At 29.1% G+C, this 144,179-nt stretch overlaps 2 protein-coding genes across 4 annotated transcripts; one reads left to right on the plus strand and one right to left on the minus strand.

Moving 5' to 3' along the window:
- Nucleotides 1-20,244: 20,244 nt before the first annotated feature.
- LOC129988780 (uncharacterized) lies at nt 20,245-23,804 on the plus strand. The gene is made up of 2 exons (XM_056097050.1): nt 20,245-20,311; nt 21,547-23,804. Exons 1-2 carry the CDS (start codon nt 20,245-20,247, stop codon nt 23,802-23,804), a joined length of 2,325 nt encoding a protein of 774 aa, XP_055953025.1.
- Nucleotides 23,805-30,124: 6,320 nt separating this feature from the next.
- Nucleotides 30,125-74,694, minus strand: LOC129988764 (DNA-directed RNA polymerase III subunit RPC5-like). Of its 3 annotated transcripts, none has more exons than XM_056097030.1 (17): nt 74,413-74,694; nt 70,256-70,384; nt 68,171-68,286; nt 65,906-65,988; nt 60,583-60,684; nt 58,785-58,945; nt 54,019-54,140; nt 52,892-52,980; nt 52,681-52,801; nt 50,965-51,046; nt 49,020-49,079; nt 46,032-46,132; nt 41,601-41,689; nt 38,875-39,278; nt 36,195-36,260; nt 34,544-34,669; nt 30,125-30,242 (listed from the first exon to the last, which is right to left on the minus strand). In XM_056097030.1, the coding sequence occupies exons 1-17, from the start codon at nt 74,458-74,460 to the stop codon at nt 30,180-30,182; spliced, it is 1,962 nt and encodes a 653-aa protein (XP_055953005.1). In that variant the 5' UTR covers nt 74,461-74,694; the 3' UTR covers nt 30,125-30,179. The 3 variants fall into 3 exon arrangements, with proteins under 3 accessions (XP_055953005.1, XP_055953004.1, XP_055953006.1); XM_056097029.1 differs by having other exon boundaries at nt 38,875-39,281; XM_056097031.1 differs by lacking the exons at nt 68,171-68,286; nt 74,413-74,694 and having other exon boundaries at nt 38,875-39,281.
- Between the last annotated feature and the right edge of the window lie 69,485 nt (nt 74,695-144,179).

A 144,179-nucleotide genomic window follows, 5' to 3' on the forward strand; every position in this document is an offset into this window, starting at 1 on the left:
TCGATGCCTTTCTCTAATTTTCTATGAGCTCCCGTAAAATGTAAACTTGAAATTGAAGCCGGAATTGATAAAACTTCAATAAATACATTTTTTAAAAACCAAACACGTCTTTAAAAAATATATCAGTTCAGAATTAATATCTAATTTGTATTACAGAATATTTACATATTTTATGAATTAAATAAAAATATAATTCAATAATATTTTCTTTGGCCTCGTCATAAAATTTTATTTTTAATTTTGCTTTCTAAAAGATCTAAATGACGTAATATTTTATTTTATTTCAATTAAAAAAGTACTTCTGTAAACGATTATGAAGTCTAAATTTTATACGATCCTTCAGACCTAGGAATCCTATTCAGTAAAATAATCTTGACCATCCTAACGTTTCCATCTTTGCGGCAAATCTGACCGAGTTATAAAGCCTTGAAGATCCTTATTTTAGGACAATAAAAAATGTAATTATTTTAGATTGATCAATCTTGGAGAAACTCAGGGCACTGATTTTGTATCTTCGAGGCAGTCAATGGAGTTCCGCGTTTTTATAAAACAGTGACATTCAAATTGTCATAATTCACTCAGTTTTGGTCACAAAAGGGCGAAAATTTTTTTTATATAATATAACAAAATATACATAGAAAAATTATTAAAAGCATGCCTCATATTTAAGTCAACTCAACATGGGAAAATAAACCAAACCTTCATATCTTGGTCATATCAGTGGGAAAAGGCTAAGATGAGGTATTAGGAGCAACAATGTAAATGGTTTCAGTTTCTCTTCAGTAATAAAATACAATGTTGTAAAATAAACTTAAAAACTTTAAAAAAAATAATAAAAAAAATATATGGCAAAAAAATTTTCATCATTAAAAAGATAATGTTTTGAATTTTAAGATGCTGTACAAATTGTTTTTCTGCTATAATATTTTCAGAAATTATTGCAGAAACACCAAAATTTCACAAATTTTAATTAACTGAAAATTCAAAAAATCCCACCGAAATTTCAAATTTCCGTACTGAATATATGTGCAAAATTTGGTTGTTATAGATCAAACGATTTTCCCTGTACAGTACCAATACAAACACACACAAATTTATCTTTATAATTAGTGCAGATTATATGTAATTTAAAAATAAATTGGTTTTTTTTCTCATATTCAGTACCGGATGACACTACTCATGTGAAATTAAAAATTAAGTAAATTGACAAGTTAATTTCTAGCAAAATTATGTATAGTCATAGAGAATACAAACGTGTAGTGCAATTTTGAACTGTGTCACTTGAGAGGGTGAATAAAAATTCTATAACAAAACTTCATCTTTACAAACATGAAATGCATTATCTACTAATAATAAAGCGCATTATTAGTAGAGTGATCTCTACTAATAATAAAGATGAATATGTGTTTGCGCGTTTGTATATCTGGGTGTTGACGCTCTATTAATCAAACCGTAAGACATATAGCAACCAAACTTAGTACACACTTACTATGTTGGACGGATAAAATGTGCACTTCGGAGCAATTTTTTAAAATTTCATTTAGAATTTTAATTAATTAAAAATTAAGCAAGTTCTTGATGCTTTTTCCCCTCGATAACTTTCGAAAATATTACAGTATAAATGTTATTTTTATATATTCAGAAATTTTTTTTTCAATGATTGTAATTTTTTGCAGTATAAATATTTTTTTCATATTTAATCAATTTTCTAAAAATATTTTAGGCACATTTTCCAGCACAAATCTTAAGAATTCTGAGCAAATATTAAGCGTATCAAGAATAATTATACAAAAGCATAAGAATTCTTGATGAACGCCAAAGTCATTATTAAATTTGCGAAAAAATGTTCAGTTTTCGTTTTACTGTGCGAATTATTATTCTGTCCTTTAAAAAAATTATGACTGGCAAAGCTGATCTCAGGAAAGTAAGCAATATAATTATCTAATTCTGCAAAAAAAAAAAAAAAAAAAAAAAAAAACTGAAAAATTTACATTTAAAATATTTTTAATATGAAGAAAAATGCCAATTTTTGTTTTGCCCTAGGTTAGAAATTAGATTGTATTGTTAAAAGATTAAAAATATCAAAGTGCATCCACGATGGTTAGTGGTGTTGGCAGAAAATAAGGGAAATGCATAGTAAAATGAATAGAATCATAGAAGTCTTCTAATATAATATTTATTATAGACTATCTATCAAAATTTGAAGCTTATAAATAATTTGCTAAAGAAGCTATTAAGACCCAGTTACGTAAAGTATTTAATTGAAAATTTTAGCGGCCATTAACTTTGGCTAGCCAGTTGGTCGGTGATTAGTATTAAATAAAATGTTGCTATAGATATAACTCAGCAATAGAATGGAAATCACAAATAGAAATTAACGCTAAATAGAAAATGATTAAAACGTGTTTTTCACACGGATTAATAAACCAAACATACTCGTAAATTTATATATACTTTAAAACATATCCTTTAATTTTTAATTCATGAATGCACATAAGCTAGCCAACAAATGGACAAAAATTTGTATACTATTTGTAATAAGTAAATAGGTCACTATACTATTTATTTCAGTGACTTAACAAAGATTTATGAAAATTCTTTATTTGGTACAAAAAGAAAATTGAAATGCAAGAACATTGTCAGAAATAAATAATTTTTAGGACTAATAAATAATTTTTAGGAATAATTGAAAATTAATAGATCATTATTGTCGTTTATTATTAGGGAGCAAATTTTCTTGTTTTTATTTCCTTTTGCGAACTTTTTATATAAATCCGAAATCCAGCTGATTTCACATCCAATCGATATAACTGCCCAACAATTTAAGCGTCCTTGCTGAATTAATGATCGTAAGTTTGTTTTATAATTAATGATTTAATGATCGTAATTAATTTCAAGTTGGAAAACTTTCTTTCTACAAATGCTAAAGAAACTGAAACTGTCAAGAGAATCCGTAGATGAATATATAAATTTGAAATGCGTCTTATCTGTTATCACAAGCCAGAAATTCAAAATTTTCATGGTTTTTTTTAAAAAAATTTTTTATTTTATTTTATTTCCAAATGCATTCTTCAATTTCCTCACAAAGCATTCAACTATCATATTTTCATTCAAAAAAGAAATCGGAATGGGATTTTTTCCCCTTCTGCAAATTATTTCACGGAAAAAAACTATATTATTCCAAATGTTCCCATTAATGACATATGGATAAATGCGTCTTGTTAAAATGGTGATTAATAAAGAAAAATGTTGATAGAATATCCATAACTACTATAATGAAAAAAAGTTTTAAAAATTAAAAAAAAAAAATATTTATTTTTGTGAGCATTTGAGCTCACAAAAGTTAAAATAAAATTCTTAAAAATAACCCTTCAGGATTACAAGAAAATTCGAGTTAAGAACAAATATCTTGTTTTTGAATAAAGTCAGTGCAGAATAATAATATCATATCAGAATAATAATTTCATAAATTCACATTTCCTAGTTAAAAGGCTTTTATTTAAAAATTCCTTTATTCAAATTTTATAGAAAACACCACTTTTATAATGAACCAGAAATCAATGCATAAAATGCTAATTATTTTTTAAAGAAGAAATGCCTTGAAATTTTTATTTTCTGCTCATGAAAAGTTTCGCCACAGATCCATTAGTAAATAGCATGTTAAGTGGACAAGAAGTTAATTTTCGTTGCTGAAGAGTTTTAACTTTCCGAATTCTTCTAAATTGTAAATTCTAAAAAAAGATAGAAACAATGATAGACAAAAAACTGGTAACAATGATAGAAACAGAAAAAAAAAAAGCTGATACAAAATTAGTAGTAACATTGAAAACGGCTTTGAGCTTTTTTTTTCAACAGTGAAATATATATTGTTGCAAAATACGTTTAAAATATATTTCAAAAAATTTATTAAATATTGTAAGAAAAATTGTATGATAAACAAATTTGGAATCATTAAAAGGATATATATATATATATATATATATATATATATATATATATATATATAAATTTTATAATGCTATAAAAACTATTTTTCTACTGTAAACTTTTAAAAAGTTATCCTAAATAAAGACCAATATTTCGATTAATTTTTAATTAATTAAAAAAATTTTTAATCACTCTGAAAAGCACATTTTTACCCACCAAACTAAATATTTGCCAAATTTGATTGATACATGTCAAAAAGGCTGGTTTGTAAAGTCAGCACATGTACAGACAGTCAGAAGCTTTTTCCTTATGTTTAAGTATCAAAATTTAGTTAAAATACCAATACTTTTTCTCACTAAACATTCTTGCCAGCAGGCTTATGTGTTTTTAGCAAAGACTAATCACTCCCTAGCCCCTTTTTTCAATGGGCTAAGAATGATTTATTGGACGTTTGACTCGTACGGAAATGTCTGGTCCCAATACCCTTCTCGTGCCCCCGCCCTTTTTCCCCTACTAAATAGACAAACTAGCTGTAAATTTTATGTTATGAACATACAATACCCTTCTTAAAAAGACTACTAGGATTCTTTTATGTTTGTTAAGGTCCATGGCAAGGGGGAAGAAAAATTAACCCTGTATGACGAAATAAGAAAGAGACCTTATGAACGTCGCCCAATTGGAAGCAATCGACTAAAGACCGATCCTGCTTAATTCTTGGTCTTATACTCAAGAATGTGTTTGATATTGTCGATATTAAACACCATTTTTATTTACTTTATAGCTGTTGTAATTAAGGGAAAAGAATAATATAAAGATAGATTAAAATGAAACCTAAAATACTATTATACTACGATATTTCGAATTAAAGGTTCGAATCACCTTAATATTTATTTTTTTTATAATTTCTGTGATAAATTTGAAAAGAGAATATAAGCAGTCTATAGAAAATATAAGGATCTTTTTGATCTGTCGTCAAAGACATTTTTTTCCTTAATCTGTTCTCTCCTAGCAGATAACAAGTGGTCAAGATCAATTACATGATGTCATTGATACCGGATAAGATTAATGTATTAATCATTGGAAGGAGTAATAGGATTTAATTGAACAAAATTAAAACACAGTGCCTGAAAATTTGCCATTGTAGGATATCCTCTTTCCGAAAACTAAGAGAACTGCTCCACTTCGGGCTCCTTCATGGTTTTTTTTTTTTTTTTCTATCATTTTTCCTGATGGGTTTTCCAATATCCTTCTATTGATAGCGTTTGAAAAAGTCATAACAATAGTTTTTGATGCAAATTTAATTGAATTTTTTATTTCTTAAGATTTGAAGTCTGATTGGAAGAATTTACTTGATAAAAACAAATATCATAAATCCCATAATGGGTTTGAAGGGGTTTATACATTCCAGCTTATTTTCATCAAATAATCTACAAACAAGTTCATAACATTTTCAGAGAATAAATGTAGATTATTCAAAGAATAGTAGTTGATTAGAAAAGATATGTAAAAATTTATAGAACAATTAAAGGTCCATGCTACACATTCAACATTAATATAACAATATAGGCGCATACCCGGTAGCTGAACATAAATGCTAAATAGAGAATTAGTCAATAAATTAATTTTGGATTTTAAGAGGAGTCGGTGCATAACTAAACAGGTATTCCATGTATGACATGGCTAGAGCCGAAGAAGAAACATGAGCTCTAATGTTAGCTAACTATTTAATAAATGATATAAGTAATGGTATAAGTAGACCCAATGATATAAGTAGACTGTTTTGTTTCACATTGAAAACACATTTACATTATAAGGATGATTATTGTTAGATGTATACTTTGGAAACGAAATCGAAATAATTAGGGATGTACCAGCTGCTTTCGGTGACCAGTTGGTCTGTCCATCATACATTTAGTATTACTTTAATTATGTCAATTAAAGTATTTGCAATAAATTTAATTTTTGTTAAATTAATGTATGAATTGCAAAAAAAAATAACAAGTTATATATAGTTGTAAATTATAAAAAATACTGTTTATGAGAATTTTTTTGAGAATTATTTTTTTAATACTTAATTTTAGTTTAATTCTTCTTTAATTCTTAGTTTTTTATGAGAATTACTGTTTAAGCAAACCATAATATATAAATAATTAACATAACCTTCGAAAAGAATTATCTTGCAGTTGATAGAAGACTTATTTAATGATTGAGCTAAGAAGTAAATATATTAAAACTAATAGAAAGTTAATTTTTAAAATTGCTTTTTATTAAATGATAGAAAAAAGCCATAAAAAGCTGGTCAAATAAAAAAATCAACTGTAATTTATTAGGGGAAAAAATGATGCTCCAGTTATACCTAATTTCTAATTTTATGTTAACCTAAAATAAATGAAATAAAATAAATAATCGAAATGAAAATAATAAAGTAGATTTGAATCTTCATACAAAATATTATAGAAAGCCAAGATTTTAGATTTTAATTGTTTAGTTTTATATTATCTTTAAAAAAATTAAAATGACAATAATATGCGCATAAAATTGTATTGAATATCACTGCAATGTGCTCATGTAGAAGTATAGTTTACTAAACCAATGAAAAATATTTTTGAAAAATATGTTTAAAAGTATTTTGAAAAATACTAAGATCAAAGAAGAAAAATATTGAATGGATTAAAAAAAAAAAAAAAAAAAAAAAAAGATAACTGAAAATCTAATTTTTTTAAAATTTAAAATGTTTTTGGTCAGTGATATATTTCGAAGTTATAAAGAAAATGTTGGAATTTTGTTAATTTTTTATTAAAATTTTAATTTAATTTTTGAAACAAGATTTCTTAATATTGCTATCTAAGAAATAACTAATTGCCAGCCAAATTTGGAAGCTCTAAGTCCAACAACCTGCCTCGAAAGATGCAATTTATTGATAGCATGCCACCCTTTAAATTTTATTATATTAAAAGTATGAATAATTTTATCTCATATTTTTTAACAAAGAAAAATCGTTCAGCTTTGATTGAAAAATGAAAATGATTTGTCTTTCATTTACGATATTGCTGAAAATCGAAATTTAAAAATTTGTTAAAATAAAGAATATCATAAGATTTTATACTTAAAAAGATATATATCTAAATATACTTTTATTTTAAAGATGAATTAAAATCTTTATTTTAATTTGGAAATATTTTCGAAAGTTATTGCAGAAAAACTTCAAACTTTTTCGCTGTTTTTAAATAATAAAAATTAAAAAATTGCTCTACCAAACATTACACTTTCCTACCCTCCAAAACATATTTATTCTTCTCTGCGTACACACACGCACGTTCTCTTTTATTAGAAAAAAAATTTGCATATAGTAAAAGATTTATATATATATATATATATTATATGGAGAGTCCTTGCAGTCAAATGTTATTTCGAATCGCAATAACATAAAAGCATTTATTTATTCAAATTTCGCATGAAAATATTTCTATTATTTTCGACTGTTGGAGATGTTTTCTTTCAAATGAAAAATAATTATACAATAATAAAATAAATAAAAAATAATAAATAAATACATTTATATTTTCAATAAGTTATTTAATAAATGATAATTTTTAACAAATGACTTAAAAAAATTCTTAATAAATAAATACATTTTAATAATAATAAAGAATTTATTTACATTAAAATCAATTTAAAAAAAAATATCAGATGAATTTCTGAAAGAGTGTAAAAGAAACGAGTAAAGTTTCAGAAAGAGTAAAAGAAACGAAACAGTTTGACGATTCCAAGTTTTGGCGGAATAAAATAAAAAACAAAATCGCGTAATAGGAAATAAAAAAGATTGGCATAATTCGCCACAAATGCGCTTATTTGCCAAATCTTATAACCCCTATTATAGCTAATCCTGCAATTGGGATAGTTCTTGTTAGCGCCTATAGATGGCTTAGACTGCTGGCGCCGTCTACAGGCACTAATTAGAACCTAGCTTGATCCTCCAATACGTCCTCCGGTTAACTCTACCCATCTTCACCTAGGTAACGAACGGCACCTTAGTTGCCAAATCAAAAAGGCAAAATAATGCAATTATTTTATTAAAAATAATAATAAATTATCTGAAATAAATTAAACAACATTTAAATGAATTGCATTAAAGTGAAAAAAGTAAATTCCTGTTTAATATTTTTAGAAATATACGAATGGAATTAAATTAACATTGGTTTTGAAAGATGTCTGGGTCTGGGAACGATGTTAAAAAATAATTATAGCGAAGCTTTTATTATTCAAATAATCCTGGACATCTAAAATGCTTTGAAAAAAATAAAAATAATGGCATTTCTTCTTTTACTTAATGAATTAAGGCCGTAATGCTCGCTTTTTTTAGTCACATTTTCCAGAGCTCTAGAGTGGCGCAGTATTTCAGGTGATGAAACATGAGTCAAAATAGTAAATGCAATCTTCACAAAATTTAATTTAATTTAGGCATAATTATGCTATCTCTGACTTTTTTTTAGTTTGAATTTAAACTTAAAAAATAATGCGCCTCTAAGAAATTTCTTGTTTTTAAATATGAAAAAAACAATAACTTTAATTTTAAAAAAATACAGTTTACTGTTATATCTAATATTTAAGAAGATTCATTTGTTCTTGCTCATACTGCATGAAATTTTATTTGAATAATGAATGCATAAACTACCATCGTAACTGGGCAGAAATATTGAAGGATGACTTGGTGTGATTATTATAATTCATAGTAATTTTATAGTTTAAGTAATAATCAGTGGTGGTTTTTTCCGCACAGGCGGTGGAGGTGGTCGCCTCATTCCTTGAAATCTATAAGAGCTTCAAAATTTATTTCGACGAATATCATAATCCTGGGGCGTCGACAAATTTAACTGTTCAAGTCTCCCCTTCGGTCTGAATCGCAGAATTTTCTTCTTTTACTTTTTCTTGTACGCAAGAAAGGAAATGATTGATAAAAAACAACTAAATAAAATATTGGGGCAGAGATATACTGATGGAAATAGTAAAAAACAGATCATAAATAATTTCGAAAGCCGTATTGAAGGAGTTTCTAATAAACATGACAAGTAAACTGTATTATTAAATCAACAATCTATTTAAAATAATAAGGGTAAAAATTAACCAATCATCGAGCCTCAGCTACTGCTTCGATTTAACCAGTTTCTATTTCACATAAAAGATAATGATAGATAAATCATAAATTATGCTTCTCTTCCCCTACTACTGCCATTTCGAAAGTTATTGAAAAATAAAACTATAACGTAGATCACCATTATGTCAGTTTATGTTTATTGTGCAAGAATACTTTAATTTATTTTTATTTTTTTATGGTAAAATACAGTTTATATAGTTAAATTATTACTATTTGTATTGTGCGTGAGCCGCTGTCATCGAAGGCGGCTATTAACTTTTAAATATTAGTATAAAAGGAATATTGATTAGTCTTTTGTTTAACTGAACGGGATTAATTTTGAGTAGTAATCGTTTACATTAATTATCATATTCTGCTGTTACAGTCCTATTTTTCTTTTCTGCTAGAATCAGAATTGCCGGTATTAAGGAGATTCTGTCTTTTGTTTTTTCCAGAAGTGTCATCATTTCTCAAACCGGGCACTTCCCTTTCAGAGCCGAATACTTCCACTTCGTTCGTTCATTTTATGTCAGATCATTTAAATTACAGAGAATAATATCGCACATTTTATTAATTAGTGGAAACTATCTAAATGCAATAAGTTACAAATGGTAATATAATATTTAATTTAAAAAAATTCTTTCATTGCATTTTGTTTAGTTTCCTCTAAATTTAAATCCAGGGAAAAGCTATTTGTAAGAAAGCCATTTAAATATAGAAAAAGCTAATTTGCTATAAAAATCGAGATAAATCATTTTCTGTTTTAAAATAGAATTATTTGCGGAATAGTATGAGTCAACTGTCTTCCTTATTTATTTAAAATAGTATTATCAAAAAATTATACACAAGTTATCCCAATTAAAAACAAGAAAAGTGATATTTTTCTGCTTTTCAATATACTTTTCTATGTTTAGAAAATTTTACTTTCATTTTTTTTCATTTCTTTTTCTAACTATCAAAAGTAATAAATTTAATCTAATTCAATATGCGCTTTTCTACATCCTTTTAAAATTTAATTTTATTTATTTGGCATTAACATTTCTATAATTTTCTTTGAAAAAATGTTTATTTACCTTTATTTTCTTTATCAGAAAATACTCTAAAGTTTAGAACATGCTATTCCGTTTTCAGGTTATAGGAAGTTGACAGTGTTTATTAAAATAAACATTGACAGAACAGAACAGAAAGAATATAAAATTTTCCCTTAGCAATCCTCTGTTTATAATAAAATTTATTATAATTCATTAAACATTTAGTAATTCATGAACTCAAGCTCATTTTTATTTTCTCTTATAACGAAGTACATCAAGAGAAAATATTTTCATTGTCAAAAAAATTCGAACTTATCACTTAGACAAATCGCAACATCTCAGACTTCCCTGAATTCGTAAAGGACAGTTTGGGAATATGGAAAGGACAGAATATCTGTTTATATGAATAATACGATAACTGAAAAACGCCTTGAGCTATATAGATGAAATTTGGTGCTTGGTTCTCATCAAATTTGTAGATTTCTATCAAATTTTAACGAAATCTCTTGACTTAAAATCTATCCGTCTGCCTGTAAGAGAACAAGTGAACACGAAAACTGCAAAACTTAAATAGCTTTATGAATAAAATTTAGTGCACAAAATAAGCATCTCAAGTGTAAATACTTTTTGGATTTAGAATGAAATCTTACAAAGAATTGAGCATGTGTCGGTCCGTGCTTCTGAATCATTCAACGCGATAGCAACGACTTTGATGAATATAATTTGGTCTTTGGTCTTGATATTAAAACTTTAGTTCTTTGTTAATTTTTTTAAAGGCAAAAAAGGTCATTTCATTTTCTTCACTATATTATAAAGCATAAAACTCATGTGCGGTTGTAAAATAAAAATTTGTGCACTTACGGCGTTTACGGCCTTGCCCAAGTCCACGATTTTTTGAGGAGGAGGAGGGGGGGGCATCTTTAGCGAGAGTATGCCAGTGAGTCTCTGGGAGACCGCTCTCGCTGATTAAATTGAATAAGTTTGCATTTTTAAAAAATTAAATAAGGAAAAACAAAAATGACATATTTATTAAGAATATTTTTTTAATTTTATATACAATTCGAGTGCTTGTACATTGATATGTCCATTCGATTTAGAAGGACACAAAGGAAATTACTATCACTTTATTCCTTTACTTTATCTAAGTGCAGTCTAAAAAATAAAAATGAAGGGCAGTAAATAATTATATCTTATTCTTATCTGTTCTATTATATACGTATGTATCCAAGATGAGGAAACTGAGCGAAGATATATAATGTAATAATTTCTTAATCGATCGTGCTCCGATTTCACTGTATTTGTAATTTCACTTCTGTACAATCTCTTATTTTTCTCGCGAATTAAGCCGCTGTGATTGCAAACTCTTTTCTAAAATTCATAAGTTCAGAATATTTTCTCACTGCCTTTCTTTCCTATTTTCTGCCTTCAAATTCGTACGCTACAACGTTCTCACCAGAGTTTGGACAAGTAATCTTGATATAAAAATTGAACTATTTCCTTGAAATTGTGAAGAATAAAAGTCATTAAGGAACTCCATGACTGTTGCTTTTAAGTATATATATATATATATATATATATATATATATATATATATATATATATATATATATATATATATATATATATATATATATATATATATATAAGTTTTGACCATTTGGCAACAAAATGGATGGCACAATACCTACAGGAATTTTAGTGAAAAGGACCAATAAAAGGTGAATTATGTTGATTATTTGTGAACCTCTTGTGCCCTGCTCCGGCAGCTATAAAAGGTCGGAAAACCAGGCCGGAGTCAGTAGCATAGTTAATCAGACTTGAGTCAGGAACAAATTAGCTGTATCAGTAAAGCGAAGAACAAGCAGTTCAGGCAATTAGTGAATTAAGAATCAAGCCATACACCGAGTCTTGGAGACATGTATTCAAGTAGCATCGAGTATAATGTTCAGTTCTTGCAAGCCTAAGTTAGCTTTCATGTAGGGATTCGCAATGTTAAAGAATATACACAAAAGATTTAACATGAGGAAGGCGTCTTTGGACGGCTCATATGTTACCTTTTAGTGCAAGTGTCCATCTGCCAACCAGTGGCCGAAGGTTCGATCCTCGGTCTTGGAATTCGTTTTTCCTCCACTTGTTTATCATTTTTTATTTTATTTAATTTTTTTCCAAATTTTACGTTTCGTGAAAATTGTAAAAATTCTTTTCAATTTGTTATATTTTTCAAAAATTTGAAAAAGATTTCAATATTTTATTTGAAATTACTTCTAAATTAAGAAATTAATGAAATAAAAGTCTAAATTCTGTCAGAAATTTTGGAAAGGCTCGAACTTATTCGTTCTGATATACAAATGGCTTTCATGCAGTTATTCACAGTTATAGAATAACACAAAAAACTGGACTCGAGGCATTAAATTGCATATTTCAACGACTCGTACGTTGCCTTGTGGTGTGAGTGTCTATCTACTAACCAGTGGCCGCAGGTGTGATCCAAGCTCTTCCATTTTGTTTTTCCTTCACTTTTTTTTCATTTTATTTAATTTTTTTTTTCAAATTTTATGTTTTGTGAAGATTGTTAATTTTCTTTTTAATTTGTGATATTCTTTCAAAAATCGGAAAAGATTTCAATCTTTTATTTAAAATTGCTTCTAAACAAAGAGATATTTATGAATTAAAAATATAAATTCTGTCAAAGATTCTGGTCAAGCGCAGACTTATTCTTTCTGATATGCACATGGCTTTCATGCACTCATGGATTCGCAAAACAAAATACGCAAAGAACTAGAAAATACACAAAAGAGTGGATATAAGGCTTTAAATATTATCTTTGGGCAACTGGTATGTTATTTTGAGGTAATCTCCCAACCAGTTGCCAGGTGAGGAGGAAAATAATGATTTTCAATTAATGTAAAATTAAAAAAAAATTAAATAGAAATAAAAAAAACAAGTGAATCAAAAACGAATTCGAAGAGCGAGGATCGAACATGCGGCAACTGGTTGCCTCTTTGAACCTCGTTCCAGGAGATAGCAGACGAGTCGTCCATCAATGCAATTAAAAGCCGTATGTTTATTTTTTTATTTTTGTATATTCTGTAATGGTGCGAATCCCTGGATGAAATGCATTTGTATATTAGATCGAAAATGTCTGCGCATGTCTAGAATATTTGACATAATTTAGACTATTATTTCATTGTTTTCTTTCTTTTCGGATAATTTTCAAATAAAAAATTGAAATCTTTTTAAATTCCGTAAAAAAAAAAAAAATCAGAACTTGTAAAGAAATATAATAATTTTCTCTAAATATAATATTTAAAAAAAATGTAAAAAAGAAATGAAAGAAAAGCGAATCATTACACCACAGTTCGAACCTGCGACTATTGGTTAACAGCTTCCCACTCAGACCACAGGTCAACATATCAGCAATCAGACCCTGCAAATTAAAATCACATGTGTAGTCTTTTGGTATACTATATAATGGTACAAATCACTGTAAGAAAGCCACGTGTTTAACAGAACGAATAAGTCTGAACATGTCCTGAATCTCAGCGATAATTTAGAACTTTAATTCATTTTTTCTTTCTTTGGGGACAATTTTTTTTAGTTAAAAGATTTAAATCTAATTAAATTCTTGAAAAAAAATGACAGATCTTGGAAAGAAAAATAATATTTTTCAATAAAAATAAAATTAGAAAAAATTAAATAAAATGTAAAAATAATAATAATAATAATAATAATAATAAATAAAAGTGAAAGGAAAACGAACGATTGAACTCGGGATCTAACCTGCAAATACTGGTTATCAGATTATAATTGGTAAAACCCGGCAATTTAAAACCACATGTCTAATATATTCTAATATATTATAATGGTGTACAGCCCTGCATGAAAGCCACGTGTTTAATAGAACGAATAACTCTGCGCATGTACAGAATCTCTGAGAGAATTTAGACATTTATTTCATTTTTTTCATTTCTCTGGGGAGAATTTTTATAAATAAAAGATTTAGATCTTTTTAAATACTTCAAAATATGTAAGAACTTAGAAAGAAAAATAATAATTTGCACTAAACATAAAATAAAAAAATGAAGCAAATTTAAAATAAATTGTAATGAAAAAAATGCTTGGACTGGGGATCGAAACTGCAATCAAAGGTTTCAGCAAGCCACTCTGACCACAGGTCAACATACGAGCCGTTTACCGTTGAAATTTAAAGCCACATGTACAGTCGTTGGGAATTAATTATATTGGTGCAATTCGCAGCAGGAATGATATGCTTTTAAAAGAAGGAATGAGTCTGCGCATGCCCAGAATCTCTAACCGAATTTAGACTTTTCTTTCATTCATTTCTTTCCTTGAGGAGTATTTTTATAAATAAAAGATTTAAATCTTTAAAAAATTCTAAAGCTGGAATTTAAAGCCACATGTCTAGTCGTTTGGAATATATTATATATATGGTGCAAATCATTGCATGAAAGCCATGTGTTTAACATAACGAATAAGCCTGCAAAAGTCCTGAATCTCTAAGAGAATTTTGACTTTTCTTTCATTTTTTTTCTTCCTTTGTGAAAAGTTTTTATCAATAAAAGATTTAAATCTTTTTAAATACTTGAAAGAATAACAGAACTCGGAAAGAAAAATAATAATTTTCACTAAACATAAAATAAAAAATTTGAAATAAAATTAAAAATAAAGCGAAATGAAAACGAAAACTTGAACTGCGGATCGAAACTGGGACCACCAGTTAACTGCGAGCCACTCCGACCACATGCCAACCTATCAGCCGACTATTCCTCGATTTGAAAGCCACAAGTTTAGTCGTTTGGAATATATTATAATGGTGGAAATACCTGCATGAAAGCTATGTGTTTAACAGAACTAATGAATGTGCGCATGTCCGGAGTCTCAGAGAGAATATTGACTTTTATGTCATTTTTTTTTTTTTTTTTTTGTTCTCTGGGTAGAATTTTTATAAATAAAGGATTTAAATCTTTTTAAATACTTGAAAAAATACAAGAACTCAGAAAGAAAAATAATAATTTTCACTAAAAACAAAATTAAAAAATTGAAATAAAACGAGAACTTGGGCTGCTGATCGCACCTAAGACCACCTGTTTCCAATAAGCCACTCTGGCCACAGGCCAATATACGACTCGTCTAGAGTTGGAATTTAAAGCCATACGTATACTCGTCTGGTAATTATATTATAATGGTGCAAATCGCTGCATGAGAGCCATGTGTTTAAAAGAACGGACGAGTAAGCGCATGTCCAGAATCTCAGAGAGAATTTTGACTTTTATTTTATCTCTTTGTGGAAATTTTTTATAAATAAAATATTTATATCTTTTTAAATACTTGAAAAAAAGCCAGAACTCGGAAAAATAAATAATAATTTTCACTAAAAACAAAATTAAAAAATTGAAATAAAATTAAAAATAAAGCAAAATCTTCTACTGCTGATCGAACCTGCGTCTATCTGTTTCCAGCAAGAGACTCTGATCACATGCCAACATATGAACCGTCAATTCCAGGAATTTAAAGCCACAAGTGTAGTTGTTTGAAATATATTATAATGGTGCAAATCGCTGCGTGAAAGACATGTGCTTAACACAGCGAATAAGAATGCGCATGTCCAGAATCTCAGAGAGAATTTTGACTTTTCTTTCATTTTTTCTTTCTTTGGTGAGAATTTTTATAAATAAAAGATTTAAATCCTTTTAAATACTTGAAAGAATACCAGAAATCGGAAAAAAATAAAATTATAAATAAAGCGAAATCTCCTACTACGGATCAAACATGCGACCACCGGTTTCTAGCAAGCCACTCTGACCGCATGCCAACCAATCATCCGTCTTAAACTCGAATTTAAAGCCACGTTTGTAGTCGTTTGGAATACATTAGAATGGCGCAAATCGCTGCATGAAAGCCATATGTGTAACAGAACGAATGAGTCTGCGCATGTGCAGAATTTCAGAGTGAATTTTGACTTTTCTTTCATTTTTTTTATGCCTTTGGCGATATTTTTCATCAATAAAAGACTTTAATCTTTTTCAATACTTGAAAGAATAACAGAGGTCGGAAAGAAAATAATAATTTTCACTAAACATAAAATTAAAATTGAAATTAAATTAAAACGAAATCTTGAACTGGGGATCGAACTTGCGAGAACCGGTTTCCAACAAGCCACTCTGACCACATGCCAATATATGAGCCGTCCATTCCTGGAATTTCAAGCCACATGTGTGGTCGTTTGGAATAAATTAGAATTGTGCAAATCCCTGCCTTAAAGCCATGTGTTTAACAGAACGAATGATTCTGCGCATGTCCAGAATTTCAGAGTAAATTTTGACTTTTCTTTCATTTTTTTCTTCCTTTGGGGATAATTTTTATAAATAAAAGACTTAAATCTTTTTAAATACTTGAAAGAATAACATAAATCTTAAAGAAAAATAATAATTTTTACTAAACATAAATTTAAAATTTGAAATAAAATTAAAAATAAAGCTAAATCTTGAACTGCGGTTCGAACCTGCGAACACCAGTTTCCAGAAAGTCACTCTGATCACATGCTAACGTATGAGCCATCTGTTCCTGGAATTTAAAGCCACATGCGTATTTGTTTGGAATATATTATAATGGTGCAAATCGCTGCATGAAAGCCACGTGTTTAACAGAACGAATGAGTCTGCGCATGTCCAGAATTTCAGAGTGAATTTTGACTTTTCTTCCATTTTTTTCTCCCTTTGGGAATAATTTTTATAAATAAAAGATTTAAATCTTTTTAAATACTTGAAAGAATAACAGAACTCTGAAAGAAAAATATTAATTTTCACTAAGCATAAAATTAAAAACAAAGTGAAATGAAAAAGAATTCTTGGACTGCGGATCGAACCTGCGATCTCCAGCTTCGAACAAGACACTCAGACCACATGCCAACCTATCAGCCGTCAAATCCTGGAATTTAAAACCACATGTGTAGTCGTTTGGAATATATTAGAATGGTCCAAATCGCTGCATGAAAGCCATGTGTTTAATGGAACGAATAAGTCTGCGCATATCCAGAATCTCAGAGAGAATTTTGATATTTCTTTCATTTTTTCGTTCCTTGGGGGAGAATTTTTATAAATAAAATATTTAAATCTTTTTAAATAATTGAAAGAAAAACAGAACTCGGAAAGAAAAATAATAGTTTTCAATAAATATAAAATTTAAAAATTTAAAAATAAAGCTAAATCTTTAACTGCGGTTCGAACCTGCGACCACCAGTTTCCAGCAAGTCACTCTGATCACATGCTAACATATGAGGCATCTGTTCCTGGAATTTAAAGCCACATGTGTAGTCGTTTGGAATACATTAGAATGGTCCAAATCGCTGCAGGAAAGCCGTGTGTTTAACAGAACGAATGAGTCTGCGCATGTCCGGAATCTCAGACAGAATTTTGACATTTCTTTCTTTTTTTCGTTCCTGTGGAGAAAATTTTTATAAATAAAAGATTTAAATCTTTTTAAATACTTGAAAGAATAACAGAACTCGGAAAGAAAAATAATAATTTTCACTAAACATAAAATTAAAAAATTGAAATAAAATTACAAATAAAGCGAAATGAAAACGAAATCTTGGACTGCGATTCGATCAAGCGACCACTGGTTTTCAGCATACGACTCGGACCAAATTGCGGCATATGAGCCGTCTATGGCTGGAATTTAAAGCCACATGCGTAGTCTCTTGGAATATATCATAATGGTGCAAATCGCTGCATGAAAGCCATGTGTTTAATGGAACGAATAAGTCTGCGCATATCCAGAATCTCAGAGAGAATTTTGATATTTCTTTCATTTTTTCGTTCCTTTGGGGAGAATTTTTATAAATAAAAGATTTAAATCTTTTTAAATACTTGAAAGAATAACAGGACTCGGAAAGAAAAATAATAATTTTCACTAAACATAAAATTAAAAAATTGAAATAAAATTACAAATAAAGCGAAATGAAAACGAAATCTTGGACTGCGATTCGATCAAGCGACCACTGGTTTTCAGCATACGACTCGGACCACATTGCGGCATATGAGCCGTCTATGGCTGGAATTTAAAGCCACATGTGTAGTCTCTTGGAATATATCATAATGGTGCAAATCGCTGCATGAAAGCCATGTGTTTAATGGAACGAATAAGTCTGCGCATATCCAGAACCTCAGAGAGAATTTTGATATTTCTTTCATTTTTTCGTTCCTTGGGGGAGAATTTTTATAAATAAAATATTTAAATCTTTTTAAATAATTGAAAGAAAAACAGAACTCGGAAAGAAAAATAATAGTTTTCAATAAATATAAAATTTAAAAATTTAAAAATAAAGCTAAATCTTGAACTGCGGTTCGAACCTGCGACCACCAGTTTCCAGCAAGTCACTCTGATCACATGCTAACATATGAGGCATCTGTTCCTGGAATTTAAAGCCACATGTGTAGTCGTTTGGAATACATTAGAATGGTCCAAATCGCTGCAGGAAAGCCGTGTGTTTAACAGAACGAATGAGTCTGCGCATGTCCAGAATCTCAGACAGAATTTTGACATTTCTTTCTTTTTTTCGTTCCTGTGGAGAAAATTTTTATAAATAAATGATTTAAATCTTTTTAAATACTTGAAAGAATAACAGAACTCGGAAAGAAAAATAATAATTTTCACTAAACATAAAATTAAAAAATTGAAATAAAATTACAAATAAAGCGAAATGAAAACGAAATCTTGGATTGCGATTCGATCAAGCGACCACTGGTTTTCAGCATACGACTCGGACCACATTGCGGCATATGAGCCGTCTATGGCTGGAATTTAAAGCCACATGTGTAGTCTCTTGGAATATATCATAATGGTGCAAATCGCTGCATGAAAGCCATGTGTTTAATGGAACGAATAAGTCTGCGCATATCCAGAATCTCAGAGAGAATTTTGATATTTCTTTCATTTTTTCGTTCCTTTGGGGAGAATTTTTATAAATAAAAGATTTAAATCTTTTTAAATACTTGAAAAAATTCCAGAATTCGGAAAGAAAAATAATAATTTTTACTAAACATAAAATTAAAAAAATTGAAATAAGTTAAAAAATAAAGCGAAAGGAAATCGTGGACTTCGGATTGCACCTGCAATCACCGGTTTCCAGCAAGCCACTGTGACAACATGCAAACCTATCAACTCTCTACCCCGGGAATTTAAAGCTATATGTGTAGTCGTTTGGAATATATTATAATTGTGCAAATAGCTGCATGAAAGCCATGTGTTCAACAGAAAGAATGAGTTTGCGCATGTCCAGAATGTCAGAGAGAATTTTGATTTTTCTTTCATATTTTCTACCTTTGGGGAGAATTTTTATAAATAAAATATTTAAATCCTTTTAAATACTTGAAAGAATACCAGAAATCGGAAAGAAAAGTAATAGTTTTCAATAAATATAAAATTTAAATATTTAAATAAATTTAAAAATAAAGCTAAATCTTGAACTGCGGTTTGAACCTGCGACCACCAGTTTCCAGCAAGTCACTCTGATCACATGCTAACATATGAGCCGTCTGTTCTTGGAATTTAAAGCCACATGTGTAGTTGTTTGGAATATATTAAAATGGTGCAAATCGCTGCATGAAAGCCATATGTTTAACAGAACGAATGAGTCTGCTCATGTCCAGAATGTCAGAGAGAATTTTGACTTTTTTGTCATTTTTTTTCTTTCTATGTTGATAATTTTTATAAATAAAAGATTAAAATCTTTTTAAATACTTGAAAAAATACCAGATCTCGGAAAGAATGAAAATAATTTTCACTAAACATAAAATTAAAAAATTCGAATAAAATTAGAAATAAAGCGAAATGAAAACGAAATATTGAACTGCGTGTTGCGGCAAGCAAGCAAGCAAACAATTTTGTATAATTACTTTAGCTTGAGTGGCATCACCTTGTTTTATTGTTATTTTAAAATTACTTATATGCTTGTACGTCTACTTGTTGTGAAGAATAAATGCATGCTTTACTAACGCCGTCGTCTTTAATATATGGTGCCGAAAACTCTATTTGAATCAGGACCGTCAATTTATACTTCCTACTTTTACGAAATATCGGCAAGTTTACTTTCTTACTGAATGTTTTGTGTTTATACTTCGGATTACTGCAATGTCGATGCCGGATGAAACTGCAAACAAAATGGCGCAACTCAAGCGAAAACGGAAAACTATTCGCGGTAATATTACTCGTTTTTCTGTTGAAATAAGTAACTTAAAAGATGATTTTTCAATTGAAGATGTGGAATATATTTGCAATCGTTTAACTACTACCTTAAATGAAATGAAAATAACGGATAATGAAATACACAATTTACTTTCTGATGAAGAATACGAAAACGATATTTTACAATGTGAAAGCTATAACGATAATGCTGAATTCGCGATTTTTAAAGCCAAAAAATAATTCAAAATAAATTAGCGCCAACTGCTGCAACAAATAACTTTACTGATTTGGCTATTAATAACAACAATTTGGCGATGAATTTAAACCCTTGCATTACAACGCCTGCTATTCAATCGTATACTGTAAAACTGCCTACAATTAAACTAGAACCGTTTAACGGCGATGTAGAACTTTGGCAAAGTTTTTGGGAACAATTTCAATCTTCCATAGATAATAATCCAAATCTTTCAGTAATTGATAAACATGTTTTTTTAAGAGGCTATTTACAAGATGAACCAAAACGATTGGTAGATGGCATAAGTATTATTGCCGATACATATGAAGCTACTAAAAAACTTCTTATGGACAAATATGGCGACAAAAATAGAATCATTCAAGCTCATTTGGACTTTTTAGAAAATTTGACGCCAATACAAAATCCATCACCGACTTCACTAAACGAAGTTTTTATTGAGTGTAATAGAAGATTACAAGCTCTACGTGCCTTGGGAGAGGATGTTAATTCTTATGGCCGAATTTTAACGCCTAAAATTTTACGAGCATTTCCAGATGACATTTGCCGTCGTTGGATTATTTTTGCAAAAAGGCAGAAAATTTCGGAAGGTAACATAACAAAATTAATACAATTTCTCTAGGAAGAAGTAGAAGGTACACTTACTACTTTGAAAATTAGAGGTGAGCAGTCTGTTCAATATGATTTTAAACCTTCCACTGCTAAACTATATGTTAATTCCAAGAATACTACGCCAGTTAAAAAACGTTCTCCATTTTGTGCTTTCTGTGATACTAATGGACACTGGCCGCAAGACTGTAACGTTGTAACTGATATAAATAGTCGTAAACAAAAGTTAAAAAATAGTAATCGTTGTTTTTTATGCACAAACCGTGGCCATAACGTAAATAATTGCCCCCGGAAAGACAAAGCCCGTTGCTATAAATGCAAAAAAAGACATCATGTTTCCATCTGTAAAACTGTAAGTGAGAATCCAAATTTAACTACCATTCCAGTTACGTCTATTAATAACGTTGATATTATAACTCCCAAATTTACTCATCTACAAACTGCTCGAGTATATGTAATTGGCCCAACTGGTAAAACAAAAGTAACGCGGTGTCTCTTAGACGGTGGGAGTCAGTCTAGCTTCATTCATCCTAATTTGATCGACTTCCTGCAACTGGAAATCACTGGCTCAGAAAAATTGAACCTTCAAGCATTCGAATACATTTTAACAAACACTGAAACGAGACGGAAGGTCAAATTTATCTGGTCAAGTATTTGGAGCAACTCAAAAATAAATATACAAGCATTTGAAAGTTCAAATACTTATGCCTTTCATCCATCTACTCCCCAACCTGTCTCTTCTTTTGCTCATAGTCAAAAGTTGAAACTTGCTGATCCATCAGACAGCTTAAACGACTTACCAATAGAAATTCTGATAGGTGCTGATTTTTATTGGACTATAGTGCATACTAAATCTCCTATTAGACTTTCTGCGACTCATGTGTTAATACCTACAGTATTTGGATGGATTCTTTCCGGCAACCGTTCGTTCACTACAAAAGCATATTCTTCTGTTTCTTCAGTTCTCAACATTAGCTCAGAAACTTTGGTACGTGATGTGGACGACCACGTGAGACGATTTTGGGACTTGGAAACAATTGGCATTAAAACTATGCAAGACAAAGGGATGACTATTCGTAATTCTGAAATTTTAAGTGATTTTCACAATTTATTTTGCAAAGTTGATGGCCGCCGTGTTGTAAAGTTACCATGGAAACCAGAGGTGATTCTTTCATCGAATAATTACGAAATAGCACTCAAACAATTTCAAATACTCCGTAACAAACTCTTTACTCATTCAGACTTAAGAGATATTTATACAGAACAGATGCAAAATTATATCGATAACCAACATGTTGAACTTGCCGATAATAGTCCTTGCAACGAATCAAAACTATTTTACTTGCCTCATCATATAGTGAAAAAAACAAAAGAATGGCGAATTGTATTTGACGCTTCTTCTCATACACCAGGACATCCTTCCTTAAATGATGCTCTTGAGCAGGGTCCGAATTTGCTTCCAGAAATATTTGCAACATTGTTACGATTTCGACTTCACAAATTCGCAATCACGAGCGACGGACGTCAAGCATTCTTGCAACTTATTTTGGATGAAGAGGATAGAAATTGTACTAGGTTCCTGTGGTTTAGAACAGAAAAGGATGCAAACGGAAAAATACATTTGCTAAATGAAATACTTACTTATCGTTTTTCACGTTTACCTTTTGGATTGACTTCTAGTCCCTTTTTGCTTTCTGCCACTCTTCGGGAATTAGCTAATATGCACTCTGATTCCTACCCTACTGCAGCTAAACACCTGGAGAATAATATTTTCATGGACGACTTTGTTATGGGAGTGGATACTGCTGAACAAGCAACAACTCTTTATCAAGAAATGCAAGATTTAATGACACAAATAGGTTTACCTCTGGCTAAATGGAGTACAAACTCCAAGAACCTACAGGCTATTTGGGAACTAATGGATATCATCTTTAAATGCAATACGCAAGTATTAGAAATTAATTGGAATACCAAAGAAGACGTGTTTCATACAGATATAAACGAAAGTGTTTATCAGTTTGCTGTTCCTGCAACAAAACGTTTACTTCTTAAAATTGTATCAAAGTTGTATGATCCTTTAGGCCTCTATGTACCAGCAGTAGTAGTTGGAAAAATTCTTTTTCAAACCACGTGGCTCATGGGAGTTCAATGGGACGAAATTCTTCCTCCAGACATTGCCGCAAGCTTTAACAGATGGGTATCTGAAATATCATCTTTAAACAAGATACATATTCCTCGCTGGATTGGAATTTCTGCTACTTCTCACATGAGTATCCATGTCTTTTGCGATGCTTCGGAAAAGGCCTATGGTGCCGCATTATACATTTGTTTCACTGAGCTTAACGAAACAAAGGTTCGCCTAGTTTGCAGTCGCAAAAGACTTTCTCCACTTAAAAAGGTGACACTTCCACGGTTAGTGCTTTTGGCAGCCTTACTAGGAGCTCGTTTACTTCACTATTTTTGCAAGGAAACTGGTTTAGATAATCAAACATCAACACTTTGGAGTGATTCAACTGTTGTATTAAATTGGATGAGAAATGGTCCTAATCGATGGCCGGGATGGAAGAATTCGAACCTGCATCCTTCGTGTCAATGGGAAGGAGATTACCCGTCCAATTCAACTGGTCATACCTCTAGAGGTTGACCAGGGTGGGGAGGATGTTGCGGCAAGCAAGCAAGCAAACAATTTTGTATAATTACTTTAGCTTGAGTGGCATCAACTTGTTTTATTGTTATTCTAAAATTACTTATATGCTTGTACGTCTACTTGTTGTGAAGAATAAATGTATGCTTTCCTAACGCCGTCGTCTTTAATACTGCGGATCGAACCTACGACCATCGCTTTCCAGCAAGCCACTCTGATCACCAGCCGGCATTCGTCTCGTCTATAGCTGGAATTTATAGCCAAATGTGTAGTCGTTTGGAATATATGACAATGGTGCGAATCGCTGCATGAAAGCCATGTGTTTGACAGAATGAATGAGTCTGCGCATGCCCAGAATGCCAGAGAGAATTTAGACTTTCATTTCATTTTTTTTTCTTTCTTTGGGGAGAATTTTTATAAATAAAAGATTTAAATCTTTTTAAATACTTGAAAGAATACATGAAATCGGAGAGAAAAATAATAATTTTCACTTAACATGAAACTGTAAATTTGAAATAAAATTAAAAATAAAGTGAAATGAAAACGAACGCTAGGACTTCGGCTCGAACCTGCGACCACCACTTGCTAGCAAGCAGCTCTTTCCACAGGTCAACATATGAGACGATCATATTTGCAATTTAAAGCCACATGTGCAGTCTTTTGGAATATTTTATAATGTTGCAAATCCCTGCATGAAGCTACGTGTTTAACAAAAAGAATAAGTCTGCGCATGTCCAAAATCTCAGAGAGAATTCAGACTTCTAATTCATTTTTATCTTACTTTGGAATTTCTTTAAATAAAAGATTTAAAACTTTTTAAATTATTGAAAAAATGTCAGCCCTCGGAAAGAAAAATAATAATTTCCACTTAACATAAAATAAAAAAATGAAATAAAGTTAAAAATAATGTGAAATGAAAACGAATACGTGGACTGTGTATCAAACCTACAGCCACCGGTTGCCAGCAAGCCACCCTGACCAAAGTCAACATAATAGCCTGACATAATTGCAATTTAAAGCTACATGTCTAGTCTTTTGGAATATATTATAATGACGCAAATACCTGCATGAAAGCCATGTGTTTCACAGAATGAATAAGTCTGCGCATGTCCCTAATCTCTGAGATAATTTGGACTCTTTTTTTGAGGAGAATTTTTTTCAAATAAAAGATATTAATCTTTTTAAATACTTGAAAAAAATATCAGAATTTGGAAAGAAAAATAATAATTTTTCACTAAAAATAAAATTGAAAAATCAAATAAAATTAAAAATAAAGTAAAAGGGAAAACAATGCTTGGAGTGCGGATCGAACCTGCTGCTACCGGTTTCCAGAAAGCTCTGATCACAGGTCAATATTCGTGCCGCGCATTTTGGCAATTTAAATCCACATTTGGAGTCTTTTGGAATATATTATAATGGGGCAAATCCCTACATGAAAGCCATGTGTTTAACAAACCGAATAATTCTGTGCATATGCTGAATCTCTGAGAGAATTTAAACTTCTATTTAATTTTTTCTGACTTTGGGAGAATTTTTTTAAATAAAAGATTTTAACCTATTTAAATATTTGAAAAAAAATCTGAACTTGAATAGAAAAATAATAATTTTTACTAAACATAAAATTAAAAAAAAGAAATAAAATTAAAAATAAAGTGAAAGGAAAACGAATTCGTGGACAGCCTATCGAACTATCGGTCACCAGTTGCCAAGCCCTTCTGACCACAGGTCAACATACGAAACTGCCATAGCTGCAGTTTACAGTCACATATGTTGTCTTTTGGAATGTATTGTAATGGTACAAATGTCTGCATGAAAGCCATGTGTTTAACATAACGTATAAGTCTGCGAATGGCCAGAATATCTGAGAGAATTTAGACACTAATTTTATTTTTTCTTTCTTTGGGAATAATTTTTTTTAAATAAACAATTTTAATCTTTTTAAATTCTTGAAAAACTATCAGAACGTGGAAATAAAAATAATTATTTTTACTAATCATATAATTAAAAAAAACTAATAATAAATTGAAAGAAAAACCCTTTAGACTGTGGATCGATCCTACGACTACTGTTTGACGGCTTGCAACTCTGACCACAGGCCAACATACGAGACGTCCAACGATGCAATTTAAAACCATATTTGTAGTCTTTTGGAATACTTTATTATGGAGCAATCACTGCATAAAAGTCATGTTTTTATCAGGACGACTATGTCTGCTCATGTCCAGAATCTCTGAGAGAATTTAGACTATTATTTGATTCTTTTCGGAGAATTTTTTAAATGAAAGGTTTAAATCTTTTTAAAACCTTGAATAAATACCACAATTTGAAAAGGAAAATAATAATTTTCACTAAACGTAAATAAAATGAAAAATAAAATAATATAAAAAAATGAAATAAAATGAAAAATTAAATAAAAATTAAATTAAATAGAAATTAAATTAAATAAAATGAATTAAATTAAATAAAATGAAAAAAAGTGTGCGAAAAACTTATTCGAAGAGAGAAGATCGAATGTGCGGCAACTTGGCAAGCGCATCAGAAGTTAACATACGAGTCGTCCAACGATGTCATTTAAAGTCAAAGGGCTGCTCTTTTGTGTATATTCCATAATGATGATAATCCCTATATGAAAGTCATGAGTATATTAGAATGAATATATTTGCGCATGTCCAGAATGTCTTAAAGAATTCGGACTTTCATTTCCTTAATTTCTTTTTTTTTGGGGGGGGGGAGAGAAGGGTTTTTAAATAATAAAAAAAATTGCAATTTTTTTTTAAATGTAAGAAAAAATATCTCAACTTGAAAAGAAAAATAATAATATTCCGTAAGCGTAAAATTTTAAAAATTTAAATAAAAAAAATTGAAAGAACATCTTATTCGAATAGCGAAGATCGAACTTGCTTTAACAGGTTGGCAGCTTGACGCCAGCTCGCGGAGGAAGCATACGATTCAACCAGAGATGCAATTTAAAGCCATATGTCTGGTCTTTTGTGCATAATCTATAGTGGTGCGAATTCGTGAATGAAAGGCATGTGCATATCAGAACGAAAATGTCTGCGCATATCCAGAATGTCTGACAGAATTTTGACTTTTATTTCATGAATTTCTTTATTTTCGGTGGGTTTTTAAATAAAAAATGAAATCTTTTTACATTCATGAAAAAATATTACAGTTTGAAAAGAAAATTTATAATATTCACTAAAAGTAAAATTTTAAAAAATTAAATAGATTAAAAAAAAAAGTGAAAGAAAAACAATTTCGAAGAGCGAGGATCGAACCTGCGGTAACAGGTTGGCAGCTTGACTCTAGCTCCAGGAGGAAGCATACGAGTCGTGCAACGATACAAATTAAAGCCATGTGTCATGTCTTTTATGTATATTCTATAATGTTGCGAATCCCTGCATGAAAGCCATGTATATAGCAGGAAGAATATGTGTGCGCATGTCCAAAATATCTGACAGTATTCAGTCTTTTACTTAATTATTTTTTTTATATTTTGTTAGCATTTTCATGAAGTTGAATTTTTTGAAGATGTTTTGAGCTTTAATGGGGTTTCTGCCTTTGAAAGGCCATTTTTCGCAAGCTTTAACGTCAGTGAGTTCTTTGTTTTTTTTTTCTTTGGTACTTTTTTTGATTTTACGTGTTATATTTTCTGAATTTCTTGAGTACTTTTTATAGATTGGTCAGAATCGAAGTCTGATCATTTTTGAGGGCGGTTAGTTGTAACAGTTCTTTTCAAACAATTTTCGCAAAAACAATTTGAGCAGAAATTTTTCAGCAGAGCCGAAGCATGACTTAAACCAGGAGTAGGGGTCTGAAATTGAATCCTAAGCCTGGCTTCTGGACAAGTTATATCTTCTTTTATTTTTAGAGTTGTGACTTGTTTCTCTAAGTGCCAGCGCGAGAAAGATCGGTCATGCGAGGGTGATCGCCACCGGAGTTCATGCATTTTTCTTGCGCACTGCACTGCTGGCTATCATGCCATTTTTCAGCACATTGGCAGAAGTTAGTGTCCCACGGCAATTAACTTTCGAGTTGGCAAAGCGCTGCCACTGAAAGCACCTCAATGGACTTGGTAAAAATTACCGAACTGGTAACTTAATATATCCTGCATAAACATATTCAGGCAGTTTAGGATTATGAAAAGAGAGTACGAAATGTTTTGTGGGGAGGAGTTGCTCATCATGTCGAATTGATATTTGCCGAACATGAATCACTTCTTGCATTTTAAGTTCAGTAAATATCTCTTCTAGTTTGGCGTGGTTGGGTTTTGTGTTAGTTTCTGGCGCAAGAGCCATATTTGGCTATGCGGCGCCAATCAAATGATAATATTATAAAAAGGTTTATAAAACATTCATTTATTAAAATACAAAATCAGGGGTATAAAGTTAAAAACACATGAAAAATGACGAAACAAAAATAATTAGAATCTTAAAATTTAAAACTATGATTCAGGAAAATTCAAAACAATGAAGTAATGCATATTTCCTTTTAGTTTTGTATGACACAAAAGGAGAAAAAAGATGCAAAATGCAAGTAAAAATGTCAATAGCTTTTAAGAAATTAAAAATATTTGGGTGGTATTTCTCACCACCAGGTCTTGTAACGTTGAAAAAATCGAGGTAAAAAAATGAGCACGATAAGAATTAAAAACAAGACGTTCAATGGAGATGCGAAGAACAGTAAATGGAACTTGGCAGTTGTTGCACATAGGCGAATTTTTCTCGAATATAAGATGTTTATGGGTGAAGCGCGTATGCCCTATACGGAGACGAGTCAATTTAACAACCATCTAACGTATAGGATGAACAGGCGAAGAAACAATGTCCGTTTCAATAAAATGTAATTTATTTTGGATTTGCAGATACCATGACATTTGCCAGTTAGAACAGATGTGATGGCAGATGGACCTTTTAATGTCGCAAAAGGGAATTCGTATGCTTAAAAAGCTCACTTCAATTTGCAACCATTGAGATATTTCACTTTAATTCTGATTCACCAATTTTGAAAAAAAAAAAAAAAAAAAAAAATGTTTACTTTAAAAAAAGAGTATCTTAAAAATTTTCATTCAAATATTTTTTATTGAATTAATATTTTTAAAAATTACTGAATTAAAGCTCATATATTGGTGTTTTATACATTTTTTTAAATTTTGAAAATATTTATATTATACCAAGAATATTTTGAGTTTTAGTGATTTAAAATAACCCCACTTTTTCTTTAAAAAATTAAACTTAAAAAATTTTTTTTAAAACTTTTATGCATCTGACGTTGCTTACTAGGTAGATGGTTAATCAGTACAAAAAGTTTCAAAATTCTACATTAATTAAATGTTTTTAAATGTGTCCTGGACCTCATTAGCTAAGACAATTAAAATAACATGACTTTAATGTCATGGCAATATTTCTGGCCAACCAGCTTGTCGCCAGATTCGATTAGTTTTTTTGTAAGTATGATTGTTTATAATTCATTAATTATATGTCTTTTTGTTTTTATTTTATAACAATATTTCATTTTTTCATCTCTGGTACATTTACTATGATCTGATATTACTATTTTTACATTGCTTTATTATACTGCACAGCACTGTTCTACAATACAGTACAGCAAATAATTCTTTTACTTCATTATTCTCTTAGTGAAGTAAAACTGCTCATTTTGATATTTTTGAAACTAAAGATTGCATAAACATAACCGATTCTCTATGAAGCAATGAACTATATGATTTTTAGTTTTCAGCACAGTAATTTACAAAATAGTAGCCTTTCTTTGTAGACATTGCAATTCGCTTCAATACCAGTAGCTCTCTTTAATTCAGCATCTCCTTCCATCCACTATTTTGTCTTACCACACTCAGTAAAGGCTTTCATGACTTTAGATACCATGTCTCTAGAAATTTACTAAAGCTACCTATAGACCATCATATATACTTTTTATTAAAAAAAACAACAAAAGAACTGGGAGCTAGGATTATATTTCAATGCTTACAAAGTGCATTCTTAAATGCCACTTTCATTCACAGGTGTTCCCATTACTTTCATAACCACTTGCAGCCTATTTTAAATTTGGAACAGTGAAATTTCGAAGGTTGTTACAGGGAAACTTCGACCTCGCCTAAGGTTTGCAAATTCAAGTCCAATTCTTTAGTCGCATAATTCATTTATTCCTAGACGACATATTGAATTCCTTTTCCCCAACTATTTATTCATTATATTAAATATATAGGTAGAAATCCAAATTTTACTTCAATTCGGATGAATTATAAAATACTGTGGAGAAATGACTCAGATAAACATCACGAGGGAAAAAAAGGAGAAAACTTTTAATGCCAAAACTTTTATTTACAAAAATACATTACAGTACAAAACTCTGATTTTAGGATTCCGGAGCTATTGTGCCTTTGAGATAGTAAAATCCGGATTTGTAGACGCAGTATTCCTGGAATGAAAATTAGGAATCAGTTAGATATAATAACATGAAGAAAAAACATGAGACTAAAAATTTTACAAATGTATATGGGTTGTATAGACCAAATTTATTTCAAAAAATAAACGATTAGTGCTTTTTAAGCACCTTTAGAGAAAAACTAAAAACCAAACTTCACTTCTATGAAATAAATTAAGTTGGATATTAACTAAATAAAAAACCAATTGTATACAAATATACACATAAAATACTACTAGGAATTGCTGAATACTTTCCGTGAACATTGAAACTAAATTAATTAAAATGTTTTTTTTATGCTTGAAAAACCTTATTAAAAGTCTTTCATTGCACATTTTAAATTATTTAATTATACTGAAGTAAGTAGTACAAGGGGGAAAAAATACAGCTATTTCACTAACATTCCAATTGCTCGAAAAAGATTAAGAGCAAAACTAAATAAATCTCGAATAAGAAAATCGCGCTAGTTTTATTAAATACGTAAATAGAAGACCGTTTTCTTTCAGAGATTCTTTCCAAACACATTTCAGTTTTTCTATTAATAACAATTTCCAACTCATTCATTTTGTTGGTCATGAAAAGTTTCTGGCCTGTCGAGCAAATAAGTGCATTAGCTTTGAATCCAATTTCAGCACAATTTCTTTTTCCGTAAGAAGATCGAGAAATCAGAATCTAATTTTCTTTATGTCATTGAAAACTATTTCTTTTCCCGAAAGCAGGCAAATGAATGGATTCATATCGATAACATCCTCATTTCTTTAATAATGTTTACTGAATACATTCTGTCACACTGCTTTATGTGGTCATAAACTACATGTCGTGAAACATGATATTTTTTAAATTAAATTTCCGACTTGAATATTTTCATTTCCTCTTTCAATAGATGCTTGTTCACGAGAAAGAATGAAAATAATTTAAAAAGTAACATTACAAAGAAGAAAGGCAAATGCAAAAACGGAAATTAATTCTATTAATGTTATTAAGTTATCTGCTCCCGACCTTGAATATTATTTATAAAACGGAGGCACGAAGGGCACGTGCCTCACTTTACCACTCAGTCGAACAGACAACGTCCGCAGAGTAATTGCCTGGGGGGTGGAGAAAATTCCAATTTCAAGTAAGAAAATACTTTGAGAAAAAATGAAAAAAAAAAAAAAAAAGAAAGAAAGAAATGGAAAAGAAAATATGCTCATCACATCCAGGAATAACAGCAACGACAAAATTAATCGGTTTCAGATATGTCTGGCATTTATGAAGCAAGATATAAAAGAATGGGTGAGGTGCTGTGAGCCCTGTCAACGGTCAAAAGTTCAGGGCCATACTAAAGCTCCACCAGGAACATTCAGCTTGCCCGATTCTCGTTTTCAAGAAATACATATAGACATCGTTCGTCCTTTACCTCCATCCAATGGTTGTATCTATTTGTTAACAATGATCGACAGATTCTCAAGATGGCCAGAAGCTATTCCAATTGTAGACATGCAAACCAAAACCATTTGTCGAGCAATTTTTCATACTTGGATATCTCGATTCGGACGCCTTTCAGTAATAACTACAGATCAAGGCTCGCAGATGCGGCCATCTTTATTTCGCGAGTTTTCAGAAATGTTAGGCTCTAATCGAATCCGCACGACAGCATACCATCCGATCGCAAATGGCATAGCGGAGAGATTCCATCGTCATTTAAAATCATCAATAAAACCCCATGAAAGCGCTCAATGGACAGACATTCTACCTATAGTTCTTTTGAGAATCCGCACTGCGGTCAAAGAAGACATCAAAGCTTCTTGTGCTGAATTGGTGTACGGAACAACTCTACAACTTCCCAGTGATATGATAGAAACATCCATCATTCCACCTTGTGATAACATATTTGCCGATCACCTTCGAAATACGATGCGTGAATTGAACCCTGTAGCGATGTAAAACCATCTTTAAAAACTTGCTGAAACCTCCTTTGTGCCAGTCCTACACAGGTCCTCAGGAAGTTTTAAAACGGGCACAGAACAATTTTACCATCGAACTGAATGGCAGGACATCAACCGTCTCAATAGATCGTGTTAAGCCGGCATATTTGATTCCTACTTGTGAAGAAAAAAGTCCAATTCTTCATGCAGAAAAAACTGTCTCTCGGACGAACAACAGTCTGACGATTAAACTGCACCAGATAAAACTGTGACAACTAGATTGGGCAGACGAGTTCCTTTCCCATCGAAACTATCAACGTATATCACCTATTAATATTATCAAATACCTTGGATTACATATGCATTTATTAAAAAAAAAATCGCATCTTATGTCTCGTTTTCAATAATTGTAATAATCATCATTTTAATTATTTGCTATGTAAATAATCAACTTTTATTTGTAACATTTTCTGATTCTTCAATATGCTCATGTATTTATAATGTATATATTGTATCGTTCCATCGGATTATCCTCTGTCACTGGGAGGATAGTCTGTAGCATCTGGCAACCCCAGTGTGAGCGAGCAATCACTTTTATGTGAATTTCATCTGGCAACAGATGGAAATGAGGCGAACGAAGTGAGTGGTAAATAAAACGTTGTGGTGTTTACCTTCTGATTATGGAATTACTTACTTACATAATTATGTAAACCACTTCAAGACAGTGAAACATTTGATATCAGTAACAAAATAAGGGGAAACTCAACTAAAGGGGGAAAAAAAGAGAAAAGAAAAGAAAATATTAGTGTCAAAATGAAAATGGAAACAATTATTGCAAACCAGATGTCAAGAGACAAGCAGAAATTTAAATCGTTTATCTACAATGGAAAAGTCCAATTTCGTAAAACAATACATTGCTCTTAATTTTTCATATATTTTTATTAATTTGGAATTTATTAATTCATTAGAATATTTTCATTAATTCTTATTTACACTTTGTGAAGCTATACATTTGGGCAAGAATTAAATTTTGATAAAATTAATTAATTTTTAAATGAAATAAAATTCCAGATTATTTTGCCAAATCTTTAAAATCATTGATTATATTTGCACTGTAAATTATTTAATTCTTTTCATTGAACAAGACACATTATATTTTTATTATAAAATAAACTTCAACCTATATATAAATAATTTTTTTATTGAATATATAAAATTATAAAAAATAACAAGGACATTTTTAATTTAATTCAAAATTTACTTTTTCAAATTGTTCCTTAAAAAAATTTATAAATGACTCTATTTGGATTAAACAACTATAACGCGGTCAATTTTAGTAATAAAACTATGAGAGTTTTTAAGATCATTTATTTAAGGTTGTCCACAATTCTTTTACTAAAAATGATTGACAGGACTTAGGGACCAAATGATAAATTAAATTCTTAACTCTCCAGAAATATACATACTAACTCAAACCATCTCAGCCTCTACCAATAATAAAAATGAAAGCATTTGCGTGTTGCTACAGGTCAGATCATTTATCCTATAGCTACCAAATTTGTCACACATATATCTTGGAGGTTGGAAATGTATACTTTATAAAGCAATTTTTTAAAAATTTTAATTAAAAATAAGTTTTGGTATTTTCCAAAAATATTACTGCACAGGGAATGATTTTTACAACATTTCGAAATTTAAAAAATTGTCTTTCTAATAATACCAATTAAATATTTAGAGAAATTTTTACAGAACACTGGCGATTAAAATGTTTTTTCCTAATTTTATACAATACATTGCATTGTTGTTCAGAAATTCAAACCATTTACATTGTTTCATCAGATATGTACAAACATGACTTTCACCCACTGTTGAAAGCTATAAAAGAAGGATAATGCTTAATATCTCTTGTAATTTACAAAGCAAATATAAAACTTAAGTTGCAACACCACAAAGACAGTTAGAAGGAAGATGAACCAGAGATTTACGTTTTTAATAGCATTCTGATATCATGGAACTGGTCGCCATTAAAAAAGTTCATGTACTAAATGAAGGGAACATATGCAACACGGCTAAAATACACGAATTTAATGCAAACCAATTAGCGGCACCATGGACATGAAAATATATTTAAACGATTCAACTCAAATTAAATATAACCAATATCCCCAATAAAACCAGGTAGTTATAAATAATATTATAATTATATAATAATAATATTTTCAATAATAAAGGCAACTAATTTGAAATAATTTCGTTGAAAAACATTTTTCCAACTGTGTTTCTAATGGCTTACAAATTAGCTATTGAACATGATAATGATGGGCATCAATGAACAGCAAACTTTTGTAAGGGTTTTAGTTTGATTTCAAATGGGGTGGTGGTACATACTTCAAATATTTGCCTGCAGTCAGCTTCAGAGATTCTTTCTCTAAGTTCATCTTCAACTTTTTTCACAAAAAGGTTAGCTCTCGTCCTTGCTGTGGTGGAAAACAAATCCAAGAGAGCAGCTCGATACTAGAAATTTATAAGAGATAAATTAGTTTTCATTATAATTTCACAGTGTGTTCACAAAGTCTCAATATCATTTTCAAATCAGCAAACAGTGACCTCTCCTTCATTTTCCAATATAATTACACAGTAAAATAGTTTTCTTTTCGTGTATAATGACACAGCAAGGCACATTTTATGATTCTTAGTATATGCAAGAAAGCGAAATTGCCTTTTGGGGTGCCTTCTATGGATGAATTTGAAACGCGCATCGGTCACAATGCCACCTTTTATATTTCATTCATCTAAGCCAAAGCTTCTTGATTTTCTCGTATACCAAGAAAAAGTTTTGTAATCGTCCGACACTTTCGAAAAACCAGTTCTTGACGAATCTATGTTTAAGCCCAGAAAACACATTTTTGAAATTATATCCGTCTGTGAAAACGATAACTTAAAAACGCTATGAGCTAAATGTATGAAATTTAGTACATGGACTTAACTCCAAACTGTAATATTTTTTAAAAAAATCAAATTTTGGATGAATTTTGAAAAATAAAAATATAAAGCTATACTTGCAGTCACAAAATCATATACCAAATTTGATACACTTAAGTCATTGAGTTATCGCGTTTACATGTGTCTGAAAGTAGAGACCGACAGAATGACAACCCATCGTTGGATTTGGCTCAAAATTTGACATGTGTCTACACTAAAGATTGTATTGAAGACTACATTTAAGATTGAATTGTAGGGAATTTTAACCATTCAGCTCTCCTTATTTTGTAGTTATTGTGTTAAATTATACTCAAACAACAAAACAGACAGGCTTCCTCAGGTTGGATTCTGCATAAAATTGGATACAAATGTGTCAATTTGTTTTAAAGACAGTATATAATTTTCATTCGTCCTCCCTATGTATTTCAGACTAGGGGAGGTGTGAAAATGTAAAGATTCATCTAAATCTCAAGTTCGAATTTTTTGACGATTATAATACTTTCTCTATACTTCGTACACAAGAAGGTAAAAGTTAAAAATATATTAATCAAATTTTTCATACACCGGTGGTCAGTATTTTCATTCACCTAAAATACTGACCACACAGCGTTTGTATGCTTCAGATCTCGTTTTCAGATCAAGGTTGTAAGAAAAAACACTCCCAAATGGCCATTTTTGAAGAAAAGGGCACAATAGGATATACAAACTTTTTGCAAAAAACATGTAAAAATATCCCTTTAAAATTTTTGTATCGTTTATATTGACGCCATGTTACACTGAGCCGAATAAGAAACAGGCATCATCCTGATATGCTTCAAGAACCATGGCACCTATGAAATAAGTTGACAGTTAACATTCCGCAATCATTTTCAGATCCACTTGTTTTCTTAGTAAAATGCCGAAAACGCATACTTTCTCTATACTTCGCACACAAGAAGGTAAAAGTTAAAAGTATATTAAGTATTAAAATTTCTGAACATCCTGTATAAAATAACAATAATTTACAATACATTTAAGAGAAAAGATTTCACTGAGAAGAGACAGTGGAAATACTTACACGATCTAATTTATTGCCAAATTTTGCAAAAGCATACAGAATCTCTGGTGTGGTATATTGTGGCCACTGAAAAGATACATAAAAACATTTAAAATAAAATAAGTCTTCTAAAACCAAATGCATTTGCAGGTGAGAGAAAGAATATATTTCTTAATTTTAATTTTTATTTTTTTACAGAAACATTGCGATTTCTCCAGTTGCAATCAAAAGAGAGCGATCTTTCCTCCCCCGACTTTTCTGGTATGCTAACATAATATGACGTGCTGAGCTCATTTCCCTTTATATGAATTTGCATTTCCAGAACGCGTCATGGAGGAAGCGCACGCAAGTCAAGTGCCGGGATAGCGCAACAGGTGCCGATAGGAACACAAGTTTCAGTATCTACTTCTGCAATGAATTTCGCATCTACTGAAAAAAGGAGTCTTTAAAATTCTTTATATAATAAAGAAAAACCGAGCCTGCCTTTAGCACCATCAAGTACCAAATCGTCGCGGTTTTCTGAGCTATTGGGCTCGCATACACAGGGATATACGCATTACCTGATGGTTATTTCTGATCGTAATATTCTACGACCTGAATGTTGGTTGTATGACGTTTCCGTAGCAATCTTAAAACTATCAATCAATGGTCTCGTTTACAAGGCGGTTGTTTTACTGATAAGGATCAGTTGTAGAAGGGGCTACAACATTTTAAACGTTATCTAAAAGTGTTAGATTTGGCGAAAGTTAACATGATGTTTAACGCAATTTTGAATACTTAATGACATGTTCTTTAATACAATTTGAATACTTTCCACTTTGCCTTTTCTGAAAAATGAATTGCTTTCCAATGAATTTATTCAAAAATGTATGATACCAATCAATGATGAATGATAGTTCTTCTCATGTAAATACTACATCCACTTCGAAACAATAATAATTTCCTCTAGATTTCAGATGATGAATGCATTACTTTATTTAAATATAATGATTTGCATTAAATGAAAAGGTTTTGGTTTCATTAGTTTTTACTTTATTTTCTCTTGATTTGTTTGTTTAATTCAGTAAGTTCGAACATTGAAACACACTTAATAAAGTTAATAGGCACTTAGTAATAATAGGAAATAAAGCTAATAGGCACTTAAAAAAATTGCTTCTTAAGTTTAAAGTACAATTAAATGAGGTTAGTGGTATTGGAATGATTTGTAAGGAGGGAAAAGTTGCAAAAACAATTCTGGAAATGCCGTAAATAGTAAGAAAAGCTTATGCTTCTTTTTCTTTATTTCAAACAATGTAATTATTTCCAATTTCAAAAGAATTAAGTGCCGCTTAAAACCAACTAGGGGCTCTAAGTTAATGCAAATTTCGAAGTCCCTTTTTTTCCTCCAAATTTTTTTATCGATTTAGATTTAATTTTTATGAAGCAGTTTTAAGTAGTAAATTTTGAAAAACCGCAGTTACAAGTCCCTTCCTAAAAAGTCCATTCCATTATTTCATGTACAAAAGAAGCGCACAGTTAAAATGCAAAATTAACTTTAAGCAAAATATGAAAAAATAAAAGACATCTTTCTTTAATACACTTTAAATAATATTGTAAAAGAAGGGACAATTTTTTTTAAAATTGAAAAGCTCCAAATTTTTTAGAATTATAAAACAGCATAATGAATAACTTGTACATTGTAATTAGGAATATTACTAGAATAAAGTTTCGAAATTAATTTAATGAATACTTGATTTTGACTTGAATAAATTTTATTGCATGGGTTCTGTCATTAAATGAGGTATACAACTAAACTTTCTAAAATTGCTAAGAATTTTCAAAAGCTGAGGGGCTTCTTGGCAATTGCCAACTTTGCCTATTTAATAATTCTTCCCTTCTTCCAGCATTGATTAGAATTATTTAAATAATCTCTTTGGGCTGTTGACATTACAGCTCCCGTATTGTAGATTCAAATCTCTTCGGAATTTAATTATATTTATTAGACATGGCTTTAAGGGCACGTTTGGATATGCCCATTGATTCGGACGTTCTTAAGCAATTTTTTTCCCATGAAGATTAAATTAGTCTCACAATTTGGATAAAATTATCCGAAGGATTGAATGTTTACTATATCTGACGATTCTTAATGGTACGTTAATGCTATAAATAAAAAACGTAACGAGTAAGATAAATGCAATTTAGTACTGATCTTCTTTCCGAAATTGAAGAGTCGTTTCAAATTTTGGCCTGATGGAAGACGTCCAAAATGCATATTAGGTCACGGTGATCTGGTGATAAGTCTCAACTTCGGGATTGGACGGTTTTACACTCGAAATCTTATTCTACCGAAGAACCGAAGCATAGGCAGGTCTGAAGCACGTTAAATTTGTCAAGCCCAAATGTCCTCCTCTAGTGTGGCACGGAATTCTAGAGAGGAGTGCAGGTCAAGTGTCGTTTTCCTCATCTGCCCACGGTTCAAAATTTGCCCTAATGCCAGTCCTAATGTTGCTTTAAAACGGGGAGATGATATAACTAAAATATGAAGAACATGCAAACCAAAATGCATATTCTATGCAAATGCCCAAAATATGTCATACTCCATTCGTATAGGAGAAATTTTAGCTTTTACTAACTCTAATTCCAATTTTCAATTCGCTCCTTCACAAATCAACCCGGGCTAATGGGGGAAAAAAAAAAAAAAGAAACAATAATTATTAGTTACCTTATTCTTCAGTTTTTGAGCTCCGTACTCGACCAGCGTTTCATCCAGCACGCTCTCGAAATCCGTTCGTCCAACAACGGAACCAAGGGGACTCTCACGCACAAACTCCTTAATTTCGCTCAAAGTCATGCAGAAATGTTGTCGAAGGGCCCCACCAACCAGCTCACGTAGCTCCTGCCTGAGACCCTCGGGAGGTGAACTCTCTAGGTACGTGGGCGAGATGTCCAGCGTGGCTAACCTCGGTTTGGACGCAGACGACTTGGTGGGGCTGAGGGCGGTGCGCTTCTTGGAGCCGTGAGCTCTCCTGCTTTTGTCCTTTGGGGCGCCGCCGTCCGTGCCACTCTCGTCACCTTCGCTCACCGAGCTGTGAGAGTGTCGCTTCTGCCTAGCACGGGGCGGATCTTCTGCTGAAAAAAAAAAAAAAAGTATTTCAGGCGCAGTTTTTCTTAAGATGCAATCATCTGTTAGACTAAAAATTACGGTCACCAATCGCTAGAATGCTTGCCAAACGAAATCATTTTTGACAACGATATACAGCAAGGTTAATTTGAGAAACAATCTATTTACATTTCGTAGGATTGCTGAAATTTTTTTTTCGAAGTCGTATTCGGCGAGTTATTTTTTGAAAAACAATTACAGTCGGCGTTCCTATAACTGTGCTAGTTTATTAGATGTTTTGGCTAAAAGAAAGATAACACATTTTTTTATTGGTGAAGCAAATAGTAGAATGTTCTTTATTTAAGTTTTCTTCTTTTTAACTTTGATTTATAATTCATTAGTATCCTCGTCGTAGCTTCACTTGTGCTATGCAGTTGGATAAAGAAGAACTAGCTATCTCTGGAGACTAGTTTGTTCATCTAGATTATTGACTTTTTTAGACTGTCGAAAAATTTATGGAATGTATTAAAAAACATTTCACTTTGTTATTTAATGCGATTGAAAGCCTTAAATTCCATTGAATTAGCTTACAGCAGATTAAAAAATTCATATATTACAAAATAATAGCAGAAACGAAAATCCTACTACATTATTAATACATGGCAAAAACACGATTGAATGTTTTCATAGATGAGTTTGAATTCCATCAAAGCATTCAAAATATTGTTATGTATAGTGTATTAAATGGAATCAAAAATATTAAAATTATGAAGAAATTGCACCAAATTAAATCGATGTCATCAAAAAAAGGTAAATTTTGCGTCTTATAGAGATAAAACAATTTTTGTAAATAACTGTTTTGGATGACATGGAGATATATTTCCGTAAGCAAGTCAAAATTGTTACATATTTGGTGATAATTAAGTCTAATTTTGTGCTCTGTTAAACTTTCTGTCTGAAGTCTCTTCTTTTTAATTTCTTTTACATGTTCTTTCCTCTCACTGAATGTACTTAATGATGATGATATGGCAAACCATCTCCAAAACATTTCTAATAATATTTTTCAATTCTATTAATTAGCTACGCGAAGCGTTAAATCAACTCAACTGTAAAAACGTTCAATGAAGCAATCTGAAAATCGTACGATGTTTTATTTACATTTTGCTAATGCCACTTGACGATAAGTAATAAGAGGATTTCTATGCGCCATATGTTCGCGTTTTATATATTTATAGATATGACATTGTATTTATACGTATTTATTACATTTGCAGATAGCAGAGCAAAATAAATAAATAAATTGTAGAATCCGTAGATTTTCCATCAGAGGAAACTTGTGGAATTTCTATATGCAGATTATTAGAGAAAAATTTCATCCAACAGCCACTTCTAAATATGCCCCTTAAATTCGTCATTGCCATAGAAAATATTTATTGGTAGCTGCAGCCGTTTATAATCAAATGGAAGTAATTAAGTAAGGGAAGTAATCAAATGGAATGAGAGGGAATTTTAGGATAAAGAAGTGTCTGCCTGGCCAACATTGCCTACTGCCACATGTATCATTAAATTTTAGCAGGGTGTACCATACTCAAACAAGGTTTTAATAAATAATTAATACGTATAGTGGAAATCAATTTAAGTCTAAGCATTTAATTATGCGACTTTTCAAGAGTGACACCCATTATCAGAGAATAAAATTTCAGAAAAAGCAATATTATTTGCTAAAATTTTGAATTCCTGGGCATCATGGAATCATCATCTGAAACGGTGAAGAAGAGCAGAAATTTTCTGAAAATTGTGTCATGAGAACCACTGCAATAAGTAGCATCTCTATAAGGAATATGTCTAAAAACTTTTCCATCAGGCACCTAAGAGAATAATTCAACTTGCTTTGTTAAAACACATGCATGCACGCACACACGCACACAACACACACACACACACACACACACACACACACACACACACACACACACACACACACACACACACACACACACACACACACACACACACACACACAGAAATCATTAATTGTTTAACTCCCTAAGCATTATAATGAATCTTTATATTCAAATGTGTGTGCATTTTATTACTTTTCTGAGTAAAAAAATGTAAGGTTAGCATTGGTTCAGGCAGAAAAAAAAAAAACATTTTGAAAGAAAGTTAACTATTATTATTATTTAATTAAAATAAATATAATTTATTTTATTACTTAATAATAAAAAAAGTTTTCTGTACTTCTCTCTGAAAAAACAACAACTATATAATAGAACTTAACCTAACAAAATATTTTAAATAAATGAAGTACAACACATTACGAGATTTCCAATAAAGTTATCTGTTACCTTCATATTCAAACATCTTCAAATCCTTTACAAGTTTATTGTACCTAAGATTCCATTTTATGTCTTGACTTTGTTGAATTGATGGATGACTGAAAGGAAAATGAAATATACTGAATGCAGCAGTAAAAAATAAGTTACAAAAATATAGTATTTAATGTTTTAATGCATATTTAAATAATTTTATTTACAGGGATATGCGGAAATTACAATATAAGAAATTGATATTTGCCCTTAATCATAATATTTAAACACTGACCAAGAGCAGTATTCTCTCCTGGATCTTCTTGTATATCAAAACAATATAACCAGTTTTTCTTACAAATCTGCATTCTTGTCAAAAAATCATAGAAAAAATACACCAAACCCAGTATGAGTAAAGCTGGTACAACAGTAACAATATGCTGCATTTTCCGCATCATATTTAAGGCTTGTTAAGTGTTTACATATATGGTCAGAAGATATACTAAATTTCATTCAGCAAAATCATTGAGTTTTTGCATTAATGCAGCCAGTCACATGCATGAAACAGATAAACTGACAGATATTCATTGATTTGGTAGAAAATTTAGAACACATTTATAATTTGGTTGATAAAAATACATGATACATTTTTATACAGCTCTTTACTTTTTATTTTAATTGTGTCATATCATACAAATTGACAGATAGACTACCCTTAGAAGGATTTGATTCACTTACCAAAGTTCATTCATCTAATTTCTTGCATTTTTGAACTACCATTTTACAGAGAGACAGAGTTACAAAAGTGTATATATAATCATTTACTACATATTTGCTCTCCTGAATAGTTTTAAAATTACTAGAAAGGACTCGGTTTGCTCTTTCTTATTGAAAATTTCTTGATCCCTTCTTCAGAAAGCCAGTTTGGCATCTAAGCAGATTGATACAATATTCATTTGTTTTGTTTTATTTCGATGTTATAATTTTTTAGGCAAACAGAAAAAATTTCAATTTTAGGGTATTTTTTTTTAGGCAAACAGAAAATAAAATTTCAATTACAGGGTGTGTAGTGAAAAACTGCTGCAAAAATTAAGTACTTTTAAGCACCTTAGTCAAAAAAAAAAAAAAAAGCAAGCACCTTTGTACATGCATATTTTTTAAGCATATGATACTTTCTGTTTTATAATAATGTATAGCCTTTATTGAAATTTAAAAAAAATTAATTTAAATGTGCATTTTAAAAATTTGATATTTATTTCTTTTTTGCCCAACATTTTGCATAACATCTATTGTAAAACAAATGATGTCTTTTTGATTTTTTACAAAAACAAAAAAGAAAAAAAAAAAAACAATATCTACACAAAAAAATTAAATTAGACTTTTATAAGATTAACAATAAAAATTTGCGATTTTTTTCAGTTCCTTAAAATTTAATAAACTACCAATTTATTTCGATGGATACATCATTTCTGAAAATGGCAACATTTAAGTAAAAGCATAGCATGACAGTTTGATTTTATGTAAAAACAAATAGGATTGAATTTCATCCTGTACTAATTTGCTACATTTAGAAATTTTAATTGCACTTTTATAAAGATAAGGACTAAGGTTACTATCATAAAACTCTCAAAACTAACATGAAATTGATGTACAATGCCAAGTTCTAAATAAAACTCTTAAATCATCTTTTTTAATAGAAAAGAATAACAACGTTTAGACATGTTCAGACTATAAAAAAAAATATCTTATCACTTCTTATTCTGAAGTTTAGTAACGATCTTTTCAAACGTTTTTGCATATATAATTAGTACTTTAACTTTTAAAAAATTGCAGAAAAATGAAATTATATATTTTGCAAAGAAATGAAAATGTTTCTTCTAGTTTCCATAAGAAACAGAAACAAATTCTAAAAGTGAAAAAAGATCTAGTTCTGTAGTTAGAAGCAAGATGAAGATAAAAATATTTAGTTGAAGCATTTTTTTTAAAGTATTTTTTGAAGCCAGCAGGACACAATACATCGTTTTGCTTCAAAATTTAAGAAAACTCATAAAAAAAAGTCTTATTCAATAAACTGCTTAAAATTTTTTTTAAGTTTAAATAAAAGCAAAGAAAGCATTTTTCTTTTATCATGACTTTAACATCAGTAAAATAACATGACATGACGATTTGAAGAAACAATGACATTATAAAAAATAATTGTTTTAAATAATGTCCAAATCTAATTTTTTAAAAAATTGTTAAAACAAAAGAAAAAAATTGCATTCACTGAAGCAAAATTTTTAACATTGAAAAGTTATTTTTTTAAGCCTTTAAAACAACATTAAAATAATTTTTGTGTGATAATATTGCTTTGATGTTATGATGAAAACAAATTAAAATTCTGTTTCTATTTTTTAATTGAACTTCTAAAATTTTGAAATATCCGTTCTTAGTGGGCCTCTAATATCCAAGAATAATTTTCGAAATTTCATGTTCCTAACTTCCATGGTTTATGTTGCTCATTGCTCTCTCAATCTAGTCAAATCTTTATATGTAAAGGGAGATTTTATTTGAGGGGGGGATTCTATAAGAATTATAGAAAAAAGAAAAGAAAAGGAAAAATCATTATAAAATTATAGTATCTTAACCCTCAAGAATAAAAGTTTAAAATTTTTAACAAAATGAAAAACAATTCTAAGTACCAGAACTACCAGTTTTTTTCCCTTGGCAAAAAATAAAATTTGGGAGATTGGTCCTACAAATAATAATTTTCAAACGGATGAGGTCATTTAAAAAGTACAGAATGAAAGAAATCATTTATAGCTTCAACTTTAAAAGTTACAGTTTCAAGTTAAAATCTCATCATGCTAGATTTTATGTGATTAACATAACCACACACTGCAAGCAACTGCAAGTTTCAGTATAATACATTAAAATCAATCTAATAAGTCTAATAATTAAAACAAAATATTAAAGAGAACGATGTTTGAATGTGCAATGTACTAAAGAGGCTTCACTGCAAATGTTTTTAGCAGCAGCTTCTACCATGTTTGATATATTTCTTTGGTGCATCAAATTCATCCAACATTGATCAATTATTCATTGATCGGAGCAATCTGCACATTCTTTCTTAGTAACAATAAAAGGTTAAACATACTGGCATAACTTAAATAAATTCTTCAACATCTCAAACATTAAACATTTTTTTAAAAAACTTTTTGAACATTTTTTAAGGCACAAGAAGTATGGTACATGGCCTTTTCCGGAAAACTAGTCCTCAATAAACAGCAAGCAATGCACATTGTTGAAGCAAGAGGGATTAGAAAAAAGTCACATGAACATTATCTTAATATGTGTTGGCACCCTGAGTTTCTTTCATTCTGGATTCCTTGTCCGAATTATGTATTCAATGTGTGGGAAACAAAATAAATAAAATGAGAAAATTAAGCACTTTTAAGGTGCTTAAAAATGGTTTTCAAATTTCAGCACTTTTCATGATGTTATGCACCCAGAATTAATCATATAAATAACACAAGCAAAATTCATATATGGATACATCAGTGCAAATATGTTGTCATAATATAATATTTGTAAGTATTTTTAGCTATTCAAATAAATTTTTATAATATTATGATAATAATTTCATTTCAAATAAATAGTAATTATATGAATTTTAATTTGAAATTTATATGTAAATATTGCATAAATTCTTGCTTAACTATATATCAGTGAAATTTTAAAACTAAGCTCTGCAATTCAGACATAAATAATTTTGTATATTATTATTATTATTATTATTTATCTTATTTAACAAAATGGAAGAGACTAAAGATGAGTCGCTGAGAGTAAAGAATGTGAAAGAAAATGTAATTACGGATCAATAAATTTGATAAAAAATATACAGAATTTTTTAAAAATCAAGTTTAATAAGGAAGTGCAACTGAAGCAGTAGATAATAGTAATATACAATATATATATCAGAAACTATAGTGCCATATGAGTTTACCATCTAATAGATACTCATGTAATATTTTATGATGCATTCAGATGTAAGTGCAATGAATCTTACAGTTCACTACAACTCACAAAATGTTAAATTATCTGAATTCTTCAATGGTGTCTAAAGTAATATAATTTTGAACATCAAATATAAGTGCATGTACCCAATAAATGTATGTTTAAATTCTATAAACCAAAATTTGTTTACTGAGTTTACAAAAAATACAGTTTTGATATAAGACTTTTATCATGCTTTTATTACCAAGTAATAAAAAGCTAAAAAAATTTTCATATAAAAGCTCTGCTGCAAGCTTTATTTTGATTACATTATATAATCGAGAGTAAAGGAAATAAGAATTTCAAACATTTTAAAAAAATTCAACTGAACTCTTGTAAATTCAATTCAAATTAGAGTATCAATAATACTGATATTCTAATTTTACCCCTTCCTAAATGGAAATTGTAATAATGATGAAAAAGATGAGAACTTACTTTTCAAGAAATTCGTTATCAGTAGGAAACTTAAATTCCCAACCACGGTTAGTCTTATTTGCTAAAGGGATCATAATAGCTTTAAAGTCATCATCTAAGACCTAAATAATATAGAATAAAAATGTAAAATAACTAACTCATCTGAAAAACATGATTGGATATTTACAGAATACAAAAATATCCCACATATTAAAACACAAAAATATACTAAATATTTAAAATTCTGATAATTAATTCTAAATACTTTATTTAAAGTATGAAACTATTGTGAATACAAAAATAAACACTTAAAATAGATGATAAAGGAAATTTTAACTACAATTTAAATTTAAATTTACATGTATAAAAAATCTAAACAATAAAAATTTGTACATACATGATCAGACAGTGAAAATAAAAGTTTTCAGATATATAAAGCTGACTAGAAGATGATATTTACAAAAATAATCTAATTAATAAGGAGAGTATTTACCCTGTGGAGATCCAAAATTCCATATTTGGTTCTAATAAAAGTTCAGTTTAAACAAAAACATTATATAAAACACACATTATATATTGATAAGATATAAAATTGTTTATCTAACTATTTTTAATTTTGATTTACAATTCATTTTATAAAATATGGAATCAAATTTTAATTATTTTAATTGATATATTAATAATTAAAAGTTAGGAAATTATTAGAATAGTATAGCGTCACTGATCACATGTTAATGCCAGGAAATGCGAGAAAAATTAATAAAAGAATTCCATCTTTATATAAATGAAACAAGATAATGTACTAGTACTCTTCTGGATTCAAGTCATGATATCATTGGCTGATTATGGAGAAAAATCACCAGAATATCCTTGATAAGGTGAGCTCTTTGTCACCTAGAATCCCTTCATCTTTAAATCTTCATCTATAAATGTGCAGTATAGAAAATACAAAAACATACTACTTGTGCTTAGTTATAATAGCAAAACAACACCCCATAATTTTTATGTCGAAAAAGCAAGGAAAAGTTAAATAATTCAAAATTAACTGAAATAAGTATATTAAATGAATTTTTATATTTACATAAAAAAGCAATTTCTCTTTATTACTGTATATAGTTTAGCCAGACACATTTACAAGTTAAGGAGTGGAACCCCCCCCCCCCCCCCCCCGATATTAATCACTTTCTTGTGCCTTTTAATTTACAGTCAAGTAAAATTAAGGATATGGTTGAAACAAAACAAAATTATTAAGCTTTATGTTTTTTTTAATGTTTATGTTTTTCTTTAAAAGGAAACTGACTAACTGTTTGTTATGCCAATGAATGTAGAATGTTTATTTAATGGAGAACTCTGTGATGTATAAACATCCAATCATCATGTTCACTTACGTTTTCGCATTTAGATGTAATGTGTGCATTTTTCCTTGTGCTAATCTAATATATAAAATAATTTTTCTTTCGTCTAAAAGTATGTTTTCATGGATTTATTAACAACTGAATTACTAATTATTGCTCTTTTAGATGCTTAACACTGCTACAGGAAATAGAAAGTAAGTGGATCATTTTTTCACATACCTATAAATGAAATTTTATATTCCTAAAAATTAAGTACTTCAATTCATGGAGCAATTTGTAGCACATCTTTTGATTTAGAGCATTTAAGTATTTGTAGTAAATATCTTGAGGTTAGAATATTTAATGACATCTCCATGAAAGTTTATCATATAATATGTAGTTCATAGACCAAATAATAATCTTTCAGAAGTTCAACATACATATCTTTACTAACATTAAATCCACTTTCTACAGCTACATTATCATGAGATAGTAGAACTATTTTTATGACTTTCCAAAAAGTCAGAAAAATTTTTAGTCTCAAAATATCAGAATAGAAACCATCTAAATAAATTTCAAATTTCTTCATTAAATGAATCAAGATATTTGTTATTCACTTTTTTTTTTGAGGAAAATTTCAAATTGGACCTTTGGGCATTCTTAACATACAGTGGAAATTTGTACTTTGAAGAAAAAAAAATTGGAGCAAATCAATGACACAGTATTATGTGAAAAATGTATTGTTTTTCTATAAACTTAATTTAAACAAGGCACAGTTTTTAAAATAACAAAATTTTTGGAATACATTCAAATATTTTTGTAAAATTGTTCACAAATATAAAAGACTCTACTAAAAAGTGTCTTTGTTTTCAGTTTCGACAATCCACTGTTAAACAAGTAGCTGTCATCATTATTCCATTGTCAGTATTCTTTCTGATTTTTGGAAATGGGATTGATATATGCACACACAAACTAAACTTAAAAATCGCAAATGCTGTTGTTTAGTTCATAAAATAATAGCGATACTCTTTTATTCTTGCAATATTTAAAAATATTGGTAATTTTTAGATGAAAAAAATTAATTCCCTGTACATTTCCCATTTTTAAGGAAAATTTAAAAATTCCCTGCATTATAAATGATTTTTAAATTTCATGAGTTTTTTTTTATTGATTTTCTTGCTGTAGTGGCAACCGTGATAAAAACAAATTTGCATTCACTAATAGCTATTAGAAAAAGCATACATTAAGTCAAAAACCGATTTTTATGCAGAAATATGGGTTTACATCAAAGACATGCAGAAATGTATATTCACCGTATTACAATACACGAGGATTTTATTTATGACAAATTAAGTTAATTGGTATTGGATGCTTATGCTGCATTTACATTTTCAAAATTACATTTAAAAAAGAAAAGTAGCTACATGAATCTACTTTCTTCAAATGTAAAAAGGTAACTGAAATCAGTTATATTTTACAAAATGCATTATACTAGACACATTTTAAATATGATATTTTTGTGTTTAATATCATTCTCCTCATAATTTGATCAACTAATATATAATATTGATAGAATTTCATAATTCTACTATATTTTTAAATTAAATTGATGAAAATGAAACATAAACATATAGGGAAATATAAAATAGCGAGGATAGTACTGAAATTTACTTACTCGAATGGCAGACAAAATGTCTTGACGAGTAACAAATCTAGTTTTTGTAAATAGCCACAGCTGGAAAACAAATAAGATGAATTGATTAGGTTTAATAGATGGAAATTTCCACACCATATAAATACAATATTATGTATATTATATAATATCTTTTAAGAACTTTTTAAAAAAAATTTTAAATTTGATTTTTCTTCCTTCGATTAATTATAAGTTATCTATAAAAAGGTAACATCTACTAATGAAAATAAGCCATGTATGCACGCTGTGGTTAATAAAAAAAATCTAAAAACACAAACTTAAAAAATGATGAATTAAAATTTACTGGAATTTGGTTTCCTAAGAATAAATATTGTTTGCCGCTCTTTTCATGCTTTCCCCCTTTGCAAGACGCCAACATCTTGAGAAAGACATCTATGCAATTATAAAATAAGTTTCTTGAAAACTTTTGTCCTTTATTTTTATGACAACTTTGAATTAAAAATTAATTGTATTCAAACTTTTCTATTAAAGTCATTTGTTAAAAATTTTAATTAATAAAAATTCATCACTATTTCAACAAATTTGCAAAAGCATTATGATCAGAATTATCAATCATTAAAAACATTATCTTACTCTGAATTAAAAGCTTAGATGATGTATGCTTACATATCTGTAATATATACTCAACTAATTTATTTTCTGCTATCTGCAGAATAATATGTATTCATAAAAACTTAATCATTTCTTGAGAACTAAGCAAAATAAAATTGATATCTGAGAATTTCATGTTTTGTTTTCAGATCAGAAAAGGAGAATACTTTACAAATGAAAGAATGGGTATGTCAGTTTTCTCTATTCAATTGTTGGATATTATTAAAGTGAAAAAAAAAAAAAAACCTGTGAAGTATTGTTGCATTTTTGTGATGGCTTTTCTTTCTTAATATGCACACATTTTTTTCTTAATAGATGGCTCTAAAGAATAATAGAGTATACAATTTTGAGCCTAAATAATAGCTACTATTTGCATAACTTTTTCATAGTAAACTTCTTCTTTCTTATTTTTTCTATTAAAGAGTAAGACACTCTAAATGCAATAATCTTTCACTAATCCAACAGATATCAAACCAAATGATGATTTGATGAAATGAAAACACTAAATTAGAAGATATTTAACACAAACATATTTTAATAAGATATATAAATGTTTATTGCATAAAACATACAAATTATATAATATATGTTTCAAAATAAAATTCAAAATCTGAACAACAGCCTATTGTTCATGATATGCAGTGATTTATTGCTTTAAATTTACTGTTCTGAAATGTATGAATAAAGATGAGGGATATAGAAAGAAGAGAATACATTTTTGATAAATATAATGAGAAAATATAGTAATGCTTTCCTTTCTTGTAACCAGAAAACCAAAAGATTAATATGGTAGATTCTCTCTAATCCAACATGTATAGAACTCTGTACCTGTCGGATTACAGACAATGTCTGGATCGCTGAATTATACAATGATACATTTTTTTTTCTGTATGTGGAGAATAAGGTATTAATAAAGTATAATAAGGTAAGGTGAAAAATAAGTTGAGTAGAAATATGTTAATTAGACAAATCATATATTGAAAGGGCGAAAGGTTTTAAGCTTTAAATAGAAAGAATGACTAATCAAAGAGCATCAGACAGTTGAAACAGGCTAGAGAAAATGTTGAATTAGAGGCAGTCTATTGAACATACATTGCATTTAATTAACTGATTTTTTTTTTATTAATATGTGAAAAAAATTTTAAAAAATGTTTTACGTCTCTTTTTTTTACCTCAGGTCTTTTCAAAAATAGTAATTTCATTCAGAAATCAAAAATATTTTTTTAGGCTAAAATTCAAAGAAAATTCTTCCAAATAAGAGATATGGAAAGAGAATATTTTCATAAATATTTTATATGTAAAATTAAAAACTTACTATATAGTCTCTGGCATTAATTAACTGTTTTGCACTCATTCCTGTATATGGACTGACAGTATTTTCAGCATAAAGTAATTCACTGGAATGAATCAATTTCATTTAAAAAGTGTGCAAGTTTACACAATAAACAAAACTAGTAAGGTTATTAATTCAATATAGCTTTAATGTCTATAACTATTTGATGCTTAAAAATATTTTGACGAAGGATTCATAAACAAGACGTTATGCATATAAGAATAAAGTGAAATGAAAATGACAGTAAGTCTAGCAAACAGACTTATTGCCAAAAGTACTTCAAATAATTCAAAGCATAAACATGATATGCATACATGCATCTAGACAAATATTTTCAAATACAATTGGTGAAGCATAAAACAAATTTTACAAATTAATTTATGTTTCAATGTATTATTCAATGGTATTAAATTTCTTGGGTTTTTCAATACCCCCCCCCTCCAACATGCACAAACTCTTTCCAAGAAGAAAGTGTTTTACTTTTCAAAAAAGCAGTACTAATATTCTCTTCAGTTAACAATTGAAAATCCAGTATGATAAGCAAGACATATACATGAAGACAATGGCCTTCCACTTTATTTTCCCCAAAGAAGAATAAATTAGAAGTAGAAAATGTCAAGCAAGGAATTTTTTAAATTGTGCAACTTTTCAATAAATACTATACTACAGAATAACAGATATTCATAAATTTTCACAATCTGCAAAACTTTTAAATTATCAGTGTTAGGATACTATATATTCCCTGAGGGTAATACCACCTATACATCTACTTTAAGAAAACTAGAAAAAAGAAAAGGTAATGCCTTTCACAAATTCCAAATTTAAGAGAATAAAAATTTGAAATTCCAGGTAATAAGCAGATCAATTAATTCCTTTTTTATTCAAATTTCTTTATTAAAATTTTTCAACTAGATCTGGAAAGAAGGGGGTGGGGGTGGATGAGAATTTTTAATTTTTCATAACTTTAAAATAATTATAGCAATTAAAGTTTAGTATAAATATTAATGAACAATAATTACATGAATCCTGCCCATAACATCTTCCAAAGAGTACTATTTAATTTTTATCTGTGCAAATCCTCATGGTTTGGTAATATTATTTTATTACTTAATTTTATTTTCCTCTCTTTAGCATTCATATTTTAAATGCTATCAATATCAAATAATAGAATTTCAGGCTCTGTTTGTACTGAATATATTAATTTTTTTAAGTTTAAAAAAATTAAAAACATGGATTAGAGAGTTTATTTTGTTAATAAAGTAATAGATCTGACTAGAAAATTTTGCTTTCAGCCTTATTCATTATTGTCAATAAGCATTCTGTTACATATATATATATATATAAAATGTGTAATGCAATATTATCCCTCAAAAAAAGAAGACGCTATATTTCAAAAATTTAAAACATTTCTTAACACATCTGACAACCCTTTTCCTTTTAAACATTGAGTTAAAAGAAAAAAAAAAAAAAAAAAACTTTTCCTCACTTGGGGAAGTTTATTAATATACTATCATATTTTTTCCCTCTTATTCTTTATTGTATAAATAAAGGAATATAAAATTATATTCGAATTTTATTAGAGAATAAATTATATGGATATTAACAACTTATATGAAGCAAATATGAGAATATTGCAGGAAAAAAAAAAAAAGATTTTTCAAATATCAGCGTTTTAAAAAACAATTAAATATATATTACCTTTTCACAGCCCAGCATCCTTGAACTAACACACCAATTTGTTGTAGAAGCCTTTCTATTGATAATGTGTCTACATTGTGAGGAAGTTTCTCTGCCAACATTGAGAAAGTCAGTAGATGAGCTGTACAAAACAAATACATGCATTTAAAATTAACATATAAAAGAAAATAGAAATTTAATGATATAATACTAAAAAAAATAGGAATGTTACCATTTATCATTAGATGTCTTATTTGATCCGAGAGAGGTTTGTCTATCAAGACAGCTGCATCTTCATCTTTTGATGTTTGACATCCAGAACTATGCATGAAAGAAAAATGATAACAATTCTGCAATTTGTTAATGTGCAAATGCAATACAATATAAAATTCCTTAGGAAAAAGCATTTAAAATAATACCTTTTAAATTACAGAAATCTTACGCATGTTCAATTACAATTCTTGAGGATACAAAACATTTTATCTCTGCTTTCCACAAATGACAATATTACATAACAATTTATTGATAAATGCACTGTATACATAAAATTTCATTTGCACAATGTGATAGAGAAACTGTATATGATTATCTACATAATTATTCGATTATGCCATAAATAAAATTCACTTACAAATTAACACACATATAAACAATATTCAATACACATAAACTAAAATATACATACATTTTCTCATTTATTTTTCTTATTTTATTGCATATGAATGCATTGCCAAAAAATGCATTTATTTTAAAGTAATACTAAAACAATAACAGAATCTGTTTCCAGCTTCTAAAGTAATACTTTTAAAAATAAGCATGAATAATTATCAAGCATATAAAAATGTGTTTTTTTAATTTTATTTTTACAGAAATCATAAAAATATGAAGTTTCAAAATTACCCTTGGAATTGTCTCATAATTTTTAAAAATGCACAAATATATAATATATAATACAACAAAGATTCCAAATATCATCAAAAATAAAAATTCATATATATTTAAATAAATTGAATTAATAATTTAAAGAAATTATGTTAAAATAAAATACATTTTAAATTTAAGAATAAAAAAATGTTTATAGAAAAAAATGATTATATTAAACTGATTAACTTGATTAGTAATATTATAGATTAAAAATAAAAAAAATAATTTTAAAGAAATACAGCACTCAACTTAATGATTCTTTTTTGTTGGGTATAGGATGAACACCATTGCTTTTCAATTTAATATTTTAAAAAATACTGAGTTTACCCGCTTAAAATCAATTCAGACAAAAAAAAAAAAAAAAAAAAAAAGAACTCACAAACAATAAAAAAAAAAAAAAAAAGAAAAAAAGAAAGAATCAAAATGATATCTTACAGGCGAAGACATTCGGGCACAAGTTCTTTCAAGTAATCTTCTTTATCAATAATAGTGCTAGCAGTATCTTGATGAACTTGTGGACAGATAAGTTTTTCACATTCTGCTACAGAACGGATAGACTGTAGACAAAAGAAAAGGAAATAAAATCTTTCTGTAGCAAAAATAAACTTAAGTAAGCAATAAAACCTCATTGCAAATTATAAATAAAAGATAGATTTATGATTTGTACAACAAAACAATAGAAAGCTGTTAAAATATTAAAGATATTCATAAGTGGATAAAAGTATGACGACTCAGGAAAATGATCTTATTTTCAACATATTTTTAAATCTAAATTAATTCTTAAATTATTTTCTAATTTTTATCTTAAATTAGTTCACGTTAACTTCATCTGAAAATATTCTCTTATTTCCTGATCCAATTCTCATTTTTTTCTTTAATTATTTATAACATGCATTCTAAAAAATGGATAACTACTTATTTTCTCACACTCCAAGTGAAGGGATAAAAATTCGTAATGCTTATGACATTCATTTAAAGATACCCAAGATTCCCTTGCCAAAATTGATCAAAGAAATCCATATCAGAATCTCATAGTAAAAGCACCGAAGGAAAAAATTTCTCTTTGCTTTTATATTGTGATGTGAAGAGACACTAATTTGATCATCATTTCACTCTTGTACAAATTATGACTTTCATGGGGAAACAAATCACAGTTAAAATTTTAAAAGTTTCTTCTTTTCAACCAATACATTATATATATATATATGCATATTTTAAGGAATCTGTCAGTGAAAAGTAAAATTGAAACAGATCAGCTCCTGCACTGGATATATTTTGCTGTAGGATTATTCTGTATGTTTAGTTTCTTTATTGCAGTTCAGGTTTTTGAGAAAATTCTTTGTTTATTCATGGATACGTTTGTTCCTGATAATATGGATATTTTATTTACAATTCTTTATATTCTCTTACTTTTTCTGTTTTGTATCCTATAATTAAAAATGTTCCTCTGAAAATTACCAAATAGTATGTGTAAATTTTTCCAATTTTTCAGAAAATATTTTAACATAAAAAAATAGCAAGCAGCTAAACAAATGTTTGTTGCTTAAATATTTTTAAAATAAAATAAAAGAAACTACTGCAAAATTCATTGTTTTCATTTCTATCATTGCAGATAGAAAGAAAATAGTCTAAACACTTTTTAAATAGCTAGCAACACAATAACAGCAAAAATGTTAGCATGAAGTAGGCTTTATACTCTTTGACAATTATTTTAAGTGAGAGATTAAAAGGATAAAATGAAAATAATAAAAATAGTTTTCTATAAACAATAGAAGAGTAGATTTTAAGAAAATTTACTTATTGTCTATTTTTAATTTATAATTCATTATTGTAAATGTTATAGAATCTTAAAATAAACAGTCTTAGAAGTTTAATTAATTTAGTCAATTAATGACAAGAAAATAATAAAATAGCTCATTATTTTTAAAATGCACATAATTTTTTTAAAATTCTAGCATATCAAGTAGTGGAGTGAAAATTTTATCTGCACACATGTGAAATAAGTTAAATTAAACAAAAATATATAAAAAGAGTTTTGACTGAAGTAATTAATGTTAAAAAAGTTATAAATGTTAAGCTTATGCTTGTATGAAATAAGCTGAAACATTTATAGTATAGTTAATTCTTTAAGTGAAATGCATCTTTATGCTTTTGTATATTTTTAGGGTCAGAATATTGAGCTATTATTATAATTTCCACTTTTCAATTCCCATCAGCACACTGCATGAGTGAATAAAACCCTGATTTTATCCATATAAAAGTAGTTGAAAAAGAGAGAGGGAGGAGAAAAGAAGAATGTATTTAAAGTCTGAATAACTTTTTATAGATAAGATAGTTATAAAAAGATAAACAAGAAATATAACAAAAAGGAAGAATACAGTTACAACATCAACCATGGAGGATAGTATATCTGTTTACAGTAAAACAAAAAGCTTCATGAATTTAGATACACAAAGTACCTTTTTTTTAAAAAAATCAATCAAAGTATTTTTTCCTTAAAAAATCTGGCAATTCTTACGATTTAAAATAAGCCATCAACATAGCAAAAATTAGTTCAACATTAAATTAGCACCTTTAGAAAAACTAATCAATTTTCATAACAGAGAAAACAAATGTAAAAAAGTTAATAAGTGGTTGGTGAACAAATGATTGAGGCAACAAAAAATTAAGGAACAAATTATTCTCATGATTATAGGAACCATGATGTCACATACTGGATTGGCCAGTATCAGTCGTTTGACTAAATCTAAATTGCTTTCCACATTTCATTCACATTTTTTTTCATATTAAGATTAAATAAATTTTCAAAATGAATAGAAATGCACCTGCACTGGCATTCAGGACAATTTTTCAAATTCTGACACAGCCTTTATTTTTACATAGAAGAAGATTTGGCAGAATAGAGTAATATGATTTGACTCTGTGGGATTTGGGCCTTAATCAACAAGATTATGTCTATGGTCAAGATTAGGAGCTAGATGTGAATAGCAATGAGATCTATGAACTGATGGATGAACATATCAAGAACAATCAAAGAGCTTATGAAGCTGCATTCTGTATCATAGCAAAAAATGCAGAGGAGATTTGGTCAGGGCAAGACCTTTTCTTTGAAATAAGGAAGATGCTAAAGTATTAAAAATTAATGCATTGTACAGTGAGAAGCATTATTCTAATAAGGCAGTAATTATGCTTTCAACAAATTCATCTAAAGACAATACTGTGAGTCATTTTTTGCTAAATTTTGGCAAAATTAACCAAAGATAAATGTCTTTAATCAATTTTTATGTAAAAAATGTATATATTATAAATAATAAATTATATTATAAATATGTTTTAGTTTTTTTTCTGAATGAAATGCATTGCCCTATTTTATATGGGTTCCAATTGAAAAATAGGTTTGCTTAATTGGTGTTTTACATTACGAATAAGATTCATGTGTGTTAAGCTAGGTCTATGGTCACGATTATGGACAACTTTTATTTATTTTTATTTCAGTGTTATATTTTGTCATTTTCATTTATTACATTCTATTATTATTATTTTAAGATTATACATTATATATATATAATAATTTCAATCTATCCACATTTTCAAAAATTAATTACTTTCAAATCACTTCAATTCAACCATTTTCATCACATTCCCAAAGTACTTTCACTTTTGAAATGTGTGATTTCTGCATCCCAGAGTCTAATTTCTATAATTTGAACAATCAAAAGTTAAGTTGCACAATCATGTGAAAATCAAATGCTTGTTCCACTCTATTAGATCCCTTTCTCAAACTTATATAGCCTCTGAATGCTTTCTCATTAATCTTGTTTATAATCTTTTGCATTGCTATGGCAAGAATGTAGCTGAGTTTCTGACCATGGTAAAAACAAAGAACCTTTAAAACCATTAAAGATATATTCTGCTTAGTAATGAGAGAAAAAAAAAGGATAAAGCCACGGTTCTCTCTAACTTATTTACAGAAAGAACGTTACATTACATGTATATACTATATGAAATGCATTTTCTGAAAAAGAAGCAATAAATGATTTTTAAAACTATTTCTTTATTCTCCTTTATAATGTTAAAAAAAATGCTCAAATTTTAAATGCTTTTTAAAAGTTTTTTGTTCAAGGCAAAATGCCAGAGGAAGATGCGAGATTGCATTCAGAAGTTTTCAGAAGTTATATAGCTTCACGAGGAAATTACTAAATTTTAATTGACATAGCACTGATTTTAGTCAACAAAAACATTCACAACTCAGAAGTTAAAGCAAATCATGAATTTGAATAAATTGAGAGTATTGTATATATAGCTGTAAAAAACAAAATGAAACATTTTTTTAAATCAGAACAGAAAAAAAAAAAAAAGTAAATGATTAACATTACGGGAAATTCTTCAATGAGGAAGATCTTAAGAAATGTGTTTTCCAGCACAAATGAAACAAAAAATGTTTCCATCTAGAAACCAAAATAAAACGAAAGATGCACAAATGAAAACTAAATGGCAATAAAAACTGTTATTAAGAAAATATAAAACCATTTCTACAAAAATATTAAATAAAAAGATAAAGGAAATAACTGAAAAATTACTAAATTTCCTCCTGTAAATACAATCATGTGAATTTTTCATGTAATGTTGTGCAATGGTCAATAGTCAAATAAATAATATGAAGTTGATGGTTAGTATATTATATATTAAATTAAAGTAATTTAATTTTTAATAAAAGTATTCTATCTGTTATGTTACAGTTTAAACATATCTATGTGTATGTGCATGCATGTGTGTAATAATTTGTACTCTTAATATTAATTATTTTTAAAATTTTGTATGAACCATTCAACCAATAATATGTAAGGAATTTTGTCTGCCAACATTGCAAAAAAAAAAAAAAAAAAAAACCACCAAAACACTTGTTTCAGCTAAAATTTTGGGAAATTTCTATTCAAAAGCTATAAATAAACTCCATACATTTCCATAACCTCTTCTTCCTACTTCCAGTTCTCATCCTCTTTTCCTGTTTGGCGTGTGACAAAGCCTGATTATATTTTAACAAAGAAATTTTAATCTCTGATGAAAACTGAACACCTTCCTTAATAATTATGAATGGGCAATAAAAAAATGGTTTTAGTGAAATTATCATCAACATTTCTTTTACAAGAAAATATTTCATATTACATATGTGTGTGTGAGTGTGCATAAAGAATTCTTACCTCATGCTTGTGATAATTGAGATTAACCCAAGGTTCATTGGCATTCTTCTGTTGGAAGTACTGGTAAGATTTCTGCCTGATCTGCCGATCTCTCTCTGCATTGGGTCCCTCAAAACGCATTGTCACAGCAACTGCTTCTTCCTCTTCACCTTCATTTTCACCTGTCAATGAAGCAAGCATACCACTTAATAATAAAAATTTTAAAGATTTCCATAATTTTTTTTCTTTTTTGGATACTGAAAAAACTACTCTTTTGCATTTCCCATAAGAATTATACAAGCACTAAATAATAGTTTACAACCATAAAAACTTTACAGCTATAATAGTCTGAAAATACAGATATTCTTGATAATGAACAATTAATGGCATTAATATAGTGTTTCATAATTAATCTTTTGTAAATAATTTATTATATAAGAGAGAGAAAAGACAAAACAAAAGAATTGAAAAAAAATAATATGAACAATTAGGCAGAACAGAAATAAGCAATAAACAATTGAATCGTAATGAAGAAATTCTGTTCAGATATCCAAAAAGACGAAAAGATTGAAAAAAAAAAAAGCCAAAAAGAGGTAATACAGAAATCAATACGAAAAGCGGAGAACAAAGAATTCAAATGTGAAAATATTTTAACTACTTATTTTCTTATTTATCTCTGATTTGCAAACAGTAAAAATGTTATCAAATTAATGAATATGTTAAGCACAACAATAAAGACAATCAGTTCATGCCAAGAAACAACTATTCTGAATGTTTGCAAATACTAACAATTAGCTTAATAGAGAAATCAACGAACCAACCATGTTTTTAATGATAAACCAACTTAATGTTTGAAAAAGGTATTCAAGTGTTTTTTGAGGTTGGGAGTTCTGTTTGAGCTAATGTTGGGAACGATTGTTTTCTCTCTGTTCCTTGTGCCTTCAATCCTTAGTCTTCAACTGTGTGTTTTTTCGCAAGTGTTATTGAAAGTTTTTCTCTTTAATTTGTATTGCTGACAGATAAAGTTGTCTATCATTTTATTTTTGTAGATTTAAGAAGGTACTCCACCGGGCAAAAGAAATTTAGAATTCATCTCTTCACCACACTTGAATACCGATACAGTTAATAGTAATTATTACTGTAGAAGCAATAAAACCACCAATGAGCATGTTATGCATCTCGGACTAAACCAATATCAAGAAATTAATGTAATCCTGTCGAATACAGGGAAACTGCCCCAATTAAACCCATTCCTAGAGCAAGGTTTCATCAAAAACATAATTAATAATTAGATACATAAGCTAATAATATATTAATTTTATTTCACGACTGTTTTAAAATGTTAATACAATATATAACATTTTTATTTGCTTTCTTTAATATATTACTGTTTCAAATTAGATGATATCTCAATACAAATAATAAATTAATAATTCTTTTTATTAATCGAGAACAAGAATAAGAAAAAAATAATTTAGTTATTTTCATTTAGCTCACAATGTAGGATACTATAAACATGATTTTCTTTTTCTTTATTTAATTAGGTTCTAAAATTTATGATCAGTTCTCAGAACGATGAATGTACAAAATTTAAACATCTTTGAATCATCATTTTATCCAATAATTATTCAATTCAATTTTCACAGATGAAGTTGATAATTATTTCAAATCTTATCAATTTATCATTCTTACTAGAAAAAAAAAACACTAGAAAAAATTGATTCAACATCATAAAAATATACCCAGCAGCTTCCTTACATCCACTCTTTAAAACATACAAGATTTGTTGGCGGGAGGGGTAGAAAACAGTGATAGTTACCAGCATTTAAATTCTTTTTGGTTGAAGTATCAATCTTATCCATGTGGGTATAACCAGGATTCACTTCTATGATGGAACGTAAGGATGTTAAGTACAGTTCACCTAAAAGAGAGAGAGAGAAAAGGCCAAAAAATAATTAAAAACTAATTAGCAAAAATAACAATTACAGCTCAGTATAATTAATAAAAATATACAAATGAATGAGGAAGTATTTTATTAAATATAAAAAAATAAACTGTATAGCAAGATCCAATAACATTACGCTCCATATAAAATTACATACTGTTTCAGGATATCTTAATTTTTTAGTAATTTCATTTCTGATTTTCCCTTTCAGGTTAGAGCCAGTTATCAAAGATTTTCCTGAGGTGCAAAATTAACATTCATGCCGCCCTTACTAAGACTGAAGCTGCTTTTTATCTGACAAGTATAGTTTTTCTACAAGAAAAATCATCATGTATAGAATGAATTTTTATTGTGTTTCCAATTCTTTTTAAAAGGCAAAAATACAAACACTTTCATCCATTTTTTTTAATTGGCAGATTGTTCCAAATGATAGAATCATTTGTCTGATGCAGTCAGCAAATATTACTCTAATTCAATGATTTCTTTGAGAATATGGCAAGGATTTCATTAGGACATTAGCTTCAAAATTGGCCGAGAAAGAATTAATCTAGTTGCTCAGAGCTGAGACTCCCAAAATGGCACAAAATAAATGGTAGACAATAGACTTTTTCAAGTTATATATTTCATGTGTAACATCCATAAGCACAGAACTTTAAAAACCTTTTTTCACTTATGTTGTTTCCTAAGCTGGTGGAAAAAAAGAAAAAGATTCTTTATTCTGCTTTCAGTAGAAAATTTCAAAAGTACTTAGAAAAGTCTAAAAGAAAAAGTTTCTAAGAGAAATTTAATGATCTTAAAGCTTTTTCATGTGATTTGTCTCTTCCTACAGATCCACAGTTTATGAAGTCATTTTATAACTTATGGAGATTAAAAGAGTTTCTTTAAATAATATTGCAAAATATATGTATTCACACAAGCACACAAATTTCATTTATCTTCTACACACATATTTCATAGCTAAGAAAAACAGCAATTAATATACTTAATTCAGTTTTGTAATTCATTTATACAATCAATATTACTTAAATGAAGTTTCATTATTTCTCTCTGAACAAAAATTATATTTTCAGTAAAAAATTAAAACAAAAACTAGAAGTAAAATACAAATAATACACATTTAAAATTATTTATTTCATGCCGATTAATAAATTAAAATTAATAACTTAATGAATTATGATTAATTTTATTCATTATCATATTACAATTTAGAAACATGAAAGTAATAGCAGCTGACTCTTATTAAAAGCATTATTCTGATGATACTATTTAAGTAAAACAATTTAAAATATATATAGTTGTGAAATGAGATAAAGAATTTCCACTATTAATAACCTTTTTTTTTATTTATTAATTCTTTATCCATAGGAAAATTTTCTTAAAAATTCTTAAACAAAAAACATGTTGTTTTTCAAAAATTTTCAGATGTGGTTTACAATTATATGACTGTGCATCTCCTTTTACAGAAATTTATGTAATTCCAAAACAATTCTCAAACAGGCAACTGGATGATAAGAATTACAAGTAATTCTATTAAATCAATATTATAAATAATAATTTTGAGTGACAATTCATGATTGCACATTATACAATTCCGATAAATATATGAAATAAGTTCCAGAAACCACCATTCTACTCATCATGATGTCTTTGAATACAGTAAAGAACCAAATTATATATATATGGATTCAATTTAAGTGACTACTTTGAAATCTAAATTCCTCCCTAAAATCCATGTCTGAAACTTAGCAAATCAAAAAGAATTAAATAGCAATTTTACAGAAAAAACAAACAAAAAAACAAAAAAAATAGTAAGATATTTACAATATACATAAGTCACACAAAAAACATTATAAAATGAAGTGAATCTTTAAAAAAAGTCAAAATACATAAAATCCTGATAAACATTACATTACAGGAACACATTCATATGCAAAAAAGAAATTAGTGTGAAAGTGAACAAAATTTGATTTTGTTAGAATAAGTTTATACTTTTGAGTTCTTGCTCTCACTCATCACCCCTCCTCCTCCTTCCCCTACACTTTATTTATTAATTTGACAAACAATCGCTGTTATTTCCATGAAGTAGGGTCCAATACTTATAGTCAAGTTTTTACTACAAACTATATTGGAATGATATATACATCAAAAATCAATATCATTTATAAGATCTGAAAAAGAGTGATACCTTTGCCACAGAAAAGAACAGATAATAGGTCACCAAGCAGTAGCCAAGAGCAGTAATAAGATTATAATAAAAGTAGATGGGTATGGAAATATCTACTAATTAAAAATGTAAACATACCCAGTAGTGTTTAAAGCGGCAATTCATTAGACATAAAGTATTTAATTTGGCATAGATGCGCTTCAGAGAATGGGCATATTAACCACAACATAATCTTTTTTTTAAAAATTTAATTTACAGGGTTTCCACTCAAATCTGGAAAAAAAATATTCCTGAGCATATATTCAAGATATTAAGAAATGCACAAATAGCACTCATGTGCTACTTATAATGCAACATGATTTTAAGGAGTGGAAAAAGCAAGGAAAGGAGGCAAAATTTAATATTATTCTGAATAAAGCATATGCTTTACTTCAAATAATGTTAAAAGTTTTAATATTAAAAGAATGTTCATATTTGCACAAAAAAAAAAATCTCTTTATTTATTACCTAGAATTTAGAAGACAAAATTTATATATTAAAAGGGGATATATTACCTTTAATACTCTTTAACTGTAAACTGTACAAAATTAAGGACTTGGGTGAAATAAAATGCAAAACATTTTTGTTATAATGATACAAATCATTTAAAGATTACTTAACAAAAAAACTTTACAAAGCAAGATTACTTTCTTTTAATTTATTCATTTTTGCCAGTTCATGTATTTGGGCATGAATTTCTGCAGATTTTTTTCAGCCATCAGTTCCCTAAAGCTACTTCTTAACAACAACAACAAAAAAAAAAAGACATTTTTGTATGGCTTAACATACATTTTTTAGCTATTTTACATTCAATGAATTTATGTGAAAATATTTCCAATATCTCGTTGAATGCATTACAGAATAAATGTGATGCTCCAAATTTTAATGCGCACAAAAATTAAACTTTAAATTATTGTTCTTTAACTAAAAAGTTCGAAATCGGTTTATTTTCGGACATTAAATTTGACGTTTTCAGATTTAACACAGTATTTACAAGGAATACAGAAAAAGATGAGAAGTTCCATTTGAATGATGACTCTTTAGAATTGGCAGGCAGTCTTGTATGTTTTCCTCTTTTGGCATGACTAGTAAGTACCTGTTTTCACATATCACTTAAGCTTATTACAAAGCGAATAGTACACAACAAATGCATTTTGTGGAAACTCTTCAAATCTATTCAGTAAAATAAGGATTGATTTTTCTTAATTCCATTAATTTTGTATTAAATACGGATTTTGAGCTGCTCAATGTTTTTAAAAAATTCTCTAATCTAATTTAATAAGCTGAAGTTTCTCAAATAATAAACAAACCATTCAATAAACTCAATTATGGTAAACTAAACACTCCGGGTTCCACAGATTCAACGTTCCCACTAGAGAAAAGTATCTTTCATGCAGTTACAGAAGTCTTGTGCATGCTCATGCTCATTTGCTGCAATTCAGTAATATCGTGGAAAAAGAACAACAGTCTCGAAAAATCAAAACTGGACTGAGAAAGAAAAATAAAAAGCGGAGAGAGTAGAAATGGGGCAAGCTTCTTCATTGCACGATCACAAAATGCATTACTCCGTTTTCGGAAGCTATGACTACGATCGTTTATTCTTGCAATCCTTAGAAATCGCTATTTTTTAGATGAGAAAAAAAAATATCTAAGAAACTTAAAGTTTCCTGTATTTCCTCAGACAATTTTCAAATTTCCCCGTATCCTTCCGGATTTTTCTAGCAATTTTTAAATTCCCTGTGTTTTTCCGGTTTTTCAAGTTCTCCCGGTGGCATGGCAACCATGATTAACCCCATATCATATTTCTACATAAATTTTTATCATATTTCTATATGATGAAAAAATAGTTTTTATATCACCTAAATATATATAAAAATTATATTTTTAATGGAATCAGTTTTACATGGCAAGATTTTTCTATGCAATTATTATTTTTATTTATTTATTTTGCATACTTTCCAAATGTAATGAAATTTATTACATTATTCCCAAATGCAATGAAATCATTATTTTTACATCATTTAACTGTATCTTTTTCATTACTATGGCATTATTAAAGAAACTAAGAATGAAAATTCAGTAAGGATAGAATGAAAATTTTATATGAAGAATAAGGAAGTCAAATTATAGTAATGCACATTTCACAAGGGGCGATATCAGATATGGAAATGAGAAGCTTCCAGTAAGTTGGTTCGTTCTTCCTTCTGTGGAGGATATTGACTGCTGGATAAAGTTACCCTCATTACCATTACAGGACATACTTCCTAAACAAAGGACTGTACCATTGTCAATGACAGCCATCAGGACTCAACATTAATCCCTGCCCCCAAGGTGTCACTTGATTAATTTGTCAATCCTTCTTTAATAGATTCATTATGACACAATCACAGTTCAGCAAAAGTCAATAAGCAATTAGAAGATAGATGACTAGTACAGCTACATTTTTTTAATTGTCACATGATGCAAAGATACTTGACTCCATGCATAAAAACAAAAGGTGTTAAAATAACATGGCTTTAATGTCAATCACAATTTTACATGAATAATATATTGCTGTGGGTATTATGGAGATCAAGTTTTCATTTCTATTCTCAAAATTATTGTAAATACATTTAATAAAAATAGTAATGATAATATGCAATTTAAAAAGAATGAATAGTCAGATATTGTATCACTAACAGAAACCATGAAACAAAGTATGTGACATTTATTTTTATGCAATAATAATATATAAATGTTTATTTATTCTTAATATTACCAGAATTAATCATCAGAAAAATCTATAATATATTTAATTTTAGAACATTTGGGGATATTAAATATCTTGGAGCAAATAATGAGAAATAATTAACCACTCAGTATTCATTTCAACAAATAATATCAGATAAATAAATTTTTAAGAACTGTAAGAGTTTTCAGAAACAAATCAGAAATTAAACAAAGGGGGAAAAATGACATGGTAACATTTTCATAAATAAAAACAGATAAAAATACCTTTTCTCATAAAACCAAGAGCATAATTATAATCAGAATCAAGAACTTTTGTTCCAACCAGCAATTTTTTATCCATGATGCCACTGAAACAATAAAATTAAAATTCAATAAGACAAAACACAGTCTGATCAAATTCTGAGGTGAAATTTTAGTTTCTTAAGGAGTAATGCAATTATTAAAATTAATCAAGAAGGAAATTCAAATTACATTTAATTAACTGCAAATAAATTTAAGTATCTTGACTATGGTTATTCACATGTTGATTCAAATAGTATTCTTATCTCCAGTACAGTGGTAATTTGAAATGCTAGAATGCTTCGATAAAAAAGTATATACAATAGGAAATTATGGTTATCACTAGGTATACATGTCAATAAACATTTATGAACACTTTTTTAATAGACATTTTCCTGGTAATGACTTTGAAATAAACATAAATTGTGAAAACTATTGCTTTTCTTTACATAAATTTAATAATATGTCACTAGTTTTTATTAAATAAAAGATAATAATGAGATACTATTGTGAGAAAGGTTATAATCAGATTGCACATAATTCTAAATTATGCAACGTATTGTTTTAAATTTTAAATTGTGATTATCAAATTATAATACAATGATTACATTACATGTTGATTCTTTCCTTTTTATTCTTCTTAGTTATATGTGAATTTTATTGTAATTCAAATGAATGGATATCAATAGAAATTTTTAACAATAATTTTCTCTGCAGCGGTAAAAATGAAAAATATTGTTGTCGAAATTAATGCTGCCATGTTCCTTTACTTCCAGTGATAACGTTTTTTTTTTTTTTTGCATTATATATATGTTTATTATATCCTCAATAAATGTTTCAATATTAATTATTCGTATGGGTGTCAGTTATTTAGATGAACTGGCAGATCAAGTTGGAAGAATAAACAATTCACAACACTAATGCATTCTTTGAATTGGAAGTTTTGGAACATGGTTACTTTCAAAATTGGCACAATTAGTTTATTTTCAGTTTCAAAGAATCCATGACAAGACAAAGAAAAATTATTTTTAAACCAAATCATAAATAAGAAAGAAAAAAAAAAAAAGAAAAAAAATCAAAAACTATCACAATCCAGCTGGTTATATATTATATTTATATGTTAAAAATTGAGAATGTTTACCTCTCAACTTCTTCAACAGAAACATATTAATTTTACCACATATTCTAAAAATGCTTTAGAAGTATTAAAAATTTTCTGCTTCATAAATGGATTTTACTTCATCATTTTGATGTTTTATAGCAACAATATCAGAAAATGATTTACACAGTGATGTCCTAACTACATTTATTATTGTGAATATTTTTTCTATGATTAATATAATGTATTTTTAATTGACATTTTAATTATATAAAGCTCTCCTAAAAAATATGTTAAATATTATTTTTACTTATTTGACTAGTAATGTGCACATAAATAAAAACAAAGCTTAAAATATAAATATAGCATGTAATGTTTACAATATTTTCTTAAGACTTATCCCAATAGGAAGAAAATAAATTAAAAAAACTGATTTTTTTATGCAAATAGAAGTTAAATAAATAAATACATAAAGATTTTATAACAATTTTCTTAGATAAGTGTACTAAATATGACACTTCTTTATGTTAGCTCTTCAACATAATGAAGAAAATCTTAAGATGTATTCAAAATCTTAGATGTAATCTTAAGATGTATAAGCCTCTTTTAATTGAGAGAATTTGCAAATAGTTTGTTTCATATTTTTTTAGAGGTCATGTGTTAAATTCATTAATCTAGCTTTCTGTTTGTTTAAATTATTATTTATTTTATTCACATGTTCAGACAAATACATAAACATAATACCAAGGGTTTATTTTTTTAAAATCCAAGATGTCTTAAATATCAACATTTATGAAAAGATTGAAAACAAATTAATTACACTATTATTTTTTTACAATTTATATAAAAAAATTTCAAATCTAAAATTTATGTAAAAAATTTATTTTATTTTTTTAATATAGGTGACAACATATTTAAACAACCTGAAAATAAAATATTTGCAAGCCCATATCCTTAGACAAACATTTCAATTTTTATATTTTATAGCCCTTACAAAAATTGCCCTTGATAACTCTTAAATATTAAAGTGGTATACATTAATAAATAACCACAGCAATAAACATTCTGAAATTAAGCAGAAAATCATAAGGTACAAATTATTTTCATTTGACAAAGGATAATAATGTCAACATCACAAATAAAAAAAATACCTGTTAAAATAACATTCCCCATTTGAGTTCTGGCCATCGACATTATAAGCTATTTGCTCACCTCTGCTAGTGTCATAATTGTCTGCATTGATGTCAATGCCAAATTCCAATTCCACCTGTACATATTTTTCATCAGGTTTAAAAGATTTAACAAACAAATATCTCACTTTTTTATTATACTGATTATAGTAATACACCCAAAAGCTAAATTCTATGGTTTGATTCACGAATATTGAGCAATCATTTCAAACGTTCCAGAACACATTTGCCAACTATTAGGACTTTAAATCACCAAATTTGGCTGATGCTAAATTTAGCAAATTATCAATAGAAAAATTCAAAATGTACAGTACTACCATTTTTATAACACAATCTTATAGTTTAAAAGTTATTAGAGAGTATAATTTTAAAATACTGTGAAACAGAAAACTAAAGTTAGTTAAAGTTACAGTTAACATACCACGAACACCAACTTAGTAATGCCAGATATAGTGAAAGTGACTATAAATCAACATTTTTCTCAGTAGGTACAGCTAGTCATCTAATATTGCATACCATTTGTTTTTCTCCTTCAGTGGCACTCTATTATACTTGTTAAATGTTTATGTTATATGGCATAATCTTTTGGTTTCAATTTTAGAGACACTCAATTACTGGAATTCTTTTAAAATAATTATCAATCGTGGTATTTAAAAAAAATTATGTTGAAAGATAAAAATATATACATACATTCTTTGTGGTATTTCATGAGGTAAGTGATCATCATGTTTAATAAGTAATGTCAATTGTGATTAGTATTTTTTAGGGTCATTAATGGATTCTGCCCAAGTCCAATTGTAATGCAAACAGGAGAAGAATCTCAAGTAGAGTTATTTAACAAATCTTCTCATTTTAATATCATTATTATGTGTTAGTTCCTCAGCCAATTCTTCAAAAGGAGATTGACTGAAACTATCAGAAATCTGTTAGACACATTTTCCAAAATGACACTGGTCAAAATAGAGGTATCAAAGATTTTATCCAGTTTAAGAGTTAGGTAGCACACATGGGGTCCAACATTGTAAAAATAATCTCACCTTGCCTTGTGAATTGCAGATTCAAAATATTACTGTGCCAGTTGATATGTTGTTTAATGTAGGTTTGGATAAGAAATGGGTTTATGCAAGGATCTTGGATGATACATCTCTGTTGTGCACAATTATGTTGATTTCCTCTTACAGTCTTTGGGCAAATCAAATAAAAAGTTCCTTAATGGATTTTACAATCTTAAAAGAATTTTTGTTAAAAGTAGGATGCATTTTAATGCTAGTGAAGTCTGCATTGTCGAAGTGACATTTTCCAAGGAAGAGTCTGAAACAGTAAAGTTCGAGTGACTCAGTTTAACAGAGTGCAGACTTTGCAACTTTTAAATAGAATACATAAATATACAAGAAATTAGAGCAGATAAGCTTCTAATATCCAGAAGATATATACACATATATATAAAAACTGTGGGAAACAAAATTAATTGGAAAAACCAAGCTTTTGAGAGCTCACAGCATGAAACCAACATAAAACAACAGTTGAAATCCTTTCAGTAGAATCTACTCAACGTAATTTCTAAGTTTTGTCAGAAATGTCACTTGTCTTATTAATGATGAGATCAATCAACAAATGTTTTGATTAGTAGATGTCATTCTTTTCTTTATGCCATATACCTTGACTTGGAGCATATAAGCTGGCTGATGAATATACCCATCTACATTTATCCACATAATATTTTATATATTTGATATTTATAACTATTTTAATAATGAAATGAAACAGATAAGAATCTGCCCAAAATTACTTGACAAAGTGTTGATTTAATTATATATTTTTTAATTGACTTGCCTGTGCAGCCTCATCTCCACAGCCATAAGCAGCTGCCTAGTATGCATAATCAGAAATTTGCCACCAAAAAACAGACAAAGAAAAGTAAAGTTTTTCTTTTTTTAAAAAAAATTATTGTTATCAAAATTAAGATATCAAATAGATAATACTACAGTAAACTTAGAAATTTCTTTAAGAAAAAAACTTCATTATGGTAAAAGAAAGTAATCTTACCCTTTGCTGTTTGGGCTTTATTCGGGCAGAAAGGCATGTAGAATCTTGAGAAATATTACCATTGTGTCTTATTGGATAATTGAACAAATACAAATTTTCACTCAAAGATTTAGTGAGCTGTACAACAGACTGAAATGAAAAGTGCAAGTCATAGAGCATTAAAAAAAAAAAAAAAAAGAAAATATTCACTATTAAAGTATTTACAGTAAAAACTTATTTATAAATCATTCACTTTTCATGAAGAAATTAGCAAACAATAGGGGAACAATAATGATTGCAATTTCAAATCACACCAGTTTTCCATATAAATGTCAGCATATTGCGTATTACAGATATTTATATCAAAGGTATTATTTATCTGATAATTTTAATTCATGAAAAGATCTGAACTGCCAAAACAAATTACTTTTAGGGGAAAAGGTCCATCCTTAGGTAACAGAGACTAAGGATAAGTTGTAATGCATATCTCAGATTAATAATTTACAATTACAATTTCAAGATAAAGAGGAAGAAAAGAAGACAGAGAATGTAGAACTACATTACTACTTAGGTAACAGAGACTAAGGATAAGTTTCAATGCATATCTGAGATTAATAATTTACAATTACAATTTCAAGATAAAGAGGAAGATGAGAAGACAGAGAATGTAGAACTACATTAGATCTTTTTAATACTACATGGTTTTCTGCTCAGGATAAAAATATAAAGTTCAGAAAGGTGTTAAGAAATACAAGGCCACATGTTTGGACAAATTTAAGATGATTCAACAGAAATCAGATATAAAAAATATTGGCTCATGATAAATATCTTTGGCTCCAAAAATAATAAAGGCTTCCAAAAAATGAACATATATTCTATTTCATCCTAACTTGGCAGTATTGTAAAAGGCAGAAAATGTGACGTTCTGCATTGAGAAAGAGTTCCCCATCAATTTTGACTTTAAAATAGTTAAAATGCACAGAAATTTATGAAATAATGTCATAAATTACAAAAATCCTTTTTTTTATCAGTATGTATTTAAAATTATTCTCAAGTTTGAAGTGCTTATCTGTTAAATATTTTGTAAAGCGAACGAATAAACCAAACGATTGACACAATGAATTCCACTTTGGCTAGAACCGGTCTTCAAAGTCAAATATTTGGCACACTTTCCTTGCACGTTTCCGCCAACTTTATTTCATTCAGTTTGCAACCGTTATTATCATAACTCTTACTTTTTTATTCTCGCTTTTTTTATCAGCTGATATTTTTGATACTGTTAATCACATTAGTAGTTATTAGTTTTGAATGTTGAATATTTATTCAATTCGCCATTTCTATTCACTTCTAAAATGTCTGAAAAAGTGTTATCACCAACTATGCTGTACACACCTTCAAGACGAGTGGAACCACCAAAAAGTGTAGTACGAAGAAACATATTAAATGTTTATTCTCGACTCCGAGAAGAAAACCCTTAAGATTCTATGAATCAAATCGTAGATAAAGCTTCACATCTTACAGGTGTTTCACAAAGAACAGTTTTCCATTTGAAAAAAGAAATAAAGGCATCCAGTCCTTTAAGTACCCCTGGAAAGAAGCGATCAGGCTCGATAGGTAAACATTCAAGTCTTGTAAAATATAATGATTTTACATTATCCTGTATTTGACGAAAAATCCATGCATTTTTTAGTAGAAATAAGATCCCAATATTAGAAAAAGTTTTAAAAGATGTGAACGATGATACAGATATCTTTTCGAAAAACATTAGCCGAACTATGTTTTACAGAATATTGAAAGATTTGGTGTTTTCTTTTTAAAAACGATTAAACGAAATGAAGTAACTTTAATGATTTATTAAAATAATGTATCAATAATATTGAACAAAATAATGAAAAAATTAATTCTCTGATTTAAAATGATAATAAAGTTAATAAATATTTACAATTTGGCGAAAAATTTACGAGATAAAGTTTTGCTAGAGATCTGCATTTCTAGTAACTTTGTAGTTTAAAGTAACCCAGTTCCCCTGACAACGACTGTGATTCAGCATGTCTAGAATATACTCTACTGCCAAGTTAGAGTGGAACAGAGCATAGTTTGATTACCTATAACCTTGAACAATTAAAAAGCCTCAATTTTATAACAAATTAATGAAAACATTACTATTATTTGTAAAATGAATTCTGAAATAAATAATAGTCTATTTTAATGTAGTTCAGTGAGGATGCATACTCTGAACACTGACACAATATGACATGCTTGATGCTTCACAGTATACTGAAGTAAGCACTGAAGCTTGTATAGCACTTTGAAATCTTTCTTTTAGCAAACTATGGCTAAATTTCAAAATAGGCCTACAATCAAAATTGTATAAATAACACACATGAGGAATTAGAATTTCTGCATTTAAATTTTTTTAAGAAGTTGGTTTATTAAAATTATACCTAGGTCGGACTCTAACTCCAATGAAGAGATTTTTCTTTATGATCTTAAATAGAATTGTACAGAATTGGGCTACAGGAAATTGAAAGTCTTTTTTCAGATTTTTCAACGTTTATAAATAATTATCTAAAAAATTATTTTGATTACAAAAAAAAAAAAAAAACCTTTAAATTTATAAACATAATATTTTTAATAAATATTTTATTTATTATTAATTATCTTTTATTGTTTATTTTAAAGTTTATTATTATCTCTTTATACATTTATTATTATTATATATTTTATCAAATTTTATTCCACAAAAAATTTTTTGCAGTAAAAAAATTCTTTTAAACACATTTCTAATTATAGCTGGGAGCAGTAGACAATATTTTTTCTTAGTTAAAGATTTCTTGGGAGAAGAATACTTAGCAAATGTTCATACTCAAATGGGAAAGGCTGGGACAAACAAAAAATCACGTTACTGGGAGAAAGGAATTTTTTTTGAAAAAAAGAGTAGACAGGGTAAAAATTTCTCAAGTAACCTTGATTTTTACGGTTAATTTCAATTTTCTTAGAAGATAAAAGAATCAAAAGATTAAAATATTGATGGATTTAGATATTGCAAGCAAAATGAAATAAGTGATTAAATTTATACTAAAGAAATATTATTTTGGAATAATGATGTAGTTACTGTTCTTAATAATGACTTATTAACAGAGAAAAGTAAAAAATATATAAAACTATAGGTGATTAAATAAAAGGGGTACACTTGTTTATTTAGTACCTAGAAAATACATAAGAAAAGGCTTAAGAATATGGTAACTGAGTAAGTAAAATTTTTTTCAATCATTAGGGTTTTAATAATATTGAAACTAGAATTGAATTTTGATTGTTCTGCTTGAAAAAACTCAAATTTAGAAGAAATAGAAATTTAATTAGTTCAATTAGTTAGGTTAGCAATTTTTATGATTGAAAAGTTTATATTGTGCAACTTATTCAATTTCATGGTTTTTGCAAAATAAAAACCCAAATCAAACTAAATAAAAGTCAATGGAATAATTCTTCCACGTTAGTGTAGGATACTCAACAATATTGCTAATACCTTCACAGTAGTATACAATATCTTTTTTCTAAAAGATTTAACTAATGCAGAGTAAATTCCTTTAAGAATGGGTTTTGTGTTTTACATAGAAATCTGTTTTCATAACAACAGATTCATAAAAGTACAATATTAAAAATTATAACAATTATTGGCTTTCAAATTTGTAAATTAAAAATTAATATAATTTTAAAACAAAAATTGTAAACTAAAAATAAAATTTATATTACTAAAAACTATAAGATAAAATGAAACAATTTATATAAAAATTGCAAATAAACTCAAACAACTAACCTAAGGTGTACTTTGAACAGAACTGAAGACCTAAGAGCAATTTTCATAATTAAATCTGTTACACTATACTATAACATTTTCTCTGAGTTACACACAAATACTGATAATTACCTGAACGAAAGAAAATAATAACTCTCCAAACTATGAAAAAGAATATAGTGAAAATAAAATGACAAGACAGACATTAAATAATGATATTCTACTTACACCCCACTGCTACAAACAAACCATGCAGATATCAAATCAAAAACGAAAATTCATTATCAAATTTAGTTAAGAATAATTAAATGATAATTAGTGAATTCTCAACGAAGAATGTTTAGGATTTCTTTCCCTCAATAATTAAATGATGAAAACTTACCTCAAATACAACTTCATCGTCAAAATTATCACCTGCATTCGTTTCCATGTTTGTTTATTTTAAAAGATCTTGCACGAAGAAAATCTTTAGGTTGCTTATTATTAAACCACAAGCTGGTTTTACCTCTAGTGGCAGAATTATTTCACTCACGACAAATTTTGGGATAAATCTCGCAGAGAAAACACCGCTATTACTCTTTTCTCAAATATTTGTCATTTTTTTTTTTTTTAAATATGAAACTACCTTAACCATTCCTACTTTTAAGCAGGATGGGAATCTGGTACAAAAACACAACAGACCGGTGACAGAATTTACCATGCTAATCATCCTGGAGTAAGCGTGGCTATGCTTGAGAGTTCGTATAATGAGTAAAAGGGTGCATGCGTAGGGTTTGAGGGTTTGTAATATTTTTTATAAAAAGTGAAAAAAGATAACTTCTTAAGTATACAAGACTGTTATTGTAACAAAATAAATAAATAAAATAAAATAAATAAAAGAACCAGATTAAATCAACAATAATTGAACCAAATGGATTGTTGTTGTCGTGTGATTATTTTAAGCCAAGTTTTTTGCGCAGTAGCTTCTGAGGGTAAAGACCCCTGAGCCCCCAAGGCCAGAAGTCTGACTTCTAGCTCATATGAAGATGGCATACATACTCGCTTGCACAACCCCTTTTCACAGGGGCGCTCATTTCCGCACCTCACAGATAGAACACAGGGTAGAGAACAACCATGCCCAAACCAGAATTCGAACCCGGGACGCCTAGATCACGGGGAAAACGCGATACATGGGGAAGACGGTCTATGCCAGGATGCCGGCAACCAAATAGGTGACTGATATTATTATGAATTTAATGACGACTTTTCTTTTTTAAAAAAGAAGAATATCAGAATAAATTGGAATTTTATAACACGAAAAGAAGATTTCATTCGAGAAAGAAATTTTGATTTTCAGTTCATTCCAATTTTAGTTAAAATCAAACGATTAATTCAAACAATAAAATAATTCATAGCCAATTAATTTTAACTATTTAATTAAAGTAATTTTCTTGTTAGAGAAACTATTTAGACTATATAATTTCTTTAAAAAATTAATGAATAAAACATGAAAAAAAAAAGGCATAGACCGTCAAATAAATAATTGAATGTCAATATTTAATCAGAAATATGCAAGATTTTTTACAAATGTTTTGATAAAACTTTATCTATTAAATTATTGTTAGACAAGAAACAAGTTTTTAGAATTAAAAATTTCAACTCCATTCATTTAGAACAATATCTTTCGATGATAATAAACTAATATTTTGAATTATACTGCTAATAATTATATGCATTATTTCAATGTTTGTTTTGTAACTAACTCTTTAAAAAGAAACATCAAGCATTATCATTTATTAATTATTAATAGCATAGAAAATAATGGTAAACATATGAAAGTGTAAACTACAGCATATTTTAAAACTTTTCAAATAAATACTACAAATGACTCTATTTTTAAAATAATTTTTAAGAAACCAAACTTTTGCTTCATATGTGTAAAAAATAAATATTCGAAATTGCCTTAAAATTAGGACATTTAGATTTGTGATTTTTTTTTCGAGGGGAGAGGGGGTAGGACAGTTAAAAATAATTTGTTTGTATTTACTAAGGAAACGTTACAATTTCTTGCGAATAATTGGTTAAAAAGTATGGTGAAGGGAGTTTGCAAAATAATCTGAGCATTGGACTTAAGAATACTAGTAATATAAACCTTTGTATAAGAATAAAAAAAAAAAAAAAAACATTCTTTCAAATTAAATCTTATTTTAAAATTAACAAATAAAGTGGGAGTGACCTCCCTAAAACTACATCGATATGCTCTAATAAAGGTGCTATCCTTTTCCCTATTCTCACATAATATTGCGGTCCTTAGACAAACTCGCGTACCTTTTGCTTAACATTCGCAAACAATGGTTATAAAATTTAAATCTTTGTCGTCAATTTAGTGTTTTTACTGAATCCATCGTGCGATTCCCGACTGTTTCTAGATTACTCCCTAGCATACGATTAATAGAAACAGAAAATTTATATTTTAGAAGTGTTTTTTTCCTCTATCCGTTGAAAAAAAATTGATTCAAAACTAGCCACAAATTCATAGACTAAATAGAATTTACATGCTTGTGAAAACTCCATTTCAAGCATACAGATCAAGCCCTTGAGTGATTTGATTCTGAATGTGATACACATCGAGACTTAACGTTTTAAATCTTAAATTTTATCCAACTTGCTTTGTTCCTTTTGTATTTATCATGCTAATTGATATTCACACAGCCAGACAGACTGAACGGATTTCGCTCAAAATTTGGTAGAAAACAAATTTGGTGTAAATACAAGGAACTAAATTTCATCCGTCTAGCTCAAAGCGCTTTTGTGTTATCTCGTTCCAGGATAAACGGAGAGACTATTTATTATTATTATTTTTTTTTTTTCGTGCTCGGTGTGGTCAAAAACGGAGAGATTCGTCAAAATCTCGAGTCATTTTTTTTTTCAAAGATTGTAATATTTTCTCTATATTTCATATATGAGAAAGTAAAAAAAAATTCTTTATTGTTTAAAAAAATGTTATCTATTTGTTAAGTTAAGTATATTGTTATAAGATTATATACAAACCGCCTAAAATGTAGTTGCATATCATATTTTAAATAATATATCGATAACTTAAATCACAAATAAATAAATGAATTTTGGTTGGTAATTTTGTTACTGAAATTGCAACCCTGTTTTTCTGTTATATTTGGAATTCTGGTTTCAGTCGGTAGAAGTAAAGTGTTCTTAAAAGACATAAGTAGTTTTCATTACTATATTACGAAGTATAATATTCTCATTTACGAAGCTCTGAAAATAAAAATCTGGAACACTCGTGGTGTTTACGACCTTTCATCAGGTCCATTATTAAGCCAGGAGGAAGGACGATAACATCATTATTAGAGAGTATGCGAAAAAGTTTCCATTAACGCCAAGTTTAGTTTCGATTTTTTTAAAAATTAAGATTGCGACTTTTAAAAACATTTCGATTAGTATACATATTAGAATGAAGATCGACAAAATTCTTCAAATTGCAATAAAATGTCCCCATTGATGTAATGTGGAAGTTCGAAGAAATTACTGCTTGAAAGCCAATGGATTTTTATGCAAATATTTGTCTCTTACAAAAAAAAAAAAAAAAAAAAAACTTCACTTTCCATTTGACGTTATGAAAATAAAATTTGCTAAAGTGCAAATTTTCTTAATTTTCTCATTTTTAATTTTTAAAAATTTCATTCAGTAAACCGGAAGGCGTAGACACATTTTGATTACGAAGCAATAAAATAATAATAATAATAAAGAAATCCAGCTCTTCTGTCCTTTTTTCCACCAACTTTATAAAAGTTAGAGCTACGAGGATGAAAGATGTAAGAAAAAGCAGCCAGTATGAGTTTTCTAAAGAGTTGAGACAAACAATGGTTAGAAAATTTAAAGAAGATTCTACTTCTAATCCAAAAAACTTGATTAGTTATTATTTTGAAAATTTTCTGCTAATTACAGTAAATAGTAGAGAGTACGTACGAAAATAAATGTATTTTATATCATCACTGGGATACCAAAACTACAACTGACTCGCTGTGATACTGCACACCACGGACTCATCGGCGCATGCGTGATGCTTATTCTCTTCATTCGCTCCTTCCTAACCGATTTCCCGAATTGATGCCTGGAAATATGCACTATGTATTCCTATGGAAGATTGTCAGAGTTCGTTCCAATTTGAAATTTTCGGTTTTTATCGAAAATCATTCATTTTTTTATCAGAAATTTTTGGTGCTTTTAATTATTTTAAATTTAAAAAAAAAAGGATTTAGAACTTTTTTAGAATTTTAAATCAAGATAGAAAAAAATGCATTCTCAACCAGCGTGAGAATCGAACCTGGGATACCAAAACGCGAATTGAAGAGCAGCGATCTTACCCTCGGCACCACGCACCCCACCACGCATTTGTGATGCTTATTCTCTTCAATCACTCATTCCTATCCTGTTTTTTCGATTGAAGTCTGAAAAAATGCGCAAAGTGATCCTGTAGAAGATTGTCAGTGTTCATTCAAATTTGAATTTCTTGTTATTTATCGAAAATCATTCATTTATTTAGCAAAAATTTTGTTCTTAGTTATAAAAAAATTCCGCTAAAAAATGAATGATTTTTGATGAAAAACGGAAATTTCAAATTCAAATGAACTCTGAGAATCTTCAATAAAATTAATTCGTTCATTCCTATCTGATTTCCGAGATTAAAGTCTGAAAATACGCTCGATGTATTCCTATAGAAGATTTTCAGAGTTCATTCGAATTTGAAATTTCCGTTATTCATCTAAAAACCTTCTTTTTTTATTTAATCGGGAAATTTTGTTTTTGTTAATTATAAATTTTTTTGAAAAGGTTTTCGAAATTTCTTAGAATTTTAAAACAAGAGGGAAAAAAAGCGCATGAGTAAGCTATTGGCACTCAAGTGTTCAATTAAATTTATATTTAGTTTGAAGAAAAAATTAATTTAAGGAGTATGAAAATCGGAATAATTTGTAGAAACTGTGGAATTAGTATGGAGAATATTATTCAAAATCGAAACACATCCTTAGAGGAGCTTTGGGGTCTAAGTTCCCTTCCTTCCGGGTTAACCCTTCCTAGTTTCAAATATGAGGGGAGTCTAGTCGGAAAGTACAATGCTAAGAATAGGAATGATTTCTGCACATGTGCACGATCTTGACATCTAAAATTTCAATTCCATTTATAGATGTTTTAAAGTAAAATGTAAACTTTGAAATAGATGATTTGGAATAATTCGTAGTAATTGTGCATTTAGTATGGAAAATAATTTTCAAAAAAAAAAAAAAAAAAAAAAAACCATGAAGGGGAAAAAAAAAAAAATCGTCGGTTCTTGAACTCAAACGGAGGACCAGCAAAAAGCAGTCAAACACGATGCCGTTTTTATCCACACTTTATCCAACACATCAACGCTAGGACCTTCGGGGTCTAAGAATTTTAATATGATTTATCCTTCCTAGATTCAAAAATGAAGGGATTCTGGTCTCAAAGCACAATGCTAAGAAGAGGAATGATTTCTGAACATGTGCAAGATCGTGACACTTGACATTTCAATTACAATTATAGTGATCTGTGACAGAATTTAGAGTTTTATTTCATTAATTTCTTTCTTTTGGGATGATTTTTAAATAAAAGATTGAAATCTTTTAAAATTCATGAAAAACTATCACAGCTTGAAAAGAAAAATAATAATTTCCACTAAACGTAAAATTAAAAAATTAAATTAAATAAAATGAAAATAAGGCGAAGGAAAAACTAATTAGAAGTGGGATGATCAAACCTGCAGGTTCGCAGCTTGAAACTCACACCAGAATGCAACATTCGAGTCACCCAACGGTGCAATTTAAAGCTATATGTTTGGTATATAGTGTATATCCTATAATAGTGCGAATCCCTGCATGAAAGCCATGTGTATATCAGAACGAATATGCCTGCGCATGCCCAGAATGTCTAACAGAATGTAGACTTTTATTTCATTAATTTCTTCGTTTTGGGTGGATTTTTAAATAAAAAATTAAGATATTTTTAAACACATAAATAATATCACAACTTAAAAAGGAAAAAAAAAATTTTTTTTTTTCACTAAACGTAAAATTTTAAAGAACTAAAATAAAATGAAGAAAAAACTAATTCGAAGAGCGAGCATCGAACCTTAAATGATCAATTTTATGATTTTTTTTCCTGTACTCTGCTTAATGGATATATTGACCTAATTAAAGAACAATACTGCATATTTGAAAATTAATAGGAACTTTCTACAATCGATATTGTCTTTGTCGAATGGTAATGATAGGAAACGCCCGAACGAAACACTGCGCATGTTTTAGATTAAATACTAAAATAAAAGAATTAATAAAATGCTATGAAATAAAGGAAATATTGTAGGCTAATGAATAATAAGTGTTAAAAATTCAATTAAAGGTAAAAAATAAAATGTAACTCCTCAAAATTAATTTTGTGTGAAAATATCCTTTTAATTTCAGTCAAATATGTAAATACCACTGTATTTTATTTAATAATTTAGCTATGAACATCGTATTTTCTTTATTTGAACATCGAGAGTGTTCATTCTAATTGTTGTCTAATTACTTATTTCTAAATCATTTGAGACAGGCACAGCTTTCCAGTTTGAAAAAAAAATGTTCTAAATGTCCTAAATGTAAAATCATATTTTATGTTATTCCAATCAATCAATTCTATTACAAGAGAAAATTACAAAATCTAAATTTTCTTCCAGTCTGCCACTCTTCTTATTTAGAATTATTAAAATATTTTTGTTGTACTATCATTTTAAACTAATAAAATTCCACACTTCTGGCACTAACACTTCCTGAGATTTTTTTAGCTTTTAATATAATTGCTTTGGAACTTTTTTGGACCATTTCAACAACTGACTTAAGGAGCATGATCCCGTGAAATAGTTTCCTAGAAACAGCTATGGATTGATCTCGAAAGGTCAATATTGATTTTCATGTCTTTGATCGTAGAAGAGTAAGTCTTTTAATTTAAAATGTTAATTTGCTGGAAAAAGGAAATAGAACCAAGCCAAAAGAACCAAGACATTGTATAGGAATTAAAATGAACCAAAAGGAAATGTTTCGATTGAAACTATAGAAAATATATTTCATGAGATAATTTATGATTTAGAAATTAACCATTTGGTCATTATTAGATTGGATTCTCTGTATATATTGAATTGAGTTCTAAACAATATTGAGATTCGTTTTGTTTATTAAAACTCTCCATATTTAAAACCCTTCATAAAGTATTAATATATAATTTTTACAATTCATTTTCTTATAACTGTTTACAATTGTAAGATATATTGCTTTATTTATGAACGTGGTTGATCATAGTTTTCTAGAAATTTCCAACTTAATCTTTTGCACTCGAATGTCTCCTATCAGTAAGCATTCAAGACGGCCCGTCATTTTAATGTTTTATTTAATTTTGATTGTTAAAAATATTCACAGAGCGGTCATCAGATGTGGATAATTTATCGGGGAAATTAAACTTAAAACAATTACATATTTATATTTATTTTTCCGATCACTAAACAATCATGGGGTTCAGTGAATTATTATGCATCGAATTAGTTCTCCGAGTAGAAATATTTAAGCTGCTATTAATACGTACTTTCAAACTCATCATCATTATCATTATTTTTTTGAAATGCTTAAATTTGGACTTCTGTAGCTCAGAAATCCTGCCTCTTTCATAAAATCAAATGTTTACCCTTGTTTTGTATGTATAGATTGACAAACTAAAGAATGGTTCCATTTGAACCGACATTTCGGATCTCTGTTCCAACATGCTGACTAAGAAGCATTCTCCGAACATAAATCGTCTGAGGAAGACTCATTCTCCATATCACGGAATATGGGGAGTGAATCCACAAAGCGAATACGTATGATCCACAAAACAAGTTGAACTCTCAGTTTGTGACTTTGAGATAGATAACTCAATTCTGCGTTTCCGTTTTTTGCTACCGAGTTCACTTTTACATGTAAGTAAACAATTTCGTGATTCTGTTTGTGTAATTAAGTGATTCTGTAAAATGCATCGAAAGCTTTTTTATTTGATATTTATCCTAATATAAAAAAATGAATTCCAAACATTTATTCAGAATTTTTTTTAAGATTTGAGTTTTAGAAAGAACTAGAATCGCTTAAACGCGAATCTGAATCTAACTTAAAAGCAACAACAACATAAAAAAAAAAAACAAAAAAAACAAACATTGCACCTGTCTACTGCATCATTAAATACTGCGTGTGAATGATTTAATTTCCTGTAGATTTCGATAACTTTTCATTTGATTTAAATTCATCTCTCTATATCTGAAGGCACAAAAATTTTAAAACAGTGATGTTTCCAAAGTCGCACTGAAATTTATATTTGAATGAAATTGCTTGTAAACTCCAAACAAACACTGTTTTCAAATATTAGCTTAGAGAAAAACCGTATGTAAACCTTCTAAGAAGTTTTCCCCAAGTTTGAATTTTCCATATCAATGGTGAATACTGGTTGCTCTTTTTATTTTTTTCCAAATATCACTTTATTTTTTGAAAAACTGTAAAAAGTTGGAGAAACGCTTTCATTGAAAATCTCTCCTTTTTTAATGTTTTTCATCCGTTCAGAGAGAATTTAAATAGAGCTTCTTATTTATTTACATAGAAGTTGAAACAGGGAAATGAAATAAACATAAGATTAGAGCCATTTCTAAAAGTTTTTAAAACTGTTTTTCGGAAACTGTTCAAGGAATCAAATATTTTAAACAGGTATTTTTATTTTCAGGAAAACATTTTTATGATCAGGTTTTCCATTTGAAATATTCAAAAGGTAAAGTTTTGGATTTTTATTCCCAAAAGTGGATTAAAATTATATTTTATTAATAAATATAGTGTTTTAAAATAAGTGTAATTAAAAATCTCCGTAAAAATACATTTTTATCATTGCGCTTTCAAAGAATTTTTTAAAAAATTTTAATTATTTTTCTGCTCTTTAGTTTTTTTTTTCATTTTTAAATTTCTAAATCATTATACAAAATACTATGGAATCTCGAACTCAGTCGTTTTTCTTGACAGGATGCCAATGGTATGGAATCATAATTTATCTGTAGTAATCGATTCATTAATATTTTAATTTCTGAAAATATCAAAGACGCATCAAGAATGCAAAAAGTGTACTAAATTTTAAGACTCTAGCATATTAAGAAGCGAATGACATTATTGATTTCGAAATTCCAATTTTACAAACATGAAATTATTGAGGAAACAATATACAAAAATTTAAATTCTTACAATAATTAACATTTAAAATGACATAAAAGAAACATCTTGATGTTAAAATTTGAGGGCGTTTTCATATTCAGTGTCAGCTTGCTTACCGAGCATCATTCGTTCCCGAATCTCACTCGCTAAGCGAAACAATTGTTTTTTTCTTTAGTAATCCATGTGAAAGGGGAACAATGCATTCCAATCCGAAAAAGTACTCAAAACAAATTTATAATAATGTAATTTATTTATTATAATGAATGCTTTTTTACAGGAAAATTGTCTAAAGACATTTGTCTTTGGTTACGCTTCAACATTTCAAATACAGCATTAAAGTGAAGTGAATTTGCAACACGAATTACAAATTCAAGGGCCAAGAGTACGACTTTGCTACTCACGCATCACTCATTCGCTTCACAACCCCTTTTTACAGGAGAACACATTCACACATCTCACAGATAGAACAACGAAGGAACAACCATGCTCAAACCGGGACTCGAACCGGATTCTTCTTTTTTAAGCGTTTTAAGAAATGAAATAGATATTTAGAATTTTTTTCCAAGAAATAGATTTTCTGCATTAATCTTGTTTAATTAGATAGAGGAAAAATGCGCAATAAGAAATCAAAGAATATCTTAAGATACATTTTCAAGGAGAAATCGAAAATTATTCCCCAGCAATATAAACCCCTTCAGAAATTTCAAGGAATTTTCTTTTCTCTTAATTCTAAATGCCACTAGGTGCTTTTACTAAGGATATTTTAGATAAAACTAATGAAAAAGATGCAATTAAGGGAAACAATTTCTTACATTTTTATAATGTAAATTGCTCTACAATAAAATTTTATATACTCCCTCCAAAAGTGTCTTCAACTAACTTCTAAATATTTTTTTTCTAGGATGATGTAATTGCTGATTTAGATAAAACTAGTAAATATATTTTTATGAGAAACTAGTTTAAGCGATTTTTCAAAAGTTAGCCAATAAAAATAATAAAGAAACTGATTTATTTCTTCGGCAAATGTTTAATTAGCTTCGTAGAAATGAATTAAGAAAATATTGAATGGCATAGTTGTAAAAAAAGGATCGTTTTTCAAATTTGTTTCGTAAGTCCAAGTATTAAAAATACATCATAATTTTTTACATTTTTTTTCAAAAACATTTATGAAATGAACTTCTAATAAAGGTCATTATAATGATTAAAAAATTTCATCTCCAGTTAAATTAAAAAAAAAATAGTTCCATCTTTAATGCGAAGTACGATATTTTTGAATAATTGTAAAATTTTGAAAGTCTTTAAAAATTTTCATCGATAAATAAATTTCTCCAAATGTTTTTACAAATTATCACAAATATCAGATATCTGGAATGTTTAGTTTTAAGGGATAGTATATTTTGCAAGAAAGTTCTAAAGTTTCGGAAATGTTTCTTCGCCTTACTGCTCCGGAATGTTTCTGTATGAGAGTAATTTACAAAAACAGGAGTATCGGTTTTTTTCGCGGGGGGGGGGGGCGATTGATCATTCCGATTTTGATTAATCGTTTTGAAGTTTATAATGCGTAGATTAATTAAATACCAACACCAATCTGCTAATTTTGTTTTAGTTTTTAAAATTTTGAGGTAATCCAAAATTATTATAAGTAGTTCAAAATGACAGGGCAATTACTTTTTAAATATCTGAACCGTTCTTCATTCCTAATGCATTTATTAATTACAAAGAATATTTGTATTTTTTCACGAAGATTGAAGCTCTTAAACAAAATAAATTAAATTGTTTATCCATTTTCTAAAAGCCATGATCATGGAATCATGTAGAATCATTCAGAGGAAATCAAACTTCTTGCATAGTGTTGAAATCAAGCTTCTTGAATGGTGGTTGGTTCTCGCCGCCCTGGTGGCTACAGAAATGGTGTAAAAAAATAAACCCATTATCGATGGCGGGACATGCCTCCCGGAGGAATATCGGCGCCCGTGATGGCTCTTAGGACTCAACTTTTTTCCTGCCAATACTGTTGTGGAGTCCGAGCATTTAGATTTTCCCTTGTACCTTCGAGCGGATTAGAGCAGCTGTCTATTGTCAACTTTTCCCGTAGCTTTCAATTTTTCTCGTTTTGGTTTCTTAATATGCATATATCCCATTTTTAGGCATAAATTTATCTTAAGAGGTCAGAGTTTAACAAATGAAATTACTGACGTAATGAGGCCCTGGGATCGAATTTAGGAAGATTTGACAATCTAAACGGAGAAGAGATTCAAAATAGAAAATTTTAAGCAGTGATAAAAGATATGCCTTTTTTTCTATCCATTCAAAAAACAATAGCAATATTATGTTGGTATTTTTTTCTTCATATTATTCAAAATTTCGCTTTCTACATTTGGTTAAATAATGAGGAAGGTAGCCGTTCTGATAGCCCTTGCTATTCTATCGAATAGAAGGCACTGGTATAGTTTGTGTTATTTTACCATTCCATCCATAGAGTTAAAATATGTGTTTTCTTAAGGTAGCAATTATGTGTTGCAAACTTTTCCTTGCATATAAGAGAGTTCATAGCTTGTGAGTATTATTTCACCTAAAATATTAGTATTATTGTAATTATGAATGTAAATATTTGTGTGGTCTGTAACCAGATAAGTCTACAGATCTAGTAGTTATTGTGATTCAAGACCCCATATTTAAGGGTTGAAGTTTTGTTTAAATATAAAATTTAAAAGTGGTAATTAATTTAAACCAAACAGAGAAGATATCCTGGAAACAGTACCGTGATGAGTTTCTTATACTTCGCAACGTGAATTTTTGTAAATATTAAACTTTATAATTTATAAAAGCTGAAAGGTAAAGATTGAAACGTCAGAAATCTCTACGGAGGAAGACAATATTTCAGCCTTTACAAAGTAACAAGTTTAATATTTTCGGAAAATTTATATTTAGGTGCTTAAATTAAGCACCATTTTGCTATTTCTTGAACATATTCCCGAAAACCAATTGTAGTTTTAGAAATGGTATGTATATAATATAAAATATTTGCAACTAAAAATATGGCTACTTGGATTCCGCTTCGAGCTTTAGACCCACAGCATGTAAAATATTATATTGTTCATTCCATAACACGTGATTTCATGCAAACATTGTTTGAATAGTTAAATTCTTATGATGCACTGAACTGATTTATTTTACTCCGTAAAATTCCATTTCTTAGTGTTTCGAGGCAGAGTTGGAATGAGAAGCAATAAATTATAATTTGGAAAGCTTTCATGATGTTTTTCGGCGCATTTCCGGAATCATGGCGGCTCAAAATAAGCCCTATGATGGTTATATTATCGTTAAATGACGTGAAAACTTTTAATCTGTCATTAAATATCTTCCTATTTCTGTGAACCACATCCAAGCTGTAAAAAAATGCAAGGCACGCCATTAAAATTCGTACAAACTTTTAAAAAAATTCACAATAAAAAAGTATTGTTGGACGGAAATTGCGGTTTACGGAAGTATGTTAAAAAAGTCTTTGAATTTTTTTCCTATTAAAAATGAATCAGAAAATGATCAATAGATAGCGCTCATACGTCAGCCGGTTTACGCAAATTAGAATAGCTATAAAACAAAAGGCTGGGAAATGGATCTGTCTTTTCTATGTCAGCAGTATGCTATCGTTACCGGACCGGATCGAGAATAAGTGGTTGAACTTTTCTATAAGAACGGTGAATCAATGACTGAGGCATTACGAATAAGGTGCCGTACGATAAAAAGAATCAAGGTGAATAAAATATCTATTCCGTGGAATGGGATTGAATTTCATACGCCGTTTTGACTCAATGGGAAGTTTGGAAGATCGTTCCATGAAGTGGCAGACCATCCGTCCGTCAGTGCCGGCCACGTCCCTGCTGTATAAAAAGTCAGGGTAAATTTGGAAGTCGAGACATTAGCGGGAGGTAGCAGTGCACCTGAAGAGAGTAACGGAGATTACAGAAACGTCCATCCGACGTATTCTGCACGAAATTTCGAAACTGCATCCATTCAAGTGACAGGCACTTCACCAAATATTGATTAAATCAAGATTCTGGTGAAAGACAAGCCTATGCCATATTGGCGCTTGCAGAAATGGAATGTGAGCCACAGAGGTTGCTGCACATCATTCAGACAGATGAACGCCACATTTCATTGCATGGTGACGTCAATATGCAAAACAGTTGTATCTGGGCGACATGAAACCCTCGTGAGTACAGTACCAAACCAATGCATTCTCCTCGTGTGACTGTTTAGTGTGGTTCCACATCATTCTTCCTTCTGGGCCATTCTTTCTTGAGGAGCGATGTCCTGTATCTGGTTGCAAACCCTGTTACGTCACTGCATAACGATATCTTACGATTTTGCGAGACCACGTTTCGCCTGCTTCGCACTAAAGACATGTGTTACCTGCTATCCTCTACATGTGAGATGGTTCCTCGTCTCACTTTGTTAGTTCCTTCAAGACATTCCTCCTAGACACATTCACTGAGGACCGAGTGATAAGCTGAGGATATAAGATCAAAGGACCTTCAACATCGCCAGACCTTATTCACAGGAATTTTCGTTGTGGGGATACCTAAAGTCTTGTGTCTATTGGGACTCTCCAACCGCATTTTTGGAATTGAAAGATGTCATTAAAAGAGTTATCGGTAAGTTCGATCCCGACATGCTGCATTCAACTACAATTGCGTTGTTACGCTCCTCACCCGCCTAATATCTTGCTGTGGCGGACATGTTGAATATCTTTTGCTTCAAAATAAAAGGCTTTTTTTTAAGTTACTGCATTCTATTTTCTAGATTCTCTTAACCCTCTCAGTTTGACGTGTGAGGGCGATCTATGTCATTTTTGAATCATTTCTTACTGAAAAAAATTACCTAAATGCTTTCTGAACATATTCCCACAAACCGCTATTTTATTATGATTTTTCGAAGTTTGAACGTATTTATAGCACACCGTGAACACACATAGCATACAGGCACGCACCCACACACGACACAAATTCATCATTATTGCATATTAAGGTATACCAAATGTTTTTCCTTATAAAAATAACTATCACCCATTTAATTCCGTAAAAAAATAAATAAATAGCTTACATGTTTTCTAAAGAATCTCTTTAATACTCTTTACGTAACACTGCATTACGTAAATGACCCTGCCGATGCCGTAAAGAAATGTCTATTCTGACAAAAGTGTCATCAGGGAACCGTATCTTTTTTTTCTTTCCATCTCACGAGGTGACAAATGACCATTGTCCTTTGTCCCGGATCTGACAACAGAACAATGTAAGCCATTAACTTCGGTCTCTAAAAGCAGGTGCATCGCATAGTCAAAATATTTTCACCTCTTTTTATTCTTAGCCAAAGAGAGGGAGGGGGGATGCTTGCTTTTGCTTCGCCTTGGGGGAAATCAAGCTTCGTTGTCTTTTTTGCCAATAGGAATGCTGCATTATTATAGCGGAGCAAATGGATATACGAATCGAATGGTGATTGGGGATTCGGTAAACAACTTTTCTCATGGGTAATGACCAGTTGAGAAAGGAAAAAAGACTAGAGAGAAAACTAGAAGTTTAGATGACAAAGAGAAATGTACTTTTGACAGTTCTCTTAATGCACTTGAGCTCAGGATCACAGCTTTTTGAAATTATTTAACTCTTTTAATGTTTGTTTTGTAATAATGGCATATTAAAGTAATTTTTTGAACAGAGTTTAATTAAAGGAGAGGAATTCATTCAGCTTATAAGTGAAGTAATGAATTTTATTAATGAGAGAGATTGATTATTAAATACTTAACAAATTGTGTCATTTCGGTACGGTTTTAATTTAAAAAAATGAAAGATATTTTTTTTTCTCCAAAAAATGTGATAACTGATTCTACCTTTTATTTAGCATAATGGATAGACACATTTTAATGGCAAAGTAAAAATCAAGATCATTATTTGATAGCTAATTTAATTACGAAAACTATATTAAACGGCGTTTATTTATTTATTATTTATTTTTTTCTCTGTGTGTGTGTTTTCTGAAACTTTTAAAAGATATTTTTTTTATAAGCTGTAAAATGTGTTATCAGAGTCATTTAAAAATTCACGAACTTGTGATAACTTCCCGCGAATTTTAAAAAGGATTTAAAAATGTATAAACATTTTCTTATTTTTTTATTATTAACTGGCCTGGCTATCTGGTTCGTAGAGATTTATGCTCGCTCTTTCATCAAGATATTTTGAAGCTTCATATTTTAATGGTTATATAACTCTTACTGTCATAGAATTCTTGCGCTGTTCTATTCATTTTGTTGTAAAGTGCTACTCTACTATCAGTTCCCTTAAAATGAATAAGAAATGGATACATTTTAACAATGTTATTTAATTTCTGATAGGAAAAAATAAAAATAAAATGTGGCATTTTTTTTTCATGTAAAATAGTATTTTAGGAAAAAATTTAAATCTTATAAAGATTCTTTACATAATTAAGTAAATATATCACCTGTCTTCACGAAATCTGTTTTACCAAGAGCCAAAACATTTTATTTCGAGTAGATAGGGCTTATCGTAATGTTAAGTAATATATATATATATATATATATATATATATCCTGAAAGTCTTTTGTTTAGATCAGATGTATTAACTATTAGCAGATAATATTAACAAAGCATGACTAAATATGGCTTCATCATTATTAAATTTCTTAGTTTATCAAGCCAGTGAATATCTTGCGAAATAAAAATATTAATACTCAAAATCAACTAAATGTACAACTAGAACAAACCAGCTGGAGTGGCCTTCTCGAAATTTCCTCGCATACTCTTTAATAAAGGTATTAACTCAGAGAACGCTTAGCATGGCAGTACTAGCATACCATACTTACAAAATATTAACCTTTATTGTGAATTTTGTGTTTTCCTTGAACCTATCATGTGATTCGTTTTCGCGACTAATCCCTAGCATGAGGTTCATGGTATTCGAAAATCGAAATTTGGATTTTAATTGCATTAAATAAATAAATAAATAAATAAAAATATTGACACAGAACAACACTTGTAATCACAAAATTACATTCCAAATTTGGTATATTTATGCCATTCAGTAGTTTACACGCTTCTGAAAGTACAGACCGACAGACGATCAATCCCTAATTGGATTTGGTTTAAAATTCGCTGGATGTTTACATTATAGATGTTACATTCGTGTACCGAATTTTATTCATCTAACTGTTTTCGTTTCGTAGCTGCCATGGTCACTTATAATCCAACAGTTGCACAGACAGTCTTCCCCTGAATACTTATGGCTCAAAATTTGATAGAAATCTATAAATTTGGTGCACTAATTGTATACCAAAGTTTATCCATCTAGCTGAAAGCAATTCCAAGTTCACTTTGTCATAGAAAAATGTGTTTTTCTGTTTGTTATTTGTGTTTCTCGAACTCAGGGAGGTCTAAATTTTTTTTTGATTTTGTCAGAAATTCGAGTTTGAATTTTTTTGACGAATATAGTATTTTCTTTACACTTCATATACGCGGAAGAAAAATATGTAATTTCCAATAAACTTTATTCATGTGTTTTTTTTTCCTTTAGAGATTTTAGAGTCATCGAGATATAATGACATCTTTACATGGTGTAATCAGAATAATTATTTTACTGTGAAAATTATCTAGCACGAAAAGTAGAACATAGTCTTGAATGTAATTTTCTGTATCTTTGTTGGATCAAATTTAAAAAACGTTGATGACTAGAAATAATATTAACATGAATATTTCTCAACTCATTTTTTCGAAATAAGATAAGGAGAATCGAATTTATTTTTATAAATTATGCATTTTGAATGTTTTTAAAACTGCGATTTTATAATCGTAAGCAACCTTATTTTCTGTTTGCTTCAAATTTGTTATTTCTCAGATTGACTATTAACTGTTACTAATTCTACAATTCAAAATCTTATTTAATTATTGATTAAATGCTAATTAAATCCTGGAAACATTAAAATAATGTATTTTCCTTGAGAACACACAGTTGTCCAGGATTTCATTTGTCTATGAAGGGATGAAAGAAAAATTATATTACGGAAATATTTATTTACAAACGTGAAACTAATTAGTTTAATTAAAAAGTGTTTAAAAACAATTTTCTATTTAATGGATTTGAAGAAATCTATTTTCTTATCTTTTATGTCATCTACATTCTTTAAATATAATTGGTATGTTTTTTGTAACATGCTGAAGTGGATATGTGTCGCAATGCTTAACTTATTGTAATTTTTTTTCACATTTAGCTAAAATTGGAAAATTAATATAAATTCTTTTATTCTGATTACTCAATGGTTGTCACACTGCTCACTGGTACGAAATACAAATGTATACAAATACTTAGAACATAAAAATAAACCGCGTATTGTAGAAAGTTCCTGTTAAGCAATATTAATTTTTTATGCTCGCAATGAATATTTAATTTTATCAAGAACTGGTATTTAGGTCAATGAAAGAAATTTTAGTAATTTACCCCGTAAATTATCAAAAACAATAAAGTAAAAATGAAAAATTGATAAAAGAGATATCACATCTTATTTTCTTTTGGAAAAGAATGTTATGAAAAAATTAAATAATTATTACTGTAATTACTTAAAAAATAAGTAATTTATTTTCTTGCATTAGGATGAATAAAATTAAAAAAATGCATGATTGTTTTTTGTTGAACGGAGATTTAATTTTTATTGTTTCTATGATTATGAGCAAAATGACATTCGACTTTACTGAATTAATATCTTATACATTCAAAAATATTTTCTTTTGTTAGATTTTTAAATTGTAACACATGGGGAATTCATTTTTCTTATACGGAAATCGAAATTTCTCTTATGAAATAAAAATATCAAAAGAGTAAAAGTGATATAAAAAGAAAGAAGTGATAAAGAGAGTAGAGAAAGTGAGAAATGAGATAAAAAGAGGAAATTTAAAGAGCCAAACATTTTTAAAGCATTTGTTTATATTATGTATTCTTTCTTCTTATTCTTTTTTATTTTTTCTTATTCTTTTCGTTATTACTTAAATGCCCTATATCTTTGTTTCTGTTGAACTATTGCTCGCTTTATATTGACTTTCATTTAATCAAGGGCTAACTTTTTTCATTATTCTAATAGTTGCAAAAGTTTGTTTGGCCTTTTGTTTTTGATCGAATTTTTGGTATTGCAAATCCAAATCCCTCTCAATTTAAACTACCAGATGCTTCGGTAGTTATCGGAGTGAGACGTTGCAGGGGATAAAATACTGAAGGAATGTAACGACAATCAAAGTATTTTGCTTTCACGACAAAAGAAAAACTTATTTTCATATTCCCTGTGCAAAATATAATTTTATATATTAATACAATTACAAATTCTTGATTTGTAGAGCTTTTTCAGATTTCTAAAACCTTTGTATATGGTATGGGATTTCATTTACCTAATTTTAACATAAATGGGTGGTACACATTGGTTTTAAAGGAGAACTGAGTCGTTTTGAAAATTGCGAAATTTTAGTTGTAAATAACTTTCTGTTATAAAGTTTTCTCAAATAAAAATTAATATCTGATAGGAAATTTAGAGCATATAAAATGAAAGGTTTATTTTAATTGTAAAACAATAGAAAAATATTTTTTTCTTAAAATATTTGTTCTTAAATTGTAGATCGCATATGTGTTGTGATGCGATAGTTTTCAAATTCATAACCCTAAAACTGAGAATTGTAAACTAAAATTCTGTGTAAAATCATTCCAAAATGAATATATGAGCAAAGGTTTAAAAATTGCAGTGAACTTATTTTCATTTAAATATGCTGATAATAAAAGTTTTAAAAATAATAAATATCGTGTAACTTAAAAATCTAAAGAAGATACATATGACAATTTGTATGATAAATAGCCTCTAAATATTAGCGCAGAAAAAATAAAAATATGTTTAACAGAGGCTTAGTGTTTTGTATATACTGTTGCATAAAATTTATATAATTATAATCGATGGAATGTGTCCTATACGTATCGAAATTTGAAGAAAGCGCGTTTAAAGTGAAAGGCAAAAAATTCTATTATAGAAGCTCCTGTTGGATTCATTGATAATTTATAAAGTTTCACTTTTCAAACCCAGATGTACTTCTAGAATTAGTGAAATGCCTTCTATTCTATTAGAATGAAATTGAAAAAAGAAATTAGTTTAGAAAATTTTTTTAATTGAATAAAATTGAAAAGCATTTTTTAAAGCACAAATATTCCCAATTCCCTTAATTATTAGTGGACTTGATTGGCCCGAGGAGCTCCGTACTCTGACAGATTGCATGCATTACGTTCCTTCGACATTTCTGGGATCACCTCGGGAACTCTATTGTGGTCAATCTGTATTCATCCTGCGACGGCCCAATCGATTTCTGTAATTGTCACCTTACCCGCATCGTTGTGCTGCGAAGTAAGTCCATTCTGCAAATACAAGATTACGGTCCCCTCTGAACACACTCGAGCCATTCCATAACTCGAAGGTGAGTGATACTGACACAGAAATGCACTAAAAGCATACCTTTGTTCGGATCGCACTTATTTTCCGTGCTTGCTCTAAATTATTTATGGCGCTCGACTTTTGATGAGCGAATTCAACTCGGAATATGCGAGAAAAAGCGCGGAATGAGAGAATGCTTTTTGCCGCGAAGTAAATCTTCCCGTTACTAGATTTTAAAAATGGATAGAGGGATAAATCACGAGATGCTAACAATTAAATGGTGAAGCTTTTATTTTTGATGCTCTTGTAGATTGTGACTTTGTATAAAGTTTTGTTTACATGTCATATTAATAAAAAATGATAGATATAATATACAAAAAATATTGAAATAAATATATAATATATAGAAAATACGCAAGTTAGATGTTAAGTTCATTATTTTCTAGAATAAAGCGGTCGGCAAATAAAATATAAAAATTTTCACCATAACAATTTTTGAATCACCCCAATAACTTTAAAAAAAATACTAATCCATTTACAAACAGAAGCGGAATATACTGCAAACAGCGAATTTCAGCTATTTTTCAATTTCAACCAAGCAGTAATACCTTGGAGATGATGACCATTTCATCACAAGAACTGGTGCAATTGGTTTAACAATATTATCTGCAAAAATAGATGTCGAGTCAGCTGGAAGGAATTTCTTGTAGCAATATGAATTTTGGAGAATATATACTTTGCTTATGAGTCGTTAAGAAAATTGACTATAAAACAAAATCTCTTAGCATATTGAGAAGGTAATTCCAGTGCTCATAGTCCAATAACTTCAGCATTTTTCTTCGAAAATTATAAATAAACCAGAAAGCTTATTTATGATAGTTTAAAATATATCTCAATGGTGCATATATTCTGCTGTAACCCTCTCTTTTTTTAGGGGGGGATCAAGTAGTTGGTTTCCTCGCAATATGAGTATAAGTTAGCGATCTTAAATTGGGAAATAACTATGACTAAAATTTTACTGTTTTAATCGGTTTAATAAGAATCCAGTATGTCTGTCCCAAATCCCCCCCCCCTGCAGAGAGGGTTTTGCTACTTAGTAGAAGTAAATAAAGTGAAAGGTGGTGATTTTCTGATTTTTTTCATGAATTATTCAAAAACACTACTCGAATGAGACTAATGAATACAAATAGCTAACAAAAATACTCCAAAGTATAAAAACCTGCTTAAAATCAATACCAAAATTATATATTTAATACGAAAGTATGAATCACATCTTATTAAAGCTTCGATTACTTTTTCAATTTCTAAAATTTATTTTCTTCCGAAATACGACGCCAACATTTAAGTAAATTATCTAAACAAAGGTTTAACTTTCCTCATAAAAACATCGGTATGCGCACAATGATCCAGAAATAAAAATGAACGATGACCAGTGGAAATGGGTGCCCAAATATTTTCTCTTTATTAAAGGTGACAGTCTCCTTCCTTCGCATAAAATTCATAATGATTACTCATCTGACAATGGTTAAGCCTATTTTCGAGCTTGATAAAATGTTGATGCATCTTTTTCATTTCTTTTACAGTTTCCTTTGAATGAATAGTTTTTGGCGAACCTTATCTTCAACGTTTCTAATAATATTTTTCAGATTCGTTTATGAGCGGAGCGTTAAATTAAATGCATAAATAAAAGTGTTCAATGAAGCAATCAAAATGTTCGTGTCATGATTTATTTATATTTGACTGTTGCCACCCGACAGTATGCAATAAGAACGATACATTAACTTTTTATATACACAGATATCGTACAACTTACGCAATTACTGCTCATCTGATAAGACTTTTCCGGTAATTTTACAACACTATAACTGGGTGGCGAATATTTTTGATAGCAGGATTGCCTTGGAGGCGAGATGTTTTTATCGACTTCTTTTTCGAAAGCGGAAATGAAATCACTTTTCCGAGAGCTTCGTCAACAAAGTTAGAGTCGGAGGTATGATCTTCTCGCATCTTCTGACGCCTCATTCTCGGGAAAAGAAAATGTGTCCGACCCAAATTTACTATTATTGGTGGATGTTCATTTCCTGCGTGTTCAAAGTTTTGTTGTTCTGTTGTGGGTGAAATAATGTTATTTTTTTAAATTACTTATTTGCTTTTATAATGAAATAACTGATTTAGCGAATCATGTGATTATTATCTTTCCTTATTTGAGAAGATGTAATATGATGCATTACAATAAGAATAAAAAGTAACGAATATTTTAAAATAATATCATTATTAAATTCTCATCAATGCAACTAGAAAATAGTTAACAAATCAAAGCTTTTAAAATTTTGAAAAGCACATTAATGAGTCCTTTGGAACTCTGTTAATGTGCAATTTATTTGTGTTAAAGAAAAAATAAAAAAAAGTAAGGTTTTTTTTTCTTGAAGATATACAGGGTCTTAAGAGACCTGGTTTGTTATAAATACAATAGATAAGAAGTCATCATATAATATACTGTTGGAATTTTTTTTAAGAGCTAAAGCGCGTTGTCCAAAAATATGTATCATATGAATCAATAATATTGTAACTAATACGAGTACACGAATAAGATGGATAGATTTCAGAAATGTGAAATAAAATGAGTTAAAATATTATTAAGTGCAATAGAATTTTTCTTGACATCTTTAAGCAGCTGCATATTGCTATTGCTATTGCTAAACACAACACAAATTTGGAAATGCCGGAACAACTGACTTTACATTTTTATTTATATATGGCTTAGAATTTGGTAATTCTTTATTCTTTGCCGTTCCTTCTTTATGGGTGTTTTAATTTGCTTGATGCTTGAATTCTTTGAGTATTTTGATTAATACATTCTTTAAATCGAGTCAATCTCTATAATGGGATTATTTGAAATAACTAAATACATAAATTAACAGTCTGTGCTGGTTATATCTGAAAATATAGGAAGGAAATTCCAATCTTTACGCATTTATAATATATCTTTAATATTCTTTCGAAACAAAAAATAATAAAAATTTTTAAAAAAGAATTTTTATTGTAAAATGCGTGTGGCAGATATAAGTTGTGTGTAAAAACTATGAAACTGTTCTAAGGATATTTTCCATTAAATATGATATAAGATATTAAATGGAATTTAAAATAGATGTAAACAATCATAAAAAGTTACAAAATTTAATGAGGTAAAAGTTCCTTCATTTTAAAACTGGTTTTATCTTCTTGTGCTTTAGTTTTCATATTCAAGATAAAACTCAAACTATATAGCGAAAAGATTCCAGCCCCCCCCCCTCATATTTTATGTTCAGCCTCAAAATATTTTGTTTCTATAAAATTTATGAAAAAGTTACTTTACTAGAAGCGAAATAATTACAAATTTGACAATGAATCTCGTAAATTAGTTTTTGAAACCCAAAATTAATACTTCTGGTCAATCTTCAATCGTAATCTTGCTGTAAAATTCTTATTAAAACACTGAATTATGATGTATCTTTACTGCTTCAAAGTTTTTATTTAACAATTTAAAGTGGAATTATTTGCAAATCAAATAATTCCACTTTATATAATTAACAATATAATTTTACTTTAAGTAATTCTTTTTTTTAAATTCCACCATGAATATTTAATTCAATCAAAATGTGTTAGATCCTTTTACTCTAAAATATGACGACCTTTAATGGGAAGATTTTGCGTAAGAATCTATAAATATGATATTTAAAAATAGTTTTCGAGTATTCGGTTTAATCAAAGAAAAAGTGCTTGAAAAAAATTGAGAATACATAAAAAACAAAATATAAACAAACATTTAGTGAATTTCTAGAATTCAGTAATTTTAGTAGAATATGTTTTAAGAAACGATTGCATTCTTTCCTTTCTTCAATCACTCGTTCAAAAATATTTTTATTTCTTGGACAAGTTTATAAATTTATGATTTTCTGTCAAAAAAAAAAAAAGCTTGTAAGATATCATGTATGAAACTTTAAGTAATGCATCATAAATTTTCGCTTAAAATCTCATATCTTACTCAAAAATGAATTATAATAAAATCTTATATAATGGTTACAGATGAATTTGGTCATAAATGTTTATTTCTCGTATAGGAATTTATAGGAAGACGGAAACAGCTTCTATAATACAGAGACATGGTGTTCATCAATATAAATATCTAATATATATATATATATATATATATATATATATATATATATATATATATATATATATATATATATATATATATATATATTCTTTTCGCAACTGATGTTTTTTTCCAATACTGTAATCGAAGCAAAAGCTTTCAATGCAAGGAATTAACTGTTTAGTACAAATAAAATTTCGAAAAAAGGTAAAACGGGCAATTATTTGAATTGTTATTTATTAATCTCCATTAAGTAATTGAATTATGTTTTACTGAAGGAGAACAACAAAAAAGGCATAACAGCCTAATTTTTAAGATGCATTGACTGATCATTCGCTACAATTACAGGTAATTAGAAGTAATTATCTGCTGGCATTTTTTTTTAAGTTCTCGTGAAATTTATCTTTCTATTCTTTTCTAAAAAAAGAATGCTCTCATTAGCAAGGGAAAGAAAAGAAGATACGATTTTTTTTGCTTTGTTTCAAGAACAATATATTTTTGAAAATTAAATAAAGAATTTTGACACTAATTAACACTTATGTTTGATAATTTACATTAGAGAGCTTAATGGTTTTCAAGCTTCAACGTAATAAAATATGCATTAAATAATTAATAGACAGCGAAAACTAATTTTTAAGGATTAAAGATTGATCGACTTTTTAATTATGTGATTGAAACAACAATGGTGTAACATTTTATTACGTTCCAAAATAAAATATATACTTATATTTACATTGATGACTAACGGTAAATTTATTACATAATATTTTCTTCAAGTGAAAATACGTAATATGTCAGATTTTCTTATATAGAATTAGGTCATGTTCCCTTTTTGAGAGCATATGACTGAAAGAAAATTTTGCCCGAATCTGTATCTGATGTCCGATGAAGTTGCCAAGGCAGCTGATCTGGGCCACTTGACTGAGTGATGACCTCAAGGAGGTAAATTGAAGCACTTTATTTTCCTTGTTGCCAAATAAATAAGTTTGTAAAATGTATAAATTCTCTGAATTATAAAATATTAGGATAGCATTTTATCATGCATAATTTTTCGAGTTCTTATCTTTCATTGCTTTCATTTAGTAACTAAGCACCAAAGCCTGAATCAATATGATGGCGCACAATCGTGAATACTGGGTAGTCTCAAGAGGCATAATCTATATTAATAATGAGAATGAACAAGCGTGTGTGTGTTGACTGTTTGACCTTTAAAAACACAAGTGTGTTAGACTCTAAAAATAAAAATCGAAGCGAAGTGGTATTTCGTGGATATGGTTTGGTATATATTTATTTTCATATAGGGCAAAAGAGAATAACACCTGAATTTGGGAAATAGGAGAGAAAATTTTGGAAAGAACACTCTCTTTGATTTGGCTTTTCAGAATTAACCAATAAAAATCGTATTATTCAATTCAATTTCAATCCAACCAATAAAAATCGTATTATTCATTCGGTCAACCGAATCTAACTAGAATAAAATGTTGAAAAACTCAAGTAATATTAATCAACCCTATCTTTTCAAATGAATAGAAAACAAGCAAACATTGAAAGATGTACATGGGATGACTGGGAATAAATCTTAGAAACAAATGCTGACGCTTTCAATACATTTTATTCTAGGAAAGCTCCACGCAAACGGAACAGTGAGCTTTGCAACATTCACTGTGTTACTTTCTCAAGAATCGCAAAACTTAACTGCATTTTTTTTTAACTCCACTTTCAAGAGAGACAAACATAAGATTTCATTTTTGTAAACAAAAATTATGTACAAAAGAGGTACAGCAAAATATAAATAAATTGACATCCATAAAACATCTTGTTTTGTGCAAATGAAATACATTTTCAACAGTCCAACAAAACAATAACTCACTTTTTAGGGACGAGCGTGCGCAAGTTCCAAAGGTTTATTAGCTCTGTCTTAAATGAAATAGTCTCCTTTCTTTATCCACCAACCGAGACATGCTATCATTGCAAAAGATCATAAAAAATTGATTTTCTGATAATCTTTTAAGAGAAGAGAAGAATGATAAATTTTAAACTTTCAACGCGTTTTCAAAAAAAAAAAAAAAAAAAAAAAACCCTCAACTACCAAAATTATTATCGTCAAACCTTTCATCCAGGCTATTCATTTACAAGAAATTACAGACACTTATTTCTTTAATAAGAAAAATATTTATAAAACAAATTTTCGCTTGAGTCAAAGAAGATGAGAATCGAAAGAATTCAACGGGAATGCTATTCGTTAATGTAGGTTCCAAGAAAGGGACAACGTTCTTCCTTCACAAGCAGTATTTTTAATCAGTATCTTACGATAATACAGGCACCTCTTTGTTTAACCCCAGCAGATACCTTTTAAAAAGACCTCATTTGCTCCAGGTAATTACTAATAATTCCCAGCAATTACTCTTATAATTACATTTAATTACCTATCATTTTTTTATAAAGGAGATACATTTTATTTGGACTTAAGAAAAATTCGTTAAACCGCGATAAATTATTTTTATTTTTTTAAACAAACAAAAAAAAAGTTTGACTTTAATTAAATCTTAATGGCTCTTTTATTAAATGATATTAAGAAACGTCTGGGATATTATTATAACTTTCAAAATGAAAAAAAAAAGAATTAGTCAGATTAGTTCTTTTAGTTTAGTTATATTAACGTCCCATTTTAAAGCAACACTAGGGCTAATTTGGGACGGACCTCGCAATTTTGAACTGCGATCAGATGACGAGGACAACACCTGAGCTATCGCCTCCTCTCCAAATTTCGACACTACACCAATTGGAGGACATTTGGCCCCAACGGATTTAACATGCACCAGACCCGCTTACACGGCGGTTCTACGGTGGAATCGGGTTGAATCGCACTTGAAACCCTCCTGTTCCGTAGTCGCGATGTTCGGCCTAGTGAATGAAAGGAAGTGGACGGAAAATTTTTGAAAAAGAGATAGAAGATGTTTAATACTTATTATGTACATCAATAGAATATAATTGAGATACTTAAATATATTTTAAAATATCAAACAAATTTCAATGCTAACGACAAATTATTAAACAACTTATGAATGTTTCGTTTCAATCGAGCAAAAGTGACGTTCGGAGATCAGATTCGGCTTTGATCAGCCAAAAGACGATGCGTTTTAATGAGGGAAACATCTTTCAAGAACCAGAAAAAAAGCAGAAGAATTGAATTTCCCTCAGCTCATCAGCGGTTCAGAACTGCAAGTTTATTTCGAAGTAAATTTATTTTTATGCTCCAAAATTAAGTTTTTTTTTAAACATTTCGATATTATCTAGTTTTACTATACTAGTTTTCTTACTATAAAAATTATTATTGAAAATGTCGAGAAAGTTTATAAAATAGCTAAAAAATAGTGTTTAAATTTAAGAAAGGAACGAATAATCAGAACTAATATAATTGCTGAAGAAATGTTTCGAGCATCACTCATTTTAGTTTTTCACGAAGTGTTTTTATATTACAAAGAAAACTTTTAAAATGTTCTTTTACGATAAAGGAATTATCAGTTTCTATTAAGAAAGAAATTTTAGAAAACCCCGATAAAACCATCTCTTTGGCCTTTGCCATTCTTTCGAGAAAATAAAATAAAAATCGGAAATGAGTAAGATCAAGTTCAAGAGTTGAAAACTGTCGTTTTTATCAGCGTTGTTCTTATGTTTCGCTCTTCTAGACTTTAAAAGTTGCCGATAAGGGGCAAAAAAGGGAAGAAACGGTCAGTTTGCCGTCTTGTCACATGACTCCTCTGGGCTAAAGCAAAGCTTTTAAAAAAACTAAAATTTCGATAGAAGTTCTTCGATAGAATCAATTATTTTGAGAAAAAGATTGAAAAAGGGAACAGTTCTGATACATTTCCAAAATGGAATCTCGAATATTTTCTTTCAATGTAAATATTTATATTTTTTATGTAACCAATCTAAGAAATCTTACAACAGAGACATAAAATGATCAGATGTAAAAATAACTTTTAAAAGATAAACAATTTCCGAAATTTACCGATTTTAAGACTGATTAAGACTGATTCCGAAATTAAGACTGATGTTTCACGAAAATATTTCGTGAAACATCAGTGTGTTGATATGTGTTTGAAACAGCCATAATTAATTATCTACTAAACCGTGATTCAGATTTTATTAAAAATTATAGCCAACTAAATTTTTTTTTGTCAGTGCTAGAATTTGTTGGGAAATAAAAATGGTATTAAAATTATTTTCACTATATTTATTTAATTCCTAAATTTAACATTTACAATTTGCAGCTACATAATGAAGATTTGGAATGCAAAAGTAATTAGGATTTGAATTACCTTATATTAGATAGGGGGTATTCAGCTAACATCAAAAACTGTAAAAATACTAAATAAAAGTTGATCTGAAATTTTAATTCCAAATAAATTTTATTTCTAAAATATAAGAGTGGAAATTCATATTATACTTTTTTTTTTTTTTTTAGAAAAACGGAACTTAAATGAAAGGGAAAAATGGAACTGAAAATCTATTATTAAAGTTTAAAAGAGAGTTTTGAATTATATAATATTTAGGATAAATTATTGATAAAAATTACAGGATTATTAGAGATATTTGATTTCATAACAATCTTCAAATTGCTTTTTTTAAGAAGCAGAATTATAGAAAATATGAATTTTAAAGTAAGAAAAATATGAAAAATAAAATAAAAGAAACTGCCCAATGGAACGAAAAAAAAACCCGGTTAGAATATAAATATAAAACTCAAAAGTTGCATATTTATATTATAACTAACTGTAAAATATTGAAGAAAATTATATCCCAATCTTTAGTTTGTCCAAAAGTCTAAAGTTTGTAAAAAGTGAAAAAATAGTACAGAATTAATTACCCATGAAACACTTCATACCTTTTGTTTTCTAGTTTATGCGTAATGATTAAAAAGAAAATAGTAAAAAAATATTTGAAAAAAGTAACTAAAAAATATTTTTAGAAAAGTGTTGAAAGAAATTTCGAAATAGTGTTAAAATTTCAGAGCGTTTAACAAAATTTAGGTTTTTGACATTATATACAAACACGCAGTATTTCATTAAACTTAACGAAATGTCACGGCAGAAAGGAAAACACAGTCTTTCAATAAAATATCGGAATTAAAATGTTCCGTAGAGAAAGAAAAGAATGCATCAGCGTAACTCGTTAGCCTGGCTGACATATTACAGAACAGCAGAGGGGAGCACTGAGAGTGAAACAGCCAAGTACATTTTGAAATATCTAGAAGGTAAAGATATGAACAATAATGAACTAGAATCGTTTGATTATGATGAAGAATTCAAAGTGGTAAAAAATGGTATGCAATTTAGAAGTTAACATTCAGCGCCCAATTTAATATCTCTTTCGCTCTTTTCAATTCAACAAGTCACCATTCATACATTTATTTGAAAATGGAGGGTAGCGCCAATAGTGAAACAGGCCAAGAAGTACATTTTGAAACAGCTGCGAGAAATTGTTCTGAATTAATTTGTGAATTAGTTGAGTTAAATGAAAGCACCGTTAACGCAACTAATCTTATGAAAGACCAGAATTACATTATTGAAATTTTCAGGGCAGCTCAGACAGGAGAATGCACCCCAGATTTGCCTGTTAACCTCCCAAACGTGTTCGACAAATGAACTCAAAAGCCTGTAAACTACATTGTAATTAACTTCTCTTTGAGTCGGCCTTAAAAGATATCAATCTGTGAAATATACTCCTAAACATTTTTAAAGTTCCTCAATCAACGAAGCAATAGGCGTACAGTGCATTACACAAATAATCGATGATTGATTGAGTGAAACGCATTCTTCGCTAATTCAGAGTTATTCTCCTGGTTGTGAGAGTAGAAGCTGTCTTTGGTTGGTTTAAAAGAAAGTATTCAAAGGGGAGGCCGCAAAATCCGAAGGTAATAAGAAATGCTAAAACCTTTTCGATACATTTTGAAGTTATGAATTAGATTGGATTAGCTAATCTTTGTTGAACTTAAATGATCCAAAAAATGTTAAATGAATTCATGATTCAAAAATGCTGTAAAATTATGACTGGAAACGTGAATACGTCTAAATGCTTTATATACAGAATGAATAATCGCTTAACGATATTTCTGCTTCTGCATATTAAGTTATCTTGATAAATGACGTGTATCTGATTTTTTTGACGGAAAACCTTTTGAAAAGACTTGCAAAAGAGTGCATTTTTTTTTCCAATAAAAATTTACCGAATATTTTCCATTTTTTAAAAATATTTAAAGCAAGACCATTTAGTTTCAATCAACATTTTTTAAAGGAAATAATATACAAAGATTAAAAAAAGAAAGAAATTTAAAATACACTGATCTGTAGAAATAGTCTTTCGAAATACTCTGAAAGAACCTAGATGTATAAAAATAACAAGAGCAGTTCAAGAATTCATAAAATGACTTTCGGTGCTTACATTAAAAGCTAAGATTTTATTCCTAGGAATGCTTCTGAACTGGAATTTCAATATGAATTCAGAAATATTTGCGCATGCAGCGACAAGAAAGAACAAAATTGCAAAGATATTCGGATAAAGGCATTCAAAGAAGAAGGAATAACGCTTTTGGAAGTAACCACATGTTGGATTTGAAGTGAAGACAGAAATCTGCAGACAATTAACTTGCATTCTTAAACATTCTTGCAGTGGAATTTAAATAAAGTAAAATTTCCATGAGAGTGAAAGAGAAATTCTTTTCAATGAACAGACAAATGATGGAGCAAGAAGTTTTTCGAGTCGATGCCATACTAAAAGGATTTCCAAAAATAGTAAAAATGTATTTTGGGTGATTCAGGCTTCTAAATGAGAACCCGTAAGCACCAAACAGTTTAAAAGGCAATACGCGGAGAAAGAATTTTTTTTCTTAAAGACTAGATAAAGCTCATATGACTGAAATGTATAAGTATAGAAAGAAAAGCAAAAGCTACCGAAACGCAAGAGTATTGCAACATCTTCAAAAAATATATATAACAGAAAAATCAATAAAGATGCACAAAATTCACCCAACTCTGCTAAGAAAGGAATTAAAATGTGAAATTCATCTTTCATTTCGCAACGCTTAAAACTGGACTCTAATACGAAGTAGTTTGAAGAGAGAAGAATGATAACTGTGCACAAGAGAAAACCAGCAAGACTTCTCCCCGAAATTTTCTCGCATTCTGTTTAATAAAGGAGTTATCCCAGAGATCGCCTTTCATGGTATTGACGTACTATCGTTACGAAATATTAACGATTGGAATGAATTTAGCTTTTTTACTGAATCTGTCGTGTCATCCCTGGCGAGTGATTTGTAGATTAATCCCTGACATGCCCTTAATAGCAACCAAAAATTCAATTTGTGCTGTAGACACATTTTCCCCGATCGATTGAAACAAGCACTTGACACAAAACTAGAATTATAGTTACAAAATCGCATATCAAATTTGATATCTGTGAACCGAATTTAATCTATCTAGCCTTCTTCATTTCGTAATTTATGTTAGTTTATATTTGCACACAGATAGACTTCTTCTGAACGGATCTTACACAAAATTTCACAAAAATCTGTAAATTTGATGTTAAGGACTTGTACCAAATTTCATCCAACTAACTCAAAGCTTTTTGAATTATCTTCTACACAGACAGATCTAATGTATGATACCAAAAATATAATTCACCATAATCCTCATATCTGGTAATCCGCTATGAAGAATTTAAGACTGATTTTATGGAATTTATTTTAATTATACTGTGCATATTTTCTTGTGAGAGTGAATTATTGACCAGTTTGCTTTCTTAATTTTTAATTTTCTACATCAAATGTATTTTTCTTTTGCTTCATTCTAAGAAAGATCTAAGAACTATAATAAAAAAATAAAGTAGATTTGAGCCCTTTGAAACTGACGGAAACTTGGAATTAAGATGTTTAATCAAGTGTTAAAATACTAGTAAATTTTCTAACATAAAATTTAAGTATGTTCAGGTAAAAAAAATAATGCTGCAGCTTTGACTTCTTGTAGTTAAATGCTTGAAGTAAATGAAAAATAAGGTATTAATCCATACAATTTAAAACAGGCTTGCTGAAAAAGAATTTTTATACTCTTCGTTTAACTTAAAAGCTTCGTAAAAACAAGAAACTTGAGGAATGTTACAGATCGGAGTATTAAAGGGATTATTTCTAAACGATGTTCAGTTTGAAAAGAAATGAATACCACCTAAACTGATCTGCATTAATTTTGGATTTTATTTCTTAGTATTAAATCCATTTTATGGCCATTACTTCAGGAATTTGTATGAATATCTGAGATTTCCAGATTTATTTTATCTGTGATTTTTAATTTTAAGAAATCGGAATAGATGCAATACCAAATTTTATCTAACATTTTCATACAATGAATCGTTTGTTTCAAACTTAACAATCTACTCGGATTTTTTTGTAAAATTATGCCTAAATTTTTATTTTTTAGTACTTGACATTTTAAATAGCATTTTGAATACCTGAAAAACAGACCCAATGGTTTATAGTTGATCGTCAAGGAATTTAGAGTCTTTGAATGTTCATTGATGACATCACTATGCAGAAGCATCAAGAATTGAATATTGAGAATTCATATCTTTAATTGAAATCACATTTTTTGCTGTATAGTTTTCTATTCATTGGCAATGTTTTTTAAACCTATTACACAAAATTAATTAATTTATGCTTTTCAATATATTTATATACCTGCATGCTCCTGAAGGAAATAATCAATGCTAAATTATATTATATGAAAATGTGCATATTTCCCCATATCAATGATTTCCAATGATAAATGATTCTTTTATCACAAGTGTTTCTTATAAAATTAATGCTGGCGTCCTTAACATAGGAGTAACGCCACTTCTCCATAATCTGAGTATCCTGGGTTCGAGTCCAGGTTCGTGCTTGATTGTTCTGTGCTCTCTCTGTGAGGTGTGTGAATGTGCACCCATGTAAAAAGAGGTTCTACAAGCGAATATGACACATGAAGTAGCTAAGTCGTACTCTTGGCTCTAGTTGGCGCTACTGACGAAACAAGAGATTTCACTCTTTAAATCGCTGAGAGATTTGTCAGTGGGCTTGTAAAGTGCCATAAGTAACAACATAAAATAAATATATATTTTACATATATTATTAATTATATGTTCTAACATATTTTACTATAATCTACAATAAGTATTTGACCACCCATGTAAATGAGATATCTGAGGTTCTAATCTACATCACACCTTCTGTACGTAAATTTCTTGTCGGAAACAAATTTGGCATTAGTCGCATACAAGATGACACACAAATTCAGAGCTGTCTGACTTCGAGAAAGACGTAATTGTCGGATATCATATATATCATATGAGAGAAATGGTCTTTGAGTTATATATGTAGATTAAAAATTCCAGAATTGACGGTGGCTTTTGTGATTAAGAAGTGGAAAGTGAGCGATGAATACGTTTCGGCACAGCTACGAAACTAAGAAATGGGGCCCAACGCTGCTGTTCAAAGAAATTCGGAAAAAACCGCACCACTGGCCCACATATTCCAGAGTTTAACGAGTAACAGTTGCATCGATCAATACCATCCGCAAGGAAGCACATTTGCTTGGTTTCCATCGTCGTGCAGCAGCCTTTGATCACACGTTTGAACCACGTTGCTCGGTTGAGATGGTGCATGGCACTTCGAAATCGAACCTTAGTTCAGTGGAAACAGGTTCTCTGGAGTGATAGCTCAAGATTTAATCTCTACCAGTCGGTTGGCAGAGTGTGGGTTTAGCATGTGCATGGAAAACGCCTTTTTCCAGAATGCATTGTGGCTGCAGTAAGGTTTGGTGGAAGTGGAATTAAGATCTGGGCACGTTCCTTGTGGTATGGACTGCGAATCTTGATCGCAATTCATGGCAAGTTCAACGCCGCATACTATTCCACTATTCTAGATAACAGCGTACTTCCTACGCTGTGGAACTTTTACAGATTGGATCATTGTTATTTCTACGATGACAACGTCTCTTGTCATGTTGTGAGATCTACCATGGATTGGTATAAGGTCAATAGGGTAAACTGACTGTAACCGTCTAAAACCAGTGAAAAAATTTAGATGTTTTTTAAAAGCTAAGTGGAAGAAAATACCTCTGTCCCTCACCCAAACATTTATGGAAAGCATGCCCCGGAGATAAGCTGCAATTGCCTTTAGTTGAGGCTCTACCAACTACTGAATATGATAACTTGTGTTTATCTCTTATCACAAGTGTCCAATTACTTATTGGTAGATAGTGTACAGTACAGTCCCGAGTATTCGGCTCGCGGCTATCCGCTTCCGTACTATCTGACAAATTTTCTTTTATCGTAATTAAATGAGGGAGGCAAGGCATTGCAGAAGCAGTCGTCTATTCAGGACTTTTTCAAAAACTGTAAGTTTTGACTCTTATCTTAGGGTTACATTTTCATGTCTGTGTATTCATTCATTAGTGTAAAATAAAACTAGTTTCCGTCAATTTTCTTAAAAACGAAGCCTACGATTTACTTTTACGGTTTTTTTATGCTTCCTACTTTTAAGTTATGAATTTCAGAATTTATATTAAAATGTGAATTATAAACTTTAACTTTTTCTCTAATAAATTCTTCAAACGTGCAGTGCAGTATCTAAACAGAAATAAACTACCAGTATAGAGTCTTATGTTTTAATTCAATACGTTAACAGCAGCTGTTGTTTCTACGATTCACCGGGTTGAGGCCGCGTTCATGTTCTACATGGGTTGAGATAAATGGAGTGCTTAGTACTGAATAGGAAAAGAGAAAATGCGTCATGCGTTTGGTATAAAAACTGGTATTGGTTGGCAAAGAAATAAGTTCATAGAATCGATTTATTTGTAATCCAGTTTGCCCTTCCGCCACATTAGGCCGGATGCTTGAGAGTGCACTATATGTAGTATTATATATTTTGTTGATTATTTTCACTCGCTTTCTGCTAGAGTCTTGAAATTTTGTATGCATCCTACTGTGATATTTTAATATTTTCAGAACCTGATCGGAATCTTATGAATAGACATAATCAAATTCCGCACAAATAATGCCTCTTGATTATATGATATTTGAATTTCATGATATATTTCATGATATTTGAAATATGAAAATAAAAATATAATTAATTTTAAGATAAAGGAAACAATTAAAATAATGTGCATTTATTGCTTACTGTGATAACGGATATGTGTAACAAAAACAATTTTTGTTAAATTTCCAATTTCATTTAAAGAACTCCTTTTGGTATATTAAGAAAAAGAAATTTAAGGGAAGAAGTTGTTAACAAAAGTGATTGGATTTATTTCTTTCCTGTTTCCCAATAAATTAAACAGAATAAATTATAGTTAGATTCGCAATATTTTTTTATTTCTAAAATTATCATTTATTTTCGCAATGGAAATTTCGCAATTTCCTAATGAGAAATGGATATTTTCAATGAAATCATTAATAAATAAAATGAAACATATTTCTCGATATAAAGCAAATTCAATTTTGAATTTTTATAAACGCAAATTTGTGTACGTCCCCAGTAAGAAATTTTATGATTCGTGCCACACTTGGTTGCGTTTGTCCAATTTTTTCAAAGTCAATACAATTATGGGAAACTTTTCCAACAAAAGTATAATAAAAATATGATTTTATTCTCTTTTTCTTTTATGTTTTTGACGAGAATCAAAGTCTGTGAGAAACCCACAAATGCTATTAGATTTTTTAAAGAACGCATTTCATGCAAAGTGAAATTTATTTAATATTAAAGAACATAAATAAAAATACTGAAATATCTGATAACTAATAATCGATTGAAAAATTGTTATGAAAACCTTTTTGGAGATCTTCTGTGTCGCTTCTTATTCAACCCAAATTCACATATTATTCAAAATCCAATCGAAATCCATTTCCTTGATCAATATTGTTAGTGAAATCTTCGTCTAAAAGCCTTTTGGATATTTAATGTCAGGAATGTTTTATTTATACTGCAGTATTTTTTAAAGCATGTGCTATTAAGAGGATTGCCTTGAATAAATCAATATCTAGAAACATGTGCTTCGCTTGAAATTTCGATTTGCAATGCAACATCTTGATATTTTCTGTTATTTCTCAAAATAAGGTTAATAATGATATTTGAAAATAATGATATTTGAAATCATGATGTAACATCCTGGAATATGATGTATTCGTTGATATACTTGGTCCTGCCTAGAGTCTACGCAATTAAAATACAGTCATTTAAACGTTATGAAATAGTTTTTCGATACAATTTCTTTCACTGCTTTCTGTTTGCTGTTTCTCTGTCGTCTGATCCTTCGGCCAGATGCTAAGCACCTTTCTTGTTTTGGATCACTAAATGCGGATTTAGGAACTTTTAAATTTCCATTTCCCTGTTCATCAATGCTATATAGTAAACAATAGAAGTTCTTTTAGATTTTATTGCTAAAATCTAAAATGCTTCTCTTCTTTTTGATGCTTCTGAGCCTGAGCGTAAAAACTGCATTATGTTTTTCTTTCATCTCACGTTCTCTCGGTAAGAGCAAGATTCATTTATCAAGATTATTTAAAATTTTGTGAAAACTAAACGTCGCATAATAATTAAAGTATTGTCAGCGGAAATGTAATTGCCGTATCAAACATCTATGCATAAGAACTAGTCCGAGTTAAAAGTAAAAAAATGTACGAAAACATCTAAGTTTGAATGAATTTTTCTTATTTAATTCTTTTAAAAATGGATCAATTTTAAAAGTTTGAAACAGTCATAGAAGTAAACCTCAAAATGTCTGCGCAAATTTCTTGTTACTAGTCTCCTTCCTTTCCGAAGACGTTTCATGCAGACTAAAATTTATTTTCTCTTATATAAACATATTTATATCGATGCCGTTGCATGAATTTCAAGTATCCTAAAGAATATAATATATTTTGCTTACTTATTAATAACTTATTCACCATTTTTTGCCATGGTGAGATGCGAGGTATGGTTGCCAAATCTACTGTAAGTATGCCCAGTGGAATTATTCACTCACTATTATTCAAAATCCCTTGCAATTCGACTTCTTTTCTGTTTCATGTACTATGTTTTAGTCGACATTTATTATAATTTAAAATATATTTTTTGATAAATGCTATTCCCTATACTTTATAGGAAAAGTATTTGTTTTTTTTTTAGATTATCCAAGTACTCTTCCAAGCCTTGGGCACCATGTAAAATATGCAAATATAACAGATATTTCGTACTTCAATATGTAACATGAGATGATATGCAATTTTTAAAAAAAATTCATACATTATTGATATCGCATACACTCTAATATCAGCCCAGTCTATAATTCTAAATGATAAAAGATAAGGCATATACTTTCAAAAGGAAAAATGCATTCAATGATATAAAACATATTTTTTGTTGTTTGAACGAATATCTGCACTTCTGTAAATAATGCCAGTTCATAAGTATCATCCTCTGAGTTTTTAAGCGTAATAAAATACTCTTGAGACATATAACATTTTAAGCATAAAAAATCCCACATTTTTTGGAATTAAAATGAATGAATTTTATGACGAATGATTACTTACACCAGTGATAAATCATTTTTTAAAAATATAAATTCAATGGACACTTGGGAAAAGATTTGTAGAGTAACTTGCTGCAATTCCTCCAGATTGTTGTTCGAGACTCGATTTCACCGAAAGATCGTCGTGTAAGTAAGTTTAGAGCACGTTAAATCAATCGGAGCCAAATGTCTTCCTTCTGGTGAGATGTGGAGGTTTGTAGAGGAGTTACTAACTCGGGTGTCGCCCTCGTCACCTGCCCGCCTTTCAAAATTTCGAGATTCATCCCAAAAAATCGCGTAATATTGTTTTAAAATGAGGTGTTAATATAACTAACTTAAACTAATTCAGCTTACCGTTGAGTGTCTTAAAATTCAAAACTGGGCTAGTGTCTGTCTCGAAATTGTGAAACTTTGTTCTTGTTAAAACGTTAGCAAGTCTGGAATGTTTTACTAAACATGAATAATAAAACTTCGGAGTGTTATAAAAAGTAAAAAATCGTATTTTTATTTTCAGAAGTTCATTTATTCTTTCAAACAATGTAAAATGCAATTCTTTTCGTTATTTAGAGGGGTTTTTTCCCGATGGGAAGAATGTGTTTATCGTCACCGGTTTAAATATTAACCAATGGGATGTGATTAGAGCAGACACCTTGTACATTCTATTGCATAAATGAGCACAATATTTACGAAATTCTCTTTTTTTTCTTTCTTCAGATCATATCTGCGGCTTAGAAGGTAAAATACTCATTATCTGAATATGAGCTGTTGTTACTTGATCCGTTGCAGTTCAGTATATTACATATTTTAGTTTCATTTTTTTTTATTTCCTAAAAGGTATTCTTTTTCCAAAGTTTAACTCCTTGTGACCAAATTGTATTAAAATATCTCAGTGAATATCTTAGATTTCAGAAATTTTCAGTTGCATTTCGTATGTATATCATTTATTTATCTGTTTATTAATTACCTGAAATCAAAAGCAAAAGATTCTGTCAAATAACGCTTTTTCAAATCCAATGATTCAAAATACACTCTATATAGATTCTTAAGCTTATCAGGAAATAAAAAAATTATTTTAACATATAAGCCAAAATGTCTAAGTTCTATAATGGATTCCACTTCTGGGAAAGAAGTAAAAATAATTGATTATTCAACATTATTTTTATCTCTAATAGTCTGAAATAATTGAAATCATATTTTGCGAGATAATATTTCTTACTACAGCTAAACCAATGAGTGTCAGGGGCTGTTTTATTCCATATAGGTTCAAGGAGTTTTGAAAACCATTGTCAAAATAGTTGAATTAAAATAGCGCCATTCATCATGAATGTCACAATTTTCATACGGTTTAACACTATAAGAAAATAAAATGCACATTTTTATTCACCAGTGCTTTTGTTTGACAGTTAAATGTTTAAATGTAAAACGTGTAAAAAGTGCAAAATTGATTTCATTGTGATGCAACCGTCAAAAAGAGAATTGAAATGAAAGCAGATTTTCCATACTTTTCCTTGTGCAAACTGAATCCCTTGTATATTACCATTTGTATGATATCATTAGAATGTAGATTTAATACCGGCTAAAATATAGATAAAATGTTATCATGTAACGCAATTTTCCACAAAAATATAATGCTGTATTCATGTTGGAAAGTTTTAAAAGGATAGATTTTTTGAAGTCAGTTTCTTTCGTAAATAATTTACATCTTCCATAGAATTTTCTATAATTTAAAACTACAAATAAATAAAACACATTTAAAAATATCATTAAGATTTTGAAAAAGAATATTTTATTTCAAATCGCAAAGCAACCTGGATTATATTAATTTTGCTCGCGTTTTATGAATTTTCTTTTGTATTGATACGTTAAAAACTATTCTTTCCCTGATGCTATTTCGAAAGATGGACTGATTTTTATGGATATTTCTGTCGCCTCTTTGTTTAACAAAATAAAAGAAAATAAACAAACAAAAGAAAAAAAAAACTTGAGCACTGAATTTGTCTTACCCATTTTTCTTGTCTCGATAAGAATGTAGCAATAAAAAGATGATTTCGGATTTTTTTTTTCATGTATCGGTATTTTTTTTCAAAAACAAGATTAAATTGTGCTTTTGGAAGACACAGGGTTCTGTTTCTATGACAAGCAATTTGTTGTACAAAATAAATAAATAATAAGGGAAATAATCAAAGAAAACGAGAAGAAAAAATAAAATCTGAGAACGGGGCGTACCGGGTTTCAATCACCTTTGGACTCTGATCTGCATCAAAATATGCTCTGAAATGAGAGGAAATTAACTTGTGCTTTTGGACTTTCACTACTGATTTTATTTTCCGTTTCTCTGAGTTTACTTTTGATTTTGAAATATTTTCATGATAATAACAGATATTTTTAATATTCATGTACTTATGATTTCAAAGCAAACGCTCTTCCAAACTAACCATGCTAAAATAAAAACTCCAATGAATTATCTTTAAGATGTTCAAAATTGAAGTTGGAAATTTACAACAAATTTTACTCTTTGAAATCAAACTTTTAAAAATATTGTAACGAAACTTCTTCTAATTCGACGCGGACTGAATGACTCAATGGTAAAATGCTATGAACTGAAAGCGACAGTTCGCAAGTTCATATTTGAGTACAGGCAAGTGGTCTAAAAATTGTTTTCTTATTGATTTACTTTTTGTTATTTCTTGTTTGTTCTAGAACGTTCTTATAATTTCTGTATTTTTCTAAATCTGGACGATTCGAGTCACTTCGTCTTATGGATAAAAACAGATGTAAGGTTTAGCTCTTTGGAATAAAGTCCCGAGTTGAGATGAGCGAGAGTTATCTTTGACTTTAGTTAACACAAGGTTTATCTACGCTAATTTCATCTACGCGAAAATATTTCTTTTGCCAAATGTGTGCTACAAGATTAAACGAAGTAAAGTACTCGCAACCTTTAAGGGTTAACGTTTGCAAAAGAAAAACTCTGAATGACTTTTCCTTATAAAAAAATTTACCTCATTCTCATTCCTCGGATATTACATTCGGGAGCTTCGAAGAACCTTAACATTTCCATCTAAGAACCAACCCCCAAAATTTGAAATATGTATTCTTTTAGAAACGCAAACGTCCTTCATTTTTGTAAATCTATACAGATTTTTAACTTTTACAGTTCCAAACAGCGGCAGAAATCTGAAACGTGTACATTTCTTAGGGAAAGGAGGCGATTCAAGAATTGTTTCTGAAAGAAATTGTATCCATCTATGCTCAAAGAAATAGTTATCAAAGACAGTGTCTGATGCATTGACCTTGTCATTGATCAAAATTTACGATTTTCTGAATGTGTTTAAGGGGGTCCGGGACACATTTAAAAAATTTTTTTATTAATTAATTTAAAATTTTGAAATTTTTTGTACTGATTAACCATCTTATTAATAAGCAAAATCACAACACAAAAGTTTTCAATTTTTTTTTAAATTTAAAATTTAAATTTTTTTTGAAAAAAGTGACATTGTTTTAAATTGATATAACTCAAAATATTTTTGATCAATTTTCAAAATTTTTTCATTAAATCAAACACAAATATATATTCTTTCATTTTGATTCGGCAATTTAAAAAATATTAATTAAAAAAAAATTAAAAAAATTTGAATGAAAATTTTGAAAAAATCTTGGGTACTTTTTTAAAAAAAAATCATATCTTGAAAAGTAAATTTTTTTTTTTTAAATTTGCTGAATCAAAATTAAAGTAAACAGTTTGAAAAGTATGTGTTTCAAATTTCAGACCTCTATCTTTATATGATCTGGACTTATATCAATTTGATCACAACAAATAATGAAAAAAAGCTACATGGTTAAAAATGCGTTTAAAGTTTAAAAATAAAATTTATAAGAATTAAAACTATTTAAATACCTTTAAAAGCTTCTAGATGCATAAGAGACACCTCCCTTCCTCACAAGTGTTTGGTTTAATTTAATTTTTGCAAGTTCAACCTTTTTCCGATATAACTTAAGTCTCGGTCGACTTAAATAATGCCTTTCGGAGATGTCGCGTTTGCACTTTCTTTAACATACTGAGAGACGATTGGCATGGGGAAAGGAAATCAGAGTTGAACATACTTAAAGTTGAGGGTTTGATTCCCTTATTAAAATCTGTTATTCCTCTAGCCGCAGCAATGTCAACTCTAACTTTTGAACCGTTCATATTTTTAGGACAACGGGTCCAAATCATGTTGTGCAGAGACTCATTTCTGTTTTGAGTTTCCCCTTTTGAACAACGCTCTAAAAGACTATCCGAGGCCAGTCTTTGATAAATAGGCATAATTTTCACAATTATATTTTCACGCAACGGGGTTTTTAAAGCTTTTTTATGTGCAGCAGGTTTTTGATTTGAAGCAATGGCTCGTTGATAAAAACACCAAGATTCTTTTCCAGCAGGGCAAGTCGTATGTTTTGGTTTTGAGTCTGTAGAGCTGCAGTGTTGAAGAATGGCATAAATATCCCTTTTCATAGCTTTAACGTTGTTTTTATTTCTTATAATTGAATTACGGTAATACCTGGTAATTTTTTTTATTGTTGCGTCACTTAGACTGCCATATTTCTTTCCACCGAGTGTAAAGCCTCTTTTCTTTTCAGCATCTACTAAATTTCTCAAAGCAGTCCCCATCCTTTTCCCAACATGATTTATGCATTCTATTTTTTGTATCGAGACTTCCTTACCATAAACATTTGAAGCTTTTAGCTCGAGGAATGTTTTAGTGTCTCCATCTCCAACCAGTTCCACGTATCGAAATCCTAGTTTTTCGGAATTCTTCCATAATTTCAAAGCCATATTTACCTCCATTCCTCCAGAAGATCCAACGTAATTAACATCACAAGATGGAGCATGACCTTTTTGCCACACAGCGAATTCCGGTGAATCTTTACCTAAAGCTTTCTTCGTTTGAATACAGTGATTACAAACTTTCGATGAAACCTGGTGATCAATTACATATCCGGTCAGCACGTCGATCACACACCCCACAGCGTAATTTGACGTGTGACCTCTTTTATGCCAAGTAGCATCATAGCTTACAGCTATATCCAAAATATTAGATGAAGATTTGGATAGAAGGGCATGAACTTCTTTAACTTTTTTTAAAGTGTCTTTCTGTTGTTCTTGAAAGTTTTCTAGAGTAGAAGAATGAAAAGATTTTAAGTGTCTAGTGAAAGATTTAGAATCCATGCAAGGGCAAGGCAAGTTCATTATACAAGAAAATTTTTCAAGTCCTGCATGTCCTTTTCCCAGTTCAGTCATAGCAACCACGGTTCTGCGATTAATATCGTATGAGCTTTTCTTATTTTCAATCACATTCGTAGAAGAGTTCTTTGAAAATTTAAAAAAACAGTTCTTGCAAGTTACATTTATATCTTGGGCCAAACCAAACTGTTTGCCAATGTGAAGTTCTAATGTATTCTGTTTGCAACAGATACAACAACAACTTAATAAAATATCATGCAATACAGACTGTTTTAAAATGATGTAATTTTCATTTACTTCTTCAGGCAAGTTTTTCTTCACTGGAGAAATTATGTTTCGCTCATCCAAACGTTTAACAACTTTGCTTTCAGCAGCTACCAAAGTATCACAATCCAAGTTTTGTTTTCGATTTTTTTTTCATGATTTCAGACCGCAAAAGTTGAGATTTCCTTTTTCTACCCATTTTAACAGCTTATGAAACCAAATAACTGCGCAAACTTTCAGAAAAAATTAGAAGAAAACAAACTTTAGAGCTGGGAACTAAAAAGCACGTTGTCTCATGAAATGTAAACACAGAGGTTCAAATAAACACCGAATCTCTTCGTTTCATTTCATTATTGAAGGAGTTGAGTTGTATACAAACTAAATCTAGGATTTAAAATAAATTCTTTAAAAATTTATTTCCAAAAAATCAAAAATTACGCTAAAACAACGCCAGGAAATGTTTGTTTACATTTAAAGAGATGAAGTTTCCATGGCAACGCCTTTTTGACAGTTGGAATTTCAAAGCAGTGGTCAACAAAAATTATGATATCTCCCGTTCTAATTAAGATAGAAACATGATTTTAATGTTATTTTAAGCAGAAACGCATGCAAGAATTTTTCAGCTAAAAAAAAAAATTCGAAAATTTGACGATTTATGTGTCCCGAACCCCCTTAAAGAAGGAATTTTGAACATAAGAATGGAAAATTTTAATTACGCTTGTAGTTTTCATTGTAAGTATTTTAACATGTTTTAATAATGAAAAATGACGCTTCTTTTTTATTTTGATACTAGTAATTTGTATCGGTTCACCAGTTTACCATTTCTAATTCTGTTTCTAATTCCCTTTAACTTTTATATAATAAAATTTAAAGGTTAAATAAATGAATCCATTCATAGTTTTGTTAGAATTACAGTTTTCCTACAGCTTAAGTTAACTATGTGTAAAAGACGAGTTTTCGAAAAATGATGAAATTTTTTTATTTAATATTCTTAACACTTGAACAATATTATTTATAAATGCATTCGAATTTCGGTTCTGAATCTACATTTATATTTGCATTTACATACGTTTTAATGCCATTTTACATCTTTCAATGTTAAATTCTAAAATTTGATAGAATTTTCTTAGGAAGAACCTCACAAAATTAAAATATCTATTGCATAATTTTTAAGCAAATACAAATTTTTAAACATATAACTCAAATTCATATTAGAGAGTATGCGAGAAAGTTTTGAGGAGACCACTCCCGTTGGATTTGAAATGATAATGCATCAATAAAATAAAAGCCATAAATATGGAGACATAGAAGAAACGCATTTTTATTATTGATCTGGACAGTTACAGTTCGAGATTTTACTGATGCAAGATTTCGTCGATGTATTTTGTTAATGATCACACATTTTGTGTTATGTGTTTTGATGTTTGATCACACAGTTTTCAAAAATTTTTATAATTAGTTTGTAATATTTTAATTTCAAATATTTTAGAATTTAGAATTTTGTAATTTGAAATATTTTAGTATTGTGATTTTTACATCGAAAGATATCAAGTATTGTAGCGTATGATAAGCGGGTTTGCATAAATAATTTAATTTAGGAAAAATTAATTTATTTGAATAAAACCACGCATAATTTTGAATATATATTTAGAAATTTCCTTTAATTAGTCTTCTCGTAGGGTAATTTTAATTAAAAGCTATAGTAGGAAAATTCATTAAGCGCACTATTTTTAAAAATTCCATCTGTACACGTTACAAGATCATAGAATTGAAAATTTTGCTTACATTTATCGCACAACTTTTAAATATTATGAATAATAGTTAATATTTTAATCTAATAAAATAGTTAATATTTTAATCTAATTAAAGAGATAAGCAATGATTCTAACAAAATTTGATAAAGATTTTTATACAACATTCTTAGTCTTGAACTTTAAAATTATCCAACAATCACTCAACACAGAAAAATCTTAAATCTATTTCAGATTGGAGATAAATAAAAAAGAAATTCAAACTTGTATCTGTTTCCTTAATTAGAATTAAGAAGCATTTAGAATCCCTACAAATGCTTTTCAATAATATTCTTAAAGTCGTAAATGTCATTTAAAAGAATTCCAACAGAAATACGATGATTAATGATACAGGATAATTAAAGATAGTGCTTTTACCCTACTGACATAAATGTTTTCTACTGCAAAAAATTTAAAAACTTGCTTTAAAGGGCTTGAAACAAACAAATTAATTATATCTAGTTTAATTATTAATTCTCTTAATAGAAGCTAAGTAGTTTCAAAATATACCAAGTACTTTAACTATGTTACGAATAATCTAATTGTCTATTTTAATTAGTTTTCTGTCGCATACTAAACAAATGCAAGTTTTCATGAAAGTTTTCTTTTGAGGATTGAGGAAGTTTTTAAAATTCAAAGATTTGTAAGATTTAATTTAAGAATATATATCAATTCTGAAATTATTTTACTTAAATGAACAACTGATACTGAAAAGTTCAGCTATATCGAAAAGTTGATATTTCTTAAGAAAGAAAATTGCTTATTAAATATCAAAGGATTATAAAATTACTTTCTTCACATATTATTGTAATTATAAGCTAATGAATTGTATATTTTCGGCTTCAAATAGATCTTTTCTTGCAAACTTTTATTTAACTGAGCAATTTTATTCTTTTAAATATTTAAGGGGAGAGTGTACTCTATCGGACACTTTTGGAGATTATTCATTCAAGGTTATGAAATTTTTTATGCATATGTATTAACATATAAATATGTCAAATTTCTTTAAAAATATTTTAAAACAAAATATTTTATTTATAAAAAATTTAAAAGTTATATAATTTTTAAAGAAATTCGAAATATTCCAGGCGATTTAATTTTCATTTTTTTTTCTTATTACCCAACGTAAATTTATTTGGAACAAAACTACTTATAATTTTGTAATTCCAATTAAATATTAATTTTTTAGAAATACTTTTAAAGACACTTACTGAATTTTCATAGGAATTTTATGTTTTTCTGAATTAAAATTAATTTTTAACGAACTAAAAAAAACTAAAAGAAAATGGGGCATGCATTTTATGTTTCTAACGTTTAACTGAAATCTTTATTATCAATTTCACTTAATTTTTCAAAAATTAAGACATCTGAAGCATTTTAAAGATATTTAAGTCTAATTACAATATCATTCTGAGAAAAGTCATTAAGATGTACTTTTTTTCTCTTATCCCGTCAAATATTTATTTTATTAAACAATACTCTTTTTAACACTATTTAAGTTGAATATAAACATATTTTGGTGATGAAGCGACCATTTTTGCTTATTTCAAAGTACACTGTCCTCTTAAAAAAAGTTTTCTTTCATTTTAATGTGCCAAATCGGCGGTTAATAATCTACATATTTCCTCTCAAAAAACTTGTCTGGTCTTTTTGATTCTTAAATACTCTTTACTATGATGCCGCTTTTTTCCAATCATTTCTAACCGCAAGGAAACTTTTATTAATATTGCTAAAAACGTGCGTTAGCTTAAAAGTAAACTCCACTAATGAAACTAATTTTGATTTCATATTTTATTTCATCCTTTACAATAGTTTTAGTATAACTTTCTTACTAAAACAAAAGTTTTTACTAAAATAAAAACAAAAATGAAATAGTTTTACATTAATTTAAGATGAAAAGTAGCAAATATTTATCATGATAATTGATTACATAAAAGAAATAAATTTCAATGTGCTTTCTAACATTTGTTTCATAAAGCTGAAATTTATAAATATAGAATAAAATGAAAATTAAAAAAAAAAGGTACAAGTTCATATTTGAGATTATGCCAATTTTACTACAATATTTCTTGTTGGTATACGTATTTATTCTTTTCATAATGAAATTATGAATAATAATTCTTTTCATATGGAATAAAAGATTTAAAAATTTCATTCTGAAAAATGGTTATAGGGATTTAGGATAGGTTTTTTAGATTTCTATAAAATTCTAAAGAAAATCCATTCACAGAAAATCTTTCTATCTGGCTGTTCGAATGCAAATGAACTCGATAATTACTCTATAATAATTTTGACGTTATGTATATCTGTTCGTCCGTCTGTCTGTGAAAAGATAACTCAAAAACGTTTAGCGCTAAACAGATGAAATTTTGTATAGGGTCTTTACACATTTTTCAGATTTCTATCAATGAGTTTAATTCATTTCTATCAATTTGAACAAAATTTATTCAGAGGAAGTATGTCAGTCTGGCTGTTCGTGTATAAGTTAACCCAATAACTATAAAACGAAAAAAGGTAGACGGATAAAATAAATTCGGAAAGCAGATATTTAATATATATATTGTGTAGACACCTATGAAAGTTTGAACCAAATCCAACAAGAGGTTGAACATTGTCGGTTTGCACTTAACATATAGATATAAACGCGGTAGCTGAAAAATGCAATGGCATAAATATATCATATTTTGTATGTGATTTTTTTTATCATCAATTGTAATTCCGTATCAAATTTTAATTTCAATGGTTCTGAAAAACGCTTAGGAAATACTAATTCCCCTTTATTAGAAAGTTTCGAGAATTTTTTGGGTAGACCACCCTCACTGGTTATTATCCCTAATGCTTTGTATTTTCCTCCATTATTGAAATTATTTTCGCATATCCAAAACAGATCCGCTGCTTATTTTCTGGAATTCAGAGGTTTCTGGTTGAATTCACTGCATTACAGGAATGAAATTTTGCTCCTTTTTGTTTCCTCGATAACGATGACCAGAATTTCAGCATTTTAAATTAATTATAGTTCATTATCAACAAAATAAAAATTCTGATTCCGTGAGGTATTATCGTTGGCAGCTCCTTATTTTTACAGTTTCAGAATCCATTTATCGATTAATCGATTTAAGTTTAATCTCGGGGGACAAATAAATTCTAAAAAATCCTTAAGATTTGAAGTTAAGAGTTAATTTAAGAAAAACAACTGACCATGAAATCTTCAATTAAAAGTGATTACAAATTATAAATCTCATTTTAAAATAAGTGCCAGTTGGAATAATCAGATTAAAAATGTCACGCAGTAAGCTCAGTCATCTGACATCATAATGACAGTACCACAGAATTTGTGTTTGCGTCATAAATTTATTCACGATCGAAGATGCCTATCTGATTTGCGGAAGCGGGATTTTCTGTTTCTATTTGAAGAAGCCTGCAGCTGAGGTGCATCGAAAGCCCTCAAGTACTTATGGCTAGTGTGTTCTTAATGAAAGAAACCTGTGAGGGGTATCACGAGTAGTGATTTTGTCATAGAGGACCAATATGACAGTGGAAGAAAGAAAATTTTTCTAAGATTCCTGACTGGAGGCAGTATGAATCCTGACTGGAGGCAGTAAGGATTGTGTTAAACGCAAGAAGAATCAACAAAAACATTCGATATACAGTACTGAGAAAATACGGAAAAAGTTCTAAAATCGCTTCATTAGAAGAGTGCATAACTCTTTAAGTTAGTTATGTATCTAGTATTTCAAAAAAAGCGCAAAATCTTCAGTGGAATTTAAAAATTTCAAGAATAGGACTTTAATGAAAGTTTCGGAATTGATTTATAGAAAGTTTAAATTCAGCGGATGGAATTCAAGAATAAACTCACTGAAAATAATTTTACTAAATATGCTTTTGATTTACTATGTTAAAATTAATGTTTAATAATAATTTTTTATATTTTTAAATTTAATTTATAATTTATTATTGTAAGAATCGTGAATTCCTCGATTTAAATTTTTTTCCTCAAATTCATTGGCAGATGGCATATAAATATGGAAGGATAATTTAGTCATATTAATTGATAAATTAAGTATATTTCTAAAAATTAGAAAATAGCATATTGGCATCGAGAACTCGCAAGCATACAAGCTTTGAAAATTCTATAATTTGAGAGGTATCACGAGAGACATCATTGAGAGAAAAATCGAATATAAAACTATAAAAATAGGAAACAAATTATGTTAAATAAAAGTGAAGGAAAAGCTTCTGAAAGATAAATTTTTAAGGAAAAATAATCAATTCTTAAAAAACATCATACCAAAAAAGAAAAAAAAAGTAGAGATTAATTATAAGCAGAGATTTTACAAAATGAAAGAACAATATTCTAAGAATATTCTAATCATTTTTGAAAAATAAGCATTTTCTATTTTTCTAATGCTGTATTTTCGATAACTATCCTCCGCAATTTTTATATAAAATCAATGAAAGAACTTTAATACTGTGATATAAATTGGATTGGAAAGGGTTTACATATATTAGATTGAAAAATAATTTAAAACGTGATGCATTTCACTTAATAAAAAAAAAGGAAGGAAACCTCTAATAGAAAATGTAATTCCGATAGCTCATCTTAGAGGAGCATTTCTTTCTGGAGAAAAAATATCTTTCACTGATTATCCAAATTGGATATTCCGGAGACAGCATTGATTAAGAAAGACTGAATTTTACATAAAACAATACAAGATTCTGATTAAGTAAAATTGGACTTTGAAAGGCCTCAAAAACGTAAACATCGATTGCTTACTATATATTTTCATGCTCAATTTCACATATCATTTTCGTGAAGCTCATTTAATGTAAAATAGCTTTTGAAGTGACAATTTGTTTTTGTTATATCTTGTGAAGTTAAAGGCAATAAGGCATTTCATATGCGTCAAAAACTTATCCAAAAATGCTCAGATATTTATATTACATAGTTTTCACCATTTTTATCAATTATAGAGCTAATTTGCAGATTTTTCACTGTTTCAAGGATTCGTTTCAGGGACTCAGATTTTCATCAGAAGAAATGAACAGAATGTGTTATGTTGGGTTAATATACAAGAAAGAAGAGGGCAACGCATTCTAGATGATTTGTACTCACTTTTTCGAGTCGCTCGGATATCACTCCGAAAGGATTCCCCCCTTTACTGAGTGTGATGGATAGAATACCTGTGGGGGGGGGGTGTTTTGTTAGTTACAGACGCTGATATAGATGGATTTGGGTGACAGGGAGGCTTTCTAAGAATGCTCAAAGGAAGCCTATACCTACATTTGCTTAATACCGACATATCTGTTAAGTGGAAAACTCTTTTGTATAACAATCCCTTTAAAATATAGACTATCATTGTGGTTTTTTGAAGAGAGGGTGAGGAATTTTTTAAAAAGAGAAACTCGGACATCCTGATGTTTCCGGACTAAAATTATTTTAAGAGTGAGAGGGCTAAAATACAATAAATTATCTCTAAATGTCCAGTATACGAAATATACTATGAATATTTCATCAATAATTGATTATTTTTCTACATTAAAAATAGAATAGTGTTCCTGCCGATGTTCACATATGTTTTCACGATGCGGTCAGTTTTATTTATTTTCATCATAATACTTTTGGACAGCACCCCTTCTTCATGAATTCGGTTGAAGATCCGGTCGAGATTTACATATTTTATGTACCTACCCTATATTTCCCTTAGATTTACAAATGGACAGATATAAATTCAAAAAGTTTTTTCAGACTCAGAGAAGCAATGAAATGAAGGAATTTATAAAAATCTCAAGAATGAACCAGTTCATTCAACCAGCTGGAAAGGACTCCCCAAGAGTTATCGCATATTCTCTAAAAAAAGGTGAATTTGTGTTTTTCTTCTGTGCGCAATTTCTTCAAAACCACTGAAATATAAATTTGACACAGAACTACAATCGCGGTAGTAAAAACACACCCGATTTGATCTATATAATCATTGAGTTCTAGACTTCGCGTTTACATATTTCTGAAAGTACAGACTGACAGATGTTGTTGAATTGGGCTAAAAATAGAATACATGCTTGCATGATGAATGTTAAATCTGTTACCGAATTTCAGCCAACTGTCTCTCTTCGTATGGTAATTTTCATGTCTTATATTTAAAAAATCGGAGAAATAGATTTCTTGATAAATTTTTAACAAAATTTGATAGAACCAAATTTGGTACAAAGACATTATGCCAAAATTCTGCTGTCTAGCCCAGAGCGTTATTGAATTATCTTTGTCACAGACAGAGAACCATTTTTCAAAAATATGTTTTTCGAGCTCAGAGAGGGCTGAAAGGCAGAGATTCGTCTAAATCTCGATACTTAATTTTTATTTAAATTTTAAAGTGATTAAAATATTTTTTATAGCTGTTTATAATACGAGAAAGTAAAAAGTAGAAACGGAAATCCACTTTAAACAATGTTTCTTTTTCGTAAATGGAGCAATATATTTTTAAAAAAATTGCTAAATATATTGTTTAAGTAAATTCTAAAAAAAAAGTAATAATTTCTATATGAAAATGAAATCCAAAATCGATATCTATAAATTCAAATAGTTTTATTTCCCTGAAATCCTTTCAAGGTAAAGATGTTTAGAAAAATATTTACAATACCAATATTTACAATATCACTTTCTTCATCCGGAATGCTTCGAATTTTTCATCAGGGATTTTAGATCCTTCTGTTTGCAAAATATTATTTAGGGAGAATACATTCTTTTTCAATAAAATGCTTCAAACTGAATGGATTAATTTTTTAATATATTGAAATTTAAGGTTTCTCACACGGAACATTTAGGTCACTATTCATTTCATTGATTTGAATATTTGCATATTAGAATATCTATAAAACTATGTAAATTTTTGTTAATTTTTAATTTAGCACTATCATTATTTTCCCTTATTTGGAAATATAGAAATCTTCAACCTTTTTCAGATGTTCCAAGTCATTTCCTGAGATTAAGTAAAGTGTAAAATATATAATATAATTACTCTCGAAGAAAGAGTGACACATTACTTGTAAATAAAATCTACGTTCTTAAAATTTATGGAATTATTTATTGAAATAATATCAGATTTTTCTGATGCCGATTGAAGTCTTTTTCAGTTGTTGTATAAATATTTATCGTCGAACAACATAAAAATTGCATCTCAATCATTCCATGCAGCTTTCTAGTTATATATTTAATAATTTGTCTATTTAGTATCAATTAGTTATAATAAAGTATATTATAGCGTTTAAATATATTCTATTTAGAGCCTTAATTTGTAAATTGAGCTCTAGGTTGTAATATTATAGTATTGACAGAAAAAAAAGAACAATTTATTTCATTGCAAAAACATTGGATTTATTTGCCGTTTCTGCCTTTAAGTAACAGATATTTCTCTGTGATAGAAGGTTCGTTTTCAAAAGGAACTATTTGAAAACTACGGGAAAAAAAATTTCAAACCAGTCATTGTGTGAGTTTAATATTATTGCGTACTTTTCATCTAAACTGCGGCAGCTGACATGATTTTTAATTGCTTGTATTCTCAATAAATTTCGATTAAATTATAATCTATTTTTTATTGTGATATCTCCATTGGCTTTAAAGTAATGAACTATCTTAAAACCAGCGTCTTCGGGCTTACAAAAAAAACTTCAGCGAGCTTTTCTTTTTGCTTTAAAACTTGGTATCCCTCCTGTCATGGCAATAATTATCACAAAACATGTCATATTTGTACTTTTCCGTTTCAGTCATATGATTATAGTTTTTCCTAACAGATGATCGCATTTCTCATGCATATACGTGTTCATTTTTCTAATTCACATAAAATATAAACAAAACCATATACATTCAAATCAGTGTAATATATATTTGCTATTTTTCCAGTTAATTAAAAACGCGTCTTCATTTTCGAATAGTCTATTTACAATATTACCGGGGAGAATTTTTATTTTTTATTTTTGGGTTTTGAAGTACGAGTTTCTCAGTGCTAAATTTGAAAGTATTTCAATTTATTTCTATTCCTTTCAAATCAATTTGTAATTCTTACTCGAAGTTTTACTTTTCCTTTAAAATTATCTTATGCAATTCATTTCTATATCTATTCTTATTTTGCCAAAAAACAATCAATAGTACTTGAATTGAAAGTGAACCTCGAGGCTAGAAATGGGTTTTGAATCAATGCATAAAACTATTTTAGAGAAATTCTACATCGGCCAAGATTGCAAATTTATTCAGTTGTAGACTTATGTTTTTATATATTTGGTTTCTCTGAATTGATTTCCCGTATAACTTTATCAATGCATAGGTATGAGCTCAATGTATTGGTATTCAGCTATGTTTCAACTATGTTTCAATCCATAGAGTATTTAATGCTCTATTATTAAACATTCAGGAATTCATTCTCTATTGAACTAATCTATCGTTTCTCTGATTATATTTCTGATCGTTAGATCACTCCAAATGTGACACAAAATCAAATAATAATGGTGGTAAAAGGTTCCTCTCTAGCGGCATAAAGAATAGCAGATTTCCTCATTTAATGATTTGAAAAGTTAATCGGTAGTAGCTGCCTTTGGCCACTAGTATGTTTACTCAGATTATTGACTTTTTAGGCTCTTAAATAATTCATAGGGAACGCATTTTTTGGAAATTCACCTTGTTATTTGATAGGAACGAAAAACAGTTCATTTGAATATTTGATATTAAAAAATGTGTGCATTACGAAATAAAAAAAAAAAATAAAAAATAAAATAAAATAAAACCATAATAATCTGTTATTGAAATAAAGGGAATATTATCCGGAAATGAAATTGATATCATTAAAAAGGTGATTTTTTAGTAATAATTAGTGTAGGTGATATTATTTTTGTAAGATAATTGGTATGGAAGATATGAATATCAATTTAAATATGCAAATCCATAATAAACAATTTACGTAAGCAAGCGATTACCCCTTTGGCAATGTTTAAATCTATTTTTGCGCTTAGTTAAACTACCTGTTTGAAGCCCTTTTCTTGATTTCTTTTATATTTTTTCGTCTGACTGAATATATCTTTTGATAACATAGTGCATTTTCTCCAGAACATTTCGAATAATATTTGCAGTGCTATTAATTAGCTAATCGAAGCATTAAACTAAATGCATCTGTAAAAGAATTTAATGATGTGTAATCTAAAATTCGCATGATGGTTTGTTTATATTTAACTGTTTCCTGGGCAATAAGTAATGAGCTATCTATGTGCCACATACCTCTCTCTCTCTCTCTCTCTCTCTCTCTCTCTCTCTCTCTCTATATATATATATATATATATATATATATATATATATATATATATATATATATATATATATATATATATATATATATATATATATATACATATATATACAGGGTGGTCCAAAAAAAAACTTTCCCTATATATGAAACCATAGTGGCCTATCCTCTCGACCAATCGAACCAAAATTTTAGACATGGTTGTTTGAAGGTATGCGCTGGAGATTGTGATGATTCTAAATAACACAGGGTTCACGGTTACGGTTACAGTGAGAGAATTTTGAAATTTTCGAATGGCAACACCCACTTTTTCCTTGCGCAAATTGATTAGCGTATTGAAAAACTACAAATGGCGTGGGAACGATTAGAGTGTGACGAAAATTGCCACCGTAAAGCATTTGAAAAGAAGAGCATTATGAAGGACTAATGACAACACAGAGAGGAAAGAGAAAAAAGTTTTTATTGAAATGGAAAGTTATAATTACAGGTTTTCAACGTGTTCATCTTCGCATTCGACAACGCATTGCATTCGGGAGATTGTAGGCAACAATGTTGAACGTAACATGAAAGGAGGAATCTGCATATCTTCACTTGTTATGGCATCTTGCAATTCTGACACATCTCGTGGACCAGGAGTGTACACCTTTGATTTCAGATAACCCCAGAACCAGAAATCCATACTAATGAGTCAGGGGATCGCGGTGGCCACGAAACTGCAGTTACTAGAGATGACTCTATCAGCAAAGTGTTGTTGCAGCACTGGTCGAACACACTGGGCGACGTGTGGAGGAGCCCCATCTTGCATCCATACAATGTCCCTAATGACATTTCGTTGCTGCAATTCAGGAATAACGGAATTCCGCAACTGTGTCAGAATTGCAAGATACGATAACACGTGAAGTTATGCAGATTCCTCCTTTCATGTTACGTTCGGCATTGTTGTCCACAATCTCCCGAATGCAATGCGTTGTCGAATGCGAAGATGAACACGTTGAAAACCTGTAATTATAACTTTCCATTCCAATAAAAACTTTTTTCTCTTTTTTCTCTGTGTTGTCATTAGTCCTTTATAATGCTCTTCTTTGCATATGCTTTACGGCGGCAATTTTCGTCACACGCTAATCGTTCCAATGCCATTTGTGGTTTTTCAATACGCTGATCAATTTGCGCAAGGAAAAAGTGAGTGTTGCCATTCGAAAATTTCAAAATTCTCTCACTGTAACCGTGTGAGTTAGAATCATCACAATCTCCAGCGCAAACCTTCAAACAACCATGTCTGAAATTTTGGTTCGATTGGTCGAGCGGATAGGCGCTAAGGTTTCATATATAGGGGAAGTTTTTTTTTTTGACCACCCTGTATATGTATATGTGTGTGTGTGTGTGGCCAAAAATTATAAACTTTTGAAATAAAATTCAATTTATTTCACCATGTGAGCCGTATTTTGTGCAGGGCGAGGGAAGCGACGATAAGAAAGATGCGTTTATTTACCACGTGATACAAAGAGAAATGTGACCCTGAAAAGTGAAAAGTTTTCCCTGAATGATTTTGCTACGAGATTCTGATGGGATTTCTATGGCACGTGTCGACATAGAAAAAAGAATCTTAGGTATCTCTGAAAAGAATGGGTAGATGTTGGTGATTTTTATCCCTTCATTCGGAGAGTGAGAAATTGCAATCAGTTTTCTAGAGCGCATAAAAATAATTAAATAGAAAAGTGGGATTTGTATCAGGAAATAATAATTTATAGAATGAAGTTACATGGAGTTATATAACAAATTAAGAAATTAAACCATGTATAAAATATAATATGCTTTTTCATACATGCTTTTGAAAGTATAAACCTATAGACGTTCAATTCCTTATAGAATTAAGTTCAAACGTTGAAAAATGTCTACAACGCAGAGGTTCAATTTGTATACCGAATTTTATCCGTCTGGCTAACTTCGTTTTGTAGTAATCATGTTAACTTATTCGAGATGCCGGATAGGCAGACTTCTCTGAATAGAGTTGACTTAAAATTTGATAGAAAACTACAAATTTTTTTTGTAAAGATAGTATGCCAAATTTCATTCATCCAGCTCAAAGCTCTTTCAGTTATCTCTGTCGGAGACGAACTAACAGACATAATGCCAACGATGTGCTTTTCAAATTCGTGAATAGTGGAATTTCGTCAAACCATCGAGTTCGAATTTCTTCATGATTATACCACCTTTTCTACGTTTTGTGTATTAAAAACATATATTTTGTCCTTTTATGTGTTTTTCAAGACAACAATAGCTAGAGACAATGATAATAATGGATTGAATAAGTAAGGCACACGTTTTGTTTATTAAAGCGATTCATTATGAAGGAAGAGACAAACACATTTCCTTGTAAGAATTTTTCTAATAGAGATCGATTACGATATGCTCTCTTTTGTACATCGATTTCTTGGGAAACATTCCTTGTGTTCCGTAAAACTTAAAATGGCAGCTCTGTTTATTTCTCTAAAAGAAATAACTTGCGTATCAACGCTGGGAGATTCTTAAGTATCAAAAGGTTAGCTAGTAATTATTTTATTCTGAGTGAAATGGATGGATATTTTCTTTCTCTTTTGGTCCATTAGGTGCATCCCTATATTACTAACATTCCCTAAACTGATGGTTTGGAGACAAAACTAAAATATCAGCTCCTACTCTTATCTTTAAAAGAAATCGCTTGCGTTTTAATGCTGCGATTCCCTCGGGTATCAGAATGTTAACTTGTAGTTATTTTATTATGTGTGAAGTTAATATAAAGCTTTATTGTACATTTTATTTGTCTTCATATCTGATCTATTTTGGTCCATTAGGCTATGTTGCCAGCACAGCCAAAACTTATTTTTTAGGGATTTTATATTATTCAAGAACTCTCCGTTTTCTCTCTCGGCTTTCTTATTCTATTGTGTTGTCTAATCTTTAAAATAAATGATATTCTCTTGTGTATTTTCTTTACAAATGCTCGTAGTTTGACTTCTACCAGTTCACACATATCAGCATGAATCACGAAACTGTTTTAGCCTTATTTTTACTGTTCTTGAAACTCTTTCGGGACTGTTCTGTTTCTACGAATTCTAAGAGATATCTTCTGTCTTTTCTCTGGAAAGAATATTCTGCCTATCGATGAGAAAAGTCTACTTTAAGCAAATTCTTCAGAGCTTTACGTATTGTATCAGAAAGTATTCTCCGTTTTGTTTATTTTTCTAGATTTTGCAATGTGGCTTCTTTCAAGAATTTCCATTTTCTTTTTGGATCGTCTGTCGCCTTTAACCATGCATATAATATCTTCTTTGGTAGAATATATATAGCGGTTACTGAATTTAAATTGGAATTCTAGTTGAAAAATACTCCAAGAAAGAATGTTTTAAATTTTATCGTAAACGTTGAATGCTATTAATGAAGTCTTTTTTATTTTTAATATTCTTTTTTTTAATTTTTATTACATTTGTAATATTTTTAATATTTAATTTATTTTTCCTTTTTAGATCGTCTGATTCTTTTAACTGTACGTTTAGTGTCTTTATTTTTCTTTTGTAGAGAATATAAAATGGTTACTGGATTTAATTTTTGAAATTCCAGCTGAAAAATGTTCTTAGAAAGGATGGTTAAATTTGATCATAAATGCTGCAGGTTATTTAATGAATTCTTTTTTCATTTTCCATATTCTTTTTTATTTCCAGTACAAGATTATTTTATTTTGATTAATTTTTTCACTTGGGAAAAAAGTTATTTGTACACTCTTATAGAAATAAAAGTGTCAGGTGACGAAAAAAATATTATTTCTTTATCTTATAAAATGTTTCTAAATTCAAGAAAGATTTATATAGTTAAAGACGTATTCATCGGAAAAATCTGAAAATATATGCATCATAAACACTCGCGGCTAAAACACATCGTATTTAAGATTTGTTAAAAATCATCAAGTATTCAAATATATTAGAAAGGAAATAGATATTGAATGCACTCACTCAAACTCCCATATACTAATATTATCGAAATGAATCTGCGCTGATGAAATGATTTTTCCAATTAATATCTCGGATACTGCCGTGCTTAAGATAACTGACTTCTATATAAAATATTTCCCTTCTCCTTTATTTATAATGCATATATAATCTGAACAATTTCTCAGATGAATCGCCAAATTCCTCATTCTCAGAATAAGTGCTTGATGAGATAAATTCGTGTAGGCAATTATGGGATTTTCTCCGATAATTACAATAATCTCGAAGCGTCTGAAATAAATATTCTACTACTAACGAATCTAAAAGCACCTTTACAAACCTAATTACTCCAGAAAACTTTAAGGATTCGTAGACATTTGTACATCCATCAAATAAAACAAAGAAATAAGTTCACATAATATATATATCTTGATCAGAATAATAATGGTAGAAGTACGATATTCAACATCTGGGGAAAAGTTGTCTTTTTTTCGTATGACGTTTGGATTTTTGTGCGAAGTATGTCGCCGTGTAGAGGTTAAGATGCGAGATCTTTTGCGCCCAAAAAAAGGATTAATTTAGGGAGAAGACGCTTTGTTTTAGTTCGAAAATAGATTTGTATATGATTTCCGAGAAGTACCCAAATGTTCAAAAGAAAAGGTTCTTCAAAATTTTATTAACATTTTCAATAAAAAAGCTAAAATTTTAATATTTTGTCCTTTTTAATTACGAAGTGCATAAAATCCATTCTTACACCCCTTAGAAAAAGTTTTCAATGATACTAGTGAATGCAAATTTTTAAAATTTGATACATTTTAAAAAAGAATTTTTAAATATATTTTAAACTAGCCGCCTTTGGCGACCAGCCGGTTCGCCAATCTTAATGTTCGTTAAAATTTTAATAATTAAATATTTTATACAATTTCTACTTTAATAGCTTCTTCATCAAAATATTTTAAAACTTCCAATTTTGATTGTCATATAATTCATTCATAATATTATAAAGGCCTTCAGTCATAACGTAATATGTATCTCTCATTTTCTGTTAGCACCCGTAGAATTTATGCTTTAAATTAAAGTGGAAAGAATTAATCTTCAATTAATATAATAATATTTTTTACTGAAACAAAGCATTTTTTTTAATAATCTGATTACTGAAAATATTGTCACTCAGCGTTTAAACTTTATGTTCACTAAAGAATATCTGTTTTAATTTATGTAATATCTCAAGAGTTTGTCAACAAAATTTTCTTAGATTCATTATGAGCAGATCGATTAATTAACAATGTTTAAATTTAAATGCATCAAACACTAAGAAAATAAAACGAATCGTTTAAAATAAACGGTTGAAAACAGGTTTTAAAAAAACTACTTAAAAAACGATGTACTTAAAACTATAAGCATTACAAAAAATATATAACTAACATAAATACAATTTACTTACAAAAGCATGCGACTAACTCAAAAATAATTTAAATCATCCATTGATAACGGTTGTCATGGCAACAATCAGAACAGAATGCGCATGCGTGAATTTTCTTCCCCAGTTACGTAACGCAAATGCGTGATTTTTTCTACGCCAGTTGGGGTAACGCTATGCGGATTAGAAATTTTTAATTTCCTTTATTCTGTTTTATTTTAATTCAAAAGTACTTCAGAATGAATCTGAAAGATCGATTCATTAACAATGTTTAATTTTAAATGCATCAAACATTAAGAAAATAAACAGAACCGATTGAAATAATCAGCCGAAAAATTTTAACCCTAGCCTCATTACTGTTGGGAGAAAAAAAAACTGAAGCCTTTCTCGTTTGGCGCTGGGGATAATGGAAGATTTTTTTGGCGGAAAAGTTGGCGGTGGGGAAAATGGAAGATTTTTTTGGCGGGAAAGTTAGTTTTTAATTAATAATTAAAATTCTAATTAAAAATTCGAAAAAAGGAACCCCAGGTGCACATTCCAAACCTCCAAGGTATACATGTACCAAATTTGGTAGCTGTAGGTCAAACGGTCTGGCCTGTAGAGCGCCAACACACACACACACACACACACACACACACACACACACACACACACACACACACACACACACACACACACACACACACACACACACACACACACACACACTGAGCTTTATTATAAGTATATAGATAGATATAGATATTTTATAATGATACTTTCCATATTTTTAGTTATTGGATTTTTTCGCTCATACATATTAAGATGATATTGAAAGCCTTTCTGAAGTATATATTAAAGTGGATATAAGAACAAATTTTGGAAAGAAGATAAATGTAGACGAATCTATATATATATATAAAATTGAAAATACTATTGCTGGTATATATGTTTGAACCCTATAAAATTTCCCAACCGTTGAACGATTACTAGTGAAGTTTTGTACACTTATCTCTTAGCGTTTAAAAGGAATTTTTATGCTTTTAAAAAATTCCAACGACTATCTGAAAGAGGCTAAACGGTGATTGAAAGATTTTACGTTTATCCGGCATAACAAATCATTGCGCAAAAATTATTTTTCATCATCTTAAAAAAAATGAGCTCTGTTGCGATAGATTTCTGAACGATATTTTTTCTAATTCTAATCAATTTTTGAAAAATTATTTTAAAACAATGTATTTTCTCTCGTTGAAATATCGAGATCGTTTGATTTCATTCATGACTGGCGAACTTTTGCAATGCTGAAGTTAGTTTCTTCATTACATATTTATTATCACTGATTATTTTACTTACGTTTTTCTTGCATATTTTTTTAATTGAATTTTTTAAGTAGCATTTTTTGATAAATATTTAAGCTCTGTCTTTTAAAGTCGTTGCAATTACAATTTCTTTAACATAATATTAACATATATTTTTTCAAAATATATGTTTATTTATACGCACGTTCGCATACCCAATACTCAAACTCCATTAAAGTTATTTACTTGCGGATTATATAAATTTTGCAATTGCTGGAATTCTATTTTAGTAGCAATTGATATTAAAATGACTAATTATTGCAATTAAATGCTTTATTATTATAATCTTCCTCTTATTTATCTCATTATATTAATTCTATCTTTAAGGCTGAATCTTTAGCGATCCTATCCTTCAAATATATGATAATCTCTAAGTTTGATAGAAAAAAAATATATTACTGCTGTTGATGGACAATTTTTCTCTCCTTCACGCTTTGAATAGTTCATCTTTCAAATAATCTAGAGTTGTTCATTGAATAACAGGAAACCTCATAATTGAGCAAAACTAATTCAAAAGAAAGCAGTGCTTTGAACAGATGATAGTACATTCGATATTTCTTGGAATGAAACGGCGGAATCTCTGACAAGGGCGGTCGCAGAATAAAACCCGTACTTCGGAAGGATTTTAGTTGTTATTACATATTAGCAAAAGATACTGCTTAATTAACAAATTTGATCAAAATAGCAAATACAAAGAAATACCAGGGGATCTTCCTTACATTGCTTTCCTTTCTTCATGGTTCAAAAATAAAAGAAAGGACGCAATAACAATATAATTACTCAATAACAACAAATCTAATTACTCAGATGGTTATTATTCTGGTTTTACAAAAAAAAAAAAAAAAAAAATCAATTGGATGACAACCTTTATTGGAAGTCCTAGAACTTTTTAAAATTAAGAAACATTTATACATTCAAAAAATTGAATTCTTCTATTTTAGTCCGATAAAATAGGGGATACTTTACGGATTATAAAAATGTATAATTAGTGCAGTTTTAAAAAATCGAAGTTTATAAGCCATCCTTTAACGATGAATTTTTTTTTTCGAAACGCGCATTCTTCAAATTTCGGTGAGTGTCATTCATTATTCATATAAAACTTAACACAATAATATTTAGAAATAGTAAGCATTATTCAATCTATTTATATGTTTTCTGTGCATTAATAGTGATTTTTAGAGGCTATTTATCAACAAAATACCATCCATTTTTTAGATTTTCAGGGCATTCATTACTTTTTGAAATTTTTGTTGTCAGTATATTTAAATTAAGCAAATTGTCATTATTAAATATATGCTCATATATTATACAAATTTTGGAAGGATTTTACTTATAATTATTCTTTCTGAGAGTAACGATTTGTGGCTTTGAACTTGAAAATTGTCGAATCGCGATGTACCATTAAAACAAATGTGTTAAGATATAAATATTCTTTTGTGTTATAGTTAAAATAAATCATTCTTTCTATATATTCTAAATTTTCTTCCGGATATAAAGTTGACTTGCGGCAAAATACACACACGTCCCTGTTCCTTAACTGTCTGAATTATTCAACTCATCGAGCAGACATAATTTTAATCATAAATTAATACAGTTTGTCGAAAATTCGTTATAGAAAAGCAGTTTTGAATGCATGTTACCAGCAAATTCTTCTCGAGTCATTGAAGAGTTTTGATGTATGTATATTAATTTTGATTTTTTTAGCGTTGGAGCATAGCCTGACTTTGCTGCAGATCTCAACTAATATATTTAAAAAAATAATAATAATAACCATGACCCATCTGTATAAACTATTACTTTTATAAATGCAAATTATCAGCCCAGTTTAAAATATTGTTTTTACAAACATAAGCTGTAATTGTAAATGAAACCTGATTTAGTAATTTAAATGTTGAATAAAATATCATTGTTTAATTGTGGCCGAATAAACTTTCATTGCATATTTGTATTCAGTATATTAAATTATTTCAGAAACATAATAATTCTTTCATGAAACAAAACCTTGTTAATCATTAAAATTCGTTAGAGAAATTTTAACGAGTAAATAAATGTAGTGGTTTGTTGAAAAAAATCTCACATTATAAGAAATACAAATGTATAATCTTTTAATCTGGAAAATAATTAGAATCTTCGAACTGATCTCTTTGAGATTGCCCTAACATAATAAAAATCCAAACAGGCTTAATGAATGCAGATGCTATGCTAGGGCTTCTCACAAATGAGTTATAGAGCCACAACGTGAAATTTTTTTAATGGAAATTAAAAGTACTTATTTCAGTATTTATTATATGTTATTATACAAAGTAAAGAATACTTCTTTGGAAAAAAAATTTGTTTCGGACAATATCTCTAGAATATTGGAGGTGGAGGAGAGAGACGTCTCTTGATGGCATATCTAAAGGGCATGAGCAAAAATAAAAATTTCAATTCATTCATAAAAATTTAGTCATAATTGAAAAGTAACTATCAACCAATAAAAGCAATCATTATGAAATTAAATTAAAAGTAAATATTTCCTGAACCAAGGCTAATAAATAATACCTGGCATCTAGAGAGCGCCAATACTGCTACATCTAAAACAGAAATGAAATTGTCCTAATTAAAAATAAATTTTTAGTTTAAATGCAAAAAAAAAAAAAAAAAAAAGGAGGAATTTAGCCTCAAGACTTTTTCAAGGGTCTTCCTAAGGCAGAGATTCAAACCAGGGATTTTTTCTGTGAGGAGTCTGACTTTTGTCCAAATATTGATCCCTTGTAACCGAAAATCCTACGAAATTGAGGTTTTGGAAATAGTATCATAAAATCAAAGAAAATAAATTACAAATAATAAGGAAAATAAAAATAAAAACTTCATAAAAAGTTTCGACTATGAACTACACTTTCAATGTCCTAATTTCGATAATATCTGCATTTACATTTTGGAAGGTAATGTTTAGAAAATATTTATATTTGTAATTCAAAATCTTCGTTTCCATATAAGCTGAATACTAAGTTAAATAGCGAAGGTTACGGGGATTTAGATAACATCTGCATTTATAACAAATTAAACATTTTTAGAGACTTTTTGGATAAAGAAAATTATAGCATAAGATTTAAGAGAGGTAAAAGTAGAAGTGGCAGCTATGATATTATATTTGAAGATTTTCAGAATTATTATAAACTGGATCATAATAATGAGAACATTCTTAAAATTAAAAAAAATAAAATTAAATGATTTATTAATAATAAATTTGGGGATTTAAAATTTAAAAATTCTTTCACTAAATTTATAATTCTAAATATAATTAAATTAAAGCTTTATATCGATAAAAAAGCATTTACTATTTAAAAATAAAAATAATTTAAATAGAGAGTACTGTGTAGTGAGAGGTTTGGATATTAGTTTTGAAAACCTGAAGTTACTTAAAATTGTGCACAACAGTAAATAGTTTTTTACTTTAAAGCATGATGCCATTATCTCAATAGCATTTAGTTATGCAACAACTTTAAGGAAACGAATTTTTAATTATGATTACTATAGCAAAAATTAAGATAAGATAAACAAAACAGATTGTAATTATAACAAAGAAATTTATAAAGATTATATAGATGCTGATAAATGACATATCATAACAGGGAATTTAAAAATTATTGGTTCAAGCTCTTTAAGAGAATGAATGGAAAAGGGAACAAAATTAAGATTGAGAGAAAAAGTAAATATTAAAAAAAATTAATTTCTATTGGACAAGATTTGGATATTTTTATTTCTAAATTATCTAGGAAATACCATTGGCCTGCGATGAGGTTTGGAAAATGAAAAGTGGGGATTTCAGAGGGTATTAAAACTAAGATTAACTTTGATAGTGGCAGATCCAAAGTACCAAGAATTTATTTTAACAAATCGCCGAAAACAGAAATAATTTTTTTTTAAATAGGCTTATTGTTACTGTAGTAGATAAATCAGCAAATAATTACTTTTTAATTTGTAGATATCACTATAAATAACTTTTAATTAATGAATATAACTCTAATTCGACATACATTTTAAACAGAACCGGGAAAAAATAATTGGACAAAAGAATACTAGCTTTCATTAAAAAGACTAAGATTAAGACTTGCTTTTTAAACTATATTTATTTGTTTCCAACGGTAATTCATTTTATTTAAAAACCATTAAAATTTAGATCCTTAACCTGTAGCACTGGCAGTTATAATTACTATATGGGAACATATTTCTTTCAATACTTAAAAATTATTTGAATAAAATTAAAGATGAGGATAACTTTATAATCAATAGTAACTAGGAAGTTCTGGATTTTCTGAAAGATAAAAATCTTAATGACCCTAATACTTATGATTTTGAAAATTTGTACACAAATGTTTCGTATTAAAAATTAATAGATGTATGTATTTTAATATATGACGAATACTTAGAGTTTTTTAAGGGAATTCCAATGGGAACAACTTTTTCAAGTACTTTAGCCAATATTTTTCTACAATACGATGAGAAAAAAACAATTAAACATAATTTAATAAACGGTTGCATATATATTGAGGATTTATTTTCGTTAAACGTAGATAATGCAAATGTTGTTATTGATGATTATCCGAAAGATTTAATTTTAACTGAAACGAACGGAAGTCAAAACAAAGCTACTTATTTGGATTTAAAAATAGAAATTTCTAATGAAAAAAAAAAATAGGTATTTATGTTAAAAGGGATGAATTTATCTTCTAAGTAATGAAACTTAGTAATTACCATTCTAATTTAAAGTCTAAAAGTTTTAAAATTTGATTTTATCGCAATTGAAGACGATTAGATAAATTTTTAATAACAAAATTTCTTATATTGAAGCAACAAACAATCTCATTGGAAACTTAACTTCTAAGGGTTTTACCCAAAATTTTTTCTATATAGAAATTTTAACAAGCGAAGGTATATCTATTTTCTATAATATTCTATTTTTTCACAACTAAAAATATGCTTTCTAGTTTATTCTCTTTGGTTTTTAACTCAATAGATGGCGCTGAGATCTTTCAGGTAATTTCTTATGATGACGAGGCACCACGACCAACCGCTATAGGCGTATTCAGCTTTAAACGCGGGGAAATTGAATTTAATTTTAACGTGCACTGCTAAGTTTATTTTCTTCACAAAGATTTTGGAATTTTTACTTTCGACTGATATATTCGGTGCTTTTATATTTTATTGATGTTTTTTGGTTTTGTGATTTAATGGTCTTTCTGTAGTTTGGTTGATTCAATTCTGCAGTAGTCTTGCTTACATTTAAATCTTGAACTAATATTTTGCTTATTATTGAGTAATTTATTGTCTTTGATTTTATGATACAATTTCTTATGTCCCAAACCTCAATTTCTTAGTATTTTCGGGTCACTAGAGGTCAATATTTGGAAGATAGTCTGATTCCTTATAGAAAAAAAAATACCCGGTTTGAATCCCTGCTTGAGGCTGACCCTTTTAAAAGTCTTCAGGAAGGATTTATCATTTCTTTCTTTTTGTTAATTTTGAATTTAAATGTAATGTTTATTTCTTATTAGGTTCATAGTTGAAACTAATTTAATCAATTATTCATTAAAAATTTAAATTCATAAAATTAAACAACTTCGTGCATTAGATATTTTATTTAGTAACTGTGACTGCGAACATTATCAAAGTTCTTTCTCAAAAATGCTGTACAGTTAAGTAATGTTTTTAGGAATTCTTCTCGAAATAGAGAATGGTTGAGAGCGGAGGATTATTAATTACCATTTTGAATAGAAATTGACAAAATCGACAGAATAACTCGAGAATTAGTTTTTTCTGTATTTGCCAATTTTTTAAACATTCGGATGATGGGAAAATAGCTGGTCGCACAACTTTTGTTGTTGGTATTCTAATTGTTTAAGTAATAACACATAAAAAAACGAATTAAAACCAATTTCTAACTTTATCTATTAATAATTTTGGGAAAAAATAAATTGCTTTCCGTTTCTTAGTGATCCATTTTGAAGTTTTCCAATCCTTTTTTGAATGCCATGTAGCTTTAAAGCTTAAAAACTATGGTTAATTGGAAAGAAAGACCCTGTACACAATTTTTAAAAAGTTTAAAAATTATGCATGAAAGCTCTTTAGAATTAGACACATCCCCTTTTGTTAATCTTTAAAATTTAATTTTGATACAGCGTTTATAAATTTCTGCAAATAATGTCTACTTCTTAATCTTAAATTGTAAAGTGTGGCTGTAGTAATTCATAAGAAGAATTTCTAATATTAATCAGAGCCAAATAAGTATGTAATGCACATTGCGGTATCAAGCATGACAAAATTAAGAATAATTTATTCAAATTAACATCTTAATCGAACAGATAATGTTGACGACACACTTCGAAATTTACGAATCACACAATCGACAATGAACTTTTTAGTGGCCGGTCTCAAGCTTTTGGCCTACCTGTTCTTACTGTCCATGGATCCTCTGAAATAAAACTTTCACGACAAATTAAATACAAATCAAACAAATCAACTAAATCGATGTGTTTAAAAAGAAATTGATTTCGAAATAAAATATAATTTTGATATTCTATAATTACTTGATGCTTACTGAAGGAAATGTGTTTCATTATGAATTTTAGTTTGAATTTCATTATATTTTCAGAATTTTTTTACAAATTTAAACCGAGTAAATAACATACGGTATTTTTAATCATCCTTTAGAAATGTTTTTTAAAACATATTTTTGATATCATATTAGTTATAAAATGGTTTATTTGTATTATAACTGTACACAGAATATATATAAAAACATCTCTTTGAAAATTAGATTTGAGCCAATGGTGTTGACGATTATTTTATCTTTATGTGTTTCAAAGAATGCAATAAGTTTGCTATACAAAAGAAAATCAAGCCACACATTGTCTAGAATTCCCAGAAGGGCTTTAAAACTTTGTCCGAAAGATACTGAAAATGCATTTTTTTAATCCTGGAAAAGGTGGGGAAATAAGTTACATAGTTGTTCCGATTTCGGAAGATCTCGGATAAGATACTGCGGATTTTTCTTTGCTTACAGACTTAATTTAGGTCAATTTAATGTACAGTTTTTCATTTCATATGTTTTTGAATTCAAGATCCTTTCAAAAAAATCATCAAAATATATCTCGTTTTTGTTCCATACTCCTGAGTCTCTTTTTAATTTCCAGATACTATGGATATCTTTTGGTTAGAGGAAAAAAAAGGCCATTATTGAAAATTGAGTATATTTTTATATTAATGCAAAACATTTATTTTTTCTCTTCATACAAGATTAAAAAAATTTCACTTTTTTATTAGTTGCATATGTAAGTTTCTTTTAAAAGCCTCTATCGTCGGCTTCACGTTTCACAATCTTTAGTATACACATTTCACTATCTTCAATTTATACATTTCACACTCTTTGACTTCACGCTTTACAATTTTCAACTTTACGATTTTCAATTTACATATTGTAACTATTTTCAACTATTCAACTATTTTCAACTTTCACATTTCACTATTCTAGAGTTTATGGGTTACAAATAATTAATAAAGAGTTTCTATTTGTCTTTGAATAAGTGATGAGTAAGTATAAATGCAAAGTTTCTCATGAAAATACTCATCACACATACACACAAATTGGAAACAAAAATTAGAATTTTAAGAGGAAAATAAATTTGAAGAACGATTCACTTTATATTGAGCAACTCCGATGAAAGAAAAAGAATGCATTTCAAGGAAATAAAAATTCTTTCTTTATATGTCTCGAATATTTTCTTAAATATGTATTATATCCCAAACTTATTCTGGCCTTATCTAAGCAACTGCTTTTATGAATCATAGCCATTAAAGTGAATATATTTATAAAATTATCATCAATGAAATTTTAAATACTTTCTTAAATGATAGTGTATTTCTATTCCATTTTGTAAAAAAAATTCAGTGTTATTTTGGTTTACAATTGTGTAAACGCTATCATCTGATTTGGAAGAATTTAATTTGTAATACTAGAAATTGTTTCTATGTTTTTAGTTCAACCACATTCATCATTTGTTCTATGATTCTCTCTTTAGATCATACTGTTACTATTTTAAGAGGTTTATAACCGACGACGAGCTGAGTTCTGAAGCAATAATAAGTTTAACTTTTTTTTAATGGAATGAAAACCAAATTTAGCAAACAACTAATCAGCTAAAGATTAATTGCAATTCCTTTATTCGTATAATTTTGTAAAAAGCCACTGATGCGTTTCCTCCAGTAGGATTCAATTTCACGCACTTCTGACCATAAAGTCAATCAAAACTCTTTTAAAATGATAGTTCACGAAATTGCAGTTATCTTAGTAATGACGAACTTTCGAAGAAATTCCGAAGTAATCATGGAGAAAGCACCAACTCTTCCACTTTGTCGGATGTTGATGGTTTGTCATTAGGGCTTGAGACGGCTTGTCCTCACGTGACTCTGATACCCATGACCTCGAACGAGAGGTGAATTTGAAGCATTGTCACGAAATGTTCAGTTTTATTCCAACATAGAATTCTGATTCTTTGATGATTTCAGCTATTCAGAAATGAAACGGGAAGAGGCTTTAAATATCCTGATGACAATTCGGAAGGTCATTTGCTTGACAGACGCAAGGAAAAGAGCCGGAGTTGCAAACCAGGAGCCTTCCAACGAAGTAATACAATTAGAACTAGAAGTCAACAATGAAGTATTGCAGTTACAATTAGACACTGAAAGCTGAAGAGCGCTTTTCAACCCTGATTTCTAAAGCTGTTGAAAACCCTTTAGTATCCAGTAGGAGTGGTCTCTTCAAAACTTTCTCGCATACGCTCTGAAAAAAAGGGAGTTTGTGTTTTAGACGCGATTCTTTTCAATCGATTGAACGTAAAATTCGACACAGAATTACAATTGTAATCACAAAATCATGTAACAAATTTGATATATTAGAGTCACTGCGATTTTGAATTATCGCATTACATGGTTTTGAAAGTACGTATCAACAAACGTTCCACCCCTTGTTGGACTAGGCTAAAAATTTGAAAGATGCCCACAATATAGATCTTCAATTTGTGTACAAATTTTATGTAGTATCTAGTTCTCCTCGTTTTGTAGTTATCGCGATAAATTATATTCGAATATCCGGACAGACGAACTTTCTCTGAATAGATTTTGCTCAAAATTTCATGGAAATCTATACATTTGGTGTAAAGACCATATACCAAATTTAATATGTCTAGCTCAAAATGGTTTTGAGTTAACTTTGTGGCAGATAGTGTTTTAGAACTCTGAAAATTCTGAAATCGCGATTCGTCAAAATGTCGAGTTCACATTTTTTGACGATTGCAATATTTTCTCTGTACTTCGTTTACGAGCTGTAAAAATGTCATCCGTTAATTTGAAAGTAATTTGAATTATATAATTATATTCAATAATAAGGGCTC

Source organism: Argiope bruennichi, chromosome 10, assembly GCF_947563725.1.
Source record: "Argiope bruennichi chromosome 10, qqArgBrue1.1, whole genome shotgun sequence".
Lineage (NCBI taxonomy): Eukaryota > Metazoa > Arthropoda > Arachnida > Araneae > Araneidae > Argiope > Argiope bruennichi.

What these genes read in the sequence shown, in the direction of transcription:
- LOC129988764 (XM_056097029.1), bottom strand. Translation starts at nt 74,460, where the DNA reads ATGGAAACGAATGCAGGTGATAATTTTGACGATGAAGTTGTATTTGAG. An exon ending in TCTTGGTTTTATGAGAAAAG is followed by an intron (nt 60,685 to 65,905) that starts GTATTTTTATCT and finishes TCTCTCTTTTAG; the next exon opens with GTGAACTGTACTTAACATCC. An exon ending in GGATGCTGGGCTGTGAAAAG is followed by an intron (nt 51,047 to 52,680) that starts GTAATATATATT and finishes GATTCATTCCAG; the next exon opens with TGAATTACTTTATGCTGAAA.
- LOC129988780 (XM_056097050.1), top strand. Translation starts at nt 20,245, where the DNA reads ATGTCGATGCCGGATGAAACTGCAAACAAAATGGCGCAACTCAAGCGA. An exon ending in AAAACGGAAAACTATTCGCG is followed by an intron (nt 20,312 to 21,546) that starts GTAATATTACTC and finishes CTACCATTCCAG; the next exon opens with TTACGTCTATTAATAACGTT.